The sequence below is a fragment of the Bos javanicus genome, chromosome 6, assembly GCF_032452875.1.
Source record: "Bos javanicus breed banteng chromosome 6, ARS-OSU_banteng_1.0, whole genome shotgun sequence".
NCBI lineage: Eukaryota > Metazoa > Chordata > Mammalia > Artiodactyla > Bovidae > Bos > Bos javanicus.
In genome coordinates this window covers 13,700,833-13,845,011 of record NC_083873.1, presented here as the reverse complement: position 1 = coordinate 13,845,011, position 144,179 = coordinate 13,700,833, and the positions used below count along the sequence as shown (strand labels likewise).

General features: G+C 39.6%; 1 protein-coding gene and 2 long non-coding RNA genes across 3 annotated transcripts; 2 read left to right on the top strand and 1 right to left on the bottom strand.

The window, feature by feature from the left end:
- Nucleotides 1-23,189: 23,189 nt before the first annotated feature.
- On the top strand, nucleotides 23,190-28,769 carry LOC133250059 (uncharacterized). The gene is made up of 3 exons (XR_009737214.1): nucleotides 23,190-23,369; nucleotides 23,460-23,565; nucleotides 28,237-28,769. It is a non-coding gene; the product is annotated as an uncharacterized LOC133250059 (long non-coding RNA).
- A 52,728-nt stretch (nucleotides 28,770-81,497) lies between these two features.
- FAM241A (family with sequence similarity 241 member A) lies at nucleotides 81,498-126,790 on the top strand. The gene is made up of 2 exons (XM_061419388.1): nucleotides 81,498-81,827; nucleotides 122,661-126,790. Exons 1-2 carry the CDS (start codon nucleotides 81,657-81,659, stop codon nucleotides 122,904-122,906), a joined length of 417 nt encoding a protein of 138 aa, XP_061275372.1. The 5' UTR covers nucleotides 81,498-81,656; the 3' UTR covers nucleotides 122,907-126,790.
- On the bottom strand, nucleotides 89,341-121,136 carry LOC133249253 (uncharacterized). The gene is made up of 4 exons (XR_009736893.1): nucleotides 120,897-121,136; nucleotides 114,635-114,705; nucleotides 97,947-98,098; nucleotides 89,341-94,951 (listed from the first exon to the last, which is right to left on the bottom strand). It is a non-coding gene; the product is annotated as an uncharacterized LOC133249253 (long non-coding RNA).
- Nucleotides 126,791-144,179: the final 17,389 nt, after the last annotated feature.

Here is a 144,179-nt window from a genome sequence, read left to right as displayed (position 1 = left end):
ACTATTCATATCTCTCAAGGAAAAACAAAAAGTAGAACAGTTTAAGCAAAACCAATTTGAAAAGGATCTTAAAACTCATCTTTTACATATGGGGAAAAAAAGAAATAAAAGAGAGTTCCAGAGGGGTTAAGAAACCTTCTCCAACTTAATAAAACTCAAAATATATATTGACTCTTAGCTAATATGTGTTCCTACAAAATACCTATTTTATAAATAGCTGATCCTACTTTTAAAAAGCTCATCGGGTCCTAAACAAATTGAGTTTATCCATGTACTCAGTGTGTTTCACATTTAAAGCCTTGCTGAAGAGCTATAAATAGTGCAAGCCTATAGCACTTTCATAATCAGCAGGTAGAAAGGAGGTAAAGAAGACCATTTAGATGAGAGCAGATCTTCTGTTAGGTATACAAATACTGGAAATGATGTACATTTGAGTCAAACATTATTGAGATGTTTTCATCTCTTTTCCCACACATACAGATTACTCATTGTCATACAATTTCTTGAAAGCTTGAAAATTAATCTTTAATGTGGAAAGGGAAATTGATTAGCACACTGAGAGCTTGTGCTGTGGCTCTCAGTACTGCATGTGCACTCATTGTAATAAGCAGGAAAGAAGCCACTTGATCTAGAACACGGTCCCTGGAAATTCAACGTGACTTGAGTTTTAAGTATAAACACATACTTTTTATGAGCATAAAACTTTTTATGTGCACTGTTCAAAGTTGAGGTTTATCAAGAGTACATTTCTACTATCCACGTGCTAAAAGAAGAGTTGGTAGGTCTTTTAAGTACACACATCTGCATTACTTATCTCACAAACTCAATCCAACCTATTTTTGTCTGTGTGTATACTTCCAGTCACACTTTATATCCCAGAGAAAAGCTAAGTAATTTGTTACTTAAAAACAAGACAAAACAGAGAGTCATGATGACACTTCTTGGCTTTGTCCCAATATTATTAAGGCATGAGAGGAAACTGTGGTAACTGATCCAGGAAAGGAAGGTGCTCTCTTCTCAGTGACCTTCGACCTCATTTGTGACCATGCTTCCTCCTTCCCGGAAAGCTTAAAATTCCAGGGTGTTTATTATTTGGGATTTGGCTGACTCACACATAGGATGGAATTTTTTATTGTTCTTCCTTTGATTTCTATTTTCTTCAGAGGTTCCTAAGCATGATTTTTTTCAGTTCTCATGACTTGTATTGATACACATGTTTCCTTAGGAAAGAAATGCCCTTCCTCAAACACCATTTTCCTGGTGAGCACCTTCAAGTCCAGGTTAGTAAGGAGCATCTTCTGAGCAGCTTTTCAGGCTCCTCATTCCTATCTCTCATTGGATTAATCACATATACCCGTGTTACCCCTGACACAGACATCTACTATTCCACTTATTCCACTTCATTGCAATGTCTTTAACTTCAAAAAAGAAGAAACATGTGCTCTCCTGCTAGACTACTGCTCATCTTCCAGGGAGATCATTTTTATTTTGTCTCTGTATTATCTGCATCTAAACAGTGTCAAACGACTGAATGACTAACACTTAACACTATGAAGGTGGTATTTGAAAGTGAAAGTGAAGTCGCTCAGTCGTGTCCGACTCTTTGCAACCCCATGGACTCTAGCCTGCCAGGCTCCTCCGTCCATCATATTCCAGGCAAAAATACTGGAGTGGGTTGCCATTCCCTTCTCCAAGGGATCTTCCCAACCCTGGGGTTGAACCCAGGTCTCCCACAGTGCAGGCAGACTCTTTACCGTCTGAGCCACCAGGGAAGCACCATAAGTGAAAAAAACGATCATTCTACCAAGTGCTACACCAACGTGTACCCTGTGCAGAAAAATCAGTCAAGTCCTATGGCTTTTAGAGAGGCATCTTCAGATTCTAGGGAAGAAAGATAAAGTAGGATGGAAAGCCTTTGCGCTGGAAAAAATATTTTAAACAATATACATTCTTTGAGTAAAAAGCAGAAAACACAGGCAACAAGAGGAAGAAATAAAACTGGCCTGATTCAACCTCCAATAAATAAATACTGCTTACACGGTACTTTCCTTCAGACAGTGCTTAATATGGGTGTTGGTATTTATGTGTGCATGTAATCTGTATGTTTAAATACAATCATTGTTTAAATTTACAAAATGGATGGTAGTCATCAAGATTACTGGCCCAGGAGTTAGACTTGAGGTGGAATCCTCATCTCTGTCTCTTACTAGCCTGTGCCCTCGGGCAACACAGATATGACCCCTCTAAGCCCACTTGGGCTCCTCAACTTTAAAATGGGAGGTAAGCACTCTGCCTTCTCCAGAGGTTTATTGTGATGATTACATGGGATAGTCTTGGTAAAGCCTTCTGCACAGTGTCCAGCTAGAAGTACACAGTACATGCTGGTCACTGTTGTCACGAGGGCTCCACAGCATGCCTTCACATATGGTCAGGTTACCTTTGCCACTCATATTTTTCAATATGTGCTTCTTCATCTATACACAATACCTTGTAGAATCTTTTTAAGGTCCCCAAAACCTAAACAAACAAAAGAATGTCAAAGATTTAATTATAGCATTGAACTCAAAGATTAAGAAGAATCAGGATCTTTAAAAATAATTTTTAATTACTAAATTAACTGTAAACCAAAAAATAAAAGTGTCAAGTACTAATTGATCCCAATTAATTTTTGTTAAATGTTGACTGTTTGAACTCCAAAAGGTAATCTATTATTAATACTTCACCAAAGAATCTGAGATTTAAATCTGGTTTTGTGTTCAAAGTCAGTATTTACCTCCAGCATGCTATCTGTGTATCTGTTCACTAAACCTCATTTTTTTCTGCCTCTTGCTAGACTTCATTGCTCAGCCTTACATAAGTAGAAGTGACATATGCCACTTCAGGGCTTGGCACCTAAAAATAACTTCCTGCCAACCTTATACCTCTTATTTTTCCTCTTGTTTGCTGGCTAGATTCAGTTCATCCAATAGAGGAATCCAAGACCTTAGAAAATTGCAGACCAACCAAATAAAAAAGCCCAGGGTCTCAAGTCACCATGTAAAGGAGATGAGGAATACCCAAATAGAACTATTATGTGAGCAAAACATAGGTTTACGTTTTGCTAAGCTCCTAAGCAGATGGGGATTGCAGCCATGAAATTAAAAGACGCTTGCTTTTTCCTGTGGTCATGTATGGATGTGAGAGTTGGACTGTGAAGAAGGCTGAGCACTGAAAAATTGATGCTTTTGAACTGTGGTGTTGGAGAAGACTCTTGAAAGTCCCTTGGACTGCAAGGAGATCCAACCAGTCCATTCTGAAGGAGATCAGCCCTGGGATTTCTTTGGACGGAATGATGCTAAAGCTGAAACTCCAGTACTTTGGCCACCTCATGCGAAGACTTGACTCATTGGAAAAGACTCTGATGCTGGGAGGGATTGGGGGCAGGAGGAGAAGGGGACAACAGAGGATGAGATGGCTGGATGGCATCACTGACTCGATGGACGTGAGTCTGAGGGAACTCCGGGAGTTGGTGATGGACAGGGAGGCCTGGCGTGCTGTGGTTCATGGGGTCGCAAAGAGTTGGACACGACTGAGCGACTGAACTTAACTGAACTGAAGCTCCTAAAATTTTTGAGGTTTTTTCCAACAGTCTGCCTACCCTAAATTGTAATTTCCATATCTTTCTTTCACCTTTAAAACTTATGTGTACACTGTGCACATTTAAAGATAAAAGAAGTAGAAAAAGAAGAAAGGAGAAAAGTAATCTTCACCACTCAGAGATGAACCCTGTTTTATTTTTTTTATATATCTTCCCACTTTCTTATACATCTTCTTTTGGGGTTGGGGAAGTGGGGCAGTGAGAGGTATAGATATAACAGAGAGAACCAAGAGATGTTATTTAAAAGATGGAAGCAGAGGTTTTCTTGGAGAACTTTTTTTTGTTCCTTAATGGATTACTTTATTGTGAAGTGATGGGCCCCCAGGGCATTGTATGGAAAGCAGAAAAATGACAAAATTAGATTGCTTTGCATAATAAGTAAAAGGATTTTCAGATTCCCTGGAGCATGTAAAAGCCCAAGAGAAGAGTGAAGGAGCCAAGAGGAAGAAAAAGGAAAGGAGGCTGCTGAGGAAGAGAAAGGTTCCATCAAGAGAAGACAAGGCAAGGGCCCAGGAGAGCAACGCCAGTGAGAAGTTCCCAGCGTTGGGGATTCCTGAGACACACTTGAGAATAAGAGCATCTAATATTTGATCCTAACATTATTGCCATGGTGTGTCCTGCTGGCCCAGGATGCCCCCCTTGTCATTTATACCCCTGAGTATTTAATAAAATCTCATCTGTATGAATGTTTATATGACTCATGTCTTAAGAAAGAAAGTCAAGGGAAATGACAAAAGTAAGACATAATAGAAGCTACAATCAAAGAGGAAGCAAGATGTCAGAGAAAGATGACAAGGAAAACCTTGGGACAGCTCTATCAAATAACATGTCATGGACACTTGCCCAGTCTGAAATGGGCAATGTCTCTGAAATATATAATGTGTCTGAAAATATGCTTTTTAATGGCTGCCTGCCATTTGAGTGTCTGAACAAACCACTTACTAAACCCTTCCCTATTTGGTGCATTTAAATTGTTTCCAGTTCTCTGCTGTTAAATATACTTCCTCACCAAGCAAATACATACAAATATAAAATTTGGATCCAGATTTCCTGGTTTAGCCAAGGCTTCTGTTATTTTAATGAACAAAAAGTCACTCAAATCTGCTTAAACAGAGAAGTATAACTTAATATAAGGATCCAGAACTGGACATGGAAAAAACAGACTGGTTCCAAATAGGAAAAGGAGTATGTCAAGGCTGTATATTGTCACCCTGCTTATTTAACTTATATGCAGAGTACATCATGAGAAACACTGGGCTGGATGAAGCACAAGCTGGAATCAAGATTGCTGGGAGAAATATCGATAATCTCAGATATGCAGATGACACCACCCTTATGGCAGAAAGTGAATAAGAACTAAAGAGCCTCTTGAAAGTGAAAGAGGAGGGTGGAAAAATTGGCTTAAAGCTTAACATTCAGAAAACTAAGATCATGGCATCCAGTCCCATCACTTCATGGCGAATAGATGGGGAAACAGTGGCTGACTTTATTTTGGGGGGCTCCAAAATCACTGCAGATGATGACTGCAGCTATGAAATTAAAAGACACTTACTCCTTGGAAGGAAAGTTATGACCAACCTAGATAGCATATTAAAAAGCAGAGACATGACTTTGCCAACAGAGGTCCATCTAGTCAAGGCTATGGTTTTTCCAGTAGTCATGTATGGGTTTGAGAGTTGGACTATAAAGAAAGCTGAGCACCAAAGAATTGATGCTTTTGAACTGCGGTGTTGAAGAAGATTCTTGAGAGTCCCTTGGACTGCAAGGAGATCCAATCAGTCCGTCCTAAAAGAGATCAATCCTGGGTGTTCATTGGAAGGACTGATGTTGAAGCTGAAACTCCAATACTTCGGCCACCTGATGAGAAGAGCTGACTCATTTGAAAAGACCCTGATGCTGGGAAAGATTGAGGGCAGGAGGAGAAGGGGACGACCAAAGATGAGATGGTTGGATGGCATCACCAACTCAATGGACGTGAGCTCAGGTAAACTCCAGGAGTTGGTGATGGACAGGGAGGCCTGGCGTGCTGCAATTCATGGGGTTGCAAAGAGTCGGACACAACTGAGTGACTGAACTGAACTGAGCACTACTACTGCACAAAACCCACAACCTCATGCATTCAGTCTCATGAGGAACTGGTAGAGGAGGGGCTATAAAATTACGAGCAATCACCATCTCATTGCTTCCTTCACAGGTTACCCATTTTCCCAACCTCTGTATGTGTGTATGAGAGAGAGAGACAATTTAGAATTGATGTTCATATTAAATAATGTATTAAAGATACACAGTAGGTTCTAATAGCAATCTTCAATTCTTTGTAAGAAAGTTCTAGATGTCATATAACTAATGTGACTAGCCCACTTTCTTTACCTGTCCAGTATCCTATACTTATGTCTCTGTTTTTCACATGTATTCTTATTCCAATGTGTTTGCAATAGGAGGTCTGTTTCTCACTTCGGGGCTGCATTCAGTCTTACTCATTCATTGCTTATCAACTCCAGAAATGGCTACTTATACTTACCGCCCATCTGTCTCTCTCACTTGAGGGCTCTGTGCCTGTGGAATGACTGCTACATTATCTCTGCAAAGGAGCCTTCTTCAATATGAGTGATGAGCCAGTAGCAGGAGTCTGTGTCTTCTCCATATCCTCAATCACCTGCTGCTGCCCTTGTGGCCACATCAGCATCTGATGTCTGCCAGGCTCTTGACTGCATCTCTGTTCACTACTATGGTTTTACATTTGTGGTCCACGGAGGTGTTTACCTTGTTTTTGAGCTGGCGAAGTCCTTACAGATATCTCCTCAAACAGATTATCTATCACTGCTCTTTGGAACAGAGAGAATATGTCTTAGGCTGGAAGTCCTCTTCGCTTAATCCTTCTCATCCTTGTAACTATTGACTTTCTCTCCTCAAGCACTATGACATGGGGTGTTCCCTCAGGTCCAGAAAAGGAGGCCATGGGCTTGGCAGATACCACAAAAGATGCCTCTACACAGTCTTAGGATAAATTCCTAGATGTGGAATTTTTGTCTGAAAGGGACTTCATATACATACATATACTCTTACATATATATATATATATATATATATATATATGTAAAATTGCCCTCTGGAACGGTTAAATAAAGTCATACTTCTATTAGCAGCAATATGAGAGAGAGCCATACTGCTCTCAGCCAGCACTAGGCATTCTTGAGAGCTGTGATTGATAATTAGCATTTATTCAACTTTACTTCTGATGAGGTCAAAATCCTGCATTACCCTCCCTTTTCATCAGGGTCATATTAATACTTTCTGGAAGGTGATCACAGACTTCTCTTCCTGCTACTTTACATCTTTGGACTACCTTCACATTCCTGCATGAATGCAAGTGGGCATATGGGATGTATAATACTGTGATTTATAATAAGAAATATGTATTTGATCTCTGTCTCTGTTTCTGGTCCAGAATTCCTAAAACCCTTGGAATTTCCTAAATGATAAAAGTCATAAAAGTGCCTTGATATTCACCATAAACCCTTTTTAACCACACTTGAGTGGAGTGAGTGAAAGTTGCTCAGTCGTGTCCGACTCCTTGCAACCCCATGGACTGTATAGTTTATGGAATTCTCCAAGCCAGAATACTGGAGTGGGTAGCCTTTCTCTTCTCCAGGGGATCTTCCCAACCCAGGGATCCAACCCAGGTCTCCCGCATTGCAGTCAGATTCTTTACCAGCTGAGCCACAAGGGAAGCCCTCAGTTCAGTTCAATTCGGTCACTCAATCGTGTCCAACTCTTTGCGACCACATGAATCACAGCACGCCAGGCCTCCCTGTCCATCACCAACTCCTGGAGTTCACTCAGACTCACGTCCATCAAGTCGGTTATGCCATCCAGCCATCTCATCCTCTGTTGTCCCCTTCTCCTCCTGCCCCCAATCCCTCCCAGCATCAGGGTCTTTTCCAATGAGTCAACTCTTCACATGAGGTGGCCAAAGTACTGGAGTTTCAGCTTTAGCATCATTCCTTCCAAAGAAATCCCAGGGCTGACCTCCTTCAGAATGGACTGGTTGGATCTCCTTGCAGTCCAAGGGACTCTCAAGAGTCTTCTCCAACACCACAGTGCAAAAGCATCAATTCTTCTGCACTTAGCTTTCTTCACAGTCCAACTCTCACATCCATACATGATCACTGGAAAAACCGTAGCCTTGACTAGATGGACCTTTGTTGGCAAAGTAATGTCTCTGCTTTTGAACATGCTATCTAGGTTGGTCATAACTTTCCTTCCAAGGAGTAAGCGTCTTTTGGCTCATGTTAACCACACCTGCTACTGCTACTGCTACTACTAAGTCACTTCAGTCTTGTCCCACTCTGTGCGACCCCATAGACGGCAGCCCACCAGGCTCCCCCGTCCCTGGGATTCTCCAGGCAAGAACACTGGAGTGAGTTGCCATTTCCTTCTCCAATGCATGAAAGTGAAAAGTGAAAGTGAAGTCACTCAGTCGTTTTGGACTCTTAGCGACCCCATGGACTGCAGCCCACCAAGCTCCTCCGTCCATGGGATTTTCCAGGCAAGACCACACCTAGGCTCATGTTAATGAGAACATTCCGGAAAGCACCTAGGATGGGAGCTGGTTGCCAGGGGAGATAACCATGGGATTAAAGAGCTGGAACTTTTAGTCCCACCCCCCTGACCTTAGCGGCAGGGGGCAGGGGCGGGGCAGGCTTGTGGTTGAATCAACTGCCAGTGGCCAATGATTTAATCAATCATGCCTGTGTAATGAAGACTCCATAAAAACACAAAAGGACTGGCTTCAGAGAGCTTCTGGGTTGGTGAGGATGCAGAGATTCAGGGGAGAATGGCATACTCACAGAGCATGGAAGTTCCACGCCCCTTCCCTCATACCTCACCCTATACATCCCTTCTATCTGGCTGTCCCTGAGGTATGTCCTGTTATAATAAACTGATAATAGACAATAAAATGTTTCTCTGAGTTCTATGAGTCAGTCTAGCCTATTAATCGAATTCAAGAAGGGTGTCATGGGAATTTCAGACCGTTAGCTGGTTGGTCAGAAGTAAGATGACAATTTAGAACTGTGAGTTGCATCTGAAGTGGGGGCACTGGACAGTCGTGGGTGATTGAGGCCTTAACCTGCGGGACTGGACACTATCTTTAGGTCGTGTCAGAAGTAAGTTGATGACTTGGTAGTGTTGGAAAAAATGTGTTCCATAGGATGCCTAGTCATTATTACATAGAATCGATAGAATAAGTATTAGTAGTTTAATACAAATTTTAACAGACTATATGATGCTAGATCTAGGTCACATAACTTTCTAAAGGCACATAGGCATGCGTTTATAAATTTTTATTATTCACAGTTTCTAGACTAAGCTTTCTAAAGGCTACGTTTACAACCATCCAAAGCAATTATGCTTGAATTTTAGGAGGTTTTATTGAGCATATTTAATCCCATTTACCTGCTAAAGCTTCCCAAGGTGAAAAATGAGAATGTTCTTTTATAAAACAACTGGACACTTTAAGTTAAAAATCTAAGGAGAAATAAGAAGTAGTCCCTGCCCTCAAGAAATGCACAAGAGGAAAATAAAGACAACAATAAGTCATATATGAATCATTTTCTTAAACTTGGGATCCAGACATAGCCTAAGTCCATGGAATTTTAACATTTTTGGAGAAGACCTATAGTTTAATAAATCAATAAGATGCTGCTCATAAGGATATCTTCTTTTATCTCACTTTTTTAAATCAGGAGGCCTAATTGAACACAAACCAATATAGGAAAAACGTGCTACACTGATCACTGAAGCCAAACCCTTGGCCTTGCCAATAAAGCTCTGAGTGCCCTCGACCTTCTGACATGTCTTGTCAATTAATGCAGTTCATGGAGGGATTGCATTTTAGCTGATGTCTTGATTTCTGTAGTTGATAGAGCAGTGGTTCTTACACTTTAATGGATAGAAGATATTCAGCAGCACTATTTGGTTTACCAGTTGCAGACTGTACCCCCAGAGATTCTGAGTCAATAAATCTGGGATGGGAATCTTTCATTGACCACACACTCGAGATGATTCTGAGGCAGGAGCTTCATGGACCCTGTTTTTTAAATTCCTTGCTATCTTCTTCCTATGCTATAAATATTTGGATTCAGGTTACAAATTTGGCAGTGTGGTGTGGGCTCTAACAGGGGAATGGTGGTACAGATGAGAGGGCTTCCCTGATAGCACAGTTGGTAAGGAATCCACCTGCAATGTAGGAGACCCCTGTTTGATTCCTGGGTCAGGAAGATTCCCCTGGAGAAGGGCTAGGCTACCCACTCCAGTATTCTTGGGCTTCCCTTGTGGCTCAGCTGGTAAAGAATCTGCCCGCAATACAGGAGGCCTGGGTTCAGTCCCTGGGTTGGGAAGATCCCCTGGAGAAGGCAAAGGCTACCCACTCTAGTATTATGGCCTGGAGAATTCCATGGACTGTGTAGTCCATGGGGTCTCAAAGAGTCAGACATGACTGAGTGAGGTACAGAGGAGAGAGCGACTACTTTCGCTCAGTGGAAAAGGAAAGGGAAGAAGAGGGTAAGAAAGACCCCCAAATATTTGATCTGGGATTTAGAAGATGAGAAGAAAGTTTACAGCTAAGAAGGAGAAAAAAAAAGGAGGAGGAAGAAGGAAAGTGCATACAGAAGAATGACAAGTAGATATGGCAAAATATGTGACTCAGATGGTAAAGAATCTGCCTGCAGTGGAGGAGACCCTGGTTTGATTCCTGGGTCAGGAAGATCCTCTGGAGAAGAAAATGGCAACCCTCTCCAGTCTTCTTGCCTGGAGAATTCCATGGACAGAGGAGTCAGGCAGGCTACAGTCTGGGTTGCAAAGAGTTGAACACGACTGAGCAACTAACACACGGCAAAATATGAGACTGTAGGGGTGGACTTGGGCTGCCTGACACAGAGCCTTGGGTCCTCAGAGAAGTAGTATATTCTGTAGGTTTTGTGGTTCCCAAATACAATAGCCACACCACCATCTCCTAAGTCATTTATCAAAATGAAGATTCCCAGGGCCTCCAGCAGACTGACTGAATCAAATCCCTTAGGGAAAGATCTGGGCATCTGGACTTGTAACAAAGTTCCCCAGACATTCCAATAAGCAAACAGTATAGGAAATATTGGTAGACCAAGAACTAGTCTACCCTGAAACTGTAGGTCCTTAAAAAGATACAGCATCTGGGAGTTAATGTCAGGAAATATCCTGCCAAGGGATAAAAATATAGTCAAGAAGAAGCTGTAAAGTCAAAAATAGGTCAGTCAGAAATTCCCTATACAGAAAGGGATAAATTATAAAGATGGGAGTTAGGTAAATGAGCTGAACCTTTAAAAGCAGAAGATATGGGGAAGGCAGTTTCTAGAAATAAAGACAAAATGAGACAGAAAATCTCTCCCTATGAGAGATCAGGTAGAAGTAGACTTCCTGAACTCTACAAAGTACTGTGCAAGGAGACAACTTAACAGCATCCATAACTGATGATTTTCACCTGGAGTTCAAAAGCCATCCGTTGCAATTAGCTGCTGTAAAGAGTAATCTAAGGGGGAAAAAATCAGGATTTTCAGATTTATGGTTCAATAGGAACCTGACTTTTAAAAGGCAGAGTAAAAAGACATGGAATCGTCAAGAGGAGAAAAGGGTAGTGTGAGCTGTCTCTCTTCATTTTGTAAATTACCTGAGCCATAGAATTCAACTCATCATTCCCCATATACAGTCTATGGAATTCTTCAGGCCAGAATATTGGAACAGGTAAGCCTTTCCCTTCTCCAGGGGATCTTTCCAATCCAGGGATCGAAACCAGGTCTCCAGCATTGCAGGTGGATTCTTCACCTGCTGAGCCACAAGGGAAATCCAAGAACACTGGAATGGGTGGCTTAGCCCTTCTCCAGGGGAATCTTCCTGACCCAGGAATCCAATAAGGGTCTCCTGCATTGCAGGCGGATTCTTTACCAACTGAGCTACCAGGGAAGCCCAAGCATATAGGACTGTTCCTTAAACTACCAGTAGATGGCACCACGGTTTCATTTTTTGGTTTTGGGGGTTTTTTTTGTTTTTTTTTAAGGTATTTTCAAAGATAGTAAATTTCCCTGGTGGGTCAGATGGTAAAGAATCTGCCTGAGAATGCAGGAGACCCAGGTTCGATCCCTGCGTAGGGAAGATCCCCTGGAAAAGGGAATGACTACCCACTCCAAAATTCATGCCTGGAGAACAGTCATGGGGTCACAGAGAGTCAGACATGAGCGACTAACATTTTCACTACTTTAAAAAAATAAAAGAACAAGAAAATGTTGTGTTAAGGAAAGACTAAAGCCCAATTAAAATACCAGATCAATATCCACAGTCTTATTTATTGTCTTTACTCAAAATTTATACTCTATGCTAATTTTATGACCAGTAAATTATGTAACTTAGCCAGAAATGGATCAGCTCATCAAATTCACAGACATAAAAACTCCAAAGAATGTCAAATATGGTTGTCAGTTAAGAGATGTTTCTTTGCAATAAAGCAGCTAGCTAACTTCCGTGTGTTATGACTTTTGTGGACTTTAGGTACTCTTGCCTTCATGGGCCCTTTCCTCCAGAAAACATATATGTATTATAAAATATTTTATGCCTGCTTTGGTATAAAGACACATATACTCCAGGCTAGATTAATCATTAAATACTACTTTTTTAACTGAACTTAGAATAGTGTTAAAATAGTTTTATGGGCTCCTAACAGTATCACACTGGAGAAGGCAATGGCACCCCACTCCAGTACTCTTGCCTGGAAAATCCCATGGACGGAGGAGCCTGGTAGGCCGCAGTCCATGGGGTCGCTAAGAGTCGGACACGACTGAGTGACTTCTCTTTCACTTTTCACCTTAATGCATTGGAGAAGGAAATGGCAACCCACTCCAGTGTTCTTGCCTGGAGAATCCCAGGGTCGGGGGAGCCTGGTGGGCTGCTGTCTGTGGGGTCGCACAGAGTCGGACACGACTGAAGCGACTTAGCAGCAGCAGCAGCAACAGCAACAGTATCACACAGAGAAGACAATGGCAACCCACTCCAGTACTCTTGCCTGGAAAATCCCATGGGCAGAGGAGCATGGTAGGCTACAGTCCATGGGGTCGCTAAGAGTTCGAAACGACTGAGCGACTTCACTTTCACTTTCATTTTCATGCTTTGGAGAAGGAAATGGCAACCCGCTCCAGTGTTCTTGCCTGGAGAATCCCAGGGATGGCGGAGCCTGGTGGGCTGCCGTCTATGGGGTCGCACAGAGTTGGACACGACTGAAGCGACTTAGCAGCAGCAACAGTATCACAAGCCCATTGACTGTACCTACTATGCCCAATGGATAATTTCACCCTGGCTCCTTTAAGTTATTCCAAGAAATGAAATTTAGAAAATAAAACTAGAGGGAAAGAATGAAGGTGAGGATGAACAAAGCCCAAACTCTCTATAGTAAAAGTGAAATTTCTTTAAAGCTTCATGCATTAGCTTAAAATTATATTCAAACATTGTAAAAGTATGTTTTAAATGACTTCCAGTCAGGGAAAATGAAGGAAAACAAAATTTCTTACCTGGGTCACCAGTCCATGGATAGGATGCCACTGCAGTGAGTTGATTTATCTCTGAAAGTTGTTACTCAGGAATTCTCTGCAAAAGGAAGCAGAATTAAGTGTACACACAAGACATTGATGGAGTTCAGCAGCAACAGGAAGTAGAACCGATTTATGAGAAGAGTATTTTCATTTCGAGAGTTCTAGGTTTCTATTTTGTCAAGAAGAAAAGATGAAAGCAGAAGGGAGCTGCTGTTATTTTTCTCAGGATCTAATTCTGAAAAAGAAAGTATATGACTTTGATATTTTAGAGTCTACAGTTTTAACTGGGATTCCCAGGTGGTGCTAGTGGTACAGAACCTGCCTGCCAATGCAGGAGATGTAAGAGACACAGGTTCGATCCCTGGCTTGGAAAGATACCTTTAAAAGGGTATGACAACCCATTCCAGTATGCTTGCCTGGAGAATCCCATAGACAGAGGAACCTAACAGGCTACAGTCTAGGGTCACACAGACTCGGACACGACTGAAGTGATTTATCATGCAGGCACGCACAGTTTTAAGTAAGGGCTTACACAGTACAACAGCAGCTTCAAATAGAATCCAGGAAATTCCCTGGTGGTCCAGGGGTTAAGACTCCGTGCTTTCACTGCCAAGAGCCGGGGTTCAATCCCTGGTCAGGAAACTCAGATCCTGCAAACACCATGGTGTGGCCAAAATAAATAAATAAAATCCAACATCCAAGAATCAGAGACCCTGAGAATGAGGGGTGGGAGTGGGGTGGGGAACTGTGGCTGGTAACAGATTCTTGGGGAAGCAAGGAGAGCCATTCTAGGGCATTCTGAGCGACAGTAAAATAAGGTGAAGCAGTGTTGGGTGTCTGGAGCCAGGGATCCCAACAGGGGTCAGGGTCAAGTGTATGGGTCAAGGGTAAAGAGTATGGGGCTACTCTCCTAGGGGACTGATAGCCTTTAAACAGCATCCTTGATGTGGAGATTGCTTTAATCGAATTGCTCTCTCATGAATTTTTGCTAGACTTTGGGTACAAGTATTTGCCAGAGAATGTCTTAGTTTTTAATTTGTTCTTAATATTTTACATAGTACAATAATAATTCATTAAAAACTTTCTGTAGTGTCAAAAAAAAGTCCTTCATTGAAACTGAGATGATATGATTTGCTTTAACTCTAATTTTCTTTCAATGTTCACACCTCATAAAGGTTATGGGGGAAATACTCATTTATATAATTAACCCTCACTATGACCATTTTCATAGTCATAGAATTGATGCTTTTGAACTGTGGTGTTGGAGAAGACTCTTGAGAGTCCCTTGGACTGCAAGGAGATCCAACCAGTCCATTCTGAAGGAGATCAGCCCTGGGATTACTTTGGAAGGAATGATGCTAAAGCTGAAACTCCAGTACTTTGGCCACCTCATGCAAAGAGTTGACTCATTGGAAAAGACTCTGATGCTGGGAGGGATTGGGGGCAGGAGGAGAAGGGGACGACAGAGGATGAGATGGCTGGATGGCATCACTGACTCGATGGACGTGAGTCTGAGTGAACTCCGGGAGTTGGTGATGGACAGGGAGGCCTGGCGGGCTGTGATTCATGGGGTTGCAAAGAGTCGGACACGACTGAGCAACTGAACTGAACTGAACTGATGACCGTTTTCAAATATTTAGAGCTACCAAAACAGAAAAACTCTTTGGAATGGAAATAGTGGGTTTCTGGATTTCCTGTTGTCATAATAAGTTAAAGTGAAATTGGGATGTACTCAAATTCCACAGCAAATAACTCAATTATTTATACTCAACTTAAAGACTGTTGGCAGAGAAGTCCTTAAGTAGGCAAAGACTTCTCAAAACTTACTGAATTAATGAATCAAAAGAGAAAGAAAAAAAAAACTTAAAGAAATACAGTCTTTAGTACAGGAGTAATTCTCAGGGGATTTCAGTCTAAGGAAAAGTCCCACAGAGAGGATGGTGAGAAAATAGCTCCCTGTACTCTCCATTTTTCTCAAATAAGCATGTATCCCACCCCTAAGGTTTTCCCCAAGAGAGGTGGAGAAGGAAGGAGTAACAGGAGTCTACCAGCTCCTGCTGTTTCTGAGGCTTGAGGAATAAGGCCACATAATGACTGAAGCACCAGTCCTCCAGTTCCAACACACAAGTCTGACCGGCAGATCTGGGGATGTTGGAGTGGCTCCAGGTTTCTTACAGGGTACTTTGCACATGAAGAAAAAGCAACATAGATTGTTTATGCATACACCGCCAAACATTTCTGACCTTTGGCAGTTCCACTCTCACTTGCGTAAGTCTAATGTAGATTGCATAGCATTTAACATTAACCTACCGTTCTATCCATTAAGCTTGCACTACACCCATCAGGGAGAGTGAATTCCTTGATGACGAGCCATTAGGCAAGACAGTTCAGGGTTTAGAATCAAATTACCTGGGTTCGGATCTTGCCTCTGCCACTTATTACTTGTAAAACCTTAGACAAAGGGGTTAGCTTCCTTAAGCCTCCAGTTCTGTATCTATAAAATGGAGATGATAATAATAATAGCTAACATTAGAAATATCTAATAAGGACAAACTAAAATAATCCATATAAAAGTTCTTAGCTCATGGCACGTGGCATAGAATAACAGCTCAGAGTTGGGTGTTAGCCATTTGACTTGTTATTCCAGGAACCAGCACTTCAGGACACGTCTGTTATAGATGGCTGAGGACATCTGCATGGTACACAGAAAGACTAGGGACAGAAGGGCGTCACCCACGCCTCTGCCAAAGCAACTTGAAAGTTCAACTTTCAGTGGCAGTGAACAAGAAATAAAGGCCAATACCCGTTTCCTCTGGAACCTGGCCAGTAATTTGACATCTGGGAACTGGCTCAACTTGTAGGTAGAAATAAACAAATCTTTTCCCTTGCAGCCTTATGTACCAACATTCATTCTAATATTCCTTTATACCTACTCTCCACTTCTCCAAAATGTATAAAATAATTGCCTCCCATAAACCCATGTGGCACTTTCTAGTGAAAGTGGAAGTCACAGAGTCATGTCCGACTCTTTGCAACCCCATAGACTATACAGTCCATGGAATTCTCTAGGCCAGAATACTGGAGTGGGTAGGCTTTCCCTTCTCCAGGGCATCTTCCCAACCCAGGGATTGAACTCAGGTCTCCCACATTGCAGGGGGATTCTTTACCAGCTGAGCCACAAAGGAAGCCCTGTGTTTCCTAAATGTCAAGGTATCATTGTGTGAAAGGTAAATATTTCTATTAACATTTCCATTATAGGATTTAATGACACTGATAAGGAAATACTCTATATTGAAAGAAATTAACACTTTGATTTCAAATTTTGGCCTTTTTTTCCTTTCACAAAAAAATAGCAAGGAGAGGTAAAAAAGCCTTCCTCAGTGATCAGTGCAAAGAAACAGAGGAAAACAATAGAATGGGAAAGACTAGCAATTTCTTCAAGAAAATTAGAGATACCAAGGGAACATTTCATGCAAAGATGGGCACAATAAAGGACAGAAATGGTATAGACCAAACAGAAGCAGAAAACATGAAGAAGAGGTGGCAAGACTACACAGAAGAACTATACAAAACAAGAGCTCCCTGACCCAGATAACCACAATGGTATGATCACTCACCTAGAGCCAAGTGGGCCTTAGGAAGTATCACTACAAACAAGGCTAGTGGAAGTGATGGAATTCCAGTTGAGCTATTTCAAATCCTAAAAGATGATGCTATGAAAGTGCTGCACTCAATATGCCAGCAAATTTGGAAAACTCAACAGTGGGCACAGGACTGGAAAAGGTCAGTTTTCATTCCAACCCCAAAGAAAAGCAATGCCAAAGAATGCTCAAACTACCGCACAATTGTACTCATCTCACACGCTAGTAAAGAAATGCTCAAAATTCTCCAAACCAGGCTTCAACAGTATGTGAACCATGAACTTCCACATCTTCAAGCTGGATTTCGAAAAGGCAGAGGAACCAGAGATCAAATTGCCAGCATCTGCTGGATCATCGAAAAAGCAAGAGAGTTTCAGAAAAACATCTATTTCTGCTTTATTAACTAGCCAAAGCCTTTGACTGTGTGGATCACAATAAACTGTGGAAGATTCTTAAAGAGATGGTAATACCAGACCACCTTACCTGCCTCCTGAGAAACCTATATGCAGGTCAAGAAGCAACAGTTAGAACTGGACATGGAACAACAGACTGGTTCCAAATAGGAAAAGGAGTACGTCAAGGCTGTATGTTATCACCCTGCTTATTTAACTTATATGCAGAATACATTATGCAAAATGCTGGGCTGGAAGAAGCACAAGTTGGAATCAAAATTGCTAGAAGAAATATCAATAACCTCAAATACACAGATGACACCACCTTTATGGCAGAAAGTGAAGAGGAACTAAAAAGCCTCTTGATGAAGGTGAAAGAGGACAGTGAAAAAGTTGGCTTAAAACTCAACATTCAGAAAACAAAGATCATGGCATCTGATCCCATCGCTTCATGGGAAATAGATGGGGAAACAGTGGAAACAGTGTCAGACATTATTTTTGTGGGGCTCCAAAATTACTGCAGATGATGACTGCAGCCATGAAATTAAAAGACACTTACTCCTTGGAAGGAAAGTTATGACCAACCTAGATAGCATATTCAAAAGCAGAGACATTACTTTGCCAACAAAGTCTGTCTAATCAAAGGTATGGTTTTTCTGGTAGTCATGTATGGATGTGAGAGTTGGACTGTAAAGAAAGCTGAGCGCCAAAGAATTGATGCTTTTGAACTGTGGTGTCTCAGAAGATTCTTGAGAGTCCCTTGGACTGCAAGGATATCCAACCAGTCCATTCTTAAGGAAATCAGGCCTGAATATTCATTGAAAGGACTGATGCTGAAGCTGAAACTCCAATACTTCGGCCACCTCATGAGAAGAGCTGACTCATCTGAAAAGACCCTGATACTGGGAAAGATTGAGGGCAGGAGGAGAAGGGGACGACCGAAGATGAGATGGTTGGATAGCATCACCAACTTGATGGACATGAGTTTGAGCCAGCTCCAGGAGTTGGTGATGGACAGGGAAGCCTGGCATGCTGCAGTCCATAGGGTTGCAAAGAATCGGACATAACTGAGCAACTGAACTGAACTTCCTTTCACAGGCCACTTATTCCATAGCATGTTATCACACAATTATTTACAAAGCTTTCTTACTTAACATTTATTTTATTCAAAATCATTATAATGGCTAGAGTTGTTTCCCCTAATTTCAGTTCTACATGTTTTCCACCATATATAATTTATTTCAAACACAATAGAAAGATCCATCCCCACAATCACATTCTTATTGACAACAGGTCATTTCATGTGTCCTTTTAAGACCTCTCAGAGATGTAGAATCAAGGAGCATAAGAAATGAAGTCTGTTTCACAATCAGTATCCAGCTCCTCTTCATTGAGGCTAGTTGGAGGATTTTTTAAATCCCTTGCCTCAAGTCTGTGCTTTTTATGCTTTAGCTTGAGCTTGTTTTTGTTGTTTAGTTGCTAAGTTGTGTCAACTCTTCAAGACCCCATAAATTGCAGCACGCCAGGTTTCCCAGTAATCCACTATCTCCCGAAGTGTTCTCAAAGTCATGTCCATTGAATCGGTGATGCCATCCAACCATCTCATCTTTTGTTGCCCCCTTTGCCTTCTGCCCTAAATCTTTCCCATCATCTGAGTCTTTTCCAATGAGTCAGTTCTTCACATCAGTGACCAAAGTATTGGAACTTCAGCTTCAGCATTAGCTCTTCCAATGAATATTCAGGACTGATTTTCTTTAGGATTGACAGGTTTAATCTCCTTGCAGCCTGAGGAACTCTCATGAGTCTTCTCCAACCACCTAAATTACAGTTCACAAATGTCCATTTTCTAAATTATTCATTCTCTCTCACTATTAATAGCCTGGTCACAGAAATACAGTGAAGGTTTTAGCATAATCAAGGAAACATTTATTCCTGATTCAAAAGAAAAATCATTGAATATCTTCTGTTTCAAGGATTCTGCTAAGTGTTGCTTATCTAGTGATGAATGAAACAATTATAGCCTCACACTCCTGAGGCTTATCGTTTAGTGGTGGAGTCAGACATAAGACAAATAAACACAAAAATAAACATATAGTTACAAATAATATGAGCCCCCCCAAAAAAGACAGAAAAGCAGAGGGAACACATGTAATTATAATAAAGTGAAAGTCGTTTAGTCATGTCCAACTCTTTGCAACCCCATGGACAGTGCATGGAATTCTCCAGGCCAGAATACTGGAATGGGTGGCCTTTCCCTTCTCCAGGGGATCTTCCAACACTAGAGATCAAACCCAGGTCTCCCACATAGCAGGCAGATTCTTTACCAAATGAGCCACAAGGGAAGCCCATGATTATAATAAAGGGGCACCCAATTTATGCTGAGAGGGTCAGAAAAGACCTCTCTAAAAATAGAATATGTTATTTAAAACCTAAAGGATTCACAGAGGTTAGCTAGCTGAAGATTGCAGGGGTGGCGGGGGTGGCGAGGTGACATTTCTTCTAAGCAGAACTCTTGCGAAGTCCCAGGACAACAAAGAATTTGCCACATTAAGAAACTGAGGAAGCTCAACATGGTGAAGCTTAGTGAGCAATCAGAAAAATCCTATAACATGGACTGGACCTCATATGCTGCTGCTGCTGCTGCTGCTAAGTCGCTTCAATCGTGTCCGACTCTGTGCGACCCCATAGATGGCAGCCCACTAGGCTCCTCTGTCCCTGGGATTCTCCAGGCAAGAACCCTGGAGCAGGTTGCCATTTCTTTCTCCAATGCATGAAAGTAAAAAGTGAAAGTAAAGTCGTTCAGTCGTGCCTGACTCTTCGTGACCCCATGGACCTCCGTCCATGGGATTTTCCAGGCACAAGTACCTCATATAACTCTTCTGAATTCAATTTTTTCTTTAATCTGGAATGTCTATTCAAAAAACCTTACTGCTAGATAATTTCCAGTGTGATCTCAAATCTCAAATTCCCAGCAAAATTATACAAATAAGCCTGTGCTCCAACCTGCCATCTTCTGTACTCCTACTCATCAGTCCCCTAAGTCCTGTCCCTGCTAAATGATGCCTACATTTTTAAAATTACTTATCAAACAATCTAAAATTACTGGAGTACAAAAATGAAACAATGTTTGCTTTTCTCCTTTTAACCACTCTCTATAAAATCTCTCTTTCTTATGTTTCAACATCTTAAGCAGGTTTCATAGGCTGGTAGTCACATCTAGCTGTTAATGTCTAACCTTATCTAATCCAACATTTAAAACTCCAATCTCAGTCCAGTTCTGTATTGGTTCCTTTCCTTCTTGGCACCTGCTGAACTGGGCCTGAGTGATTAGGGAAGGAGAAGGCTTTCTGATCATTTCACTCATCCTATCTCACACTTAATGTTTCTTTTCTTCTCCAGTGTATTGGTGAAATGTAGGGCTTCAAAGATTGCCAAGGGATAGATCCTGAAGAATATTCTATGTTAAACTGAAGAATTTGGTCTTTATCTTTTAAAGGAGATATAAAAAACATGAAAGAGGAATTACACAAATAGGTTTTCAGTTTAGAATAACCCCTTCAGTGCAGTATAAAGAGTAGATTATAGGAAACAAATGAGGAGTTGGATAACAAAGAGAACACTGGCCTCTTGAAATCTCTCCCACCTCTCCCTTCATAAGTTTCTTCTCACAAACCTCTCCCCAAATGCCATGCAACCTCCACTGGCTTTGAAATACTCCTGAAAAATCCTCTCTCTAAACTTGGCAAGCCTGACTAATCACTTCTTGGATTTATTAAACACTACTACAGGAAAAATGGCATTTCTGCTTTATTAATCTTGGCTGAAGGGCACCAAGATATTAAAATAGGACTCTTTTGTCTTGGAATTTTACCAGTGGCCCTGAAGTCTAAGCACAATGCCTAAATTGTGGAGCTAGACCGCCAAAGCAATACACCCTAAGGGTTGTGGGACTGATTCTACTAACATTGTTTTATTTCCCACCTCTATTTCTATAAATATCAAAATGGAAAAAGCCTAGAAAGAGAGTGCTTTATGGAAACTGGTCTGTGTGCTATGGAGGAGATGAGATGGGGGACGAGAGGAAAAAGTACTTTCTTTCACCTTAATCCTGGTAAGAGGAGCTTCTGTGAACCTTTCAAAAACCTTGCCTACAGCCTCTGAAGACTGGGAGACCAGAGACTGGAGTCTGCTTCTGCTGCAGGAAGTCCAAAGATGCAAGGCCATGGCTATTATTAGTCTGACTGTAAACAGCAGAGAGAGCTGCATTAGTCAATATTTACACTACCAATGACAAAGGAGTCCGTTTCCTGGGACCCAGATGTGGCTCCGGGGCCAGAAAGGCAGCCCGGGGTGTAAGAGATGAGCCTGGGAAAGCCAAAGGCCCACTGTAGGGACACGTACTGCAAGCAGCTTCTGGATAATGAGACTCAAAAGCAGCCAGATATGGGAACATTACTTGTTTAAAAGAGAACTGCAGTCATAGGTCCTCTAGCAGGAGGCTCTCCCAGGAAAAAAGAACACCCCAGAGAATAAGAGACAACAACTATCTGACTGTCATTTTTGACACGTTCCTTATCTATGTCCCCCACCCTTAACTCTGGGTATCCTGTGACTCTCTTTCAACCAACAGAATGTGGCAGAAATGACATTGCAGGACTTCTGAGGCTAGCTTAGAAAAGTCACCGCAGCTTCCACTTTGTTGCCAGATACAACCATATCCATCAAATAAAACTTTTCGTACCTCTTACCTTTCTTCTCCAGAGGGGTCGGAAACCATACCTAGAAGTGGGAGAAGTAGAATTACAAAATCATGAAGAGGTAGGGCATGCTTCTCCCGTTCTTAAGCAGGGGGACAGGAGAACCCTACATTAGATAAGAATTCTAAATTTTGATACTATACTTGGCAAAAAAAATTTTTTTTTTGTTAGAGTGAGGCTTTCTTGTGATTGAAGGAACCAGAAAGTTATTCGACCTGCCAAATATTTCATCCTAGGTAGGAAAGAGTAAGTCCAAATTTGAAAAGTGAGAATAGAAAATAATTCACACACTACAGAGTCCAATTTGTTCAATAAAAATGCATACCTGACTTATGTTTATGTTTTGAAGCAGATGTAAAACAAGAGCTACGGAGTCAACAGAGAGCTGGAATTACCTAAAAAGCAAAGGCCACCTGGTCTAAGCCAGCTAAGATCCCTGGCCTGGTCAGGGTTAGCACTTTTTATGAAATCAATATATTAGCTAGTTCAATTGCTTGGACAAGTCATAAAAACAGAATAAGAGCAAAGCTGGTCCATACTTAATATTCTTTTATACTTTTCTGTTAAAACATCTTGGGTGTTGTGTTTTTTGTTTTTTTTTTGAGGGAGTGAGAGGAAGTGATTCCTGGAAGCCCAGTGGATGTCGGATTAATTTTAAAATTATTCTATGTCTAATATTCTACACATGACCAGTAGATGAAGTGGAATTAGTAAGTCAGAGTAAATCTCACAGACCAAGACAAGAAGCTTGATTTTCTCTTAGGTGGTTATATATTCTTTTATAATATACCCTATAATTTAAATTCTCTCTAAATAGATATGTGTTCTTTTTTATTTTATGTTCAGAAATTTTCATGCCAAGGAAGATAGAGTGCCTATATCCCCTCATCAAACTCTGAGTGGGCGTGTGATCCATTTTTAACCAATAGAATTGTGGCAGAAGAGACACTGCACTACTCCCAAGTCTTGGTCAGAAAAGCAGTACAGCCCCAATTTTGTCCGCCAAGATACTGACTTTGGGAGCCCTAATGCTACACAAAGGGCATTACCCTGAGACTGTCGTACTTTGAGGAAGGCACCAACAGGCCATATGGAAATGTTCCAGTTGACACCCCCATTGACCTCACAATTAACAAACACCAACCACCAAGCAAATTACTTCAGCCCCCAGCTCTTGAGCCACCTCTAGCCACCCAGTCTTCTCACCTGAGGGCCTGACGTCTGAGCAGAGAAAAGCTATTGAGCTAGGCCTCATCTACATTTCTGACCCACGGGATCTGTGAGCATAATAAAATGTTTATTTTCAGCTGAAAAGTTACACGGCAATAGTAAGTACAACAGTAGGGATTTTGTAAAATAGTGACTGACCTAGCCAATTTCTAGAATTCACAAACTCCACCAATTTCTTTATCCTATAGGTCCAGTTTTCCCTTATACATCTGTATGGATTGAGTCTTGTCCCCTAAAATTTCATACGAAGTCTCAGCCCCAGTGCATCAGAATGTGACCTTATTTGGAGATGAGGTAAATAGATAAAGAAGCTAAAATGAGATTATTAGAGTGGTCTTACATTACTATCTTTATTTTTAAAAAATGATAATAACTGGAGACAGACACACATACAGGGAGAAAACCCAGTGGACGTAAAGGTAGCCATGTACAAGCCAAGGAGAGAGTCCCAGAGCAGGTCCTTCCCTTGAAGCCCGCAGAAGGAACCAACTCCCCCAACATCTTGATTTCTGATGTCTGGCCTCCAGGATTGTGAGGCAGTGAATGTCTGTTGTTTAAGCCACCAAGATTGTGGTACTTGTTATGACGTCCCTAGAAAATGAATACAGCATCCAAGCTAGGGCCAATAGTCAGGGAGAATTCCCTGGGGCCAGAGATAGTTGGAAATTCAAATTTCAGAGTCACATCTATTGGAACTGTGCCAATGTGAGTGTCATCTCGAGTAATCTCATCAAGTGGTCTGCTAACCTATTTATCCGTGCAGTGCTAAGGATGTTACTACCTCCCAAAGTAGCCACTGAATACTTACCCAACTCTGTTAACTATTTAGTAGGATCACCTTTAGGATCCTAGCTGTTATTGCTATTGTTGCTTAGTTGTTAAGTCAAGTCTGACTCTTTGGCATCTCCAAGGACTGTAGCCCACCATGCTCCTCTGTCCATGGGATTTCCCAGGCAAGAATACTGGAACATGTTGTCATTTCCTCTTCCAGGGGATCTTCCCAACCCAGGGATCGAACCTATGTCTCCTGCATTGGCAGGTGGGTTCTTTATCACTGAGCCACCAGGGAAGCCCTTATGATCACAGAGACTGAATTTAATCTACCTTACATAGGATGATTCTTTACAAATTCTCAGACAGCTGTCTATCTCCCCTGAGTATACTCCTCAACAAAAGAAACTTCCCCAGCCTTATGCAGACATTCCTTACATGATATAATTCCATGTCCCTTCACCACCATGATTGTTCTCCTCTGAATAGAAGTCCATTTATGGCAAAAAAAAAAAAAAAAATTTCCTATAATTAAAAACTGCCAGTAAAACCACAGACTACCTTTCAAGTAGTTTACTGTCACTTAAAAAAAGAGCTTTGAAGACTCAGGAATGCTGTGGAGCAATTACTATATCAGAGAACACATCAGACTCATCCTCCTCAAGGATACTTTTGGATTTTATGATTTAATAACAATATTAGACATTTGAGGTTCTGCTTATATTCTTTAGTGAACTAAATAATAAATGAAGCACAGAAGGGACTCACAATAAAATCTTTGATGATAGTATACTTTAGCAAGTCTTCACAAAAGCAAAAAATTGCAGGCAAAAAAAAAAATGAGAGCATTCTGAAGAATAAGCAGCAAGCTAGTCATTTATCAGTGCATCTCATTTAGCTTCCCTTTGGATAAGCTAGGTCTTTAATCCTTCTACCACAGATACTCATGAGAACATTTTTTACAGAAGCAGTTTTATGGAATTAGATCTAACTGCTTGATTCTTTTTATTGATGTTGAAATCAGAAAGTTCAGAGGAAGATTTCTTTCACATGGTTAGCCCCGTGGCATTTTCATACAAACCTATCTACAGATCAATTTCTAAAATATGGTTCCTTTTAGTAAAACGTATTTGAATAAGCTTTTGTCTTTGAACAAAGGAAGTTTTTGGTGTGCCTGAACCAAAGCACAGCGAGGTCATGAATGGTTGGTTCTAAGCTGTCCAGCTTCCTGCTTTCCTTAACAGTGCTGCTGAGCAAGAGAACTTGTCTACAGATGGAGAATTCCTAAGATTCTATGTACCTTCATTCAAACTCCTATTCTGCTCATAAAGCTAAATGAGCTTCAGCAATGATGTTTACTAATAAAACAGCAAATACAGCATATCATAGCCTGGGGAGACCAATATTTCTGTCATGGCCTCATCTTTGCTCTGGAGATAGGGGCATTTTCCAATTCACAAACTGTTCACTCCCTGAAACTGCTCCAGAGAAGAGTAGTGTAGGAGTCAGGGGAAAGAGCTGCCTAAGGGGAATGAAAGGGTCTTTGGTACCTTTGTATGATCTTTCAAAAAAGTGGCTTCATTTCTTAGCCCAAAACAAATCTAAATTTAAGATCAAAGATTTAAACAGAACAACACAAAACAGAAACCACAAAATATCCAGAAAAAAATGAGGGATTCTTTTTCAAGCTTGAAACATGAACTTTATAAACATGATCCCAAACACAAAATCCATAAAAGTATAAGTTTAACATCATAAATTTTTTAACTCTCTGAATGACAATAAACAAAACCATTGGCAACAGGATATGAATAGAACAACTAATATAAGCAAACAAAAAATACTTAATTTCATTCACAATTTTTAAAACAGAACTCAAAGTGAGGAAACTACATATTTTACCTATCAGATTAGCATTCATTTTAAACTTAAACCCAGGAAGTAGGCCTTTGCATACAGTGTTAATGAAGGAGTAAATTGTTGCAAAAATTTCAAAGGGCAATTTGGCACTATCTATCCCTGATGCTTTTCATCAGTCTTGAAAAAAAATGGTCATTATCTATGTGAATATTGCTCCTGTCTCATTATAAATCTTTTAATATTCCAATTATGTATATGCCAGCCAAGATAATCCTGAAGAACAGCGCTGAATAACTATGGCACAGATGAAAAACTATTATAAAACTATGGTAATTAAGACTGTGGTAATAATGCTAGTATAGACAAATCAACTATGGTAGGCAGAACTCTAAAGATACCAACTCCCACTTCAAGCTCACTATTCACTGTTATTTAATCAAGCCTAATCAAAATACTGCTGTGAAGGAACTTAGCAATATAATTATAGTTACTAACCACCTAACTTTAAAATAGATTATCCTGGATTATCCAGGTGGGTGCAATGGAATCACATGAACCCACAAAAGCAAAAGAGGAAGGCAAAAGAGCCTGTCAGAGATGCAGCCAAAGGGTAATTAGGAGAGATTCTAAGTGTGAGATGAACTTGACTTGATGTTGCTGGAGAAGCGCCACATGGAAAACATGAGGAGGAATGCACAACTTTGAGAAGCAAAAACTAAACCCCACCTGACAGCCAATAAGGAATTGGGGAACTCAGCCCTACAACCGCAAGGAATTTAATTCCACCAACAACCTGAAGGACCGCAGAAGCGGATTCACCTCCAGAGCTTTCAGACAAGGGCCCAACCTGGCTAACACCTTGATTTCAGGCTTGTTAGACTCTAAAAGCTCTGGCATGGTGCAGTTCATGAGGTTGCAGAGTCAGACATGACTTAGCAGCTGAACAACACCAACAAAGACTCTAAACAGAGGACCCAGAAGAGTCACACTGTACCGAGGCTTCTGACCACAGAGCTGTGAGACTTAAAATGCATGTTGTTTTAAGCCACTCAATTGATGGTAACTTTCAGTGACAGTATTAGGGAGTTAATATCGTGACCAAGGATAAAGAATCCATCAACAGGCCTACACATGGGGCAAAAGTGACCCTGAAGTACAGTGGGAAAGGATGCTCCTTTCAACAGATAGTGCTAAATCTATATAATGTTCTATATTTAAAAAAACATGTGTCTGAACCACTATTTTACATCATATACAAAATAAATTCCAGATGGATTGCAGATTTGAATGTGAAGGGGAGAGTTGCGGTATAGGGGAGGGTAAGTTTTCAGAGAAAAACATGAAAGAAGGTCTTTGTAAGCTCCCTACTCCAGTCTTTGGTGGTAATTGTATATATTTAGAGTGTACAATGTGGTTTTGTTAAAGGTTTACAGTATGATGCTTTAATATATACATACATTGTGACCTGATTAATGAACATATCTACCACTTCACATATCTACTACCTCACATAGGTACCATTTGTGTGTGTGTATAGTAAGACACTTTAGATCTACTCTCTTAGCAAATTCACATATACAGTGTTATTAACTATAGTCATCATGCTGCACATTCAATTTCCAAAAGCTATTCATCGTATAATTGAAAACTTGACTAACATCTCTCCATCCCACACCCACCCCAGTCCCTGGTAATCACTACTTTAGTTTCTGGTTCTGTGAGCTCAACTTTTTAAGATTCTATACAAAAGTGAGATGATACAGTATTTGTTTTTCTCTAACTTATTTCATTTAGCATAATAAACTTCAAGGTCCATCCATGTTGCTGCAAATGGCAGGATTTTCTTCCTTTATGGATGAATAATATTCTAATGTGTGTGTGAGAGAGAGAGAATGTTTGTGCATTATATATATATACATATATATATTATATATATATCTTCAATCTTCTTTGTCCATTCATTCATAGATGGGCACTTAAGTTGTTTCCATATCTCAGCTGTTGTGAATAACTCTGCAATGAATATGGGAGTAAAGGTATTTCTTCAAGATACAGTCATCCCTTGATATCCTTGAGGAACTGGTTCCAGGACCCCCAGAGAGTACTGAAATCCTTGGATGCTCAAGTTCCTTATATGAAATGATGTAGTATTCACATATAAACTACACACAGCCTCCTGCATACTTTAAATCATCTCTAGATTACTTATACTACCTAATATAAATGTTATGTAAATTATTCTAAATGCAGTGCAAGTGCTATGTAAACAGGTAATCAGCAGCAAACAGTAAGCTCCTTTTCCTTCTTGAAGTTTCTGGGCTTTTTTCCCCCCAGGTATTTTCTACCCACAGTTGGTTGAATCCACAGATGCGGAACATGAAGATGTGGAGGGCTACCTGGACTAGTTTCAACTTCTTCAGGTACACACTCACAAGTGGAATTCCTGGGTCATACAGAAGTTCAGGTTTTTTGAGGCACCTTCACACTGTTTTCCGTAACAGCTGTACCAGTTTACATTCCCACCAACAATGTACAAGTTCTCTTTTCTCCATGTCCTTGCTAACATTTATCTCTTGTCTTTTTGACAATAAACATGCCAACAGGTGTGAGATGATAGCTCAATATGGTCTTGATTTGCATTTCCCTGATGAATAGTGATGTTGAGCACATTTTCACGTACGTGTTGGGTATTTGTATGTCTTCTTTGGAAAAATGTCTCTTCATGTCCCTTGTCCATTTTAAAATCAAGATATCTGTGTTTTTGATCTTTGTAACTTTGAAGTAGCAAAAGATTTCTTAAACGAGACTCTAAAAGAGCACACTATAAAGGAAATCTTTCAAAAAACTGGACTATCATAAAGTTAATAACTTTTCTCAAAGAGAAGACATTAATAAGAGAGTAAAAACAATCCATGGATTACAAGAAAATACCCACAATGCATATATCTCACAAAGGACTGACATCTAGCATATAAAGAACTCCTGCAAACGGATAAAAAAAAAATTAGACAACCCAGTGGAAAATGAACAAAAGATCTGAACAGATATTTTACAAAAGAGGAAATCAAAATGGCCAATAAACTTACAGAAATTGTGCAGAAGTTCATTGGTTGTCAGGGAAGTGCAAATAAAATCACAATGAGATGCCACTACACACCCATCAGAATGGCTATAAGGATGGCATAAATGCAAAGTAGCTAGGATTTTCATATATTGCTGGTGAGAGTATAATTTGCATAACTGGACATCATTTAGCAGTATCTACTGAAACTGAACATATGCATAGTTTGTGGCCCAGCAGTCCAATCCTAGGTATAAACCCAACAGAAAGGTAAATGTACGTCTACCAAATTGAAAGTAAGAATGCTCACAGCATCATGATAGGTAATACCACGTGTTTACAAAACCTAGAAATTACAGGGTTCCAGGTATTATTTCTCAGCTTCAAAACCACCATTCTGCAGTCTGTTTCTTTTTTAAAATAATGTTATTTATTTATTTTTGGCAGTGCTTGGTCTTCATTCCTGCAGGCTTTTCTTTAGTTGAGGCAGGCAGAGGCTGGTCTCTGTTACAGCGCGCAGGCTTCTTATTGCAGTGGCTTCTCTTGTGGAGCACAGGCTCCAGGCTCATGGGCTTCTGCAGTTGTGGCACACAGGCTTAGTTGCTCTGTGGCATGTGGGATGTTTCTGGACCAGGGATTGAACCCATGTCCCCTGCATTGGCAGGCAGATTCTTACCCACTGCACCACCAGGGAAGTCCTGTAGTCTGCTTTGTAACGATGAAACCTCAATTCTGCAAACCACATTTCTGCTTTGCCAGTAACTCTCTGTTAGCTTTTGCCAGTGGAGATACCAAAGAAAGACTGGAGGGCCAGTAGAGGATAAAGGACCTGGATTCCTTCCTGTTTGCTCCCTGTTCTGTCAGCATCATGCCAGTAATGACTCTTCACTCTGATATTAGCAATTGGTTGCAGCTTCCAGTTTGTCCCACACTCCCAGAACCAGTCTCCTCATCCCCTCTCAGAATGAGAACCATTCAGGCCCCTCAAAGAACTCCTCTTCCAAGGTCCTGAGGTACCAGCACCAGCTGAGCAGCAGCCCCTCTTTGGCTGTCATGATGCTAGTTCTGCAGAGTTACTCCATCAAACACCCAGTTTCTAATCATCTCAACTCCTTCCCTTTGTCCATGAGCCTTACAAGCACTTCCTGCAGTTATTGGCTTTGTATTGCCTTAATGTTCCCTTCTGTCTTTTCAGTTCTCCTATACTTACTCAGCCAATTCTTCATATTAAGTTCTCACTTTTAAATAATTGATATGTTGATAGTCCATCAACAGCAGAATGGATAAGTGTAACATATTCTCCACATGCAATACTATACAAAAATGAGAATGAATGATCTACTACTATGTCTATCTGATGATACAACTGATTCATGTTGATCTATTGCAGAAACCAACACAATATTCTAAAACAACTATCCTTCAATTAAAAACAAATAATTTTTTTTAAAGGAGATAAACTATAAGGGGGGAAAGTAGACCAAAGCAGACAGAAAATATTTAATAAATTTAGCAGAAGACAAGATGGAGCAGGAATAACTAACTAACTTAGTAGTTTGAGTGCAGTGTCTACCTAGAAGGGTACAGTAATCCAGCCAATTTGTAGGTTAGATGCTCAGGGCTAAGATGTCTGAATTCCTATGAAGAAGGGTAGGGGTGAGGGATTGGAGGTGGGGAGTGTCAAGCTAAAACCAGGACCTAGTTGAAGGTCTGTAGATTTGTACCTTAAGCAGTTGGAAGTCTAGATCCTCTTCCCACCTCATCCACCAAGGACTAGAAATTGAATCAGAGAAGCACCAGACCCTCATGATACTAGAGACTGGTGTGAAAAACAGAGGAGAGGATTAAATGAAAATCTGAATACTAAAAACTGAGGTCTTTTCCTATCCAACTCTCTACACTACTTTTTTCCCACCCTACTTTCAACAGCAGCCAGCCATACAAGCCAACTCTCTCACATTTACCTCTCCTGTCCAATTCATGCTGCATTTACATGTATTCAAAATGCTGTTGCCAGGCATGTGACAGAGATACAGTATTTGAAAAAATCAGCAAGGAAATCTGGCAAATGAAAAGAGAGAATTATTAACTGCAGGGGAAGGTATTATATGAGAAAAAGGAGTGATGTTATACACAACGTGGCTTAATAATGCCTAGCATTTGCACAGTCATAATAATGTAAACACTGAGTTGATTTAACCCAAATTTATTGTGTTACTCCATCAAGGAATGTAGCAGCAGAGAAGGAAAGTGTTTGGGACTTGGGAGTGTGCTAGGTATGATTGCCTGGTCCTCAGCATATATTCTCACCCTTTCAAGGTACCCCCTTAATCACAGAAGCCACAAGCTAAAAACAACCACATTTCCCAATTCATCTTGATGCTACAGTTCTGCATATAACTTAAACTCTATCATAAGATGTACTCACTTTAGATTTGGAAGGCAGAAGTGAGGCAAAGGCCATTTCCTTGTAGCTCAATCTATTGGTAAACAAGGTTGGACAGATAAGAACATCTGCAGTGGGCAGACTTCACATCCCAGTGTGTATTCAGGACCCAATGGGTATGCCATGCATTCTGCAAGGTGTGCCATTGAATCCAATAGTCTTGTGTGGCCTTAGCCTCCCACTAAATTGCTGCCTGCCCAACCCCCTAACAATTTGGTAATCACCTAATTCCCTGCTCTAAATCCCTAGAATTTTTGCAGTCTCCTGAACCAAACACTGAGAAAACTTAAGTACCAAATGACAAATTGAGAAACAGCAGTATGAGCACATTATTGAGAAATCCAGAATTTCATACCAGGGAAATGAGTTAGCAGAGTGAGAGTGATCAGAGAAACACTGGAGAACAGACCTGGGAATATACAGAAGGGAATATAATTGATAAATTACACTCAAGTTTTCCTAAAAGCATAAACTAGATGTGGCCTCACTGATCTAATACTGTTACAAGATTTAGGAAAATATTACCATAAGGCAGTTTTAAACACCTATACAGATTCCAATTCTCTTCTCTAAAAATATTTCTTCAATTCAGTTGCTCAGTCACGTCCGACTTCTTGAGACCCCATGAACTTCAGCACGCCACGCCTCCCTGTCCATCACCAACTCCCAGAGTTTACACAAACTCATGTCCATTGAGTCGGTGATGCCATCCAACTATCTCATCCTCTGTCATCCCCTTCTCCTCCCACCTTCAATCCTTCCCAGCATCCATCTTTTCCAATGAGTCAGTTCTTTGTCTCAGATGGCCAAAGTATTGGAGTTTCAGCTTCAGCATCAGTCCTTCCAATAAATATTCAGGACTGATCTCCTTTAGGATGGACTGGTTGGATCTCCTTGCAGTCCAGGGGACTTTCAAGAGTCTTCTCCAACACCGTAGTTCAAAAGCATCAATTCTTCTGTGCTCAGCTTTCGTTATAGTCCAACTCTCACATCCATACATGACCACTGGAAAAACCATAGCCTTGACTAGATGGACCTGTGTTGGCAAAGTCATGACTCTGCTTTTTAATACGCTGTCTAGGTTGGTCATAACTTTTCTTTCAAGGAGTAAACACCTTTTCATTGCATGGCTGCAGTCACCATCTGCAGTGATTTTGGAGCCCAAAAAAATAAAGTCTGTCGCTGTTTCCATTGTATCCCCATCTATTTCCCATGAAGTGATGAGACCCGATGCCACGATCTTAGTTTTCTGAATGTTGAGTTTTAAGCCAACTTAAAATATTTGTTGGGTCAGGTTTATAGTATTCATATAGCCAAAGGAAGAAGTACATCCAAGTATTTCACAATGTATGCCTCACCATACAACTTTTCACTGACCTCTGAAAACAAAAGAAATAGCATGTGCTAATACGAACAAAATGTTCTGATGCTTTCTTTTTTACCCCATTAACAAGGAGTTTTGTTGTTGTTGCTTCCCTGGCGGCTCAGACGGTAAAAAGTCCACCTGCAATTCAGGAAACCTGGGTTCAATTACTGGGTTGCAAAGACCCCTTGGAAAAGGGAATGGCTACCCACTCCAGTAATCTTGCCTGGAGAATTCCATGGATAGAGGAGTCTGGCAGGCTGTAGGCCATGGGGTCACAAAGAGTTGGACACGACTGAGTGACTTTCACTTTTCATCACTTCAAGTCGTGTCTGACTTTTTGTGACCCCACAGATAGCAGCATGCCAGGTTTCCCTGTCCTTCACTATCTCCCTGAGTTTGTTCAAACTCGTGTGCATTGAGTCAGTGATGCCATCCAACCATCTCATCCTCTGTTGCCCCCTTCTCCTCTTGCCCTCAATCTTTCCCAACATCAGGGTCTTTTCCAATGAGTCTGCTCTTCACATTAGGTGGCCAAAGTATTGGAGCTTCAGCTTCAGCATCAGTCCTTCCAACGAATATTCAGGATTGATTTCCTTTATGATTGACTGGTTGGATCTCCGAGAAGTCTAAGGGACTCTCAAGAGTATTCTCAAACATCACAATTCAAAATCATCAATTCTTCAGCGCTTAGCCTTCTTTATGGTCCAACTCACATCTGTACATGACTACTGGAAAAACCATAGCTTTGACTAGACAGACCTTTGTCAACAAAGTGATGTCTCTGCTTTTTATTACACCGTCTAGGTTTGTCATGGCTTTCCTTCCAAGGAGCACGTGTCTTTTAATTTCACAGCTGCAGTCACCATTCACAGTGATTTTGGAGCCCAAGAAAATAAAATCTGTCACTGTTTCCATTGTTTTCCCATCTATTTGTCATGAAGTGATGGAACCAGGTGCTATGATCGTAGTTTTTTTAATGTTGAGTTTCAAGCCAACTTTTTCACTCTCCTCTTTCATCCTTAGACTGCAATGAAATCAAACCAGTCAATCCTAAAGGAAATTAGTCCTGAATATTCATTGGAAAGACTGATGCTGAAGCGCCAATACTTTGGCCACTTGATGTGAAGAACTGACTCATTAGAAAAGACCTTGATGCTGGGAAAGATTGAAGGAAGAAAGAGGAAGGGGATGACAGAGGATGAGATGATTGGATGGCATCACCGACTCGATAGACATGAGTTTGAGCAAGCTCCAGGAGTTGGTGATGGACAGGGAAGCCTGGTGTGCTTCCTTGGGGTCACAAAGAGTTGGACACAACTGAGTAATTGAACTGAACTGACACTGCATGTAAGTTAAATAAGCAGAGTGACAATGCACAGCCTTGTTGTACTTCTTTCCCAATTTTGAACCCGTCAGTTGCTCCGTGTCTGTTGCTTCTTGACCCACAATACAGGTTTCTCAGGAGACAGGTAAGGCAGTCTGGTATTCCCATCTCTAACAATTTTTCACAATCTGTTGTTAGCCACACAGTCAAAAGCTTTAGCATAGTCAATGAAACAGAAATAGATGTTTTCCTGGAACTCCCTTCCTTTCTCTATGATTTAACGAATGTTGGCAATTTGATCTCTGGTTCTTCTGCCTCTTTAAAGCCCAGCTTGTACATCTGGAAGTTCTTGGTTCATCCATGAAGGGGAACAAGGAGTTTTACTCTTTCTCAAATCTCTAAGAATTTCCAAGAAGTTTAAGGTCTTGTCATCATTTTTGGATTGCATCTACTGAATTGGAGAAGGAAATGGCAACCCACTCCAGTGTTCTTGCCTTGAGAATCCCAGGGACGCGGAAGCCTGGTTGGGCTGCTGTCTATGGGGTCACACAGAGTCGGACACGACTGAAGCGACTTAGCAGCAGCAGCTACTGAATTACCATTTCACATTTGCTAACTCTTCAATCCAAAAAGGTTCACAAAAGGAACTCAGCTTCTTTTCCTGATTTTCTCTGTCTCATCACTTCAACCATCCATTAAAAAAAAAAAAAAACATTTATGTACATACTTGCATACACGCTTTTGAGAAGACCTGACTCTGTCAACTTTGGGGGAATGTAGAGGGAATTTATTCTGGAGATATATAAACATCTGAAAACTAAAATTTTAAATTCTTGTTCCTAAAAAGCCCTGTGATCATTTCTCCAACTGTCTCCTGCTTTTAGCTCTTCTCTTCCTGGCACCAACCCTCACAGGGGAAAAAAATAGTCATATTTTCTTATGTGGAAATTTTATCCTTCAAACTCATCTGAGAGCCTCCCATTACACAGCCCAGGAATCAGCAGAAACATAGAAATCATGGTTGTCAGTTCAGCTACAGCACTTTTTCAGAACAGAGCCAAAATTTTTCCCTATTTTTGTCCCAAAGTAAGATGTAGAAGGTTTTTCACTCAACTGAAGAGAAGGACATATCGATTATCGGAGCAATAAAATAATGAGAGGAATGCCAAAAGGAAATTCTAACGTGCAATACTTGAAAATATTAATTAAAAGAAATGGCAACCCACTCCAGTACTCTTGCCTAGAAAATTCCATGGATGGAGGAGCCTGGTGGGCTACAGTCCATGGGGTCACAAAGAGTCGGACACGACTGAGCGACTTCACGACAATCCCTCCTGGATAGTTTATATTAGGTTTTGATGATCTTTTTGCCATTGTGTGGTAAAATCCTTCATTCAGTGCTCCCTCAGGAGCACATAGAATAAGATGAGGTAAAGAAATGTAAAATTACCCTTGAAAATAAATTACATACTCTGTGTATGTGTGATACATGTGATGTATTTTTATTTAATCATGCCATCGTTAAAATTTTTCTGTTTTGGCAAACACATCATAGGCAATATCTATCAGTTTTCTTATTAATATTTTTATTTCTTCATAAGCAGTCATTGGGTTCTAACTTCACTCATTCCCCAGTGGCTCAGTGGTAAAAAAAAAATCCGCACACAATGCAGGAGACACAGGAGACTCCCTGGGTCAGGAAGATCCCTTGGAGAAGGAAATAGCAACCCATTCCAGTATTCTTGCCTGGAAAATCCCATGGACAGAGGAGCCTGGCAAGCTAGAGTACAAAATGTAACAGAGTCAGACACAACTGAGTGACTAAGCATTCAAAAACGTTTTCATTTAGGAAGCCAGTTTCTAAACTGCAAAGTGGTAAATATTTTATTCTTTAGATAAGGTCACTTATTGAATGTTTCTAGACCCACTTTCCTCATTAAAGATTGAAAGAATTTGAAAACTGAAAGGTTAAATCCCTTGAATACTAATTTATTACTTTCATATATTAGTGACAAACACATAAGTGAATTTGTGATTTTCAGGCTTTTTAAAACAGCTTAATTGAGTCATAATTTACAGTCTAAAATTTGACCATTATTAGTATACAATGATTTTTAGTAAATTTATAGAGCTATGCAATACCATCTCAATCTAATTTAAAAACATTTCCACCACCACTCCCATATGGTTTGGGGGTGCTAACACTTCCCATCTCCCTACAGCTACAAACACACAACTTTGGTCCTCCAATCAGGTATTTCACCCCCTTGTCCTCTGAGATTGGTTCACAAAAGGCAGATGAACCAATCCAGAGCCCTACCTAGAACTTTCACTGGAAGAAGGGGTACTGGTATGCTCTGATTTTGGAAAGTTTACTTTATGCCACTTCACTTTTATGAAAGACCTACATGAGCACCTGTTTTTGCTAACCAAAAGAAACCCCCCCAAAAAAGAGAGACAAAAAGTGAAAACAGCATTCAGGGTTTGTTTTGCAGCGAGCTGTTACAAAGGCAGTGAGCATCCTAAGAAATCACAGTGGCACTGCCAAGCTCCATCCCAACGAACTACACTCAGTATCTCAGCCTCTAGCTGCCAAAGCTTTGAACTGTGCATTCGAGCATCTGTGCCTTAGCGAGATGTGTTTTGTGCATCCACTAGCAAGATGAGTCCTAAAATAATTGCTTCTTCACTTTGCACCACTTCAGCTCACAAAAGCTTTCATAGGAATTCTCTACTGTCAGATAGCATGGGAAACCTGTATTATTTTTAGCTGAGGACACCAGGCCTGAGGACAATGAAGCCTGGAGGTTTTTTTCTCAAATGGTAAACCACTCTTCTCCCACTATCTAATCATCAGATTTGAAAGGGATTTTTTTTAAAAATCAATTATCCCATCTCTCTTTCTATAGTACAAAACACCCCCTCCCCCCTCCCCAGCCCCCGCTACTGGTCTAGAAGCAATCCAATGAAAGCAAAGGTCAGAACTTTCAATCAGTGGTTAAGGAAATTAAATGCTCTCTTTCCCAGAAAGGGACACCAGTGCCCTTTAGCAGTCATGAGAAAAGTCAAGCTGATGATAAATCAAACACAAGGAGAATGGCAAACCCCAGAAAATCTCAGAGAAAGATCCAGAATCCTGAGGAAGCTATTCTTGAAGAGGTGGTGTGGACAAAATTTTTTCCAGCCATTTTAAATTCACTTTTCTATTACTTGCAACAAAAGCAACCTATCCGGTTGAACATCTTTCTGCCCTGGTTTGTTTTGTTAACTTTTCTACATTATTTGACTCTGCTGATCATCTTTTGGAATTTTTTTCTCCTGGGGCTTCAACCCTTCACTCATCTTCTGCTCTTTAAATGCATCCAGTGTACCCACGAAAACAAGCATGGAAAAACATGGATAGCACAGCACATTGCTGTTGATTCAGGTTCATCTCTCCTTTTCCTCTCATCACAGGTTTATGTGATGAGCGTGGGCATCCTTGTATTGTTCCTAATCCTAGGGGAAATATTTTGCTTTTTACTGTTGATGTTCAGTTCAGTCAGTCAGTTGTGTCCAACTCTTTGCGACCCCATGAACCGCAGCATGCCAGGCCTCCCTGTCCATCTCCAACTCCCAGAGTTTACCCAAACTCATGTCCATTGAGTCGGTGATGCCATCCAACCATCTCATCCTCTGTCATCCCCTTCTCCTCCTGCTCTCAATCTTTCCCAACATCAGGGTCCTTTCAAATGAGTCAGCTCTTCATATCAGGTGGCCAAAATACTGGAGTTTCAGCTTCAACATCTGTCCTTCCAATGAACAACCAGGACTGATTTCCTTTAGGATGGACTGGTTGGATCTCCTTGCAGTCCAAGGGACTCTCAAGAAGTCTTTTCCAACTCCACAGTTCAAAAGCATCAATTCTTCTGTGCTCAGCTTTCCTTATAGTCCACCTCTCACATCCATACATGATCACTGGAAAAACCATAGCCTTGACTAGATGGACCTTTGTTGGCAAAGTCATGACTCTGCTTTTTAATATGCTGTCTAGGTTGGTCATAACTTTCCTTCCAAGGAGTAAGTGTCTTTTAATTTCATGGCTGCAATCACCATCTGCAGTGATTTTGGAGCCCAAAAAATAAAGTCAGCCACTATTTCCCCATCTATTTGCCATGAAGTGATGGGACCAGATGCCATGATCTTAGTTTTCTGAATGTTGTGCTTTAAGCCAACTTTTTCACTCTCCTCTTTCTGTCACATAGACCATTTATTATATTAAGGTATGTTCCCTCTATGCCCACTTTCTGGAAGTCTTACAGGTTATGTTGTCCAGTTCTTTCCATAAAATTAGGTCAGCGTTCTTGTTCTTTAGTAAAACAAATAAAGATTTAGCATAAGAGATTAAGATTTGGCCAACAGATTGTCCAATCTTATGGCTGTAAGATTTGGTCAATTTCAGCAATAAACAAGTAGCAAAAAAAATCGCAATTGGTAATTAGTTTGGGGTTTTGGAAAACTTTAGACACCATGAAGTCTATCTCAATGTAGATATAGCCCTTGTTCTGATATAAAATGCTCTAAATATCAATCAAATCCAGGTTTGGGCAAACTAATCTTCCTTTGGTGAACTTATGTCCGTTTAAGACTAAAAGTTGCAAAGGGATGCTGTTTTCCTGTGAGAAAGCTTGAGAAGGAGAGCAAAGAAGAAAATCAGCCACATACCTCAACAAAGTAAAAACCCTAGGAAATTTTATATTATCCAGGTTGGCCTTCAGGATTTCTGGGAAACAAAAAAAGATTCAGTAAAACCCTGAGGCATTACTGTCCAGGTGAATTTTCTTTTCTCCAAGTTAGCACAAAGTATCGGTTAACTTCATCAACTGGAATACTAAAAAACGCACTGCATACGTCAATTACAGTTAAAATTTTGCTTTTGGTAGGAGTGTTAGTAGGGGTGTGAGGGTTAGAAACAGCAGGGTGTGAAGGGATAGCAATGTTTATTGCTCAGAGGTTCTAACCAAACTTCCCTTCAGTTTTCTCAGCAGCAAAACAGAAGTATTACAGGGACTAGTACAAGGGATAATGAGGCCTTGACCTTGCGATTTTCTATTATGGGCTTTATATCTTTAAAGACTTATATACTTAGAGGATATTGATTATTTCTGGAGAGAGGTTCTGAGGGACCTATTTGAATCTTGATGGGAGGTATGCTGTAGATTTTGCCAACATCAGTTAGACATTTTGGCCATAAGGAGGGTGATAGGTGATTCAGTAGGGATAAATTGATCAGTGTTTCCAAAGTGAGGTACATTTTGGAAATGTCACAGACAGAGAAAACAGAAGACATTAAAGGGTCATTTAATTCCCTTGGTTGACTGTTTTGATGACTATTGTCAAATTCTAGAATCTTTTCCTCCTTTTGGGAGAGAGAAATTCTAGCATGATATTTATTTAAGAAGTCTTGGCCTAATAAATGAATGGGGCGGTGGAACTAAGGAGAAAGGGGTGTGTATCAAAGGGCCTTAACAAAAGGAAATAGGCTCAGGGACAGGAATCTTCTAAGGTTCATTGCACAGCCCTGCTATTTGAAATGTTTTAGTACTCCGAGGCAGGAACTCTTTATGGTAGTGGGATGGAGCAACAAGAGTGTTGCTAGTGTGTCAGTTAGGTCTGGAAGAGTCTCGCTTAATCTGGAGAAATGTTCCTGCAAGCCAATTAAGAGGGAGGACTGGGAAGAGCCCCAAATAGTTCTTTGAGGCATGTCTTGAGAATGAGTAGGGTATTAAAAATGCTGCTTCAAGGACTGAAGGTGCTTGAAGAGCTGTACTTAAATTTATACCAATCCCTTTTCTAATATCCTGGCCCACTGTAATAATACCAGAAACCAGAAGGACTTTGTTTTGGTTCAGTTCAGTCACTCAGTCCTGTCTGACTCTTTGCGACCCCATTAACCGCAGGATGCCAGGCCTCCCAGTCATCATCAACTCCCGGAGTTTACCCAAACTCATGTCCACTGAGTTGGTGATGCCATCCAGCCATCTCATCCTCTGTCGTCCCCTTCTCCTCCTGCCCTCAATCTTTCCCAGCATCAGGGTCTTTTCAAATGAGTCAGTTCTTCGCATCAGGTGGCCAAAGTATTGGAGTTTCAGCTTCAACATCAGTCCTTCCAATGAACACCCGGGACTGATCTCCTTTAGGGTGGACTGGCTGGAACTCCTTGCAGTCCAAGGGACTCTCAAGAGTCTTCTCCAACACCACAGTTCAAAAGCATCAATTCATCATTCAGCTTTCTTCACAGTCCAACTCTCACATCCATACACAACTACTGGAAAAACCATAGCCTTGACTAGACGGACCTTTGTTGGCAAAGTAATGTCTCTGATTTTGAATATGCTATCTAGGTTGGTCATAACTTTCCTTCCAAGGAGTAAGCATCTTTTAATTTCAGGCTGCAATCACCATCTGCAGTGATTTTGGAGCCCAGAAAAATAAAGTGTGACACTGTTTCCACTGTTTCCCCATCTATTTCCCATGAAGTGATGGGACCGGATGCCATGATCTTCATTTTCTGAATGTTGAGCTTTAAGCCAACTTTTTCACTCTCCTCTTTCACTTTCATCAAGAAGCTCTTTAGTTCTTCTTCATTTTCTGCCATAAGGGTGGTGACATCTGCATATCTGAGGTTATTGATATTTCTCCCAGCAATCTTGATTCCAGCTTGTGCTTCATCCAGCCCAGCGTTTCTCACGATGTACTCTGCATATAAGTTAAATAAGCAGGGTGACAATATACAGCCTTGACGTACTCCTTTCCCATTTTGGAACCAGTCTGTTGTTCCATGTCCAGTTCTAACTGTTGCTTGTTTTAGGTAAGGGGCTTTCATTTGATGAAGCTGAAGAATTTTAGCAGTCTTCTTTTTAGGGGATTAATCTAGATTATGACAGAGCTTGTTAGCCAGATTAACTAAATCTGGAGTGGGCCTAGTTTTCAATTTTGGAAGGGAAAAGCCATAGTTGAGACCACTAATAAATAGAGTTATTATTAAAAAGCTATCCAAGTGGAAAGAAGGAAGGAAGACCAGAATTCTCTAAAAAGTATTCTGAAGTCTACTGTAATAATTATGGACAGTTTTGTCAGATGTTTGTGTGCAAGCCTGAATTTTGTTCCAAACAACAAGCTTTGGAGAAGTCCAGGAATTGCCAGATGAAGCTGCCTAGTGATTGCATAAAGCTGAAAGTTAACAGGCTGGGTTTCTGGTTGTGACTCTGGAGACCTTTCAAAGCTTTTCTAATTAGTCATTTTCATGCAATGCTGGGCCTAGGCTTCATTAACAAGTACATGAACTAACTCATATAAATCAGAGAAATAAAGTTGAAGAGTTTGAATGACCATATTAAATTCCTCAGTAAATCTGTGAGGATCTTCAATTTCTTTGAGAAAAATCTTTGTGACCTGCAGTTCAGCCTTAGTCCAAGGAATATAATAAATTAAGTGTTTAGCCTCTGGATCCTCAGAAAGCTTACTATTAAAGGGACAGATTCTAATAAATTTAAAGGAAAAGGAGTGGGGAGAGTTTCACAGAAAGGGCAGCGGCGGGTACGGGGGCGGGGTGGGGCCGGGTGGGGAGGTGTTGACAAGAGAATTAGTATAGGAAAACCGAGGGTATATAGGGGAGGTAGGTGGTGTAGAATGGAAGGAGGAAGATGGCACCGGAGTTAGGGCCTGAACATAAGGAAACAAGGGAGAGGAAGAAGATGGTGCTGGAGGCAGAGCCTGAGAAAAGGAGCCAGGGAAGAGGAGCTTGAGGCTTCAGAAGCCATATTACCTTTCTTGAAACGTTTGCCTCAGTTAATTGTAAAATCTTATTTTTCAGAGAGGTAATTTTAGGCTCCTGATAACATTTGGAAGCCTCACGTTCAGTTCAGTCACTCAGGCGTGTCCGACTCCTTGCGACCCCATGGACTGCGGCACGCCAGGCCTCCCTGTCCATCACCAACTCCTAGAATTTACTCAAACTCATGTCCATTGAGTTGGTGATGCCATCCAACCATCTCATCCTCTTTTTTCCCCTTCTCCTCCTGCTTCCTGCCTCAAAAACAAATCAAAATAAGCATTCTGTTTAGGAAATTTTAAAGCTACATCGTCAAATTTGGTTTTAAGAAAAGTAAGTTTGGGTGTTTCAACAGTTCCCCATAATGGCCAATGGTGTTCTAAATTGCCTTTGGTTAGGTCAATCCTAACCAAACACATGTGAGGACAGGTCATGGTTTTTAAACATAAAATTGGCCAGGGTCCCTGAAGGGGATGGTACGCTCAGAACATTTAAATAACTGGAATCTCATTTCTCAGAAGTTTTTCTATAAAGTTAAAGAATTTTCTAACAGTCTAAACAGATCAAACAGTTCAAATAGCCTACAGGCCTAATACCAGTCAGTCCCAAGGGAACTGTCTGGTCCCAAAAAAGCCAAGCTAAAGGCTGTACAGCACAGTTCTAATCAACTAGCCTAATCCCAAGGGAGTGAGGACAAAGGCTAAACAAGCACAGATCCAAGAGAACAGCCCCTACTGCAAAAAAAAATCAGGCTGAAGGTTGAACCGACACAGTTCCAATGAAATAGCCTATGTTCCACAAGGAACAGGCTGAAGGCTAGCCAATTTCAGGAGGGATAACTCCTGTTTCAAAAGGAATCAAGCTGAAGGCTAACACAGTTTCAGTTGGAACTGCCTATTTTTTGCTAAAGCACCAAATGAGTACTTGTATACAGAACAAGGCCTTAATCAGAATCGGTGACACCTGAAAATAGATTCGAAATAAAATCTGAAGAGCTTCAAAACACAAAGAGGAAAGAGGCTGAAAAACGTTTTGGAGATAGGCTTACTCCAAAACGCCGGGGTCTTTGACAAAAGCTTTGTGCAAAAATATGCTCAATGTAAGTACTATACCTGTTTGCTTACCAGCCTGGAAGTCAACAGGAGCCTTCTCTGGATCCCCATGTGGACCGCCAAAATGTTTAACTAACACAGATTACCAGTTATTTCTCCAGCAAAAAATGGGCTTAATTGGAATCAACAAGGATTTGAAATTTGGGGTCTGTAACCATGGTGAGCCACCACAACAAAGAAAGGAGAACTCTTTTAAAGAGAGGTAAAGAAAGTTGCCAGGTTTATGAGAAACAAGAGTCCACTGAAGAGTTGAGAGTTCGAAGTATAGGGGCTTCTCATTGGCTGAATTGTGAGAGTCTCTCATTGGTTGAGCTCTTGCCAGGCAACAAGGGGACGTGGTTTTCCTTCCCGTTGAGTTCCACTATCCTCATAGAGTATGAGGTTGGAGAAGGAAATGGCAGCCCACTCCAGTGTTCTTACTTGAAGAATCTCAGGGACGGGGGAGCCTGGTGGGCTGCCGTCTATGGGGTCCAACAGAGTGGGACACGACTGAAGCGACTTAGCAACAGCAGCAGCATAGAGTATGAGAGCTTCCCCTTCTGGCCTCCTGACTCTATTTTAATTGAAGTCTCTGTTTATTAATTTTTACTCCTCGCACACCATTGGAACACTGCTTGTACTAATTACCCAGTGATTCCCTACAGAGAACTCTGGTCCCTCATGTAAGAAACATCCTGCCTTGGAGCCCAGCCCAGGTTCCTGCAACTTGTTCAAGCTGGGCTCATAGGATACACCTGTCACAGGAAGGAATCAGATATCTGTGTCAGCTGTTCCTACTGGTTCCCTTCCTGCCTTTTTGACAACTCTATTTCAATTATTTTCAATGGCTCTAGGAGCCATGCCTGGGGTTCCCAGGCAACTCAGCAGTAAAGAATCTGCCTGCCAACGCAGGAGATGCAGGAGTCATGGGTTCAATCCCTGGGTCAGGAAGATCCCCTGGAGAAGGGAATGGCAACCCATTCCAGTATTCTTGCATGGAACATTCCATGGACAGAGGAACCTAATGGGCTACAGTCCATAGCGTTGCAAAGAGTTGAACGTGACTAAGCAACTGAGCACCACAAGCCATGCCTATTCTTTAAACATTAGCGTTTCCTCAGGTCTAAATGCCACATAGTAATTACAATATATACTGTTAAATAAAACTAAATCCACGTAAACTGAGTAATCTGTTCATATCCACAGTGACAAAATTGGGCTTGGTATTCAACTTTGTCCCATCACTTCATGGGAAATAGATGGGGAAACAATGGAAACAATGTCAGACTTTATTTTGGGGGGCTCCAAAAATCACTGCAGATGGTGATGGCAGCCATGAAATTAAAAGACGCTTACTCATTGGAAGAAAAGTTATGACCAACCTAGATAGCATATTGAAAAGTAGACACATTACTTTGCTAACAAAGGTCCATCTAGTCAAGGCTATGGTTTTTCCAGTGGTCATGTATGGATGTGAGAGTTGGACTGTGAAGAAGGCTGAGCGCCGAAGAATTGATGCTTTTGAACTGTGGTGTTGGAGAAGACTCTTGAGAGTCCCTTGGACTGCAAGGAGATCCAACCAGTCCATTCTGAAGGAGATCAGTCCTGGGATTTCTTTGGAAGGAATGATGCTAAAGCTGAAACTCCAGTACTTTGGCCACCTCATGCAAGGAGTTGACTCATTGGAAAAGACTCTGATGCTGGGAGGGATTGGGGGCAGGAGGAGAAGGGGACGACAGAAGATGAGATGGCTGGATGGCATCACTGACTCAATGGAGGTAAGTCTGAGTGAACTCCAGGAGTTGGTGATGGACAGAGAGGCCTGGCGTGCTGCGATTCATGGGGTCACAAAGAGTCGGACACGACTGAGCGACTGAACTGAACTGAACTGAACTAAGTAATTCTAATGTGATGCTGCCATTTAAAAAACCTCCTGGGGGGAATGGGCTACCCACTCAAGCACAGGTATCTCTTCTGCATATCTCTAACACCTTCATTAGCAACTCCAAAAACAGACCAGCAATAAAACCTGGGGAGCTTGTCAGGAGTAAAGAACAGCTGTTTGGGACAAATAGTGCAAATCAAAACTGTAGATGTCTTTACCCTTTAAATGGAGATCTGAGGCGACCACCTTAAAATATAAGCTACCTAAATGGCAAATTCAAGGAAAACCTTACTCATCCTTCAGAACTCATCTCAAATTGCACTCCCTTGTGAAACCTTTCCTGATTCCATCAACAGAGCTACAAATCTTTACTTCACGTTCAGATCTCTTACTTTATTCTGACTTGCAAAGGATAATTGTTGTATTGGTGTGGGCCCAGTCACAATGGGTTAAACAGAGGACATGTAATATAAAGAATGATTAAATTCTGATGAATAAGTATATTGTTGTAGCTGTTCAGTGGTTAAGTCATGTCCAAATCTGGGACCCCATGGCCTGCAGCAGACCAGGCTTCCCTGTCATTTGCTCTCCCAGAATTTGCTCAACTCTTGAGTTGATATTGAGATTGAGTTGCTATTGATATTGATATTGAGTTGCTCAATATCTTGAGTTGATAATACCATCTAACTATCTCATCCTCTGTTGCCCCCTTCTCCTCCTGCCCCAGTCTTTCCCAGCATCAGAGTCTTTTCCACTGAGTTGGCTTTTCACATCAGGTGGCCAAAGTATTGGAGCTTCAGCTTCAGCATCAGTCCTTCCAATGATTATTCAGGGTTGATTTCATTTCGGATTGATTGGTTTGATCTCCTTGCTGCCCAAGGGACTCTCAAGAGTCTTCTCCAGCACCACAGTTTGATACCATGAATTCTTCAGCACTCAGCCTTCTTTATGGTCCAACTTTCATGTCCGTACATGATTACTGGAAAAACCATAGCTTTGACTACATGGACTTTTGTCAGCAAAGTAACGTCTCTGCTTTTTAATACACTATGTTTGTCATACCTTTCTTTCCAAGGATGGGAACAAGTATAAGAAAACTGTATGAAATTCTAGGACCAAGGTACAGTAGCAATGGAAAAACAAAGTTGGAAGGGATTCTCCTACCCAAGCTTCAGACCTCACTAAAGAAGGGACAGTTCAGGCCACTGGATAGCAGAAAAGTTCACTGATTTGTTTTAGCCAGAGCTGACTGAGGTCACTGAGAGAGCAGGAGGCATCCTTGTATAGTGTGAACCAAGGATAATTAATCAGCAGCCAGAGAAATTAGTGTGCACTGGGGATGGGAGCCCTGGGAACAGGCAGGCCACTGGAGCTGGAGAAGGAAGTAATAGCTCAGTGAAAACTTCCAGGCTTCCAGCAATCCATGTGTGGAACTGTATAGGGAATGAGGGCTCTCATGCTATGGGCAGGAAATCTGTGAAAAACTAGCTTCTATATCAAAGCTGGGAGTGCCGTGGGAAGCTGATTGCCATGTGAGGCTGAGGCTACAAGGTCACCTAGTGACCTCACATTCTGGGCGTGTGGCTAAAGCAGAGCTCCACTAGATGTCTTATACCCACTCTACCTACTCATTATGCAGCAGCTGGAAAAAGGGAAAGAGCAGCAGACATCCTCCAACAGCCTCTCCTGAGAAAGCACAGCCTCAGACTCACTGTAAAGAGGAGGTGCTTAAAAATAATTCTGTCCATTAGCAGAGACATATATTGAAGAACTAATTTGGAGCTGAGAGGTAGTAAGTTGATAACTGATGGGCATTTGTATTATTCCTAGAATTTTGGTTCTTTTTAAAAAAATATTTATTTGGCTGCATGGCACATGGGATCTTCATCGTATCATGCAGGATCTTACATTGTGGCTCACAGACTCTCTAGTTGCCATGCTCAGGCTTAGTTGCTCCGCAGCATGTGGGATCTATGTTCCCCGACCAGGGATTGACCCTGTGTCCCCTGCATTGCAGGGTGGATTCTTAACCACTGGACCACTAAGGAAGCCCCAAGAATGTTGGTCTTTTAAGATTAATGGCTAGGTTTCATTTTTGTAGTCTCTTCATTGCCTAGTTTCTATAACAATGTATGCATGCATGCTAAGTCACTTCAGTCATGTCCAAATCTTTGTGACCCTTTGAACTGTAGCTCGCCAGGCTCCTCTGTCCATGGAATTCTCCAGGCAAGAATACTGGAGTGGGTTGCCATTTGCTTCTCCAGGGGATCTTCCCAACTCAGGGATCGAACCTGTCTCTCTTGCCGCTCCTGCATTGGCAGGTGAGTTCTTTACCACTAGTGCCACCTGGGAAGCCCTATAACAATATATTCCTCAGTAAATAACTGAGAATTCTTAACCATCTTTTTTGCTGTTGTTATTGTTGCAGAAATTAGCAAGATTATCCTAAAATTCATATGGAAGTGTGAAGGCCTTGGAATAGTCAAAACAATCTTGAAAATGAGCATAGTTAGAGGGCTCACACTCTCTGATTTCAAAACTTACTACAAAGTTACAGTAATAAAGACAGTGTGGCACTAGCAGAAGGATAGAGATATATATCAATGAAAAAGAATTGACAGCCCAGAAATAAATTATTAAATTCGTAGTAAATTGACTTTTGACACTGGTGCCAAGATCACTCAATGGTGAAAGAATATCTTTTCGACATATGATGCTGAGACAACTGAATATCCACCTGCAAAGGAATGGATTTGGATATAAGGATCCCTACCTCATACATATACAAAAATTCACTCTAAGTGGATCATAGATCTAAATGTAAGAACTAAAACATAAAACTCTTAAAAGAGGAGAGCAAGTCATCATGACTTTGGATAAGGCAATGGTTACATAGATATGACATGAAAAGCACAACCAATAAAATAAAAATTAGATAAATTGGATTTAATCAAAATTCAAAGCCTTTGTGCTTCAAAAGACATCATAAAAGAAGTAAAAAACAGCCCACAAAATGGGAAAAAATATTTGCGGATCATATATCTGTTGAAGCATTTGTATCCAGAATATATAAAGAACATTTACAAATAAACAATTAAAAAATAATGAACCAATATTAAAAATAGGCCAAAATAAGGAACAGATATTTTCCCAAAGAAGATATACAGATGGCTAATAAGCACATGAAAAGAAGCTCAATATCATTAGTCATTAGTGAAATTCATATCAAAATCACAGTGATCTATTCACCTCATACCTACCAGGATGGCTATAATCAAAAAGACACTAATAAAAACTTGGGAAAGATACGGAGAAATTGGAACCCTCGCCAGTGGCAATGCAAAATGATATAGATGATAGTCTGCACCATTTGGAAGACAGTTTGATAGTTTCTCAAAATGTTACCATAGAGTTACCATATGATCATCAATTTCACTCATACACAACAGCATACACAACAAAATTTCAGCACACACCACAAAAAAAAAATTGAAAACACATATACACAACAAAAACTTACACATGAATACTGTTGCATTCACACTAGCCAAAAATTGGAAACAACTCAAATGCCCATTAAATGCTGAATGGCTAAACAAAATATACTATATCCATGCAACAGAATGCTAAAAGCTACCATTAAAAGGGAAGAAGTATTGATATTAATACATGCTACCACGTGAATAAACCTTGAAATCTATTCTAAGTAAACCACCCACAAACAGCTACATATGATTCCATTTATATCAAATGTTTAGAATACGAAAATACATAGAGTCAGAGAATAGGTTAGTGGTTGTCAGGGGCTGGAGGAGGGGGAAGAGAATGGGGAATGACTGCTAATGGATATGGGGCTTTATCAAGAAAAGATGAAAGTGTACTGGAACTAGATAATGATGATGTTAGCACCATAATACCAGAAAGAATGAAGAGACAGAGCAAAAGCAAAAACAACACCCAGTTGTGGATGCGAGTGGTGATGGAAGTGAAATCCAGCGCTGTAAAGAACAATATTGCACAGGAACCTGGAATGTTCAGTTCAGTTCAGTTGCTCAGTCGTGTCCGACTCTTTGCAACCCCATGAACCGCAGCACACCAGGCTTCCCTGTCCATCACCAACTCCTGGAGTTCACTCAGACTCATGTCCATCGAGTCGGTGATGCCATCCAGCCATCTCATCCTCTGTCATCCCCTTCTCCTCCTGCCCCCAATCCCTCCCAGCATCAGACTCTTTTCCAATGAGTCAAATCTTCATATGAGGTGGCCAAAGTACTGGAGTTTCAGCTTTAGCATCATTCCTTCCAAAGAAATCCCAGGACTGATCTCCTTCAGAATGGACTGGTTGGATCTCCTTGCCAAGGGACTCTCAAGAGTCTTCTCCAGCACCACAGTTCAAAAGCATCAATTCTTCGGCACTCAGCTGTCTTCACAGTCCAACTCTCACAACCATACATGACCACTGGAAAAACCATAGCCTTGACTAGATGGACCTTTGTTGGCAAAGTAATGTCTCTGCTTTTGAATATGCTATCTAGGTTGGTCATAACTTTCCTTCCAAGGAGTAAGCGTCTTTTAATTTCATGGCTGCAGTCACCATCTGCAGTGATTTTGGAGCCCCAAAAATAAAGTCTGACACTGTTTCCACTGTTTTCCCATCTTTTTCCAATGAAGTGATGGAATCAGATGCCATGATCTTCATTTTCTGAATGTTGAGCTTTAAGCCAACTTTTTCACTCTCCACTTTCACTTTCATCAAGAGGCTTTTTAGTTCCTCTTGAACTAAGGTGGTCCATGAAAAGGTAATTTGGAAGTGGTCAAACAGGAGATGGCAAGAGTGAGCAACACTTCAGGCATCAGTGAACTAAAATGGACTGGAATGGGTGAATTTAACTCAGATGACATTATATCTACTACTGTGGGCAAGAATCCCTTAGAAGAAATGGAGTAGCCATCATAGTCAACAAAACAGTCTGAAATGCAGTACTTGGATGTAATCTCAAAAGTGACAAAATGATCTCTGCTTGTTTCCAAGGCAAAGCATTCAACATCACATAATCCAAGTCTATGACCTGACCAGTAATGCTGAAGAAGCTGAAGTTGAACGGTTCTATGAAGATCTACAAGACCTTCTAGAACTAACACCCAAAAAAGATGTCCTTTTCATTATAGGGGACTGGAATGCAAAAGTAGGAAGTCAAGAGATACCTGAAGTAACAGGCAAATTTGGCCTTGGAGTACAAAATGAAGCAGTTCAAAGGCTAACAGGGTTCTGCCAAGAACATGCACTGGACACAGCAAACACCCTCTTCCAACAACACAAGAGAAGACTCTACACATGGACATCACTAGATGATCATACCAAAATCAGACTGATTACATTCTTTGCAGCCAACGATGGAGAAGCTCTATACAGTCAGCAAAAACAACACCAGGAGCTGACTGTGGCTCAGACCATGAACTCCTTATTGCCAAATTCAGACTTAAATTGAAGAAAGTAGGGAAAACCATTAGACTATTCAGGTATGACCTAAATCAAATCCCTCATGATCATACAGTGGAAGTGACACATAGATTCAAGATATTAGATCTGATAGACAGAGTGCCTGAAGAACTATGGATGGAGGTTCAGGGATCAAGACCATCCCCAAGAAAAAGAAATCCAGAAAGTCAAAATGGCTGTCTGAGGAGGGCTTACAAATAGCTGAGAAAAGAAGAGAAGTGAAAGGCAAAGGAAAAAAGGAAAGATATACCCATCTGAATGCAGAGTTCCAAAGAATAGCACACAGAGATAAGAAAGACTTCCTCATGATCAGTGCAAAGAAATAGAGGAAAACAATAGAATGGGAAAGACTAGAAATCTCTTCAAGAACATTAGTGATACCAAGGGAACATGCCATGCAAAGATGGGCACAATAAAGGACAGAAATGGTATGGACCAAATGGAAGCAGAAGATTTTAAGGAAAGGTGGCAAGAATACATAGAAGAACTGTACAATAAAGATCACCAGATCACCATGATGGTGTGATCACTCACCTAGAGCCAGACATCCTGGAATGCAAAGTCAAGTGGGCCTTAGGAAGTATCACTATGAACAAAGCTAAGTGGAGGAATTCCAGTTGAGCTATTTCAAATCCTGAAAGATGATGCTGTGAAAGTGCTGCACTCAATATGCCAGCAAATTTGGAAAACTCAGCAGTGGCCACAGGACTGGAAAAGGTCAGTTTTAATTCCAATCCCTAAGAAAGGCAATATCAAACAATCTTTAAACTACTGCACAATCGCACTCATCTCACACGCTAGAAAAGCAATGCTCAAAATTCTCCAAGTCAGGCTTCAACAATCTGTAAACCGTGAACATCCAGATGTTCAAGCTGGACTTAGAAAAGGCAGAGGAACCAGGGATCAAATTGCCAACATCTGCTGGATCATCAAAAAAGCAAGAGAGTTCCAGAAAAACATCTACTTCTGCTTTATTGACTACACCAAAGCCTTTGACTGTGTGGATCACAACAGTCTTAAAGAGATGGGAATACCAGACTACCTTACCTGCCCCCTGAGAAGTATGTATGCAGGTCAAGAAATAACAGTTAGAACTGGACGTGAAACAACAGACTTGTTCCAAATTGGGAAAGTGCCGGGAGTCAGTACAGGAGTCTCCACCCATGACAAGGTCATGTGGGCGAGTTTTGGTGGACAAGGTGAGCCAGAACTCGAGGGGTGCCCCTCTGGGCCTGTCTGAGCATCTATCCCAAAACCAGAATCTGTTTTACTATTTTACTACTTTTACCAACTCTTTTGACATTAAAGGGGGGGCTATCCCCGACCACCTTTTTCTGTAAAAAAAATCAACTTAAAACTCTAGTTAATAAGTCTCTTGGGCATAATAGGAGTGTTTCAACTCAAACCCCTCTGATGACTTTTTAGCTTGCCTGACAGGTTTGTTCAGATTCACAGCCTCCCAACCATGAGAGGCACGGGAAGCTTAAGATATTTTAACAATGCAGATCTTCTCAGAGAGTTAAAATTGTTAAAATAGAACTAGTAGAGGATTTCTTTGTTGAGCTAATACTTGCTGCTGAGTTTCCATATCCCTTACCTATTGTGTCCCTGGGAGTGTATTGATTCATATAGTTGGTATATAAAAATGTAAGTAGTAGCTTTAATGTTTGTAACCTTGGACCCTTGAGTTAATTCTTTTCTTGTTGTAGCCCACCACACTTTTGCCCTATAGGAATACAACTTTATCTAATGTTTTCAGAGGGTGGCGCCTGACTTTAGAATAATCACCTTTAGAGAAAAATAAGTTTTTTGAAGAAAGAGTCATAAAATGTTAACAGGCCTCCTGGTCAGAAGATGCTGTAAATCACCTAAAACTTTTGCATATGATAAGTTTACCAAAAAAAAAGCCTGGCTTCGATAAAGATCAAGAACTTCTGACCTTGCATGACTCTACCCCTTCCCACATTATCCTCTATGCACAACTTAAGGTATAAAAACTACTTTGGAAAATAAAGTGCGGGCCTTGCTCACTGAAGCTTGGTCTCCCCCATGTCGTTCTTTCTCTTTCCTTTTCCTTTTCAAGCTGATTTCCCTGGAGCGCAGAGGCTCTCTGCGTTTACTTTCCTGCCTGGACTTCTAAGACCCACTCAAGAAGGTGCCTAAGGTGGGGCACCTTCCGCGATTCGAGAGGGCGCCTGTGGCCTACGTGAACAGAGCAAGTCCCATGCTGGGGCTTTATTGGCTTTCTGCGTAAACCAAGGAATATCAGCCTCTTTTCTCTCCTCTATTTTCTTAACTACAAAATTCTTTCCTTATCTCTTTATCTATTCTTTCGCTGATGCCATCCTCCTGAGAAACTCCCTAGATCCAACCGGGGCTAGACCCCAATAAGTGGCACCTGAACAGGGACCCAGTAAGGTAAGCCCCCAATTGTACAGTTTTCGGATGGCTAGAACCCCACTCAAGGTGCCACGGACCCCCCTGCATAAGATAGGTAGGGTAAAAAAGGGTGAAAAGTAGTGAAATCTTTTTGAAAGGAAAATTAGAAAAGATAGTAGATTTTCTGACATGGGTAACACTAAAACTAAAGAACGACAACTCTTCATACAAGTAATCTTAAAACTGTTTAAAAAGGTACAAAATAAATAAAAATATTCTCAAAAAAAAAAAAAAAAGGAGGGAGACTGTGCTCTACCTCCCAAGGATAGAGAAAGATCTAAAGATAGAGAAAGAGCTAAAGAGTGAAAAGGAGAGAGAAACGGAGGAGGAAGGAATCAGGGAACACAACAAGATAAAAAAAGGAAAAAAGGAAGTTAAAAAAAGAGATACAGAAAAAAGATAGAAAAGAGAAAAAAGTTAGAAAGAGGGTAAAGCGAAAGAAATGAAAAAGAAAAAGGTAGCAAAAAAAAGGAGGGGAAGTGAGAAAGGCAGGGGGAGACAGAGAGAGGAAGGAAAGAAGAGTGAGAGAAAAAAAAACTTAAAAAAGATTAAAAGAGAAAAAAAAAAAAAGAATCAGCAGAGGAGTGAGGAGAGGACTTACAGGACACTGTGGCCGGGTGCCCTGGCGAGCCCCCTCCCCCTCTGCGCAAACCTTTAAAAACTCATCCACCACTTTCTGATTTAAGGCAATTGCCGCGGCCTCCATTTGCACCTTCCAGGGCCCAAGAGTTCCCCACTTTGCCTCCAAAGCCTCCCAAAGCGTTGCCTAAGCCTGAGGAAGATAAAAAGTTTTTTGAACAAAGGAGATTTTAAAGCAGATGCGTGCACAATATGCAGAGCAGAGCGTGCTCCTTGGAGAAAACCCCCTCGGGGGGGTGGTCTCACCCAGGCTAGGAGAAAAGTGGAACCGGTAAGGGGATTTAGCAACAATATTAACCCCTGACGTGCCGGTTACTCCAATTCCAATGGGAGTGGCTGGCCCCCTACCTGACGACATTGTAGGATTTGTGCTGGGGCATAACTCGCTTTCTTTAAAAAAAAAAAAAAAAAATTTTGGTGGTGCTTGGTGTAGTAGATTCTGATTATATTGAGAAATTAAAGTTCTTGATCTCACCGCTTACCAAAACTGTGCAAATTAATAAAGGTCAAAAAATAACACAGCTTTTGCTTTTACCTTACTATCAGACAGGAAAAAACTTGACTCTCAAGCTAGGAGCCACAGAACATTTGGATCTAGTGATCTAGCCTTCTGGGTGCAAGAAATTACAGCTCCAAGGCCTTTAAAAGATCTTTTAATTCAAGGGAATAAAATGTCAGGGCTGAGTTACGAACAGTTATTTAGGCTTTTCAACATTTAAGAGACCACACCTTCAATCTTTTGACTGACTCCCGATATATTATAGGGCTGTTTCCTCATATAGAGACTGCTAATATTCCAAAAAATAAAACTACTATTTTCTCCTTGTTATCTGATTTACAGAAAGAGATTAAACACAGAGATAAAAATATTTTGTGGGACATATTAGAGCCCATTCCGGCTTGCCCGGCCCTTTACATGAAGGAAATGCTTTGGCAGATACATTGACTAAAGTAATTGCTTTAAACTTTCATAAAAAGACTGATAAGGCGAAAAATTCTCACAAAATTCACCATCAAAATACAGCTGGTTTAAGGTATAAATTTCATATCCTGGCCAGATGTGTTGCTAACCTGTGGGAGAGGGTATGCTTGTATTTTTCCTCAGGACACAGATTCTCCGATTTGGATCCCGGGCAGACTAATTCGTCCTGTCACAGTCCCCCAGAGACCACTCACTCGCTCGCTGCCCCCCAGCCAGCACTCGCCTCCGCGCCGCCATCCACGCCCCACACCCTCCTCGCTGTACCCCACGACCTAGAGCCAGGAGAGTTTGTGCAGCGAGTGAGGGCCGGAGAGAAAAGAGCGCCCACGGAGTGCCATGCAGACCAGCAGGGCCCCGCCGGTGAGAGGGAAACGCCCGAGCCCAGGCGGCTGCGGCTAGCCCGAGTCCGCGAACCCCACCCCTCCACCCGCCATGGGCGCCGCAGCCCACAGCCTGCCTCTCGCGTTCTGCCTCCTGATGCTGGGGACACTGCTCCCCAGGGCCAACACCTACAGCTGCTTCCCAGAACACCCACAACAGGCGTTTTGCAATGCAGACATAGTGATCAGGGCTAAAACAGTCAGTAAAAAAGAGTTAGACCTAATATAGTAACTTGTGAACAATGTATGCTTTCATCTTGTTTAAACCCTCAATATAATGTTTGCTCCTTTGTGGTGTTGCAACGCCCACCCTATCTTATGGTGCCTATATGGTAACTATAGTCTTGCTGTATTATATACCTGCATGGCCTAGTGGTTTTCCCTGCTTTCTTCAATTTAAGTCTGAATTTGGCAATAAGGAGTTCATGGTCTGAACCACAGTCAGCTCCTAGTCTTGTTTTTGCTAACTGTATAGAGTTTCTCCATCTTTGGCTGCAAAGAATATAAGCAATCTGATTTCGGTGTTGACCATCTGGTGATGTCCATATATAGAGTCCTCTCTTGTGTTGTTGGAAGAGGGTGTTTGTTATGACCAGTGCATTTTCTTGGCAAAACTCTATTAGTCTTTGCCCTGCTTCATTCCGTATTCCAAGGCCAAATTTAAGACCATTCCCATAGAAAAGAAATGCAAAAAAGCAAAATGGCTGTCTGGGAAGACCTTACAAATGGCTGTGAAAAGAAGAGAATTGAAAAGCAAAGGAGAAAAGGAAAGATATAAACATCTGAATGCAGAGTTCCAAAGAATAGCAAGAAGAGATAAGAAAGCCTTCTTCAGCGATCAATGCAAAGAAATAGAGGAAAACAACAGAATGGGAAAGACTAGGGATCTCTTCAAGAAAATCAGAGATACAAAAGGAACATTTCATGCAAAGATGAGCTTGATAAAGGACAGAAATGGTATGGACCTAACAGGAGCAGAAGATATTAAGAAGAGATGGCAAGAATACACAGAACTGTACAAAAAAGATCTTCACGACCCAGATAATCACAATGGTGTGATCACTGACCTAGAGCCAGACATCCTGGAATGTGAAGTCAAGTGGGGCTTAGAAAGCATCACTATGAACAAAGCTAGTGGAGGTGATGGAATTCCAGTTGAGCTATTTCAAATCCTGAAAGATGATGCTGTGAAAGTGCTGCACTCAATATGCCAGAAAATTTGGAAAACTCAGCAGTGGCCAGAGGACTGGAAAAGGTCCGTTTTCATTCCAATTCCAAAAAAAGGCAATGCCAAAGAATGCTCAAACTACCTCACAATTGCACTCATCTCACATGCTAGTAAAGTAATGCTCAAAATTCTCCAAGCCAGGCTTCAGCAATATGTGAACCGTGAACTTCCTGATGTTCAAGCTAGTTTTAGAAAAGGCAGAGGAACCAGAGATCAAATTGCCAACATCCGCTGGATCATAGAAAAAGCAAGAGAGTTCCAGAAAAACATCTATTTCTGCCTTATTGACTATGTCAAAGCCTTTGACTGTGTGGATCACGATCAACTGTGGAAAATTCTGAAAGAGATGGGAATACCAGACCACCTGATCTGCCTCTTGAGTAATTTGTATGCAGGCCAGGAGGCAACAGTTAGAACTGGATATGGAACAACAGACTTGTTACAAATAGGAAAAGGAGTTCGTCAAGGCTGTATATTGTCACCCTGCTTATTTAACTTATATGCAGAGTACATCATGAGAAACGCTGGGCTGGAAGAAACACAAGCTGGAATCAAGATTGCCGGGAGAAATATCAATAACCTCAGATATGCAGATGACACCACCCTTATGGCAGAAAGTGAAGAGGAACTCAAAAGCCTCTTGATGAAAGTGAAAGTGGAGAGTGAAAAAGTTGGCTTAAAGCTCAACATTCAGAAAACAAAGATCATGGCATCTGGTCCCACCACTTCATGGGAAATAGATGGGGAAACAGTGGAAACAGTGTCAGACTATTTTTCTGGACTCCGAACTCACTACAGATGGTGACTGCAGCCATGAAATTAAAAGACGCTTACTCCTTGGAAGGAAAGTTATGACCAACCTAGATAGCATATTCAAAAGCAGAGACATTACTTTGCCAACAAAGGTCCGTCTAGTCAAGGCTATGGTTTTTCCAGTGGTCATGTATGGATGTGAGAGTTGGACTGTGAAGAAAGCTGAGCGCCGAAGAATTGATGCTTTTGAACTGTGGTGTTGGAGAAGACTCTTGAGAGTCCCTTGGACTGCAAGGAGATCCAACCAGTCCATTCTGAAGGAGATCAGTCCTAGGATTTCTTTGGAAGAAATGATGCTAAAGCTGAAACTCCAGTACTTTAGCCACCTCATGCGAAGAGTTGACTCCTTGGAAAAGACTCTGAGCTGGGAGGGATTGGGGGCAGGAGGAGAAGGGGACGATAGAGGATGAAATGGCTGGATGGCATCACTGACTCGATGGACGTGAGTCTGAGTGAACTCTGGGAGTTGGTGATGGACAGGGAGGCCTGGCGTGCTGCGATTCATGGGGTCGCGAAGAGTCGGACACGACTGAGCAACTGATCTGATCTGATCTGATCTGCTGTATTACAACAACTACAGGATTTAATGCGATCACAACAGTTTGTGGGCTTACGTATCTTGAAAATAACAGCTCTAATAACTACGATTACTTCTGTTACTGTGGCAGCAATATCATTGACTCAACAAGTACATACTGCTCAATATGTTGATATTATGTCCAAAAATGTTTCTTTAACACAGGAGTAACAAGTGACTTTTCCCACACTTTCTCTAACTTTATTTCAGGAAAAAACATTCTGTCTACTATTTTTAGCTATGCTACTGTGGCCGCTCTAATTCTGCTTTTCACAATTATTCTTCCTTGTATTGTCAAAATTCTTCAACAGAGCACTCAAAAGCTCGCTACTGAACTACATCTGGCTGTCTTAAGAAATAAAAAAGGGGGAGATGCCGGTAGCCAGCACAGGAGTCCCCACCCATGACAAGGTCATGTGGGAGAGTTCTGGTGGACAAGGCAAGCCAGAACTCCAGGGGTGCCCATCTGGGCCTGTCTGAGCATCTACCCCAAAACCAGAGTCTGTTTTACTATTTCATGACTTTCACCAACTCTTCTGACATTAACAGGGGGCTATCCCCGACCACCTTTTTCTGTAAAAAAAATCAACTTAAAACTCTAGTTAATAAGTCTCTTGGGCATAATAGGAGTGTTTCAATTCAAACCCCTCTGATGACTTTTTAGCTTGCCTGACAGGTTTGTTCAGATTCACAGCCTCCCAACCACGAGAGGCACAGGAAGCTTAAGATATTCTAACAATGCAGATCTTCTCAGAGAGTTAAAATTGTTAAAATAGAACTAGTAGAGGATTTCTTTGTTGAGCTAATACTTGCTGCCAAGTTTCCATATCTCTTACCTACTGTGTCCCTGGGAGTGTATTGATTCATATAGTTGGTATATAAAAATGTAAGTAGTAGCTTTAATGTTTGTAACCTTGGACCCTTGAGTTAATTCTTTTCTTGTTGTAGCCCACCACACTTTTGCCCTATAGGAATACAACTTTATCTAATGTTTTCAGAGGGGGGCGCCTGACTTTAGAATAATCACCTTTAGAGAAAAATAAGTTTTTTGAAGAAAGAGTCATAAAATGTTAACAGGCCTCCTGGTCAGAAGATGCTGTAAATCACCTAAAACTTTTGCATATGATAAGTTTACCAAAAAAAAAGCCTGGCTTCGATAAAGATCAAGAACTTCTGACCTTGCATGACTCTACCCCTTCCCACATTATCCTCTATGCACAACTTAAGGTATAAAAACTACTTTGGAAAATAAAGTGCGGGCCTTGCTCACTGAAGCTTGGTCTCCCCCATGTCGTTCTTTCTCTTTCCTTTTCCTTTTCAAGCTGATTTCCCTGGAGCGCAGAGGCTCTCTGCGTTTACTTTCCTGCCTGGACTTCTAAGACCCACTCAAGAAGGTGCCTAAGGTGGGGCACCTTCCGCGATTCGAGAGGGCGCCTGTGGCCTACGTGAACAGAGCAAGTCCCATGCTGGGGCTTTATTGGCTTTCTGCGTAAACCAAGGAATATCAGCCTCTTTTCTCTCCTCTATTTTCTTAACTACAAAATTCTTTCCTTATCTCTTTATCTATTCTTTCTCCAATGCCGTCCTCCCGAGAAAATCCCTAGATCCAACCGGGGCTAGACCCCGATAGGAAAGGAGTACATCAAGGCTATATATTGTCACCCTGCTTATTTAACTTATATACAGCATATATCATGCGAAATGCCAGGCTGGATGAAACACAAGCTACAATCAAGATTGCGGGGAGAAATATCAATAACCTCAGATATGCAGAGGACACCACCCTTATGGCAGAAAGTGAAGAAGAATTAAAGACCCTCTTGTTGAAAGTGAAAGAGGAGAGTTAAAAAACTGGCTTAAAACTCAACATTCAGAGAACTAAGATCATGGCATCTGGTCCCATCACTTCATGGCTAATAGATGGGGATACAATGGAAACAGTGACAGAGTTTATTTTTGGTGGCTCCAAAATCACTGCAGATGGTGACTGCAGCCATGAAATTAAAAGATGCTTGCTCCTTGGAAGAAAAGCTATGACCAATCTAGACAGTATATTAAAAAGCAGAGACATTTCTTTGCCAATAAAGGTCCATTTAGTCAAAGCTATGGTTTTTCCAGTGGTCATGTATGTATGTGAGAGGTGGACTATAAAGATAGCTGAGCACTGAAGAATTGATGCTTTTGAACTGTGGTATCTGAGAAGATTCTTGAGAGTCCCTTGGACTGCAAGGAGATCCAACCAGTCCATCCTAAAGGAAATCAGTCCTGAATATTCATTGGAAAGACTGATGCTGAAGCTGAAACTGCAAAACTTTGGCCACCTGATGTGAAGAACTGATTCATTGGAAAAGACCCTGATGCTGGGAAAGATTGAGCACAGGAGGAGAAGGGGATGACAGAGGATGAGATGGTGTCATCACTGATTCAATGGACATTAGTTTGAGCAGGCTTTGGGAGTTGGTGATGGACAGGTAAGCCTGGCATGCTTTAAGTCCACGGGGTCGCAAAGAGTTGGACACGACTGAGTGACTGAACTGAACTCAACTGATGTTAGCACAAAATAGTGCACATACCAAAAACCATTGGATTATCCCCTTAGTGTGAACTTTATGGTATGTAAATTCTATCTCAATATACCTGATATTTCTTTTTAGAACTGAAATTTTGATATTTCCCTCCATTTTCTTCTTTCCTTTCCAAGTACAGAGTTACAGCCAAAGAATGTGTATTGGAAAAAAAATAAAACAAAATTCCTTTCTTTTCTTGGAATAATTAGGATATAGAGAGAATTGTAATGTAATAATCAGTGATTTCAAGTTTCATAAATTCTTACAAAATGTCTATTGTGAATGGTTGCCATGAATCTTGAAAATTCTTGTAAACAAGTGAATAGTGGAGAGGCCATAGAGCTGATTAACCTATGGAAGAGAAGACTTGAGTGAGCCACTTGGGCTCTTCCTGGACCTCCAATTCCTCAACTGTGAAGTGAGAAAGTTGGGGTAGATGACCTCCTGCATGCCCTAGAAAATTAGCTTTAAAATCAAATTTTCAATGAGTTAAATAGTAATACGGATTATATCCTGACCAAAAAAATTTATATTAAATATGGATAGAAATATACATTATGATTTTCTTTTTCTCCTGATGGAGCCTGTGTCTTTATTACTAGGCTAAAATATATAATTCTAACCCTGTGTGTATGTGTTATCATGTTTGGATGTTTAAGTATTCTTTGAAGGAATTTTTACCCACATAGCAACATAGGCCTTCTAATTCTATACATATTTGTTCATATTTTACATAGATTCCATCTCCCTCTGTGTAGAGTTAAAATTAAGACAGCTAAAAAAAAGCATGAGCTATTTTTGCCAACCTTCTCCTGGGACTCTGTTCCCAAGTTAGGCAGTTATTTAAAACTGAGCAATTGTACTGTCTTTTTTCTAATAGTTATCATTTCAAAAACTGACAGCACTTTAAAAAAAAAAAAAAAAAACAGAATAAAGCAAACCTTCTTCAACTGGTCAGTGTGTTCCCTTGAAACACAACAGATACTCATCTATCTATATTTGGATTTAAGTATATATTTAGACTCTTTATCCCAGGGAGCAGACTGCTTACACTCTGAAGCATGTTCTCTTCCATTGTTAGTCATCTTCAGAAATCATTACTTCTTCCTTTCCCACTTAAAAAAAAAAAAAAGTATAAGAGCTAATTTAAAAAGAAACAATTTGATTAAGAGCAGGAAAAGAGGATAAGCAATAAGAAAGAAAAATCACAGCAAATCAAGTTCTGTGAATCTGTTATGTCCACCCACCCACTCTTCACGAGAATCATTGCCTGCATGCGAAGCTCTCTAGGACTGCTGAAGTCACAGTCAACCCCACTTCTCCTCTGGGGCCCCTCAGCATGCTCCTCATGACTCCATCTGACACTTATTTTATTCTGCTGTATGTTATATGAGTTAGTTAAATTTTTGTCTCCCCCATCAAAAATTATTTTTCCTCAAGTGTTGTGGCAGAATACTCCTGAGTCACACTGAATAAAAAACTAGTCATTTCCCAATTTAAAACTCTCCAAATTCTTCTAAAATGGGAAGGATGTCTAAGTGATACTTATATTCCTTGAACAGCTCCCTGTACAATGATTTCATAAAATGTGTCCTCAATACAGTTCATTGAATTAAATTCACTTGTGAGATCATTCAGTTAAGCCTTATTGAATGGCCATTTCCTTGGGTTAAAAATTGGCAAGAATTCCATTACCTGGTCCAAATCAAGTTCAGAAACCCACTGTTTAGTGTCATCTTCCTCCTTCCCTGTAAACAGGCTCTCCAATTAGCTCCTCACTTTGAAGTAATTTCTGCCAACATTTCATTCAGCTTGGTTTAAAAACATTCACTAAAGAGTTTTCAAGTTATAGAAGTATTTTAATTATAAAAGCACTATTGGAAATTAATTTCCTCTTGTCTGTCACAGATTTGGTCTTTAAAAAGTGAAGCAGGGAAGCAATGACCAGTAAAAATAGAACATAAGGTGGAGCAATGCTTTTTAGTCTTTTGAAGTGTTATAGAGCCTTTGAGACTCTGACAGAAAATATGGATACACTTCTCAGAAAAATGTACACATTCATACACACACAATTTTGTATATTATTCCAGCTGTTAACAGATCCTTCCATTCCTGTCAAGCTATTGATTAATAACTTTTCTTCTAGAGGGCTACACTCAGAAGATGAAGAAAGTATTGAGTAATTGTCCAGTCATTTCAACTATTCCCCAATTTTAGATCAAGGGGAAAAAACAGTTTATTCTGGGATCTACCCAGTCAACAAATTACCAGATGGTTGCTACTCTTGGCCTGTATGCTGCTGCTGCTGCTGTTAAGTCGCTTCAGTTGTGTCCGACTCTGTGCGACCCCATAGACGGCAGCCCACCAGGCTCCGCCGTCCCTGGGATTCTCCAGGCAAGAACACTGGAGTGGGTTGCCATTTCCTTCTCCAATGTATGAAAGTGAAAAGTGAAAGTGAAGTTGCTCAGTCGTGTCCGACTCTTAGTGACCCCATGGACTGCAGCCTACCAGACTCCTCCATCCATGGGATTTTCCAGGCAAGAGTACTGGAGTGGGGTGCCATTGCCTTCTCCGCTTGGCCTGTATAAACACAACTAAACTGGAAGAACGCATGGTATGTTGTCCAAACTGAGACACTTCTGAGGGTGAAAGGGGCACCAACAATTGTACCAAGACAACAGAACCATGATCTATAAAAAGAAAATGTTATCATTAAATATTTGTAGAGTTTATTTTAAAAATGTATCAGACCTCTATTATCCAGATGATCATCCCATTTCTTCTCTTTCTATAAGGGGCTAATGTCTATCACCATAAAAGACAATGACCAAATTTATGGATTTTTCTTCCTTTTATATTTTAACTAGAATAAGTCAGTTAAATGCTACAGGACTCACCTTCCTCATTAGTAAATTAGCAGGTGGAATATATGAGCTTTTAAGTGTGGCTCTACCATCCTATCAGCCCAATTTTAAAGTGAGATTTTTATCAGAAATGTTTCTAAGTAAAAAGATTTTTAAGCCTTCTGCTTAGGGGGAAAAAAAGCATTTACAATCACAGTGTATTTGTAAAATACAAATAAACTTGATTGAAAGTAGCTAACAGTTTACAATCAGACTTACAATCTACCATATAAATAATCAGTCTGTAATTTTGAAGTATAAATTGTTAAAAGGCCTTATATATTATTTATTACCATATTAACTAACATTTATAGAGTATTTACTATGTGCCAAGCACTATGTTAAGCACATCATGTATCTTCTCACATAATTATCACACATGAGGTAGGTACCTTAGACCCAGTCTACAAACACAGAAAACAGAACTTAGAAAATTGACTGATGTTACATTGCTAGTGAATGACAGAATCAAAATTAAAACCAAGTTTGTCTGCAGGGCACTGGTTCTTCTAAAGCTAAAACTAAAAAATTCACCAGGTAATGTCCCAGCTTTGAATTTATCTGTCATTCTACTTGTAGCCCTGACATACATAGAAACACCATATTTCCTGTCTTTATAACAGATATCTCTTGGCCAATCACTTAATTGCTTATTATTACAGTAAGTAATAATAGTCATGCTATTGGTTTAGATAGGGGGAAAAGTATATTCAACATTTGTTATTGTTGTTAAGTCATTAAGTCATTTCAGACTCTTTGCTACCCCATGGACTATAGCACACCAGGCTCCTCTGTCCTCCACAACCTCCCGGAGTTTGCTCAAACCCATGTCCATTGAGTGGGTGAAGCCATCCAACCATCTCATCTTCTGTTGTCCCCTTCCCCTCCTGCCCTCAATCGTTCCCACCACCAGGTCTTTTCCAATGAGTCAGCGCTTCGCATCAGGTGGCCAAAGTATTGGAGATTCAGCTTCAACATCAGTCCTTCCAATGAATATTCAGGGTTGATTTCCTTTAGGATGGACTGGTTGGATCTCCTTGCTGTCCAAGGGACTCTCAGAGTCTTCTCCAACACTGCATTTTGAAAGCATCAATCCTTTGGTGCTCAGTCTTCTTTTGGTCCAACTCTCACATCCAAAGTTATGGAATAACCATAGCTTTGACTATATGGACATTTGTCAGGCAAAGTAATATCTCTGCTTTTTAATACACTATCTAGGTTTGTCACTGGAGAAGGCAATGGCACCCCACTCCAGTACTCTTGCCTGGAAAATCCCATGAATGGAGGAGCTTGGTGGGCTGCAGACCATGGGGTCGCTAAGAGTCCAAAACGACTGAGCGACTTCACTTTCACTTTTCACTTTCATGCACTGGAGAAGGAAATGGCAACCCACTCCAGTGTTCTTGCCTGGAGAATCCCAGGGACGGCGAAGCCTGGTGGGCTGCGGTCTATGGGGTCGCACAGAGTCGGACACGACTGAAGCGACTTAGCAGCTGTAGCGGGTAGGTTTGTCACAGCTCTTCTTCCAAGGAGCAAGCGTCTTTTAAGTTCATGGTTGCAGTCACCATCCACAGTGATTTTTGTCAGCACATGTTAAAAATATCTACTGAGACCAATAATCTAGGAAATAGTTCATAATAGACTACATCCTTGAATATGAAATAGCTACAATTTTGAGGAATATTATACTGCCTAAAATAATTTTTTAAATGACAACCCCAAAACTATAACTATATTTCTACATATGGTATTTAAAACCAACTTCCATCAAGACTTTTTAATCTTAAAAAATTAAAATATGCATGTATAAAACATATATGAAAAGGGAAGTGTTAGTTGCTCAGTTGTGTTCAACTCTTTGCAACCTCATGGACTATGGGCCACCAGGCTCCTCTGTCTATGGAATTCTCCAGGCACAAATATTGGAGTTGGTAGCCATTTCTGACCCAGGGATCGAACCCAGGCCTCTTGCACTTCAGGCAAATTCTTTACCATCTGAGCCATTAGGGAAGCCCATATATACGTGTGTGTAAAAGTCCATTTTTTCAGCATTAGGAAGATACACTAGCACAGCATATGATTACTATTACTATCACTTTAGAAGACACCACCTATATTATCTAAATATGTACTACCTTGGAGAAAGTCATAGGCCTTTTATGGATTTTTAAACCTAACCAATTATATCTTTAACGTTTTAATCTTGAAGTCTAATATGCAAGAATATAAAGCAGATTTTCCTGGAGATATACAGAAAAGTCAAGCAAAATTTAGTAAAGGACATTTCATTAAATAACCAAAAATGAACCACTTCAACAATACTTAAATAAAAATGGCTGAGTAATATGTCATTTTATATGCTCAGGGCTATACTGTAACCAGTTAATCATATGGTTTCTAACCATAATTGTCCTCCTCTCTTTACATGAATCTGCCAGTTTAGGTCGATAACAAGGCAGAACAAAGATGTTTTTCAGAATAGAAACCTTTGAAGACCCTAGAGATGTTCCATTAAATTGCTTTAGCACTTTATCTCTTATTCTTACTTGTGTAAATGTTATATGGTCCCTATCAGATTTTTAGCATGTGACAAGGAGGATCTCTTAAACAAGCATGTGTTGCTAGCTAGCAAAAAAAGAAAAATAATATCAGAAGATAACATTAAATAAGCTTATATTCTTGGTGACCCAAAAGTTTTAAATTTCAAGGAATATTTTAGAAAAAAACTTAAGAGTTCCAAACCTTACACCTAGAATGTAACTTGAAGTGAAGTGAAGTCACTCAGTCGTAAAATGTAACTTAAGTCCGTGTAAATCATAGCACAAAAATTACAATCAATTCACTCCCTACCCCTACAGTTAGGATGAGGATAGTATACACTTTCAATGGTAGATCATTAGATTTGTACCAAATAATATAATTAAAACTAAAAATAATAAATATGTGCATTAACTATATCTGATGGAACACCGAAGCTGGAGATAAACTGTCTTGTACGATACATCAAAACATAGGTCCAAAACCAAAGCCAATCTTTAACCCAGACCCAAAATCTTACTAAATCAAAGGCAAAACTTGAAGGTTGTTTTAGCACTACTGCCCAGAAACTTTAAACCAATTGGGTACCGAAAAAAACCGAGGTTTCTTCAAAACCACCCACACAGTGGCTGTCTTCCTGCTCCTCTCAGGCCTGCCCGAGGAGACCAGCTTCCAGCTCAAGCGCGAGGAGCACACGGTGCGAATGGAAAATCTTAGAGTCAGCCAAATTCCCACCCACATCAGTTCCTCTCCTCAACAGCGCCCTGACAACCCACAGAAACCAATAGGCTCCATGCGATGCGAGATGAAAGCAGGACCCGCTTCTCTTGCAGAGACTCAATCAACCCACAGAGCAGATGAATGAAGTAGCAAGAGTTTTAAACAGCAAAAGCTGAAAAGATACATGTCATTAAAAATGCAGGCTTGAAGCATGGAGCAATTGTGTTTTCCTAATTATACTTGGAAAAAGGAGCAAAACGTATTAAGTGGTCACATAAAGAAAACATATGGTAAATAAAATCCATTTTAAGGGAGTTAGAAAAGGAAAAATACTTTGAGTAATGTAAACAAAAATTTAAACCATTTCTCTTCAGAATCACTAGTGAATGAATTATGGCATGCAGAGATTTTGGGAGAGCTGGATGGTTATCCTTTAACTGACACATTGTAAATAAATTTGCCTTCTCAAATGCAAACCTTTCTAAAATCTGTTATTTTATTTTAAATGATAATCTATTACTTTGCTTTCTTAACTAGTCTTAAAGGCTTATGATAAGAAACACTGTATAATGATTTACAAACTCCAGCCTGAGCTCGGATTCTAGGTTGATTTATAAGAATCACCTGAGAAACCTTATAAAAATATGATTTACTAGGGCAGGAGTGAAGCCTAGAAATCTGTGTTTTTAAAAACCTTCCCAGGTGATCCTGGTCAGATTCATGACACTTAGAGCATAAGAGGAAGAACACTTGCCTATTTGTATTCAAATAGCTTTATTTCTAAGACCTGTGCATGCATTCAACATACAATGATAGGGCATCTAACATGTCCTAAAATTGAGCACCTAATAGGGTACTCCGCAGAAGGCAATGGCACCCCACTCCAGTACTCTTGCCTGGAAAATCCCATGGACAGAGGAGCCTGGAAGGCTGCAGTCCATGGGGTCACTGAGGGTCGGACACGACTAAGCGACTTCACTTTCACTTTTCATTTTCATGCATTGGAGAAGGAAATGGCAGCCCACTCCAGTGTTCTTGCCTGGAGAATCCCAGGGACGCAGGAGCCTGGTGGGCTGCCGTCTATGGGGTCGCACAGAGTCGGACACGACTGAAGTGACTTAGCAGCAGCAGCAGCAGGAATAAGGTACTCGGTATACAAGATGAATAAAACAAGGTCTCTCAAAGAGTGCATGTTCAAAACAGAGTAGCCAAATTATAGTATAGGTCTGTCCAATAATAGGACACAATGAAAATCCATCCCTAGACAATGAAAGACCTCCTCAGTCTCAGCCTGGGCTCCCTGGAGAAGATGACATCTGAGTCCTAAAGACTGAAATATTAGCCAAGTGAATCTGGAGACAGAATGCGGAGAGAGAGAGGGAACAATGTGCCAAACACCCCCTCCCCCCTTATATACCCCCATACAGTATAAGGAGTGGTAGGAAGCAGAGAAGGGCTGGATAGGGATTCAAAATTCAAGTTCCCATCTTGCAAGCAATGGAGGCTACTGCAATACAATCAGTGAATGTCACCATCAGATTTTCATTTCAACCAGATGTCTCTGGCTGTATAAGCGGTATGCAGATTTAAGAAGGATAAGAAATGGAAAAACACCAATACAGTATACTAACGCATATATATGGAATTTAGAAAGATGCTAACAATAACCCTGTGTACGAGACAGCAAAAGAGACACTGATGTATAGAACAGTCTTATGGACTCTGTTGCAGAGGAAGAGGGTGGGAAGATTTGGGAGAATGGCATTGAAACATGTATAATATCATGTATGAAACGAGTTGCCAGTCCAGGTTCGATGCACGATACTGGATGCTTGGGGCTAGTGCACTGGGACGACCCAGAGGGATGGTATGGGGAGGGAGGAGGGAGGAGAGCTCAGGATGCGGAACACATGTATACCTGTGGCGGATTCATTTTGATATTTGGCAAAACTAATACAATTTGTAAAGTTTAAAAATAAAATAAAATTTTTAAAAAAAGAAAGAAATGGAAAGAGAAAGATGAATTAGGAACCCATGGAAGAATTCCAGACAAGAGATACTGAGGGTCTGATATAAGGCAGTGAAAACTGAGATGGAAGAGGGAATACAAATTTCAGGAAAACGAAGACAAAAAGACAAAGTGATAGCTTAGATGGAGATGGCAAGTGGGAAGGATGGAAAAGTTGGAGAAAAAGTAAAAAGGAGTCAAGGATGAGCCCAGCCCCATCGCTACCAGACTGAAGTGAGTGACTTACCCTTTCTAAATGTCGTTAATAAAATATGGAGCCTGGATGGGCTTTAAGAGAACTTCTAATTCTAGAAATCTATGTATTATTTTACAACACTGATTATTGAATTATTCAATGATGTCCTCAAAGGCTCTTAAAGTTGGCTTTACACTAAGTGGTTCCTGGACATTTCAAGTTCACATGCCTGCTTTCTAGAATATTGGCAATTTATTTCTTAATGTTAAATCATCAGCTATAAAAGTAGTGGCTGACAGCATCCCTGCCGAAAGCAGCTCTTCCCTCTTCTAAATTTGCTATTCTAGATGTACACTGTAGGTATGGAAGTTAGGTAGATAAGTAATCTTCCTCTCTTCTGAATTACATAGCACTTCATGTGTAATTCCTTATGACATTTTCCTCATTCTACACTGCTTTATTCTTAGCTGTGTAAATGCTTTATATGGCTTATTTAAGCACCTGAGAATATGAAGAGTCTAAGCACCTGAGAATATGAAGAGTCTCAACATTCTTTGCCCTCCTCCACATAAACCATTCCATACACAACTACCTTGCATACAAAATTTAGACAATATATAGGTGTCTTTTTGCACCAGGATTGTTAGAATGTGAATAGACTGTAAGGACCCAAGTAGCATTTTTTTCTGAGTAGAGGAACTATAATATAGTGCTCAAGAGGCTTAACAGTCTTTCAGAAGATCTTTTGCTTAGTTCTTTGTTCTCAGTTGGGTTCTGGATAGATAGGATTGTTAAGAGGCAGAGATAGAAAATAGGAAGACATCGTGAGAGCAAGAAAAATCAAACATATTAAAGTACAACTTGAGAAAAGAGGCAACTACCAAGTAAAATATATAGATGGTCCCCTGCTTTTGCATGTAATGCAGTTCTGAAAATCTATAAGAGGGTTAACTGTGTACATTCTCAGAAAGCTAAAAACTACAAAAAATCTTTAGGTACATCTTATTGGTGTAATTTGAAAAATATGTCTAGCAATATGTATCAATTATTTATTTTTACTTTCCCTGATAAATAAACCTCACAGATAACTGAACAAACTTAAACTAGATAGTGTATTGTTAAGGCCAAAATTGTGCTATTAGGGACATGCCTGATGAGTTTTACTGTTGTTAAATCACGACTAAGTTTATGAGGCCTATACTGCTCATGTTTCAACAGAACTTTAATTTTCTAGCACATAGCTTCATATCTATAAAAATTTTATATCGAAGTTCAACTGAATAGGTAAATTGTCACTACTGTGTTCAGAAAAAGAAAGCAATGTGGCCAAAACCGAGTGACTGGCCCTCTTCCTCTAATGGCTCAAAACAATCTTTTTCCAGCTGCTGAATATCACACCACCTGTGTTATCTGTGAGTGTCAATTAATGACATGGAAATTATAGGTTTGACATAATTTCAGAAGTTATGACTTCGAACTACCTATAATTTGAATATTTGAGAAGACATGTAATCATAGAATTTTGACTTTGTTTTTTAGTATTTAATGTATAATGTGTCTATGAGGTAGAAAAGAGCCAGTTAGTATGTACAAAAGATCTAAAACTTTTGCATCTCCAGGGTCTTCTATATCTCTATTTCCTACTTGAATTCTGTCCTACATGAACTCTGTAAAAGGGTTTAGCCATCAGGGGTTTACTGTTCTTTCTTGATTTTTTTTTTTAATTGGAGTTTAATTGCTTTACCATGTTGTGTTAGATTCTGCTGTACAACGAAGTGAATCACTATATGTATACATATATCCTCTTCCACTTAGACCTCCACTTAGACCACCCCACCCCCATCCCACCCATCTAGGTCACCACTGAGTTGAGCTCCCATGCTGAGCTCCTATGCTATACAGCAGGTTCCCACTAGCTACCTATTTTACACGTGGTAGTGTATATATGTCAACCCTAATCTCCCTGTTCATCCCACCCTCCCCTTCCCTCCAAGACCACACGTCTGTTCTCTATATCTGTGTCTCTACTCCTGTACTGCAAATAGTTTCATCTGTGCTATTTTTCTGGTTTCTACATATATACATTAACATATGATACTTGTTTTTCCCTTTCTGACTTACTTCACTCTGAACCACAGACTCTAGGTCAATCCACACCTCTTCAAATGACCCAATTCCATTCCTTTCTAGGCCTGAGTAATACTCCATTGTATATATGTATCATATCATCTTTATCCATTCATCTGCCAATGGATACTTAGATTGCTTTCATATTCTGGCTATTGTAAATAGTGCTGCAGTGAACACTGGGTCTCTTTGAATGTGTCTGTTTGAATTATGGTTACTCAGGGTGTATGCCCAAGCAAACATCTTTTTGCTCTTAGTTTACTAGCTATAAGATGAGAATTTTCTAAATGTATTTTTAATAAGAAACTAAGGAAGGCAGAAGGCTTCAAAAGAAGCACAGAAATGGAATGAGTTTTACAGGGTAAGGACTTTTAACCCAAATCTAATCAAAAGTTAGATACACCCAAATCAGCTCAAACATTGATTTTGTACCCACTACATACATGACTGCAGCCATGAAATTAAAAGACACTTACTCCTTGGAAGAAAAGTTATGACCAACCTAGATAGCATATTCAAAAGCAGAGACATTACTTTGCCAACTAAAGTCCATCTAGTCAAGGCTATGGTTTTTCCTGTGGTCATGTATGGATGTGAGAGTTGGACTATGAAGAAAGCTGAGTGCCGAAGAATTGATGCTTTTGAACTGTGGTGTTGGAGAAGACTCTTGAGAGTCCCTTGGACTGCAAGGAGATCCAACCAGTCCATTCTAAAGGAAATCAGCCCTGGGATTTCTTTGGAAGGAATGATGCTAAAGCTGAAGCTCCAGTACTTTGGCCACCTCATGCGAAGAGTTGACTCATTGGAAAAGACTCTGATACTGGGAGGGATTGGAGGCAGGAGGAAAAGGGGACGACAGAGGATGAGATGGCTGGATGGCATCACCGACTTGATGGACGTGAGTCTGAGTGAACTCCGGGAGATGGTGATGGACAGGGAGGCCTGGCGTGCTGCAAGTCATGGGGATGCAAAGAGTCGGACATGACTGAGCAACTGAACTGAACTGAACTGAACATACATAACACTTTATAATGCACAAAGGGTAATAGTGGGTCTTCCTTCTGGAAAGTTCTATTTCAGTTAGAGAGACAAACTCATAAATAAAGGAGTTGCTATAATGCGGTAATGCTAAGATAGACATATGCACGTAATACTGGTTTGCTAACAGGCTTGATGGAATATTTCATTTAAATCTAGTAATATTTCTCTCTCAGCCTTAAATGTATTTACTATCCAGTTGTCAACTTCACTTCCCATTTCTGAAACTCGCTCTGTTTGTCTTTCAGACCTAGATCAGAGAGGTAAATGCACAGCACTTGTGCCATCACTCATACCTCCCATGCCACTGCAGTTATTCTTTCCCCAGAAGTTCTCACAAGCTATCTTATACAGCGTACCAGGCACCCATGAAGAATAATTGGCACGTGAGATGTAACCCATCTGCTACCCTTATCTAGTTTTACTTCCACTAGTACCCTGTTGGCAGAAGCTACTTGAAACTTTCAGCACGGGGTCTAATTTCTTGCCCAGCCAAAAATACATACTCTTTCATTTCTGTTTCAGCTTTTTGCATTCCCTTTTGGGCCAACCACAGACTTATTTCCCATGTGAGGAATCTAAAGGTCCAGCATTATTTGGAGAGCACAGATAACTATGGTTTCCTACAAGAAATGACAAATCACACACATCTCATGTGATCTCTACTCATATAATACTAATATGCTTAATATTAATACTAATTAATAGATGCCAATAATAACTGTATTTTGAAAACATGATAACTGAGGATTAGAGAGAGCCAGGATTGAAAATCAGGCAATTCCTTCTAACCTTTTGCTTTGGAGAATAAACCTCTCCAACAAGAACAACTTGACCAATTGGGATAAAAGCAAAGGACAGCAGCCAAGACACTCAGGTTAAACCTGGAGGTGAAGTCACATAGAAACCATAGAGTTTTAAAGCAGGAAGGGGTTTTTCAAATTGCCTAGTTAAACTTGCTCATTTTACTGATGATGAAATCCAGTATCAGAGACTTTAAATGAACTGCCCACATTTCTTCAGCCTGCGAGTAGCAGAACTACTCATTTCTTTTGTATCCCAGTTTAGAGCTTGTATCACTAACTTTTTCAGTAAGTGATAAAAAGCCAAGCCAAGATGATGTATGAAGAAAGAGATGGGGAAGAAATGGCATTATTGTGATAATTTATTGGCTAGCATATTTGAAAAAACTACAGGATACAGGGATAGCTCAACTTTTGGAGTAGTTAAAAGCTGGCCTTAAGAAACTCATCTCTCAGTCATGAATTCTGCAGGACAGACTTCATTCTCAGGCCCTATAAGGTGGTTCACTTGTAGTTTCAAGCTCATATCATCATGCGCCAATCCTGTAGACAAGATCTGCTTTTTCTACAGTACAAAATCCCCAAAATTGAGCTTCACTGGCCATGATGGACCTGACTGGGGCCATGTGCATATGCTTAAACCAGGTCACTGTAGCCATGGGAGGTAGGAAGGGTAAGATGCATTTGAATTACTTAGTGAAGTTCATATTCTCCACTCCTGGACCCAAGAATAGATTTATCTTTCTCTGAAATCACAGACTGAGAGTGAAAGAAAGTTGAATCAATATTAAAAAAAAAAAAAAGTTGAGGTACTGTTAACATAAGAAATAAGAAGTAGGTACAGATAACAAATGGCAAAATCTACAAATTCTACATCCTATCCATAAATAAGAGTTGAAAGAATAAAGGCTAAGAGAAGACAAAAATTGCCTTTTTAGAAACATCCAAAAGACTGTCTTGAGGGGAAAAAAAAGATTAATCAATTCTCTCGTATTTCAAGAAAGAACTGAACCAGTAGGCAGAGACAAGAATACAGATTCAACTCAGTAGATGTAAAGAACTTTCTAACAACTAGAGAGATCCAGTAATTGAACAGGTGGCATCATGAAGTAATGAATTTCCCATAGTTGGAAGCCTTCAAACAGAAGGAGGGTGACCATCTGTTAAGAATGTTATAGAAGGGATCCCTATACTGGGTGGGAGTTTGTTCTAAACTGCCTCTTAGATTCCTTCCAACTCTAAGATTCTAAATTATTGAGAACAGCATAAATAAAAGATCCAAAAGTCCATTCAAGAACTAAATTATTCAACAAAAGGTAATAGAACTTTCAGCTATGAAGTCAAGTCAACCAGACTTTTCGTGCCAGCCATCCAATTTTACAAAGAAAACAGAAACAGATCTATAAAAATGATTATTTTTAAATTACAACATTAAAATAAATTTTACAAGGAAACACAAAATCCAGAAAGCATTTAAAAAATTTCTCTTATGAATTTTATCTATACGTTTACATAATTTCACTTCTGTCAGCTTTATCCCCTAAATTGAACAGAGTTAAGTTCCATATTACTCTTTTTATCTTCCCAGCTCCTGAGATGTAGGATAGCTAAGTGGCTTTGTTACCATCAGGCTGTGCTTTTTCATTTAACATTTTATTAAATATGTTTACCACAATGATATAAAATCTTCATCATTACTGTTATAAGGTCTCATACATTTAATTGTTGGTATACCATAGTTTTGGAGAAGGAAATGGCAACCCACTCCAGTGTTCTTGCCTGGAGAATCCCAGAGACAGAGGAGCCTGGTGGGCTGCCATCTGTGGGGTCACACAGGGTCAAGCACGACTGAAGTGACTTAGCAGCAGCAGCAGACCATAGTTTTCTCAGCCATGTCCCTATTGAAGGGCAGGCTTCTCTCAATTTTTTACTATAGTTTTGCCTTGAACATCAAACAGTTTTTTTTTAACCTCTTTTCAATTTTTTCCTAGGTCTGCAGTTGGGCAAAAGGGTATGGATATTTTTATGATTCTGAATATATCCCATATTCAGAATCATAAAAAAAGAATACCATCAGTTTGTGGTGAACTAGCAGTAATTGATTTAACCATTTCCCCAAGACATTGTCCACATTAGGCTTTATTCAACATTTTTAAAACTGCTAATACTTATTAAGTAGCACTTTATAATTGTTTACATTTCGATTTTTTTCTCTACTAACAAGTTTGAATAGCCTTCTCAACTCTTTTTTTTTTTTTTTTTTAATGAAAATGCAATTCTTAATCTACTTTGCTACCATTAGGAGGAAACTCATAGTACATGTGGGTGCAAAGAAGCCACATCAGAAAAAAGGAGTAAAACAGTTAATGTAAACAGATTAGGCCCAAGATGGAATCACTCATGCTAAACCCTACCTTGGCAAACCAAAACTTAATTGCTTTGATCCTTGGAAAAGGCAGGCCTAGGTCAACTGATCAGTGCTTACTTGTCCAGCACAAGTTATCTCACCAGGCTCCAAGACCTCCCTTTGCTCCATGTAAGGGAATAACCCTGCTTTAAATGGCAACCCACTCCAGTACTCTTGCCTGGAAAATTCCATGGACTGAGGAGCCTGATAGGCTACAGTCCATGGGGTCGCAAAGAGCCGGACATGACTGAGTGACTTCACTTTCACTTTCAACCAATCAGCAAATGCCCAGTATAACTTTCCTGTTCCTGCTCACTTTGGTCTATAAAACTCTGTTGTACAATTCTTTGAAGCTTCTTTCTATCTTCTAGATTGGACACTGCCTGACTCATGAATGGCTGAATAAAGCCAATATTATTATTGTTTTTGTTTAGTCGCTAAGTTGTGTGCAACTCTTTTGTGACCCCATAGACTGTAGCCCTCCATGCTCCTCTGTCCATGGGATTTCCCAGTCAAGGATACTGGAGTGATTTGTCATTTTCTATTCCAGGGGCTCTTACCAACCCAAGGATAGAAACTGTGTCTCCTGTACTGGCAAGCAGATTCTTTACCACCAACCCACCAGGAAACAAAGCCAGTAAGATGTATTCAATTGACAGAAGCTCTATACAGTCAGCAAAAACAAGATTGGGAGCTGACTGTGGCTCAGATCATGAACTCCTTATTGCCAAATTCAGACTTAAATTGAAGAAAGTAGGGAAAACCACTAGACCATACAGGTATGACCTAAATCAAATCCCTTATGATTATACAGTGGAAGTGAGAAATAGATTTAAGGGCCTAGATCTGATAGATAGAGTGCCTGATGAACTATGGAATGAGGTTCGTGACATTGTACAGGAGACAGGGATCAAGACCATCCGCATGGAAAAGAAATGCAAAAAAGCAAAATGGCTGTCTGGGGAGGCCTTACAAATAGCTGTGAAAAGAAGAGAAGCGAAAAGCAAAGGAGAAAAGGAAAGATATAAGCATCTGAATGCAGAGTTCCAAAGAATAGCAAGAAGAGATAAGAAAGCCTTCTTCAGTGATCAATGCAAAGAAATAGAGGAAAACAACAGAATGGGAAAGACTAGAGATCTCTTCAAGAAAATCAGAGATACCAAGGGAACATTTCGTGCAAAGATGGGCTCGATAAAGGACAGAAATGGTATGGACCTAACAGGAGCAGAAGATATTAAGAAGAGGTGGCAAGAATACACAGAAGAACTGTACAAAAAAAATCTTCACGACCCAGATAATCACCATGGTGTGATAACTGACCTAGAGCCAGACATCCTGGAATGTGAAGTCAAGTGGGCCTTAGAAAGCATCACTACAAACAAAGCTACTGGAGGTGATGGAATTTCAGTTGAGCTATTCCAAATCCTGAAAGATGATGCTGTGAAAGTGCTGTCAGTATGACAGCAAATTTGGAAAACTCAGCAGTGGCCACAGGACTGGAAAAGGTCCATTTTCATTCCAATCTCAAAGAAAGGCAATGCCAAAGAACGCTCAAACTACCGCACAATTGCACTCATCTCACACGCTAGTAAAGTAATGCTAAAAATTCTCCAAGCCAGGCTTCAGCAATACGTGAACTGTGAACTTCCTGATGTTCAAGCTGGTTTTAGAAAAGGCAGAGGAACCAGAGACCAAATTGCCAACATCCGCTGGATCATGGAAAAAGCAAGAGAGTTCCAGAAAAACATCTATTTCTGCTTTATTGACTATGCCAAAGCCTTTGACTGTGTGGATCACAATCAACTGTGGAAAATTCTGAAAGAGATGGGAATACCAGACCACCTGATCTGCCTCTTGAGAAATTTGTATGCAGGCCAGGAAGCAACAGAACTGGACATGGAACAACAGACTGGTCCCAAATAGGAAAAGAAGTACATCAAGGCTGTATATTGTCACCCTGCTTATTTAACCTATATGCAGAGTACATCATGAGAAATGCTGGGCTGGAAGAAACACAAGCTGGAATCAAGATTGCCGGGAGAAGTATCAATAACCTCAGATATGCAGATGACACCACCCTTATGGCAGAAAGTGAAGAGGAATTCAAAAGCCTCTTGATGAAAGTGAAAGAGGAGAGTGAAAAAGTTGGCTTAAAGCTCAACATTCAGAAGACGAAGATCATGGCATCTGGTCCCATCACTTCATGGGAAATAGATGGGGAAACAGTGGAAACAGTGTCAGACTTTATTTTTTTGGGCTCCAAAATCACTGCAGATGGTGACTGCAGCCATGAAATTAAAACATGCCTACTCCTTGGAAGGAAAGTTATGACCAACCTAGATAGCATATTGAAAAGTAGACACATTACTTTGCTAACAAAGGTCCATCTAGTCAAGGCTATGGTTTTTCCAGTGGTCATGTATGGATGTGAGAGTTGGACTGTGAAGAAAGCTGAGTGCCGAAGAATTGATGTTTTTGAACTGTGGTGTTGGAGAAGACTCTTGAGAGTCCCTTGGACTGCAAGGAGATCCAACCAGTCCATTCTGAAGGAGATCAGCCCTGTGATTTCTTTGGAAGGAATGATGCTAAAGCTGAAACTCCAGTACTTCAGCCACCTCATGCGAAGAGTTGACTCATTGGAAAAGACTCTGATGCTGGGAGGGATTGGGGGCAGGAGGAGAAGGGGATGACAGAGGATGAGATGGCTGGATGGCATCACTGACTCGATGTACGTGAGTCTGAGTGAACTCCAGGAGTTGGTGATGGACAGGGAGGCCTGGCGTGCTGTGATTCATGGGGTTGCAAAAAGTCAGACACGACTGAGTGACTGAACTGAACTGAACAAAAGAAAGAATAGAAATTAATTCCAGGAAGAAGGGCAAATTTTTCCTTCTCCCAATCAGACCGTGTTCTCTGGGATGGCTATAGAATATTGAGAAACTGTTGGTTCCACATATTTCTGATATAGCTTCCTTAAAATAAAGGAACAATAAAGGACATGAGTGTTCTCTAGTAAGTTCCTTTTCCTTTAAACTCATGTTATCCAGAAACAATAGTTTTTCCTGGAATTTTAAGATTCCAAACATCTCAAAAAGTATTTCCCATACCGAAGGCTCTGCTGAACAAGAAAGAACACAAATTTTAAAAATGAGAGGCCAAAATTAAAGTATAGGAAGCATATAATAACATCATAGTATGTCAAAATTAAACTGAAAAAATGAAGTTTGGCTCAATTTCTATAAATAACTGCACTTGCTTCTAACACTATATTACTAAATGAATACAGATCACTCTGATTCATTTTTTCTTCCTAGAAAGATGTACACATGAATGGAAGAAGATTTAAAATAAGATATTAAAGGTGTGAAAGTGAGAGATTCAAAGTCCTTGTTCCCACAGCAACTGCACAAGACACATTTGCACTACACAGGCCACTCCTGAGAAAAGAATCTGGTTTTTGCCACTTACTAATCCCTAGGAAAACACAAGGTAAACACACCAATAAAATCACAACTAAACTACATTACAATTTGAGATCAACAGGTTATAGTTGCCTAGGTAATAAAAAATCTTATATTTCTCATGGGAAACTGGCAGTAATAGCTTTATGTATTTATTATTCATACTATGCAACAGAGTAAAAAGGTCCCCCCCGATAAGATGCACTTGAAAGTATGTGATCTGTGATGCAATCTGAATAATGTCTTTTGTATAAAATGCTTCTACTGGGTTTTTGGGAAAGAGATGAGCCTCTAAATCTTTAAGAAAGACCAAAGTCTTTATAAACAAATGAATAATAGTTCAAAGAGGAAACTCATGCACTAAATAAAGGATAGCTACTGAGAAAGAAGGTTCTGATATCAGTTCTAGGTAGGAATCAGAGAATTCTGCCCAACTTTTGCTGAAAATTCTTGGTGTTTGCCAGGAAAAGCAGAATAGAATTCAAAAGAAATAAAATGGAACCTTCACGAGAGGAGGAACCTAGACCTGAGTCTAATGCCTAGAGGTATTCAATAAATATCTGTGAAATAACTGAAAGAATACACTTCTCAAAGAATCAAGAAGCGGGACTCTTCAAAAGATCAGACATATATTCTAAAGCACTTTAATAAGACTTGTCCCCTAAGTTGAACAAAGTTAAACTGTATTATTCTTTTTTCCTGGCCATATACACACCCTGTGCCTTCTGAGTCCTCATGTATACAAGAAGTTTCTGTTCACTCTGTAACCTGAGTGAAGCATGCATAGCTGCTTGATTTACCAAGTTAACAGATAAAAGCCAAAATAGGGTGAACTTCAAAATGTGCCTTAAGCTCCACAGAGTTGGTAGTAAAAGCTGATATTCTCTGTACCACTACACATAATCCTAAACTTTTCTTAAAATATATAAAGTCTTTTTTTTTTATAAGAAACGCTGCTTCTGCTGCTGCTAAGTCGCTTCAGTCGTGTCCGACTCTGTGTGACCCCAGAGATGACAGCTCACCAGGCTCCCCCATCCCTGGGATTCTCCAGGCAAGAACACTGGAGTGGGTTGCCATTTCCTTCTCCAATGCATGAAAGTGAAAAGTGAAAGTGAAGTCACTCAGTCATGTCTGACTCTTAGGGACCCCATGGACTGCAGCCTACCAGGCTCCTCTGTCCATGGGATTTTCCAGGCAAGAGTACTGGGGTGGGTTGCCATTGCCTTCTCCGTAAGAAACGCTACTAAGAGCCAAAGCAAAATTTTCAGAACAGAATGGCATTAGAGGAAAGCAATGAGGGCCATCAGGGAATGCCCTTGGGTTCCCATGGTGACATTTGTTTCTGATTATATATATATAACATTAAATACTTTCCTCCTGGAGTCTAAAGGCTTTTAAGAAAGGAAATAAATCAGATTCATTTTCTTTCTAATTTGTGATATCCAAAGGCATATTTCCTGGTTTCTGCAGTCCTGACTACCAAAGCCAGGAAACAGGTCTTTAAAATAAGCCTTTAGGTTCCTGCCTATTTTAATTCCCTTCTCTGGGCCTAAAGACATTTTAATAAAAGAATCAAATAACTCCTTCTTCTCCATACCTAGGCATGTTTACTTTCCATTGAAACATAGTCTGCTATTATATCTATCAATAGTCTATATTTTCTCAAAGTTCAGATAAGAGATTTACAAAATTTGATATGGGATTTAAGTGCCCTGGCTTCCATTTAACAAAATGGATAGGGGAGTCTAATGTGTATTTTTCAACCACACCAAGCAATTAACTCAGTTCTGAAACTACCTATCTGGAGACAAGATCACAGATCTCAGAGGCCAAGGACTCAGTTCCACAAAACTGCTGCCCGCCTCTTCTCTTCTGTCCAACTCCCCTCCACCCCACCCCACACACTTCAGAGGCCAATTGCAAGTCCAGGTTGTAACTTGTGCTTCTATTAATACCAGCCAGCTATATAGTGAAGGTTCCCTTGATCACCCTCTTTGGGTTCCGTTAGTTTGCTCGAGTTGCTCACAGAACTCAGGGAAGCATTTACTTAACCATTTTATTACAAAAGATAGTACAAAGGATATGGGTAAACAGTCAGATGAAGAGGTACCCAGGGCAAGGTGTGTGGGACAAGATGCAGAGCTTCCATGAGCACTCTAAGCTGCCCCTCTCCCCCCATTTCCACCTGTTCACCAACTCGGAAGTTCTCCACACCCCTGTCCTTTGTGTTTCTACAGAGGTTTCAGTATGTAGGCAAGGCTGATTAAATTCTTGAGCTTTGGTGATCGACTCAACCTCAGTCCCTCTGCCCTCCCAGGAAATCAGGGGATGGGACTCAAAGTTCCAATCCTCTAATCACAAGGTTGGTTCTTCTGGGAATAGGACCCATCCTTAAGTTTCATAGGGGCTACCAAAAAGTTACCTCATTAACATAACAAAGGACATCTTTATCCTTCTCACCACTTGGCAAGCTTCAAGGTTTTAGGAGCTCTGTGCCAGGAGTGGGGACAAAGGCTATATATATATATATATATATATAATTATTTTAAATCATAACAACACAAGTAGAAAGAAAAAGAATTATAAACTAAATGTATCCCCCACACTGAGAGTGATATATTCTTACCATTTATAGAAACATACACAAAAGCAGATACACTACCTATGGTTCCAAGGCTTTGACAACCAACACACACCAAGGAAGCAAGCACTCAACAGATACCTTCAGACCTTCGGAGAGACACAGAAAGGAGGCAAAAGGAACGAAATAGACATAGAATGTGTATTACTTGCAAGGATGGACAGTTTACTCAGGACAGGCAGCCAGCAGCGTACCCAGGCACACCAGTAGTGCCAGGCAAACCCAGAGGGGTCTCGCTGGAGTGTCTGTGTGTGTTTCACACACACACACCAACACACGCTCTCCTCTCTCCCTCACAAACGCATACATCCTGTCTTTCACAGTCTCTCTCTCACAGTTCTGTCTAGTAGGCTCTCAGTCTCTCCTATGCACACACCATCTCTTACACAGTCTCTCACGGTTGTTGTACTGCTCATACACAAAATTTCTCTCGCATAGTCTCTCACACAGTCTCTCATACACAGCTCCTCTCTCTCATACACAATGTCACACACACAGAGTCTCTTAACGTAGAGTCACACAGACTCCCTCTCCTGTCACACTCGCACGCGCGCGCGCGCCCTTGGCCCCGCCCCTCCGTGGCCCCGCCCCCGTTCGGGCTCCGCCCCGGCGGCTGAGGGCGGGGCGAGCCCGTGACTCGAGGGGCCGAGCCTGGCTGGTACTTGTGGCGCCCCAGCCGGCGGGGCGCGCTCTGGAGGCGCCTGTCAGTGGCAAGCGCGGACGATCCTACGGCGGCCCTCGGGCATTCGGTCGCTGCCTCCGGCTTGGCGGCCGTCCCGGGCGGCAGAAGTTGGCGGCGGGATGTGCTCGGCCGGGCAGCTGCTAGGCGGCGGCGGCGGCGGCGGAGGCAGCGGCGGGGAGCGCGACGAAGACCGAGACGCACTGGCGGAGCGAGCGGCGGCGGGGACAGAGCAGGAGTCCGGGGCGAGCCCGCGGCGGCGCGGGCGGCGGCCGCTGGAGGAGCGGGAGCAGGTGAGCCGGGCGGGTCGGCGCGCTCCGGCCGGTTTCCCGAGCCCCACGCGGCGGCGGAGGAAAGTGGTCCGGCGGGAGGGCGGCGCCCGGGCTGTGGTCGGCTCGGGGAGCTGGGCTCCGCGGCATTCCGGGAAGCCGAACAGTTGACCCCGAGAGCAGTTGACGGCGCGCTCGGGGCGGGCCGCGGGGTCGCGTGCCGAGGGCCGACCCGGAGTCGCGTGCCTGGCTGGGTGAGCGCCGCCCTTTCCCACCCGTCTGGCGGAGAGGATTCTCAGGCCAGAGCCCAGGGCTCTGGGGAAGTGCCCTCCATAACGGTCACTTATCTGAAAGCCTTACATGTAAACACTCTTCCACTTGGAATAGGTTCCCCGGGGCTGTGTTTTAGGGGCCAGCGACTCCCCTCCCGCCTTCCATCTTGGCATTTCTGAACACACCTAGCGCCTCCGTACGGTGTAGGTGTATTTCTGTAGCCATGCAGTCAGTATCTGAAGGCATGTGTAGGAGCGAGTATTACAATGGATGTCTTGACGGGGACTCTCCCAGAGCAAGTTTTTCACATGAACAGAAAGGAGATCTAAACTTCATTGAAAAACTGAAAACGCCGGAAAATTGCTTTCAGTTGTTACCAAAGGGGGAAAAAACATGAGTCCAGCCATAATAAAGAAAAGAGAAGTTGGGCAATTTTTGAAACTCTGACTTTGCTTTCCCTAAAAAAAATATGGTGATAATAGGCATTATAGCATGTATCTTGACAATTAGGCAAGACGTTTAATGAAAGAAATTGAATTATCCCACATAGTGGGATGAATTTTCACCATCAAATACAGTAGACCTTCAAAAATACCCGAGATTAGTTTACCCTCAGAATCCCATTAAAGCGCAAGAAATAAAATTATCCTTTGCCTTTATTACAGGGTATACTGTTGAGATCAATTGATGCCTGTCTTCTCTCATTATCCTTCAGCATCTTTTTGCCACATTTCACAAACTCCAATATCACTAAATGCATTAATAGGTAATTTCTCTGCCTTGTGTTTAGGAAACAGAAATAACCGTGTGGCAGGCACAAAATATGCCTTAGCATTAGGTTTTCTCACCATGTGGAAGTGTAATTTTTCATTCTTTTGACGATATAGGAGATGGTAACTGAAGCATATAATTGGTAGCTATGAGATCTTCCTAACTAGTTTCCTGATGGTTTTCCCCCATTAATTGTACCATGACTCAGTAGCTAAAGGACTGTTTCCTCTTACTTTAGTTGTTCAACTGGCAAAGTGAAGAAAACAGCAACAGAAATTCCCTGGGGCAGGGGAAATATATTTGAACTGAAGGTCCCAAAGTAATTTTCAAGCGGTTGTAAGAGAGTATGTAAAATACTTCATCTAAGCTTTTGTGGATTTTTCATCAGCAGCAGCTCTGGTCTTAACGGAATTGCTTAGGGTACACAAAAAGGGATGAAACAAACAAAAAAAGAAACATATACCCTAGAAAACAGATATACTTTACATACCTGCCTCTATCATTGTATGTCATGGACATTTATTTCCCTATACTCCTGTGAAAAAGTTATCATTTTATTTTTATCACATGGTTTATTTATGTACTCTAAGCCCACATACACAATACTTGAAAATTACACCTGAGATATGCATTCCCTCCTAATAATATATATGCACCAAAGAACTTCTCATAAGTAAGTCAAAAATAAACAAGAAATTGATACAACCCAACCCATTGGTATAAGAAACAAGCTATTGTGATATATCACTTCTTGATAATGAAAAGTGTTAGTCTCAGTCGTGTCCAGCTCTTTGCAACCCCATTGACTGTATCCTACCAGGCTCCTCTGTCCATGGAATTATCCAGGTAAGAATACTAGAGTGGGTTGCCATTCCCTTCTCCAGAGGATCTTCCCAACCTAAGGATGGAAGTCTCCTGGTCTCCTACATTGCAGGTGGATTTTTTGCCATCTGAGCTATCAGGGAAGCAATAAATGTAGCTTTTTTCAAGTGCTGAAAATGAAACTTAAATTTTGTATGCACTGTCTTGTAATGACAGTAGAGACATAAAGATATTTGAGGAAGAGGTCAATGAAATTAACAACTGTAAAACATAACTTAATGAGTTGTTTTAATTTGCTTTTCTTTAGGCAGATAGTGTGTGTATGTTTGCTGCTTTAAGGACACGTGGACTCCAAATTACAAATGGAGTACTTTTGAAAACTTGGTTTGTAAACTTGTTGTTGATATTTGGAACTTGGAGTGAACTTTTCCATAGAAACAATGATATAAACAGAATCAAAACCAAAACTAATTAGCTGGAAATGAGACAGAGGCCATCTCCTTGCTGTCCTTTCTGCTTGACACACTCAATATTCCAGAATCTGAGTAGCCTCATGGATGGTAAGAGAGAATTGGTAGCAGCGGCTACAGTAATAGCAGAGGCTCCCTTATATCTGGACCAAGGTTAAGGGTGGTGTGTTCTTGAATGCAGTAGCTCCAGAAGGCACCTGACTTCTGCTCCTCCAGCTCTTCCCAAGATTTTTGTCAGTCCCTAATTTTCTGTATTAAATCCCTTTCTATTTCTAGTTCTTTCACAGTTTGCCCTTACCTGATAATTTGATGAAGCAGGTTTCTTCCTTTGGCTCTTTCCCAGGCTAAAGTTTCCTCTACATACATCTTTCCCTTCACTTTTTCTTTACATTGTTGACTCAAAAGCTCTTGCCCTTCCTTCAACCTGGAGGGCTCTTACATCAGCTTTGATTATACCAAATGTGTCTTTGGCTCATTGTTATTATGATACCAGATAAAAATAGTATTTATTTCATGTAGTACCAAAATACTGGTTATTTATATAGGTGTTTTCTCAATAACTAAGATCTTGTCAGCGTTTTTGTTCTTTTTTTTTTTTTTACAATTTATCCTTAAATCCTACTCCATCTGAGAGAAAAACTAAGGTTCCTCTGTCCTTTTGCCCTGAATCTTTCCAGGTAGGATAATTGACAAGGCAGCCTGTGTCCTAGGAAAGGAGGACTTGAAAGACTGGACCAGGTTCCCCAGATGAAGGAACTGTGTTAAGTCTGAAGTAGGAGTTTGGCATCAAAAAGAAAAGCCAGGAGACAGGCAAAATGCCCAAGGAACTGAAGGGACAGGACATAGCTGCCCTGAATGTGTGTTGGTAACTGTGTGCATGCTGCTGCTGCTGCTGCTGCTGCTAAGTCGCTCAGTCGTGTCCCACTCTGTGCCACCCCAGAGACGGCAGCCCACCAGGCTCCCCCATCCCTGGGATTCTCCAGGCAAGAACACTGGAGTGGGTTGCCATTTCCTTCTCCAATGCATGAAAGTGAAAAGTGAAAGGGAAGTCGCTCAGTCGTGTCTGACTCTTAGCGACCCCATGGACTGCAGCCCACCAGACTTCTCCATCCATGGGATTTTCCAGGCAAGAGTACTGGAGTGGGGTGCCATTGAGAGATGATCAAAATATGTTCTGACTCTGAATGCCAGGTCCCTTAGAGTATCTGCCCTGCTGTATACCTAGAAGGTTAAAGTTTCTAGTCCTTTTATTACATTTATGTGTGTAATGTGAGTGGCATCCACTCAGACGTGGCATTCACAACCTGAATAACCTAAGATGTCCCTGCCATCTTAGAGCATAGAAAGGTACCGCTATTCTTGGATTGACTTTAGAATCATTATTTCTAGCTTTAAGGTCTTCATGATTATGTGTTATGTACTTTGGAAAATGTAGAAATATAGAACAATCTAAAGAAGAAAACAAGAGCATTTGAAATCTGAGTAATATTGTGCTATAAAATGTGAAATATTTGGTGTTACTGCATTCATATATCTGTGTGTATGTGTGTATATACACACATTTTTTAACAAGGTTTAATGTAATATTTGAATGTGGTATCTTGTTTTATCTACTTAGGCATGTTATGCCATTTTCCAACTTTATCAAAAATTCTTTGCAAAAATTATTTTTAAGGCTGCTTAATTGTCATTCCCCTAATACTACATATTTAATGTGCTTTATACATAATACTGCAGTAAAAATCTTTGCTTATAAAGTTCTACCTTGTTGTCACAGTTCCTCACAGTTCTACCTTAGAATAAATTTCTAAAAGTGGAAGGCCTAGGTCAGTAAGTCAAACTCTTTGAAGTCTCTTGAAACATCCTAAAGAATTACATTCAGGAAAGCCTGCACCAGTGTACATTTCTGGCATTAGTATGTAAGAGTGTCAGTTAGAAGCCATCCGTGTCAGCAATGATTTAATTGGTAGATTAATCTTTGCCAGTTTCCGTTCAGTTCAGTTGCTCAGTCGTGTCCGACTCTTTGCATCCCCATGAATCGCAGCACGCCAGGCCTCCCTGTCCATCACCAACTCCTGGAGTTCACTCAGACTCACGTCCATCGAGTCGGTGATGCCATCCAGCCATCTCATCCTCTGTCGTCCCCTTCTCCTCCTGCCCCCAATCCCTCCCAGCATCAGGGTCTTTTCCAATGAGTCAACTCTTCACATGAGGTGGCCAAAGTACTGGAGTTTCAGCTTCAGCATCAGTCCTTCCAGTGAACACCCAGGACTGATCTCCTTGCAGTCCAGGGGACTCTCAAGAGTCTTCTCCAACACCACAGTTCAAAAGCATCAATTCTTTGGCGCTCAGCTTGCTTCACAGTCCAACTCTCACATCCATACATGACCACTGGAAAAACTATAGCCTTGACTAGATGGACCTTTGTTGGCAAAGTTATGTCTCTGCTTTTCAATATGCTATCTAGGTTGGTCATAACTTTCCTTCCAAGGAGTAAGTGTCTTTTAATTTCATGGCTGTAGTCACCATCTGCAGTGATTTTGGAGCCCCCCAAAAAAAGTCTGACACTGTTTCCACTGTTTTCCCATCTATTTCCCATGAAGTGATGGGACCAGATGCCATGATCTTCGTCTTCTGAATGTTGAGCTTTAAGCCAACTTTTTCACTCTCTTTTACTTTCAAGAGGCTTTTTAGTTCCTCTTCACTTTCTGCCATAAGGGTGATGTCATCTGCATATCTGAGGTTATTGATATTTCTCCCAGCAATCTTGATTCCAGCTTGTGCTTTTTCCAGCCCAGCGTTTCTCATGATGCACTCTGCATATAAGTTAAATAAGCAGGGTGACAATATACAGCCTTGACGTACTCCTTTTCCTATTTGGAACCAATCTGTTGTTCCATGTCCAGTTCTAACTATTGCTTCCTGACCTGCATACATTTCTCAAGAGGCAGATCAGGTGGTCTGGTATTCCCATCTCTTTCAGAATTTTCCACAGTTGATTGTGATCCACACAGTCAAAGGCTTTGGCATAGTCAATAAAGCAGAAATAGATGTTTTTCTGGAACTCTCTTGCTTTTTCCATGATCCAGCGGATATTGGCAATTTGATCTCTGGTTCCTCTGCCTTTTCTAAAACCAGCTTGAACATCAGGAAGTTCACGGTTCACGTTTAGTAGGCAAAAATTATCTTACTGTCATAAGATATTGCTAGAGAGGTTTACTAGACCATTCATATATTTACCGAGCATCTGCACTTTTCCCCTAGATTTTAAAAATGTTATTTATTTATTTATTTATTTTTGGCTGCGCTGGTCTTCCTGGCTGCACACCAGCTTCAATAGTCGTGGCTCTGAAGCAGGTGCACTCTTACCATACCAGGGATTGAATTCGTAGCCCCTGCATCAGCAGGCAGATTCTTAACCACTGGACCACCAGGGAAGTTCTGCATTTCTTTTAAATCATGCTCTTTGACCATTTTTTCTTTTGGCATTATTTTAAGATATTAATGCCATATTTCACATTGCTTATAATTATTTTCCCTGCTTGCTATTTGCTTTATAATTTTATGATGTTTTTGATTTAGAAATGCTTTAAATTTTTATTAGCCAAAGGAATACTTTTGGAAATTTAATACACACATCTTACACCCTCAAACATGCACACACAGACACACACACATATATTTTTATATATTTCTTTAGAACATTCTTTCTAATCCTACAGTTAATTAAAATATCCACCAATGTTTCCTTTATGTGTGTGTTTATAGTTTTATTTTTATTTTTTTACTCTCTGTATTTAATCTCTTTACAATGACTTCATGTATTGTGTGAGGTATGGAACTAATCTTATTTTCCCCCTAATCACTGAATAATCCACTTTCTCTTTGGGTTCACAATCCTTTATAGTAGTTATAAATACTGAAATAAGCTTTTACATTTTTCTGTTGGCATTCTGAAGGGGGTTTCTTTTTCCATATCACATTTTTACTGCTGGTTTTTAGCTATTGGTTTTTATATATTAGTTTTAAACTAACTACCTTTCTGAATTCTTGTATTAATTCACTTTTTAAGAGTGTTCGGGGGATGAAGCCTTTTTTATATTATGTATTTATTTGGCTGCTCTGGGTCTTAGCTGCGGCGTGTGGATCTTCTGTCTTCATTGCGGCTCGTGGGTCCTTCAGTTGCAACAGGTCAGCTTTTAGTTGCAGCATGTGACATCTGATCAAGAATCAAACCTGGGCCCCAATGCATTGGGAGTGTGGTGTCTTGGCCATGGGATCATCAGAGGAAGTCCCTATTAATTCTAACACTAATATATACTAATATCTCTTAGACTTCTAGGTGTATAATCATCCACTCTATAGATAAGGTTGGTTTTGATTTCTTTCAAATGGTAACGCTTTATTTCTGCTTCTTGCCTTTGGCGGTCCTGGAACTTTCAGATAAGTGTTGGCTTATAGATATTTACATAAATAAATGAAGGAATGTGCATAATAGCATTTAGCAAAGAATGTTCCACAAGATCATCTGTTTAAAAAAAAGGTGGCAGCAGCAGAAAGCCTTATACCTACTCTTTGATCTGTCATTAAAGATATGATTAGCAGTACATATTCTAGATCCAGAATACCTAGGTTTGAATCCTCACTCTGCTACTTACTAACTGTAACTTTGGGCAAGTTAATTGACCTCTGGCCCTCAGTTTCTTCATCTGTCTAAAGGGGAAAATAGTTGTGTCAACCTCACAAAATTGTTATACGTATGTATATACATACATATGTGTGTATATATATGCATGTGTATATGTAATACATGTAGAATGTTAGAGTGGTATCTGGCTATAAGCATGTAAGGGTTAGTATTTGGACCTAATTTTCAACTAGAACCCTAACTAAAAAGAAATCTGAGAAATGTTGTTTATAAGTTTTGCACACTCTACAGTTAGAAAGCCACCCTAGGAAGAAGGAGGAATAGAACAGTGCTCCTCAGCTTTAATGTGCAAACAAAGCATCTGTTGTTAAATACAGGTTATGATTTCGTTGTTCTGGGGTGAGGCCTGAGACTTTGCATCTCTCACAAGCGCTTCAAGTGAGGCTGCTGCTATGCCCGTGGACCACACTCTGAGTGGCAGGGAGTAATAAGCATGCCAGCCCACCATACTTTCCCTTCAACATGGTATCAGTAATAGAAATGTAGAAGTTATTTTACTTTTTACTATTTCCCTCGAAGGGTATATTTGAACTCTAGGTAAAGTGTAAGAAGCCAACAAGCCTTGGTTCCCCAGGCCAAGTGATTTGCTCTCAGTCTTACAACTGTCTCGTACTAGAACACACCAGAACCCAGGTCTCCAAACTCCAGAGCTGGTTTTGTTTTTGTTTTCAGAAATAAGAGCCTTCACCCATGATGGAAGAACAGTCTGATAAATCTGCTGCCCCCCTTTAGATTGTGTAGTTCAAAAACAGATATCTGTTTGTACCCACTTCCTTTCACATCTTTTAAAAACAGTCTGCAAACAATACTGTAGCAAGTTCCTTGAGTTTAGATGAACTTGGCCCTAGACGTAATCTAATTTCTTTCCAATGGGCATCTAGTCACTAGAGTGACTCCTGGGATAATTTTGTATGTGGTAGATACCTTTTGTTCATTTTTGTCATTATGCAAGGGTGGAACCTCTAAATCAATGGCTCTTAGGGCAATTAGACTCACAAGGGGCACTTGGCAATGTCTCGAGACACATTTGAATGTTAAGACTGAGGAGGTATAGTACCACTGGCATCTAATAAGAGTCCAGGGATCCTGCTGAACCGCCTGTAATGCACAGAACAGTCGCCTACAGCAAAGCATTGTCTGACCCAAAATGTCACTAGTGCTCAAGTTGAGAAACTCTGCTCAAAGTGAAGTACGGTTACAGTGATTTGAGTTGTTGAAAATGCTCTACTGATAGATACTCCAGTGGATACGTAATAATTGTTTATTTTCTTGACACCTACATTCCAAACACGTAGTCTCCCAACAGATCTTTTCTCGCATCTTTTCTTCAAGCAACTCCTTATATGCAACTTTCTCCAGTTTTCTTTCCCTCTCTGTTGGAGGATGGAGGGAACAAAAGGTGCTCACCAAACCAAGAAGGTATCTCTAGAGACTGAAAGAAACAAGGCAGGCAATTCCATGTAATCAGTGGATCACTATATTATAGGGTAACTTGCTTACAGAGTGGGATTGAGGAGACAAGGATATGCGAGCATTTGCAGCTGCACTCCACACTGCCAAGGGGCCACTGAGACAATTTTACAGTTAACCTAGGGTATGGGGGTACATGCTTGGAAACAGGAAGTGCCTTCCTAAGTCAATATTTATGAATAGATAACTAGTCTTGTGGACACAGGGAATAAGTCAGTGAAGGTTTTCATCATTGTTTGGGGACTACAGAGCAAGAGGCCAGCCTGGCCCTAATGATTATTAAACAATGCTGATTAGCTCCAAAGCCCTTGACAACAGAGAAATGACTTACTGCACAGTACAGTCCTGGGTGGGGTCAGCAGAACAGGAGGAACCCTGTGGGCCCACAGTGGAGTCACTTATGCCAATGGCCACATACGTTCATGTTCTTTTTCTGCCCTTCTCTGCTACTACCCATCTCTTTTTCATCTCTGCTTACTGAGTGTCGCACTCTCCTGTTGCCTTTTATTCTTCCTCACCTCCCATCCTAGCCACTTTCTCTTCATTTCCATGCACCTTCTCCACCCCACTGCCGCCTCTCTTCTATAGAAGCTAATGTTGCAGAGCAGTGGAAAAGGTATTGGAGTGTGACTGTTCTAAGATTGAGTCTTGGCTTTACTGCTTTATGGGTCTTATCATCCTAATAACTTAATCCCTCAGAGACTCAGTTTCCTCATGTGATGGGTATAATTCTATCTACTTAAAATTCTTATGAGGGTTCAGGAACATTTTGTGTTATGAAAGACCTACCATATAGTAAGCCCTCAATGAATATTAGCTACCTGTTTTACCCTCATCTTCTCTCTCATCTTTTTTCTCTGGTTGCCTTCTTTTTCTTATCTAACCACATCATAGAACTGTATTTTTAGTCTCTGCAATTTTCAGATTTATAGAATAAGTATTATTTATTGAATAAAGTATTAAGATTTCCTAATCTGAAAATCAGATAAGTATTTCATATTTCTTTTTTTTTAAAGTAGATTATGTTGCTTTTTGTATAGATCTCTAGTTTGATTTTTTTTTTTTTTTTCTTGTTGTGGATCACTGATCCTTGATGGGAAAAATACCCACCCTCCTCTGTTCATGTTGTTCTCAATTTACTGATCAGAAGTGGCAAAGCAAGGCTAAAGGGAAAAACCGAAAGTAGTTCTATGATATTAACCTTGCACCAAAAGACCTAAGTAGAAACTATGTCTTTTTTTCATATTTCCTTTAAGCTTTAGCCACACTATCTTTAATTTCTGTGATCTCTGGAGTCATAGTGTTATCTTGCAATAACAGCCACATATCTTCAAGAAACTTTGAGTCTCTACTAGTCATGTTTTGGTTCCTAAAGAGTGTGGTGTATTCGTGTGTGTGTGTGTGTGTGTGTGTGTGTGTGTGTGTTTAGGGGAATTAACAAGATAATCAAAGGGTAGTTTCATTTGGACAAAGAAACTGAATTTCTAATTAAGTTAATGCAAAAGATACTTTCTGTCTTCTGATCTAATTTTTCCCACATCCAGGGGGATTTTTTTCTGTTGTTTTTTGTTTTTCTACTTAACATCATTGGCAGCTATGTCTTGTCTTGGCTTAGGAAGAGGAAATGATTGGCTTTATTTGTGGCTGCTGTTTTCTTATGGCAAAACTAGAGCTTATCTGATCAAAGGGAACGCATGGTCCAAATGTTTTGAACTTTATGGAAAACGAAGGATAAAATTATTATTAATACTTTATATCAAACACAGTGTTAAGAAAATTAAGTTTCCATTTGTGGTTTTTACTATATTCCTTTGATATAATTTTTTCTAACATTGGTGAGTTTTTTTTTAATTCCCTCTTCCAATTAATCCAAAAATTTTTATTTTTGTCTTTTATCCTCTTCATCAAAATTTTACTGGGATGTGTGCACACCACCTACAGAGGCAGGGAATTTAAGGTGTATTTCCCATAGCTGGCAAATTTCATGAGTTTGATTAAATTCAGAATTCCTTATTCCATGGTTTTCAGAGATAATAAAATCTAACAGAAGCTGTTGTCATGCCACAAATTGAGAATTAAGAAAAAATTCATTTTTAAGGAAAAATGTTTGATTTTGGCTTCTTTAAATAAACAAACTGTTCCATCTGTGGTAGCAGCCAGCATACTTCCCTATATGTACAAGGTACTCAATAATGTCACCAGAAACTTCATTTCTTTAAAAAAAAAAAATTGATTTTAGGGTAAGTACAAAAGGTAGAAAATTTTAACATGCAGCTTGAATCAGTCATACTCTTCACTTCATGGCCTGTTATTATCTATCGTTAGTTCATTCATAGCATTAACTTTAATTGATTTATTTTTTATTTAATTTAATTAATTTACTTCTTCATTGCAGAAATGTTCTCTTCCACTGCAATAGGCAACTCTTTTAATATGCTTGGTAGATATGGCTGAAATTGTGTGTATATTTTTTAATACTTGGTTTCATTTGTCTAAGTTTGTAACTATGATTTTAAATACTGAATTCTATTGGTTAAAATGACAATGAAAGCAAATTTTAGTATTTTTCCATTTATAGTAATTTCAAAAACTAATTCAAGAACTAGCTGATATTCTCAATGATTTGTATCCATCCTCCCAAATGGATACAAAAAAAGTTTTTCTCCTTTATTGGTTATATGTAGTTTAGTGTAAGATGAGAAGGCAATGGCACCCCACTCCAAGATTCTTGCCTGGAAAATCCCATGGACAGAGGAGCTTGGTAGGCTGCAGTCCATGGGATCGCAAAGAGTCGGACACGACTGAGTGACTTCCCTTTCACTTTTCACTTTCATGCATTGGAGAAGGAAATGGCAACTCACTCCAATGTTCTTGCCTGGAGAACCTCAGGGATGGGGGAGCCTGGTGGGCTGCTGTCTATGGGGTCGCACAGAGTCGGACATGACTGAAGCGACTTAGCAGCAGCAGCAGCAGCAGTGTAAATAAATGTTAAAACTTTGCATTTAATTTAAAAGTGACAAATTATAAATGTAATAATAAACATGTTATAAATTATATATGCTGCAGCTAGGTGAAGCTTTACATACTTAGTAAAAGTTTATATTTAACATCTTGTTTTTGTACAGTTTGTAGGCAATAAAACCTGCAGTGACATTTAGTATCCAGTAAGGAGGAAAACATGTCCAGCATCACTGGAAATAAAAGAAATGCAAATTAAAACTATTAGAGATAATATTTCACCTAGCAACTTGATCATTTTAAAAATGAATAATGTGGATTTAAAGAAATAGTTTACGAAATAACAATACACTGAAGTTAGAAGTAAAATTGATTTGGTCTTTCTGGAAGGAAATCTGGTATGAAACCTCACAGGTTTGATCTACTGCTGTTGCTTCCCACTTTAAAGTTGTAAACACTGCAGAACAGGGAGGCTAAGTAATATACTGAAAGTATCACAGCTAGAACATTGCAGAGTTGCGATACAAACCCATGCTAAATAACTATCAAGCTAGTGTTGGTTCATGAAATTAATTTAGTGAATTGTGAACAGGATAGGATAGGACAGAAATCATTAGAATGCTTCACATGTGGTATGAATGTCATTTTGTGGAACTTTAGTTGATATGTATTAGGTCAAGACATAAAATATATCTCTTATTGTGGATCACAGTCAAAATCACTGCACTAGCCCAGACAGCTCAGTTCTGTCTCAAAGCCTCTGCCTGGGTTCTTTTCCCCAGATATTCCTTTGGCAAATCTTCGTATCATTGGCTTAACTATAACCTCTCTGAGATCCCAGCTCTGCCTAATGTAGGCAGTCCAACCCATCTTCCTGTCTGCCATTACTCTGTTTTATTCATAGCCCTCACACTACTTGATATTATTTTGTTTGTTTGTTAATATATTTATTCTCTGCAACTTCCCACTCTCCCCTTCACAGGCTCACACAGGAAACGTCATCTCCATGAGAGCAGAAATTGCATATGGCAAATGCTTCAGACAATTATTTTGGCATCTGTGAGATAGTATAGAGTCTATAAAATTTTCTATCTAAAATGACACTGCTGGTATAAATGCAGTTGATGTTTTTGTTGAAGCAATGTGGCTTCCCAGGGGAAACTTTCATAACAAAAATTAGTTTTAAGAGAGAGAGAACTTTTTGTATAACAGGAACATATTCTATTGTCAGAATCAACAGAAAGGAAATGAATGATGTTGGCCGTGCATTGAGCTAAGTTCAGTTCAGTCACTCAATTGTGTCCAACGCTTTGCAACCCCATGGATCGCAACATGGCAGGCCTCCCTGTCCATCATCAACTCCCAGAGTTTACTCAAACACATGTCCATTGAGTCGGTGATGCCATCCAACCATCTTATCCTCTGTCGTCTCCTTCTCTTCCCACCTTCAATCTTTCCCAGCATCAGGGTCTTTTCCAACGAGTCAGTTCTTTACATCAGGTGGCCAAAGTATTGGAGTTTCAGCTTCAGCATCAGTCCTTCTAATGAATATTCAGGACTGATTTCTTTTAGGATGGACTGATTGGATCTCCTTGCTGTCCAAGGGACTCTTAAGAGTCTTCTCCAACACCACAGTTCAAAAGCATCAATTCTTCGGCGCATTGAGCTAAAGATCCCTGTAAAACAGTTGTAAGAATTTAGGCAAAGATTATGTTCCTTGATGTGCTGTATTTTAAAAACCACAGTATCAAGAAGGTGAAATTTAACAAACAGGATCTTGGAATACTAACTAGCATTAATTTATGTAAGTGGTCAGAACTTGCTATCTTGTTTTTAATTTTTCTTGAACTAAACAGAGGAAAGACAGTAAATGAAATGCATAACTAACATAGGTTAAAATTCAGATCAGCCATTTCAATAATAGCAAAGTTGAAGGATAATTTTCAAAAAGAGGTAAAATTATAATGCTCATTAAATATAAAATGAATACATGTTAAGGGGTTTATTTAGCTCATCAGTAGTGAGGGAACCAGACAAATGTGAAAACTGCTTCAATGGAGAAATCAGTCAGAAATGTATATGGAAAAAGGTATGTTGAAATGAATTTACAAATAGCCGAGAGACTGGCTTTTTCCATAGGTGGGGTGGGAAGACAGTTGAACCTCTAATGGAACAGAATTTGTCTGTCTGTTAATAAAAATTATTTGCATTGCTGTTGGTTATTTATAATTTACCAACTTGTAAAATATCTTGAAAGTCATAAAGGCTAAACATTCTTTTAAACGATGCACAGTTTTCCATGGAGATACCCATAATTTTTTTTACTTATTCTTAATTTTCTTATAGTATAAAAAAAAGTCATTTCCAAAATGTGCTACACAGAGTAGATTAATTTGTATATTGTGAGGGCACTTGAACTTTTCCTTTACAATGTCTCGTGTTCTTGTGCTGCTATAAAAGATTAATTCTATTCTAGTCTTCCATGGTAGTACTGTACAATATACATTCAGAGTACATGTGGAAATGCATGATTTATATGCATGTGAAAAGCAAGGGTTGATTTATATTTGAAGTTCTTTCTGCTGAGTTATATAACTGAAATTAATCTGATACTAAGATAACTACTGGGGCTTTCCTAGTAGCTCAGCTGATAAAGAATCCGCCTGCAATGCAGAAGACCTGGGTTCGATCCCTGGGTTGGGAAGATCTCCTGGAGGAGGACATGGCAACACACTCTAGTATTCTTGCCTGGAGAATCCCCATGGACAGAGGAGCCTGGCGGGGTCACAGAGTTGGATACAACCGAGTGACTAAGCACAGCACAGCACAAGACAACTACCAAAAGCAAATTTTAATAAGAACAGGATGGCTGCTCCAAGGATTCCATATTCATGTCTAGTTTTTATTCAGCACACAAATCCCAATTGCTTGTTCCTAGCATTCTAGCATACTTTCTCCATGTGTTGAATGGTTATTGGTTTCACAGACGATTATGTCTTCTCAAGAGTTTCATGGGAGTGTAGATGTTCATTTAGTTTAAGCTTTTAAATTTAAAGGAGGGCAAGAATGAAGTGATTTCTTCATAGAGAATTAGCCAGTTAATTATAACCATTTCTGGTATCCATAAAAATACTCAGTGGAAAACACATGAAAATAATATATGAAGAATAAATTAAAAGAAGACACTAAACTTCCTCCTTCATTATTCAGTATGTGAAGTTTATTTAACAGTAACATCATGAAAATGGCATAATGATTCTTCCATTTCTGGATGACAGCATTTTCCCTTTGGAATTTAAGTGATTAAGCATTTGGAAATCAGTCTTTGAGCACTCTATATTAGGCTACTAATTTAAGACTTCAGTTGCTCCAACAACCTGGCCATACACTAAAGACATTTTCATTATTCATTTGTATCATATGGAACATCAATTGCTTTAGCAACTGGTAATAGTCATTGTATTATAGATAGTTTTCTGTATTATTTGTTTGTATTCCTTATTTGTTATTTATTAAGTATTATTATTTGTTTGTTCCTTATTTTCTTGGTAGTTTTTAATTCATTCATTTAAAACATTTAATGAGCTCCTATTCTTTCCTGGGCAGTGCTGTAGGCACCCAGAATACAAAGAAACAAACAGAAAGAGGCCCAAATCTCTCCTGTCTTTAATCTCCCGTTGTAGGAAGGAGACAAAGACAGTGAATCAATGAGCAAGTACATCGGTGAGTTATAGTGCTATGGGAAAAAATAAATGGAAGGTGGGTAGAGAGTATGTATAAGGGATAGGGCTGCTATTTTAAATAACATGATCACGGAAGGGCTCACTAAGGTAATGTTTGAGCAGACACTTCCAGGAAGTAGGAATTACTTGGCTATACCACGCTTGCTTTGAATCCCTGGAGGATAGAACCCAATTTGAGGATCAGTGTTGGTAATCGTGGTTACATCTTTCCCCAGTCTAGACTCTCAGTTATTTCTTATCCATCCCCCATTCCAGGTTTCTATATTTCATTACTGTTTTATTCATTTGTTCCTACTATAAACAAATTCAACTCCCTTGTAGAAAGATGAGAGGAAAAAGTAAATTAATTATGGACTTAAGTAAATTAATTAAAGACTATATCTTTTAAAAAGTACCTTTCTTAAGTGTTATATAATCACACCTTATGATGCATTTGTTTAAATATTTTGCTTTCTTCTTAATATACCTGATTCCTTTGTACTAAGGTCTTTAGAGATTTGCAGTACAGTTTATTGAGAAGAGCTTAGAATTTATAGTCAGAAAATTCCTGTTTTCCAAAACTCAAATTCTGGCTGGTTGTATACTTCTGAAAAAGTCACTCGACCTCTAGAGTCTAATAATACCCACCTTATGGTGTTTTTGTGAGGAGCAAACACTTGGAATGTGTATTTAATAAGTTTATTGAACAAATGGCTAATAAGGAATAAAATGGGGATAGGATTTTATTTTTAAATGGGGGAGGATCAAAACTAGAGCAATTTTTTTCTGAAGAAATTAAAAATATTTCACTAATAATTTTCTCTTAGCAAGGGTATGATTTAAAATGAAAGTCTTCAGCATATAAACTATATAAGAATTAATAAAATCATTAGAGTACATGAAACCTCCATCAAGAAAGACTATAGGGTAAGAAGAGAAGACAGACTACCCATAAGTTCCTGAGAAGATCCAGCACAGACTCAGAGGGGAATGAGCCGGCAAAAGTAGACCAAAAAGGAGAAGGGTGATGAAGACATCTAGAATAACTAGCAGTCTTCTTGCTTGTACTTCTGGATTGTGCAGTTTACTGAGGTAGTGGACCTGTGGAGGAAAACCAATATTAAGGCAGATGATTATGAGTTTGGGACAGGGGATGCTGAGTTTCAGGTCCTCAGTGAAGAGGAACTAAAGAGCCTCTTGATGAGAGAGAAAGAGGAGTGACAAAACTGGCTCGAAGCTCAACATTAAAATAACTAAGATTATGGCATTCATTTCCATCACTTCATGGCAAAGAGAAGGAAAAAAAAAAAGTGGAAGCAGTAATAGATTTTATTTTCTTGGTCTCCAAAAAGTCCCTGCAGACAGTGACTGCAGCCATGAAATTAAAAGATGCTTACTCCTTGGAAGGACAGCTATGACAAACCTAGACAGTGTATTAAAAAGCAGAGACATCATTTTGTTGACAAAAGTCTGTGTAGTCAAAGCTGTAGTTTTTCCAGTAGTCATGTACAGATGTGAGAGTTGGACCATAAAGGCTGAGCACTAAAGAATTGATCATTTCAAATGTTGGTGCTAGAGAAGACTCTTGAGAGTTTCTTGGACTGCAGGGGGATCCAACCAGTCAATCCTAAAGGATTCAACCCTGAACATTCATTGGAAGGACTGATAACTGAAGCTGAAACTCCAATACTTTGGCCACCTGATGTGAGAGCTGACTCACTGGAAAAGACCCTGCTGGGAAAGACTGAAGGCAAAAAGAGGAGGAAATGGCAGAGGATGAGACAGTTAGATGGTATCATCGATTCAATGGACATGACTTTGAGCAAACTGGGAGATAGTGGAGGACAGAGGAGCCTAGAGTGCTAAAGTCCACGAGGTCGCAGAGAGTCAGACACAACTTAGCGACTGAACAACAAGATCAATTCAGTCACTCAGTCATGTCCAACTCTTTGCAACTGCAGCAGGCCAGACTTCCCTGTCCATCACCAACTCATGGAGCCTGCTCAAACTCATGTCCATTGAGTCAGTGATACCATCCAACCATCTCACCCTCTGTCATCCCCTTATCCTCCTGCCTTCAATCTTTCCCAGCATCAGGGTCTTTTCCAGTGAGTCAGTTATTCACATCAGGTGGCCAAAGAATTGGAGCTTTAGCATCAGGACTGACTCCTACCTGGGTCCAGCCCCAGTAGGATCCAGGGATTCCCTCCGGAGACAGCGTCAGCGATTAAAAGAAGAGATAAAGAGATAAAGATAAGGAAAGAATTTTGCAGTTAAGAAAATAGAGGAGAGAAAAGAGGCTGATATTCCTTGGTTTACGCAGAAAGCCAATAAAGCCCCAGCACGGGACGTGCTCTGTTCACGTAGGCCAAGGTGCCCTCTCGAATCACAGAAGGTGCCCCACCTTAGGCACCTTCTCAAGTGGGTCTTAGGAGCCCAGGCAGGAAAGTGAACACAGAGAGCCCCTGTGCTCCATGGAATCAGCCTGAATAGGAAAAGGAAAGAGAAAGAACGACATGGGGAGACCAAGCTTCAGTAAACAAGGCCCACACTTTATTTTTCAAAGTAGTTTTTATACCTAAAGTTGTGCATAGAGGCTAAGGGGTGGGGTGGGGGATGGGGGTGGTGGAGAGCGGGTAGAGTCATGCAAGGTCAGCAGTCCTTGATTCTTATCGAAGCCAGGCTTTCTTTCTGCAAACTTATATGCAAAAGTTTTAGGTGATTTACATCATCTTCTGGCCAGGAAGCCTGTTAACATTTTATGACCCTTTCTTCAGAAAACTTATTTTTCTCTAAAGGTGATTATTCTAAAGTCAGGCGCCACCCTCTGAAAGCATTAGATAAAGTTGCATTCCTATAGGGCAAAAGTGTGGTGGGCTATAACAAGAAAAGAATTAACTCAAGGGTCCAAGGTTACAAACATTAAAGCTACTACTTACATTTTTATACACCAACTATATGAATCAATACACTCCCAGGGACACAATAGGTAAGGGATATGGAAACTTGGCAGCAAGCATTAGCTCAACAAAGAAATCCTCTACTAGTTCTATTTTAACAATTTTAACTCTCTGAGAAGCTGTGCATTGTTAGAATATCTTAAGCTTTCCGTGCCTCTCGTGGTTGGGAGGCTGTGAATATGAACAAACCTGTCAGGCAAGCTAGAAAAGTCATCAGAGGGGTTTGAGTTGAAACACTCCTATTACACCCAGGAGACTTATTATTAACTAGGTTTTAAGTTGATTTTCTTACAGAGAAAGGTGGTCGGGGATAGCCCCCTGTTAATGTCAGAGGAGTTGGTGAAAGTCGTAAAATAGTAAAACAGACAGATTCTGGTTTTGGGGTAGACGCTCAGGCAGGCCCAGAGGGGCACCCCTCGAGTTCTGGCTCGCCTTGCACCAGAACTCTCCCACATGACCTTGTCATGGGTGGAGACTCCCGTGCTGGCTCCCGGTAGACTCCTTTAGGATTGAATGGTTTGATCTCCTTGTAGTCCAAGGAATTCTCAAGAGTCTTCTCCACCACCACAGTTCAAAAGCATCAATTCTTTAGTGCTCAGCTTTCTTTATAGTCCAACTCTCACATCCATATATGACTACTGGAAAAACCATAGCTTGGAGTAGAGGGACTTTTGTTGGCAAAGTAATGTCTCTGCTTTTTAATATGCTGTCTAGGTTGGTCATACATATCCTTTCTTCCAAGGAGCAAGCATCTTTTAATTTCATGGCTGCAGTCACCATCTGCAGTGATTTTGGAGCCCATGAAAGAGAGTCTGTCACTGTTTCCATTGTTGCCCCATGTATTTACCATGAGGTGATGAGACCAGATGACATGATCTTAGTTTTTTGAATGCTGAGTTTTAAACCAGCTTTTTCACTCTCCTCTTTTATTTTCATCAAGAGGCTGTTTAGTTCTTCTTCACTTTTTGCCATAAGGGTGTCATCTGCATATCTGAGGTTGTTGATATTTTTCCCAGCAGTCTTGATTCCAGCTTATGCTTCATCCAGTCCAGCATTTCACATGATGTACTCTGCATATAAGTTAAATAACAATATAACAAGGGTAACAATATACATTCTTGACATACTCCTTTTCCAATTTGGAACCAGTCCTTTGTCCTACGTCTGGTTCTAACTGTTGCTTCTTGAACTCTATACAGATTTCTCAGAAGACAGGTAAGGTGGTGTGGTATTCCCATCTCTTTAAGAATTTTTCACAGTTTGTTGTGAGCCACACAAAGGCTTTGGCATAGTCAGTAAAGCAGAAGTAGATGTTTTTCTAGAACTCTCTTGCTTTTTCGGTGATCCAACAGATGTTGGCAATTTGATCTCTGGTTACTCTGCCTTTTCTAAATCCAGCTTGAACATCTGGAGGTTCATGGTTCACATACTGTTGAAGCCTGGCTTGGAGAATTTTAAGCATTACTCTACTATCATGTGAGATGAGTGCAATTGTGCCATTGTTTGAGCATTCTTTGGCATTGCCTTTCTTTGGGATTGGAATGAAAACTGATCTTTTCCAGTCCTGTGGCCACTGCTGAGTTTTCCAAATTTTCTGGCATATTGAGTGCAGCACTTTCATAGCATCATCTTTTAGGATTTGAAATAGCTCAACTGGAATTCTGTCACCTCCACTAGCTTTGTTCGTAGTGATATTTCCTGAGACTCACTTGATTTCACATTGCAGAATGTCTGGGTTTAGGTGATTGATCACACCATTGTGGTTATCTGGGTCATTAAGCTCTTTTTTGTATAGTTCTTCTATGTATTCTTGCCACCTCTTCTTAATATCTTCTGCTTCAGATATCTACATAGAAATGTTGAATATGCAATTGAGCGTACAAGTCTAGAAATTTGAAAAGTTGCCTTAACTGAGAAAAATAAGAAAACTATGAATCTTTTATAAAAAGTACAGGTCATTTTCATTGTTAGGGGCAGCCTCAGCCGTGTTTGAATATGGTGATTTGAGTGCATATCTTTGCTTATATATTAAGCAGCTTAATAGCAAGGAGTATAGATTATTTGCTTTCTGTACCTCACAGCACTTACCTTGCTTGTGGCAGGCATCCAGTTATTATTTATTGAATTGAACTGAATTGACTAAAGGATTTATTTTGCAAGCCAGATTATTCTGCGAGTCAAGGACTGTGAGTTATGAGAGTTGGAGTTTAGTAATCAAAGACTAGTGGTACTCAGGGAGGACGTGACACACACCAAGAACAAGAGTATGATTTCCTGAAAGTAAGCAGCTGTTGGTCTGGCAAATCTTTCAGATCTGTGCAGGCTTGCCACAAGTAGGGCACAGCACATCTTGCATAAAACGCAGGTACAAAACAGGCCGAGAGAAGATTGTAACTTTAGAACATGACTAGAGGCTTTATTACAGTAGGCAGAAAACCTGTCATTTTCATTATATTACTATTTACGTAAGATTAAACTAAGTAATACACTTTATTATAAAATAAGGTAGCTTATGTAGATATACTATTTTTCAAAAAAAAATGTTTTCCATAAGAAATTTTATAAACCCACATACTTTTATTTACAAGACTAGATTCCTACAAATTCTTTAGTGTCATAAATAAGGAGAAGCAGTTAAATTTTTCACCACTTAGTCCAAATGGTTGATTGCTAATGCAATAGACATTTATTTCATTTCATAAGAAACTGCACAGAAGTGGTTATTTCAGAATGCAAGGAAAAAATATCAGCCAAGTCACTGAATCAGACAAAAGTGCAGTATATAAAACAAGAAGCTGTTATTATACAGAACACAATAAACCACTCATGAACATTGTTATGTGAGTGGCATTTTCATAGCTTTTTAAAACATTGTCCCATTCGTAAGTACTCTTAGATTTTCTGTGAGACAGAAATCCCATTATAGATCTTAGTAAAAAATTAATGATAAAAAGCTAACCATAGAGGAAAGAGGGAACTTAATTCTAACAAGGATGGTCCATATTTTTGCCTAGTTTTAGTATACATAGCAGCCATATTTATCTTTAAGTCTTTAAATATACTATGGAAAAGATAACGTAATAGCATAACCAAGTAGAATTTTCAAATTTTCATAAAGCTATATACTTCCTTAAGCCTAGGAATAAACTTAAAACTCCTACGATAAAATTTAATTTTAAAAGGGAGCATTTCCAAAGTCATAAATGTTGGCTCTTTCAATAGGTGTGGTCAAGCAACTGGGACAACAACAATGGACCCAGTGGTTTTAAGAACCAGCCCTCACCTACTTAGTGCTTCACATTCTGACAAGTGTCTTTGATTTTGTAATGTCTTTTCCTTTCTTGATTTTGTCTTGGAAGGAAGTGTGACTTGCCTGATACACAAATGTTCCAGTTTCAATCAGGATCTCCATATTGCTTCTTTTGCTTTAGGAATTAAAGTATGTTACAGTTTAAATCCATTTTTGTATTTAAATTTATGGATGCAGACATTTGGAATTATGAATCTTGTTTAACCTTAAAAATAATAACAACACCTCTAAGGAGGAATGATAAAGTAGGAAAGATTTGGAACAATAAAAATTTGGAATTGGATGGGTAGTTATCAAGAGGTGACCCCCTCCACTTATGTAGGAGTACCAAGATGCTGAGGCAACGTGATTTTGTAAGGAGGCATCTGAGCAGTTTTTACCAACACCACCACCATGTAGCAGCTTAGAAGGAGCAGGGAGACTGGAGGTTGCTGGAAATCTGAGAGTGTGGGAGAACATGTAGCTATGAATTTGTGGTTGAATGTAGACTGTGGGTTCCGCAAGGAGAAAGTAAATAGCTAAATCTAGAAGTAATCCAGAGGCTTTTAAATTTTATAGCTACTTTCTTACTGTCTATTTGTTTATCACAGTATGACACTGTCTCTTGAATATCTTTTGCAAATGTGAGACTCCTGCCCATTTAAAAGAAAGCCTCAAGATATTTTTCAAAACAGGTCTTTCTTTTGAGAGGTCTAGTAAGATGGTGAGGTGGATTGAGAGAAACAAAATTCTGATGTTTTGGAGGGGGAGACTTTTCAGGCTAAGTGAAAGTGAAGGTCGCTCAGTCGTGTCTGACTCTTTGCGACCCCATGGACTAGACAGTTCATGGAATTCTCCAGGCCAGAATACTGGAGTGGGTAGCCTTTCCCCTCTCCAGGGGATCTTCCCAACCCAGGGATCAAACCTAGGTCTCCTGCATTGCAGGCAGATTCTTTACCAGCTGAGCCACAGGGAAGCCCTTTCAGTCTAAAACCCCTCTGAAACTGACTTCCAGCTTGTTTCTGTTGTTGTTCTTGATCCTTCATTTTGCCTCTCCTTAATTATAATCAATCAAAAATCATTTTATTAAGAAAGGCAGCCTTTCTGTGATCATTGGAGCACATTCTACTGTATTAGAAATTCATTGTTCATACTGTGAGGACAAGAACATTTCAAGGGGAAAGAAAAGGTGTTTATTTTCTGTCCAAATAAAATACATGTTTCTCTCAAGTGGTGGAATTAAGAATTCGATGTTGGTTTGGTTTTTAGTTTTAAAGAAAGAAAAATTTTAAATCTTAGTCAAATTTTATCACAATGAAGACCAGTTGCTATATTGTACAGTGAGTCAAATGTAAACTAGTCAAAGCTATTTTTAAATGCCATTATTTTTATTGAATATAAATTAACCAAGACAAGTATAACTTTGAACTGCTGTTAAAACTGATGCATTAAAACAAATAGAATGTGAGTGATTACAAGACTGATTTTATGTTTATTTATAAGAGAGCTTACAGTATAGGGCTTTAGAACATGGGCTTTAGGGCAGACTGTCTGAACGTGTGTGTTCACTCCACCAGTTATTAGTGATCTTGACTAAATTACATAATCTTTCTTCAGTTTTCTTTATATTTTGAAGATTGAAGTACTTAAAACACTAGCCAACACATAATAGATATTCAATAAATATTAGGGTTTTAAAAATTAATGCTATGTTGTGAAATTCTTTAAAAACTTCATTTAAGCATTATTTATTGTGTTTAAAGCATATTGTGTTTAGAGCATCTCCACAGAGGGCCAGCCTTTGAGATGAAAAGGAATAAAGAGAGGAAAAATGAGTCTCTTCAGGTAACGAAATGCTGAGGTAAAGATGTTTTAACCATGGAGTCAGTTTATAGTGCATTAGTGCTATAAACCACTATTCTGTTATATAATAAGACAAAAGCAGTTAAACATGCTTATATCGTTTTTAAAGACATCATCTAAATATTTGAAAACATTGCAGTCACTTTTTTTGCCAGTTCTCCTGATTTAATTTTTTTTTTTTTACTAAATTCACCTTTTGTTATCTAAATGCCAAGCATTTTGCAACTCTTAAACACATCATACTTTGCCTTAAAAATCTACTTATTTTTATATAAATATTAACATTTTACTGAATTGTTACTCCAATTGTTCTTGGAGTTAAGGATATAGTCTTATTTATCTAATACATTTTAGGTATCAGGAAAATTTTATTGAATTGGTTCTCAAAGCAGAAGTGTTTTGAAAGTAAAATAATTTTAAATGTTTTATTGAATAAACATGATAGCTTAAGATAGCCTTATTTGTTCTTACATATATTAATATGTTTATTTCTTTATTTACTTTTTTCTTTCTGGGCTGTAAAGATTTATTAATAATATGGGGAGTTAGAAAGGAAGAGATGATTTTAATGCTCACAAAGCATTCTTGATTTACTTCTGACATTTCTGCATCTCTTACAAGCTTTTCCAGAGGGTTATAAATACTGATAACAAAGAACAAAGTATTTTACTATGGTAAAAATTATTTTAAAAAACAAACTTGGGGGTACAAGATTTAATGTATTGGAAGCAAGTAAAGGGAAAAGCAAGAGTATTCTGAGATTTGAATTTCCAGTTAACTTTCCTTAGGCTTAATTTTTAAAAAATGAATTAATTACCAACTAAAATATTTGCTAGACTCTGCTATGTAAAGAAGGAAAACTGCCTCTTTAATGGTTGATATGAGAGGAAATGAGAAAGAACAAAAGAGCCATTGTTTTTTATTCATTTAGGCTTTATGTATAAGTAAATGCTTAAAGTTTTTTTTTAAGTCCTTTTTTAAAAAAATAAAGTGTTAGTGGGACCATATGACTAAATGGGAACTTCAAAAATTGAACTTGTATACCCAGAATTTGACTATCACAGCATATATGAAAAATAAACACTCTTCAAAATGCTTAACGTCCTACAGTTAATTCCAGAAAACATGCTGAGTACTACCCAGGATCCCCTGGCTTATCCTTACAGGAATTATCCTTCAATACACCATCAAAAGTAAGTAATGTCCAGAAACAACTGTGGTAGGACTTCCAGAAAAATGGAGTAAGGAACTCAGCAGACTTTGTCCCAGGAAAACAACAATTTAAGAGGAGAAAATTTAAAATAAAATATCATTTAAAATCTTTGGGAATCACCCTAAAGAGCATACAGCAAGTAAAAAACATTCATTTTAAAAAATCTACCAAATCTAGGTAAGAGCAGTAAGTATTTGTGAGCCACAACCTAATCCATTACCTCCCCATCACAGTGCTGTGTTACAGAAGCTCCATCCCCAGCATGTGTAGCCAAGAAAATTAGGTTCCCCTGTCCCGCTAACTCTCAGTCTAGGGCTGTAGTTTCACCCTGGAAGGGTAGGGCTTCTCATGCCTTCCCCGCCTCCCCTCTCAGTTCCGTGTTACAGGAAGTCTGTTTCAGGTCTATGTGGCTGAAGTCTGTTCCAAGTCTCCCTTCCCCCAAGCAACCCCCACCCTAAGCACAGCAGCTGAGAACACTGAGGCCCAGTTACCCTGCCCCACACCACTACAGCGCAGAGGTTCCACACCAAGAGGAGCAAGCCAAGACCAAGAGCGGCTCCCCACCCTCAGTACCTACTTACAGAGCAGGACTGTCACTCTAGGAAAACAGAGTCTCTGCCCCCAGCTGCAGTGCAGTGGTGCGGGTGTTCTGCCCAGGGGAAAGGCAAATAATAAAAATAGAGAGGTCTTTGGATCTGACTTCGTTGGGAAGAAAGAGTGGAGAACTCCGTGCCTAATGGTGGTGTTGAAAACAGTACAGATCTTGCTGAAGCGCAATTGAAAGGAGTCTGGTAGCCCCATAATACATGAAAACAACAGAGCATCCAGAAGTTTTGCAGAAAGAGCCAGGGAGAGTCGGACATGAAGAACCCTCTTGGGCTCATAGTCACCTGTGAGGATCAGGAAGGCAAGTGTGCAGGTGTGAGGCTGCGTCTACTTGGGAGCATTACAGCAGGATGTGGAGCAGACTTGAAAGCATTCCCTAAGCTGCACAGAGACCCACTGACATAGGGCAGAAGCCTCAGTAAGAACAAGGGGCTTCATTACAACCTGTGACCAAACACTGACTAAATGGTACGCTGTGCTGACCCAGGGACAACTCCTAGGAAGCAAGGATCAGAGATTTCACAATCACCTGCGGCAGTCCGGAAAATTGTATACATGCCCAAGGCTGTACCCTCTCATGAGTAGTAAGTGTAGGCACCTCCACGCTACCAGTCCCCTGGCTGAATGTAGGGCAAAGAAGTAAAGTCTCTGAACTATAATAGCAGTTTCCAGTACGGCTAGTGGTGAAGAATAAAAATAAAGACTAAGGAATCATAAGCACAACCTCTAACCAATAAACAGCTATACTACCCCAGGGGGAGCCTCTAGGTAATGAGAGTAAAAGATGAAAACAAGGGAGAAAACATGAATAGGAACATCAGAGGCTGAACACTGCAAAGGACTAGACTGCTGAATTAGCTCAGCCAACTCACTAAACAAATAAGCAAACCACCACCACCACCACCTCCAGAGTAGTGGTAGGGGTCAGTATCTAGTGTTGCAAAAATATATCAGAAATGTCCAATTATTGAAAAAAGATTATGAAACATGGTAAAAAAAAAAAAAAAAAAAAACAGGAAAATACGATCCATCAATAGGAAAAAAAATCAGACAATAGAAAATGTCTTTGATGGGGCCCAATGATATATGGACGTGAGTCTGAATGAACTCCGGGAGTTGGTGATGGACAGGGAGGCCTGGCGTGCTGCGATTCATGGGGTCGCAAAGAGTCGGACGTGACTGAGTGACTGGACTGAACTGAACTGAACTGAATGATATGTACTTAGACAAAGACTTCAAAACAGTTATTATAATATGCAACAAACTAAAGGAAACATGCTTAAAGAACTAAAATATGACAGTGTCTCATCAAGTAGACAATATTGAGAGAAATTGTTTTTCTTTTTAATTAAATGGAAATTCTTGAGTTGCAAGTACAGTTCAATTCAGTTGCTCAGTCGTGTCCGACTCTGCAACCCCATGGACTGCAGCACACCAGGCCTCCCTGTCCATCACCAGCTCCCGGAGTTCACTCAAACTCATGTCCATCAAGTCGGTGATGCCATCCAGCCATCTCATCCTCTGTCATCCCCTTCTCCTCCTGCCCCCAATCCCTCCCAGCATCAGACTCTTTTCCAATGAGTCAACTCTTCACGTGAGATGGCCAAAGTATTGGAGTTTCAGCTTTAGCATCAGTCCTTCCAATGAACACCAGGACTGATCTCCTTTAGAATGGACTGGTTGGATCTCCTTGCAGTCCAAGGGACTCTCAAGAGTCTTCTCCAACACCACAGTTCAAAAGGATCAATTCTTTGGTGCTCAGCTTTCTTCACAGTCCAACTCTTACATCCATACATGATCACTAGAAAAGCCATAGCCTTGACTAGACGGACCTTTGTTGGCAAAGTAATGTCTCTGCTTTTCAATATGCTATCTAGGTCATAACTTTCCTTCCAAGGAGTAAGTGTCTTTTAATTTAATGGCTGCATTCACCATCTGCAGTGATTTTGGAGCCCCAAAAATAAAGCCAGCCACTGTTTCCACTGTTTCCCCATCTATTTGCCATGAAGTGATGGGGCCAGATGCCATTATCTTCGTTTTCTGAATGTTGAGCTTTAAGCCAACTTTTTCACTCTCCTCTTTCACTTTTATCAAGAGGCTTGTTAGTTGAAAGTACAGTAGCCCAATTGAATAAGCAGAAGATAAAAATCAGTGAATTTGAAGTAGAGCAACAGAAATTATGCAACCTGAAGAATGGAGAGAGAAAAGAATAGAAAAAAAATGAACAGAGCCTCAGAAAATTGTGGAACATGATTAAACACATCAGTATACAAATAATAGGAATATTAGAAGAGAAGAGACAGAAATATTCTATAGAATATAAGATACTCAGGACTTCCCTGGTGGTCAAGTGGTTAATACTCCATGCTCCCAAAGCAGGGGGAGCAGGTTTGATTACTGGCCAGGGAACTGAGATCCCACATGCCATGTGACATGGCCAAAAATTAAATAAAAAATAAGAATAATAAAGTAATTTTAAAAAATATAAGAAATATTCTAAGATATAATGGCTTAACATTTTTTAAACTTAATGAAAAGCATTAAGCTACACATACAAGAAATAACAATGAAATCCAGACACATTGTGGTCAAAATGATGAAAGAGCATGAGAAAGTCTTGAAAGCAGCAAAGGAAGAACAACTCATCACATACAAGGAAACCCCAGTAAGATCAAGTCAATTGCTCATCAGCAACTTGAAGGACAGAAGGACAACACAGTAAAAGTGCTGAGAGTTAAAACCTGTTCACAGTCCTATATCCAGCAGAATTACTTTTCAAAAATAAAAGTGAAACATTCCCAGATAAAAACAATTTTTTCCTAAAACATCTATCTTACAGGAACATTTAAAGGCAATCATAAGGATGAAAGCAGTTGATAGCGACAGTGCTTTGAATCCACACACCCAGAAAAAAAAAGGATTGGTAAAGGCAATTATGTGGATAATTACAAACGATAGTATAATAGCACATCTTCTCTTGATGGATTTAAAAAAGCAATTGCATAAAGTATATATATAATTATATTGTTGAGCCTATCACATACTGAAATATATTTGACAATATCAGCACAAAATACAAAGGTGGAAATCAAGATGTATTGGAGTAAGGAAATGACACCAACTAGTAGCTCACATCCATAGGAAGGAATAAAAAGAACCAGAAAGGGAGGTGTTAAGAAGGCAGACTGTATACCAGTCAACACAGAAGAAAAATTAGAAAACTATAAATGCCTGAAATATTTAGGATTTAAGATCAACAGAACCCATTGATAAATTGGTTACAGGAAATTGGGAAAAAGAAGGCTTTACAGATCATTCTTGAGTTTCTGACTTGTAGAAATTAAGGACAGATTTTATTCCTGAGGGTCTGTTCATTGAATGAAGACCAATTTTGAGGAGGAAAATCAGGTTTGGCCTTGGATGTGTTGAATATTGAAGTATATTCAAGATAAGTGCTCCTGTGCTATGAGTTGTGTCAGTCAGTCTTTGCGAGCATGTGGACTGTAGCCTGCCAGGCTCCTCTGTCTACGGGGATTCTCTAGATAAGAATACTGGAGTGGGTTGCCATGCCCTCCTCCAGGGGATCTTCCCAACCTAGGGATCAAACCTGCATCTCTTAGGTCTCCTACATTGGCAGGTGGGTTCTTTACCACTAGCGCCACCTGGGAAGCCCATATTCAAGATATCCAAGTGTAAATGTTGAATATATGGTTTTAGAATGCAGAAGAAAGGTCTGAGCTGGGTATAATGTTTAAGTAATTAATGTACTGGTGGTAATTGAAACTGTAAAATTTGATTGAGCTTATTTGGGAAGAAAATACGGAGAGAAAAAAGATGAAAGCTTAAGACCAGAGGTTGAGGATCGATATTTAATAGCTAGGTTGGGGATGGTGAACTCACAAAGCAGACTGAGAAAAGCGTGGCCAGAGAGAGAAAAATAGAACCAGGAGAATATAATACCATATAATTCAGAAGAAAGAAAAAGTTGTTGCTGTTCAGTCGCTCAGTCGTATCTGACTCTTTACGACCTTGCAGACTGCAGCATACCAGGCTTCCCTGTCCTTCATTGTTTCCCGGAGTTTTCTCAAATTCAAGTCAGTTGAGACAGTGATGCCATCCAACCATCTCATCCTCTGTTGTCCCCTTCTCCTCCTGCCTTCAATCTTTCCCAGCATCAGGGTCTTTTCTAATGAGTTGGCTCTTCACATCAGGTAGCCAAAGTATTGGAACTTCAGTTTTAGCATCAGTCCTTCCAATGAATATTCAGGATTGATTTCTTTTAGAATTGACCGACTTGATCTCCTTACTGTCCAAGGAACTCTTAAGAGTCTTCTCCAACACCACAGTTCATAAGCATCAATTCTTCAGCACTCAGCTTTCTTTATGGTCCAGCTCTCACATCCATACATGGCTACTGGAAAAACCATAGCTTTGACTATATGGACCTTTGTTGGCAAAGTAATGTCTCTGCTTTTTAATATGCTGTCTAGGTTAGTCATAGCTTTTCTTCCAAGGAGCAAGCATCTTAATTTCATTGCTGCAGTCACCATCTGCAGTGATTTTGGAACCCAAGAAAATAAAGTCTGTCACTGTTTCCATTGTTTCCCCATCTATTTGCCATGAAGTGATGGGACCAGATGCCATGATCTTAGGTTTGTGAATGTTGAGTTTTGAGCCAGCTTTTTCACTCTCCTCTTTCACCTTCATCAAGAAGCTCTTTAGTTCCTCTTTGCTTTCTGCTATAAGGGTGGTGTCATCTATATATCTGATGTTACTGATATTTCTCCCACCAGTCTTGATTACAGCTTATGCTTCATCCAGTCCAGCATTTCACATAATGTACTCTGCATATAAATTAAATAAGCAGGGTGACAATATACAGCCTTGACATAACTCCTTTCCCAATTTTGAGCCAGTCCATTGTTCCATGTCCAGTTCTAACTGTTGCTTCTTGACCTGCATGCAAATTTCTCAGGAGACAGGTAAGGTGGTCTGGTATTTCCATCTCTTGAAGAATTTTCCACAGTTTGTTGTGATGCACGGAGTCAAAGGCTTTAGCATAGTCAATGAAGCAGAAGTAGATGTAATTCTGCTTAGAAGTTGAATCAAATGAGAACTGAAAAACTTTTTTCTGTTTGTTTTTTGGGTTTTTTTTGGTTTTTTTTTTTGGCCATGCTGCACAACTTGTCGGATCCTAGTTGCCTGATCAGGGACTGAACCTGAGCCCCCAGCAGTGAAAGCACACAGTCCTAACCACTGGACTGCCAGGTACTGCCCCCTAACAGATCTCTTAATTTATTGATATGGCAGTTTATTGGTAATCTTTATAAGAGCTGTTTTGGTGGTGTAAAAGAACAGAAGCCAACAGAAGTTGAGGTCTGATTGGAAAATTGTTAGGAGCAATTCTCCATGGGTCTCTTGCATTGAGAACTTTTGTTAAGGACTGTTTTTCAAAGATGTTTGCTAAATGAACAGACTTGGAAGATAGGAATAGTGTCTCCTTTCAGAGTAGAGGACAGACTGTTTGCCACCCAGTGTAATAAAGATGATGTCTCCCCCAGGACAAACGTCAGGCAGATTTGCTTACAGCCCATTATAAAAGATGAGAGTTCCCTAAGCTCAAAGTCCCTCAGCTGTGACAGAAACGCACTGCATGCAGCATCTGCTTGGCTACTCTGTCACCCTGTGGGACTTAAAGAGAACCAACGTCAACATGAAACTCAGGCTGCTGCTTGTGGCATGAGTAGTGAAGTCATTTCTCTCTGACCCAGGAGACTTGCGTCTGGTACCAATATCCCTGACGCCAAGACAGGGATCCTAACTTGGAGGATAAAACAGGAGTCCCCAGTCCCAGGTCTCAAAACAGGAGGTGAGTGGAGGGCAAGTGAGTGAAGCTTCATCTGTGTTTGTGGCTGCTCCCCATCTCCTGCATTATCACCTGAGCGCCACCCCCATCAGATCAGCAGTGGCGTTAGATTCCATAGGAGCTTGCACCCTAACCCTAAAGTCAAGGCAGAATATCCTGAGATCACCACAGACTAGAAATAAAGCGCACAATAATACAGTCTGCGTGGACCATCCCTTCCCCCACCCCAGCCCTGGTCCATGGAAAAACTGTCTCCACGAAACCAGTCCCTGGTGCCAAAAAGGTTGGGAACTGCTGGGGTGAAACACCAGTCCCTTCACAGTTCCTGACAAAGATTTAAAAAATGGAAACAAGCAGAGGGAATTGTTTCAAACAGTTTGGTTATGAAGAAGAAAAGGCCAGGCAGAGCTAGTGGCATTAATGGAGGAAAATCTAAGCATGTCTAAATACTGATGAGAAGGAGCCAACAGAGGGAAAGACTGAATATATATGAGACAGAGGGGTAATGGAAAAGGAATACTTCCTTGTTTCTGTATTTGTAACGAAAGAGGAGAAAAGATGGACATAAACTTTGGTAGCTGATACATTTAGTATCACAAAGTTAAGGAAATTCTTCTGACTTCTCTTTCTCCTGAGAAATAGGAGGTCAAGCAATTTGCTGGAGGAGAGGGCGAAAGGAGTAGGAGGCAGTTGAAGATTTTTAAAAGAGATCTGAAATAGCTCTGTGTAAAGAGCAAAAACAAAAACAAAAACATTCAGCAGAGAAATGAAATAGGAATGTACTTGAAGATCTGTTTAGGGTTGTCATAAACTGTTGGTACCCTATTGTATAACTTTCTCCAGCACCACAGGTACTCAGGTACAGACATAGAAAATAATTCTTATTCCAAGATTAGAGTTTCCCTGTGAGACAATGGAGTTTTAAATTTTAAAGAGATTTGGGTCATAGAGCTCAAGCTGAAGGAGAAAAGTGAAGAAGTACAATCCCAGTAAAGTTGAAAAGAAGTTAGTGGGAGTACATACAGGTAGTCCCTGCTTTCAAAAATTTGCTTTGCACCACTTCACTTTGTGAAAGTTGGTACCTGTTTTTGATGAGCAAAGAAATCCAAAGAGGATTTTTTCTTATAAGAAAAAAAAAAGTCTAAAGCAAAAACAGCATTCAGTTTTTGTTTGTAGTGAACTGTTTGAGGGCAGCACACTCCCAAGTAGCTAGAGTGACCACACCAGGCTCCTTCCTCAGGAACTACACTCAGCATCAGGCCACCAGCGCTCTGAATTGTGTCTGTGAGCATCTGTGCTTTTTCTCAGTTTGGTTTATGTATCTATTATTAATACCAAGATGTGCCCTAAGATAATTGCTTCTTTGCTTTATACCACTTCAGTTTACCGAAGGTTTCATAGGAACACTCTACTTTTGGATAGCAGGGAAAACCTAGAGTTGAAAAAACAGTTGAAAGGAGAAGTTGCAGAAAGATTTAGGAGTTGTTCATTCATTCGTTCATTTCTTCATTCATTTAATAAGCCTCAGTCTACAGGTTACTATGTGCTATTGGTCTAGTGGTTAGGATTCGGCGCACTCACCACCATGCCCGGGTTCAGTTCCCAGTTAGGGAAGACCTTCTTCTGGGTTTCCCTATTGGCTCAGCCGGTGAAGAATCCACCTGCAATACGGGAGACCTGGGTTCAATCCCTGGGTTGGGAAGATCCCCTGGAAAAGGGAATAGCTACCCACTCCAGTATTCTGACCTGGTCACAAAGAGTCGGACATGACTGAGCAACTTTCACTTCACATCATCCAAAAATCATTTCCCTTTTGCTCGCTGTGCATTTATAAGTTTACCTTCTCAGTTATGATTTCCATGGACTTGGGTTATTGAGGCTGGCTCTGCTTGACAACTCAGGAAGGTTAACCTAAAGTAGCAAGAAGAAATCAGCATTTTAGTCTTTACTCTTTGTGTTATCTGAATACAGTCACCATTTACCCATTTTTATTTATTTATTTTTTAATTGGAGGGAAATTGCTCTACAGTGTTTTGTTGGTTTATTCTTGTGTAGTTTTTAAAACCTTTCAAGAAGTTATCTAAAACTTTCTACTTGCCTAACCCCATTATTATTTTTTAATATTATAAATATATTTTTCATGTTAATTATTGCTAGTAACAATAAAACCAAATTAATGAGGAAGTTCTTGAGCACTATTATTAACACAGGGCTTTGAAATTAGCTAATAATACTTATTATAATAAATAATGATTAAATAGCATAATGAATATAAAGCACTTGGCACAGTATCTAGCATATAGTAGACATTCAGTTAATGGAAGCTATTGCTACTTTTCTTCTTTTTGCGATGCCCTGAGGCATGCCTAATCTTAGTTCCCCAGCCAGGGATGGAACTCACGCTCCCTGCGTTGGAAGGGTGGAGGTTTAACCACTGGACCACCAGGGAAGTCTCTAATGGTAGCTGTTAACTACTTTGATCATCATCATCATCATCATCATAACTCTCAGTTCCAAGTGACAAAAATTCAACTTTTACTAGATTTTGCAAAATAGGAATTTATTGGCTCATGTTATTTTTAAAAAACAAAACAAACAAGAAACAGAGGTAGATGCCCTAGCTGGATTCAAGTATTCAGACAATATCCACTATGTCATTTCTTGGCATTATTTTATATTGACTTCATTCATAGCAAGCTTCCTCCTCATTGTAATAAGAGGCTCTACACCTTAGCAGCTAACCGTTACCAGCTGGGGAGGGGGGATGCCTGTTTATCAGTAGTTGCAGCAAACATCTTAGGTAGAACTTTCACTGGCCTGTCTTGGGTTATATGCTCATTCCTTAACTAATCATGTGCTCAAGGAAACGAAATGTTCTGAGTGACCAGGCCTGGAACTTGGGAGTGGGCACACATTCCAGCAGAACACAGGAACCAAGAGTGGGTGGGGGAGGATTTTCCCAAGGTTAAATCAAGATGATATCAACAGAAGAAAGTAGAATAAAAACCAGACGGGCAAAACCAGCAGACTTCCAATATTACACTCGGAAAAAAACAGTTGAAAGTGAATCTTGAATTGTTACCCACTCAGTGAAAACCTGTTTACAAAATGTAGCTTGTACTCTTCTTAAAGTGAATAAGCAGATTCTGCCATACTAATGTGCACAGATTGTTCCATAGATAAGGTGGTGCCATAGAAAACATCCCACCTCAACTTCTATATGATTAAGTTGTCATAACACATGGAGAAAAACACAGCTGAATTTAATTATCACAAGAAAGATAATCACTAAGGTATTAGGCAGCATGTTAAAGTAGAAAGAAAACAAAATTAAAAAAAATCACAAGATATAATTTCTACCAAAAATGTAGTAATAATATTAGTTACCATACACTGAGTGATGATTGTCTGATTTAACCTCTTATTTCTTGTTTCTGAAGTAAGAGACTTTAATTATCCTTAAAGATCCTTTGCTCTCAAAAATCCTATGATGATTTCAGGGCTCACCTTTAATTTCTCATCACTAATTCTGCATAGTTTTAAGAGATTTTCAGTCAATTATAACACTCGTATGTCATTAATTATGGACAAAATAATAACATCACTATTTAATGTGCATGTCATGGTCTGTACTATTATATGATCATGAAGTAAACTGTCATTTGATAAATATTCTTCCATTGGGACCTCACATACAAAGAATAAAATTTGGCAAAGATACAAAGTGATTAATGTTAGGACGGGAGAAATGCCATCTACATTTTCATATTGGTGTGTGTTATGTGTGAAGAGTTTTGTGTGTGTGTGTGTGTATTTGGTTGGTTGGTTTGGGTTTTTGCCTTATTGCAACTCTGCCAAGCGTATCTCCTCATTCTTGCTTGGAGTCTCTCTTTTTTGCATTTGAATCTGAATTCTAGTCAATACTGAATAGACTATATAAAGATTTACTAAACTGCTGCAAATAGCTTTACCTTGTCTAAATTGTTATATAAGACAGAAATTAAAATTTGAGCAATTTTATGCTTGATAAAACTCACCTTCAAGTATGCTATAAACTGGGAAAAGATGTAAAGCACAGAAAGATACTGATGTTCATTTCACTGTGTTAAATGTACTCTTTCTGTGAAAATGAAAATGTGTTTACATAGTTTTTCTTTTTTCAGAGATCAAATATGTAGAAGTTCTCTGAAAGCTTACATTACACAGATGTTAGCTATTAATAATATAATACCTGGAGAGAGTATAACATAGGGATTACTGGTGTGGTCTCTGGAGTAAGAATGTCGGAGTTCATATCATAGCTCCTTCAATTACTAATATAAGTCAGTGGCCAACATTTAACTCCTCTGAAACTTAGTTTCCTTATCTGCAAATGGCGAAAATCATAGTGCCTCCCTCACAGCCTGTTGGAAAGACGACACAAGGAAACGCGCGTACAGCACAGTGCGTGCCACAGAGTAGGCACTGAGCACTCGAAAACTGTAGACCTCTGACTAAGTCAGGGACTTAAGAACTCATCTGTTCATATTAGCCTCTGCTCTTAAAGTACAGTTGTTTAGCAAATGAACTAAGCATGTAAATTTTAGCTAACAGCTACTATATCTTACAGTCTCTCTAAAATTTATTTATACATATTTGAACAAATTCACAGATGTACTCATGGGGAAATAAAATAATTGATGTTGTTTGTAAATTTTCTTTTTATTTTTGAGGAGCTTTTTGCCTAATATGTCATTATTATAGAATATTTCTATTGTTCATTCAACAAATATTTATTATGAGCCTGCTAAGGGCCAGGCATAATGCAGTATAATAAGTACTCTTTTTCAAATTTATATGGTTCTTGTCTTCAGTGACCTTACCCCTCCTATCATAGATAGTGACAGAAAGTAGATCTATAAAGAAATAATTTTAAAATTAAATATTGAGGTGGGTAGAATAATGGTTTCTCCCCCCTCAAAGATGTCCACATCTTAATCCTTGGTACCTATGAATATGATATCTTACATGGCAAAAAAGATTTTGTAGATATGATCAAATTTAAGGACTTTGAGATGGGAAAATGAACCTGGATTATCTAAGTGGACTAAACTTAATCACATTGGTCCTTAAACACAGAAAACCTTACCCTGTTATGGTCAGAGGAAAAAGTTAACTACAGAAGGATGGTCTGAGAGTTACAATGTTGCTGGATTTGAAGGTGGAGGAAGGGGACTAGGAGCCAAGTAAGATGGACACCCTCTAGCAGCTAGAAAAAGTAGAGAAATGGATTCTTTACTTGAGCCTCCAGAAAGAAACAAGCCTGCCAGTTTTGACTTCTCACCTGCAAAACAGGTTAGAAAACAGTGATACATTCGTGTCATTTTAAGTCACTAAGTTTGTACTAATTTCATATGGCAGTGATGGAAAGCTAATCCAAATATAGTAAATTCTCTTTACTTACTGTCTATCTGTGCAGAAATAGTTCTTCTATTTCTCCTAAAGTGTTAAGAATCACTGTCCAAAGTTGTATCAGAAGAGCTTGAAAGAATTTTCCCCAGAAGACACTCAAAAGTCATCAGTCCAAAGTAGATCCCATGCCCTTTCCAAGGCCATAAAGGACAGGGGATTACTCTTAGACTTGCCATCTCTGAAGCTATAGATGGGGTTTCCTCAGGTAAAGAATATGGACTGGATTAAGGTTTGGTCTGGATTAAGGAAAAAGTAAGTGGATCTTAATAATATCCACAACAAAACATACTGATAATTCCATAAAAATATATAATTGCTTTGAGATTACAATTATAAATAATACAAATAATATAAATATAAAATATAAATAATCCAAATAATATTTGGAAAAAATAAGGCCATCTTTTTGTTTGGCAAGAAGTGGAGCAGGTAGGTAAAAATCTGTCAAGATATTGCTCTAATGCTTGCCAGCCACAAGATAAATTCTCCCCATGTATTCAACAGATATTTACTGGTACAGAAAACACTGTAGTGAGACTGACTGTAATGTCAGTGATTTAAGAATGCTGCCTGTTTTCTTTTCCATGTCTTTAAGTGTCTTTCCTCTAGGGTTATTTGAACCTTTATCCAGTTCTTTGCTGAATATCGTTGATGTTTCCAGAGAACTTTATTTGTGAAGATATGCCACTTTTAGGCATTCTTCTAGTGACTTTTTTTTCTCCTTCAGATTGCCCAGATTAAATGCTTCTGTAAGGTGGCAGATTTTTAGTAATTATTTTATCTGGTTGATAGGTACTTAGGGGTTCATTGTACTATTTTCTCTAAGTTTGTGTTTGAAATTTTTCATATTAAAAAAAAAAAAGAAGCAGCAGCAGGCTGCCACAGCCACAGCATCCCCAGGCCAGTTGGCCTCCCATCTCTAGTCCCCGTCCCCCTAGCTGCTCCCTGGATCTCAGACTGCTGCCTCTCCCCCTGGCCTCGAGGAGTTAACTGAGCATTGCAACACCTACTTCTTCCCCTGAAAAACCCACAAACAGTTTGTAGAAGAATTTAAAGTGAATCTTCAGAAAGAACCATTTTAGATTAGGGTACTCACTTTGTACTAAAACCACAAATATACTGAAAAAGTTTTAAAAAGCTTCAGTAACAACAGAAAACCCCAAAGTACAATAAGTGCATAGATTAAAAGAAATTAGAGGTGGTAAAAAAGAAAAAAAGAAAAAGAAATTAAAAAATAAAGAAAGAGGCCAAAAATGATACCAGCAATGATAGACACTGGAGTAGAAGAGAAGTTGAGGGAACAGAAGAATTACAAACTAAATCAAGAACTCTTTGAGTTCTGTCCTAAAGAAAAGAAAGCCTTAATCTCAAGTAAGTACAAAAAAAATTTCAAGATTTTTGTTTTTCTTTTTTAATATAGTGTATTATTGTGGAACACATTAAAAAGTATGAGAAGCTAAGAAACAAAATTAATCACAGCACATCAGTGAACAAAAATATAATTTAAAAGTTAAAATACAAAAAATAAGGAAAGGTTAACAAATAAATTATAATTCACGAGTATATTATCAGTATCAAAAAGGATTCATAAAATCCCATTTTATGGATTAGAAAACTGAAGCTCAGGAAACTGAAGTAGTTTGATCAAGGTCATTCAGTTTAAGTGTTGAGAGCCTAAATTTAAACTCTCCAAATATCTCAACAACATTTTGTTTTTCTCATTCTTTTTTTGGTAGAAATTAAAATCCAAAAGTAATTTATTAAATTATATGTATAGATTAACTCAAAAGTAATTCTGGCTTAAACTTATATACATTTAACAATGATGCCCCATTGAGTCTCATTTTTTCATTACATCAATGATACTCTGTACTCAACATAAATTACTATTATATGAGAAAACACTGCCTTAAAATGAAACACTTTAAGTGAAACACTTCAGTGAAACACTGAAAATCATTTTGTCTGACTATTGCACATAAAAGTTAGGTTTTTTGCATTTTTCCTTATATATGTAAACTATTATGTAGAATAAAAAATAATGCATTTAAGTGAAAAAATATTTTTAGTTATTTACTTATTGATTACTGAAATGATTAAGTTTTGGTTTCTACTAAAGGAATCTAAGTCCAATTCATGTGTTTGAAGTGTGTCTCAAGTTAAGTTAATTAACTATTTTCTGGCCTAGACAGCCTACTTAGTAGCTTTTAATATTTACTTGTTATTATATGAAACTCTATACCCAAAGTCGTCTTTTTCAGTTCAGTTCAGTCACTCAGTCATGTCCGACTCTTTGCGACCCCATGAATCGCAGCACGCCAGGCCTCCCTGTCCATCACCAACTCCAATTTTCTATCTTGCACCTACTATGAGCAAGTATATGTTCAATAAATAATTACTGATTTGAAACATCATGCCTAAAAGAGATTAGGTTTAATAAATTATAATTACAACTGTGTCACTGTGACATAGGTTTTCTTTTGTGACCAAATTAGGGTCTAGTGAAAAGAGAGAAACTATACCAATTATTTTAACAAAGATAAGTTAATACAAAGAATTGTTAAGCAGGCATTGAAGAACAGGAAAGGCAAAAACATGAAGGCAGTGATAGTCAAAAGATGTAAAAAAAATACCAGCATCATAAGCATTACCTGGAAACTTGTTAGAAGTGCAAATTCTCAGACTCCAAGCCCCAATTGTGGCTTACTGAATCAGAAACCCTGGCAGTGGGCTTTCAGAGCCCTCCAAGGGAGTCTAACATATCAAGTTTTAAAAACCACTTTAGTAGGCTAGAGTGCCACAGGTAGTAACACCAGGAACCAGCCACCACTCCTGGGCCTGAGGAAGCAGAGAAGAGAGAGAATTACTAAAACTGAGAAAACTGGGGAAGGCCCCATGACACGCAGCTGAGACTCAGGCTTCCAAGAGCCAATCACCGCCCACCTGGTACTGGTGTTTCTGAGCTCAAAGGAGGAACACCACAGACCCTGGGGACCAGAGATCTGAGGGAAAGAAACCCACAGGTTTGATCTGGTGTCTCAGGAAGGCACATTGAGATAGTTTCTGTAGGTGCTGGGAAGTCACTAAACTGAAATCAGTAGCTGCTACCAGAAGGACCTACTACCGCCAGAGTGAACTATCACTGGAGACCAAGAGGACCAAGAAACCCATGAGAGGCAAACAAGAAAGAGCAAGCCCCTTCCTCCTCCTCTTGCTGTGCAGTGTCTCTCTAGTTCCTCTACTGGCAGAGCCTAACAGGGAACCAGATATGTTTGTAGAATTTCAAAGAGTAGGGTTGAAGCTGAGAGATAGTAACTTAATATCTATCTACTAGAAGGCAATGGCACCCCACTCCAGTACTCTTGCCTGGAAAATCCCACGGATGGAGGAGCCTGGTGGGCTGCAGCCCATGGGGTCGCAAAGAGTCGGACACGACTGAGCGACTTAACTTTGACTTTTCACTTTCATGCATTGGAGAAGGAAATGGCAACCCACTCCAGTGTTCTTGCCTAGAGAATCCCAGGGGCAGCAGAGCCTGGTGGGCTGCCGTCTATGGGGTCGCACAGAGTCGGACACGACTGAAGTGACTTGGCAGCAAAGATAGTAGTATAAAGACCCTAATTGTAATAAGACTGAGAGGTAATAGAAATAGTACATAATTTTTGGTATGTATAATTGGGTACACATGGACATTTTCTGGGGAACTGATATGTAGGTAAACTTTTAGGCTTATTATACAAAATTATTCCTATGTGGAAACTGTATGTTTCTTCTAATGAGATTAATAAGCATTTAGGACATCAAGGACCTACACTGAATTCTTAGCTTCCCAGCTAAAATCGAAAGATCACAGACATAATAGCTGAGAATTGCTCAACAGTAGCAGCAAGCTCTACTCCAGAGAGAGGAGGCTGGGTCATTGAAGTCTTAGTGTCAAATGAATGGACTGAAAAGAAGCTTACTTAGCAGGACAGAGCAATCCAGAGCCTGCCTCTGAACAGCAGATTGGTATAAAAAGGTTGTTCAGTAATTACAATCATTGATAAGAACAATACGAACATGATTTTTCACTTAATAAGTTGTTGTGTGCAATTCCAGGGAGCTAGAAAATGAAATGATCAGCTACTTCCTTCATCTTGTAAATCTGTGTTCTAGTAGTTGAGTGTCCAGTCAATGTCAAGGCCACATAAATCAATAAATCAGTGCTTTCCATATTCTTGAAAGGTGATCACAGTCACAGCTGTTCTGGGTGACAATCAAAAGGAACATTCCCAGGTATTATCAAATGGTTATCACAAGTATGCCCAGTACATACTCTGGAAGATAAAGAACTATGAAATGATCATTATTCTTAAAAGACCTTCACCTGTTTCTCATTTTATGTTTATATTTTGTCTTGTTTTTGTTTTTCAAAGGATATTGAAGAATCACAAAACCACACTGGCGAGCCTGTGGGAGATGACTACAAAAAGATGGGAACACTTTTTGGTGAACTGAACAAAAGCCTCCTCAACATGGGCTTCACAAGGATGTATTTTGGAGAACAAATTGTAGAACCAGTAATAGTCATTTTCTTTTGGGTTATGCTGTGGTTCCTTGGCCTACCAGCCTTCGGACTAGTTGCTCTTCTTTGCCTTGTTATTATTTATGTGCAGCAGTAAAATATGGCCAAATGAACATTTGGTTTGACATTTGGTAGCCAGATATGTAATTAGTGAAGTTATATATTTCACTACATAAAGGCTGAAAAGTTTGCCTTGTTTCAAATTGTGTGTTGTTGTTTTGCAATTAAATTTGTAAGTTGATGTTTAAAATTAAATTCAACTTGATTTTAAGAGGGTTGAATATATATAGTAGCTTATTCATAACTCTTGTTTAACTACTGTGATCTGTGCCCACTTTTAAATACTCCTATTCCCATGCCAGACCTTAAATAACACCAAAAAGTGAGCAGGGAAAATAGGATACAAAATTCAAATCAGACAATATAGATGTTGTAAAAGCTCTAATAAAACATTTTAGAAGAAAAAGGGTGAAACAGGGAGTGAAAAATTTTGACTGGAGAATTGCTCTTCACTTACCCCAACCAAATAAATCCATATTTTCTGGGAAATAACTTGAATTTCCATTGTCCCTGCTCAGCCAAAACTAATGTAAATGACAACTTCTATACACTACCTTAATATTTTGAAAATTGGTAAAGCTAGCACATTTTCTAAAGATTGTAAAGAAATATATTTATTATAACTGGGAAAACTTCCCAAGTTAAATATAACTTTTTTATAATGTAATACTTGGGCTTGGAATTACTTCAGTATATCATTTGGAGTTTTAGACAATTTTGGTGCTAATTAGTTTTTGTGAATTTTTAAAGGCTCATAAGCCAGGTCCATAGTTGACTGTACCCCATAGTAGTGAATATTTTCCTTGTATTTTTTCCTAGATAAACATTTTCAGTGTATTTTTTTTAGAAATTTACATTTTTATAATTCTTTTATAGCAATTAGTCTAAGATTTTAAAAATCTATTTCCTATCTTGATATGGATTTTCCCCTCAAAGTTGATTTGTATTATGGCTGAAATTCTTTATTATTCCTTTTTTTAAAAGAAAAAGCTCATTTTCTTTACTATCTGTATTAGACATTACAGTATTACAATATAAAACCAAATGCTTAAATTTGGAACTCAACAGCCAATTGTATCATATTCCTCTAATGCTAAAGTCAAATCAGTAATTGGCCAGGCATGTTATTAATGTGTCTTAATTCAACACTTTGGGGTTTTATATTGAAAAATAGCATTTCTGTAAACATATTTAGAAAATGAAAAACGGCTTACTGATATTTTGGATTTTGTTAAAAAAAAAAATCTAAAATCTTTATACTTTGGTCTAAAAAAACTTTCTATGTAGACAAAAGATAGGTATTTGAGATAGTTATCTAGAAAGTTAAATAGAGGAAGATGGAGCAATGGGTTATTTTTATCTTTGGCAGGGCAATAACTAAAGTGTGTAAAATGTTTACTATTCTACTTTATAAAGTTTTTACCCAGTCCTGTTTCTAAAATTTATTCTGTATGTCCTCAGCATCTTCCATACTGAAGCAGAAAAATGATGAAAATGTTCAATTTAGATTTCTAAAATTAGATTATCCTGAACAACAGTACCAATCAGAGGGCACTAAAAAATATTATTCCTTTGTGTAAATACAGATCTTTTAAAGTTTGACTTTGAAAAAAGACTTTGTACTATACATTGTGTTTTTACTGGGTTTGCAGTATTTTTAATAGTAACCTTTATGAACCTGGCATAAGAGCAAGTTATTTGACATTATTTGTGTCCAGTAGAGTTGCGAGGTTTTTAACAGAAGTCATGAGATTTTGTATATCTGCATTCAATATTTAAAAGTGTATTCCTTTGTAATACTACTAGAAGTTTTAATTTCCTTTTGGAATGTAAAAAAAGAAATAGTATGCATAATAGCAGCTCTGGTTCTACCAGAGCTAATATTGAAAATATTTTTTAAAGTAATTTTTAATTGTCAAATATTATACATCTGTACACTGCTGTTAATAGGATGTATATTAAATTCTATAAAGAAATGAGATATTTTGATGCTATCCTTTCTGCATATATTATTAGAAGAGCATACCAACAAATAATTTGCTTTAATAGGGAAAAAACAAACTTTGCTCATTTGATGGAAATAAAATATTTTCTTTTATGAAAGGTATTAGAATGCAAATTATACTGATATCTTGAAATAAAAAGAAACTGGTCATTTCTTTGGTTCATGGTATAAGGAATTGATTCACAAACATTCTCAATCATTTCAATCTCAGACACAAGGCAATTTTAGAAACTACTATTACTATGAATAAAGAGAAATTATAGTGCTATATTATTAGATTTGTGTATGTATATATCACTCATACCTCTATTCAAAAGGAAAAGGTCAAGACCTATAAGTAAACTGACTGTAGATGAATAAATCAATTTTCACTAAAGGAAAAACTAAGTTATGTAGAATTCAGTTGTCTCATATGCTGAACTCATATGCAAGGTATTTTTCCATTCCTGGCCACCAGTCAGATCATTCTTAGTTCACTAGTGTGCTGGAGCCAGCTTACACTGGCTTGCAAAAGCCAACTATATACATTTAATCCCTCTTTGCATTCAGTGACATCAAGTTGGTAGCCTGACATTGAATATGAAGGGAGTATTTACACTATAATTGGCAAACACAACAAATCAGGGCTCTTTTTTTGTGGGAAGCCAGTTGTTGAACATGTATCATCAGCACATCACTGATTAGCCACTCTAGAGGCCACATTTCCATTTCTACTCTTAAAAACATAAAGGAAGTATATCAAGGCAAATCCCCACAGACCCATCCAAAATTGCATTTGAATCTTTTCCATGTGGGAACTATGGACCATAGTTGTCTTCTGACCAAAGTGTATCTCTATTTAATCACGTTTTGATCAGAGAAAATCTTCCTGGGCTATCACTAAACTGCCAATCTATTAAAGACTATCCAAATGATCAGGAAATAAGAAACAGTTACAGAACTGAGAGAGAGCAAATTACAGCATAAGGTCTGTTGTAAAGTATTAAGCTCAAAATAATCAAAGCTGGGTATTTGAGCAATCAAGGGCTGTTTGTCTGGTTTGTGATTCTATAATATAATTACATATTTTAGTTATTTATTATTTTAATTAGTTATTTTACAAATGTTTATTGATTTCAGTTTATTTTAGAAGTTTTCATTGTGAATTAATGGCTTGACAGGGTGAAATAAGAATTTAAAAAATCAGACTGTCATACTTGTTAGTACTTCTAGTACTAGAATTGGCCAAGAAGAATATCAACTAATGTACAAACTATTGCTTCAGGATTATTGCTGGACTGAATATTTTCTAAGTCCTATTTCTCTGCTGTACAGTTGTGTTCATTTCACATGCTAGTAAGGTTAACACTCAAAATCCTTCAAGCTCAGCTTTAGCAGTACGTGAACCAACAACTTCCAGATGCACAAGCTGGATTTAGAAAAGGCAGAGGAACCAGAGATCAAATCGCCAACATCCGCTGGATCACAGAAAAAGCAAGGGAATTCCAGAAAAACATTTACTTCATTGACTACACTAAAGCCTTTGACAATGTGGATCACAACAAACTGGAAAATTGTTCAAGAGATTGGAGTACCAGACCACCTTAGCTGTCTCCTGAGAAACCTGTATGCAGTTCAAGAAGCAACAGTTAGAACCAGACATGGAATAATGAACTGGTTAAAAATTGAGAAAGGAGTACGTCAAGGCTGTATATCGTCACCCTGCTTATTTAACTTCTACGCAGAGTACATCGTGCGAAATGCTGGGCTGGATGAAGCACAAGCTGGAATCAAGATTGTAGGGAGAAATATCAGTAACCCCAGATATGCAGATGATACCACTCTAATGGTGGAAAGTGAAGAAGAACTAAAGAGCCTCTTGATGAGGGTGAAAGAGGAGAGTGAAACAGCTGGTTTAAAACTCAACATTGAGAAAACTAAGATCATGACATCTGGTCTCATCATTTCATGGCAAAAAGATGGGGGGGAAATGGAAACAGAGACTAATTTTATTTTCTTGGGCTCCAAAAAATCACTGCAGATGGTGACTGCAGCCATGAAATTAGAATACGCTTGCTCCTTGGAAGGAAAGCTATGACAAACCTAGACAGTGTATTAAAAAGCAGAAACATCATTTTGCCAGCAAAGGTCCGTATAGTCAAAGCTATGGTTTTTCCAGTAGTCATATATGGATGTGAGAGTTGGACCATAAAGAAGGCTGAGTGCCAGAGAATTGATGCTTTTGAACTGTGGTTGGAGAAGACTCTTGAGAGTCCCTTGGACAGCAAGGAGATCAAATCAGTTCAATCCTAAGGGAAATCAACCCTGAATATTCATTGGAAGGACTGACGCTGAAGCTGAAACTCCAATACAGCAGCCACCTGATGGAAAGAGCTGACTCATTGGAAAAGACCCTGATGCTGGGAATGATGGAAGGCAAGAGGAGAAAGGGGTGACAGTTGGCTGGATGGCATCACTGACACAATGGACACGAGTTTGAGCAAACTCAGGGAGACAGTGAAGGACAGGGAAGCCTGGTGTGCTGCAGTCCATGGTGATGAAAAGAGTTGGACACGACTTAGTGACTGAACAATAACAGTTTCTCTGCTCAACCCTTGATTTTTGATGTTCCAGACTGTTCTTTCATGGGTCTACATATTACCTTGGGCAATACCACCACTCCCATGGCTTCAGTTACCATTTCACACGAACAGCTCTCCAGTCTACATCTCCATTTCAGAGAGTTCTATGCAGAATATCAGATTCATACATTCAACTGCTTGCCCAACATCTGTTCTTGCTTATCCCTTAGTACCCAAAATTTAACATGTCCAGAAAAGGAACTCGGCATCTTTTTCCCAAACATTTTCTTCTTCCTGTGTTTCTAGTCTTAGCGAACGACACGATTGCCTCCTACACAGCCCACATGTAACCTGTCACTCTTTCACCTTGTTTTACCTCCTAAAAAATCTTGCCACTTCCTTCCATTCACAGTATCACTAACCTAGTCCATACTGCCATCCATAGATTGCTATCTTAGAATCCTCACTGATCTCCTGCCTTCATTTTTCCATGTTATAATCAGAATAATTTTTCTAAAATGTGACTGACGTCCTTGGCCTAAATCTTTTCAATGACTTCCTATTACCATTATGATAAAATGTTTAGTCCTTAGTATAGGTTTCATGAACCCTTTGTGAACTGGTTCTTAACATACCTTACCTGTCTATGCAGCCACCTTCCCTTCCCAAGTGTCACTATACTGATTGTGTTTTTAGCTGAAAGCTGTACTTTCTTCCAAAATCTTTTACCTTCTTTCTTTAGCTCCTCCCTTCCAAATTGACCAGCACATCCACAGCTTTAAGGCTTATTTAGATATTGTGTCCCCTGGGGAAAATTTCTCCGCCTCTTTTAAATCCAGTTTTGGTATTTCACAGGGCTTCCCTGATAGCTCAGTTGGTAAAGAATCTGCCTGCAATTCAGGAGACCCTGGTTCGATTCCTGGGTCAGTAAGATCAGCTGCAGAAGGGACAGGCTACCCACTGCAGTATTCTTGGGCTTCCCTTGTGGCTCAGCTGGTAAAGAATCCACCTGCAATGCAGGAGACCTGGTTTGGGAAGATCCCCTGGAGAAGGGAATGGCTACACACTCCAGTATTCTGGAGAATTCGACAGACTGTATAGTCCATGGGGTCGCAAAGAGTCGGACACGACTGAGCGACATTTACTTTCACTTTTCACTTTGGTATTTCATGTGCTTTCAGAGGACCCTGTGTTTCCCCTGTCCCCATGAATATGAATATTAAATTCATATTCTCCCTAGAGGGTATTCACAAAGAAGACCTAGAGTTGGTTGCACTTTGAAGTTTTTTTGACTCCAAAAATATACCCTATTTGCATAAAGAGCATGGATTGATTTATGTATTATCACTTATAAAGTTTATTCACTTTCAATGGAAGAATATTGCTATTTTTTGCATACATATACAGTATTGCTACTCTATGCTTACATTTTTAGAAGAAAAATGTATTTTCATGTCATGCTTGATGAAATCACTATTTCTTCAGAATGCAAATGGTAACTCATGCTACCTAAATTTCATATTTTTCCAGTATTTTTCAATAGATCTTTCTTTTCTAAACGTTAATCTTTAAAAATCTCAGAAATGTGAGCAGGAATTCTCAAGTATCTAAGCTTGGTATTTTAGGCTCCTGAATAAATTCACAACTAGAGTGACCTAGGCCCAGATTATATATGTTAAATAACACGTATATAAAATACTTTGTTATTCTTTCTAATAAATAATACCCTTTCACAGCCCTGCATCCTGAGTCTCCCTTCTGACTCCTTATGTTGTTTTCTGCTTGTCAGTTAATTACTGCCACATCAAGTTTGGGTATAGTCACTTGAGAGTAAAAGGAGCGTGTTTTCCTCATCCTTATTGCTGGAGCAGAAAGCCAAGGCCTGATGGATTTACAGCTTCCCAGACGATAGAGTACCGGGAAAATCCAGATCTAGATGAGCCAAACTGTATTTCTTCTTTAAAATTATTGAATGAACTCAGCAGAAGCCAGATCTAAAACTTGGTCATTCAAATGTTTATTAAATTTGAATTGTTATTTTTTTCAGCAAAGTTTAATCACTTACCCTTTCATTGACTTCATCAGCTGGAAATTCTTTGCTAGAATACAGTGATTTTTACCACAAGACCATCGACCTTTTTTGTTATGGGTTTGCCCCTGTGTTACAAGAAGCTAGCTGATGGTATATTTTTTAATGTGAGTTTTTTTAAGGAAAGAATGAAAATTCTATATACAGTATACTTATTTATACCATAGTTGGTTCAAAACAAAATCTTCAGAATTATTTTTGTGGGGGGGAGCGGGGAATGAGATATATAACAACTCAATATTTGAGACTATTGCCATCTACAAAATGCCTTTCTCTGGTCTGTCAATAAATTTTCCCGGTTTTACATATATAGCAAAAATATTCATGACTATCATTTAATGTATTTTCAGCTTTAAAAGGCACAACAGTAATGTGTAAACACACCATACAAATAAAGGTGAAGAAACAGTTACAAAAGGAAAACACTTGGATGTTGGTTTGTAAAGATTAACCTAAATTAACCCTGCACAAAACCATAATGATGATTTCTCATATAAAGTTTAATATAACATTGTTTAATTGTTAGACCAGTGGCTTTCAAAGGTTTTAGTTTGTTTTGCTTTAAGGGGACTATAAATATATGAGTGATTATGATAAAGCTGAGCTTTATCTACATAAACATAAATGATAAAAGCAGAGCTGTTTTAGTTGATATTGCTGTAGGCGCCAGTTCCCTGGGAAGTTAGGAAAACAGGAAATTTACTAGACAGTGCTCTGGAGTAAGATCCTATAAAGCGAGTAAAAGAAGCAGGATGGGGCAGTTCAGAACAGTCACAGCAAGGCCTCGGTGACGCTACTGGGTGTTCTCAAAGAGGAATGATCCTTCAGGATTGACCTATAGTTGGGACAAGGGAGCTGTCTTCAGCCAGAAGTGACTGCCAGAGAGGACTGGTAGCTGGGGGTTGTCAGCTAGCAGCATTCCAGCAGTCATCAGAGAAGACTGGTTCTTCGGAACTTTGGTTCTAATGGAAGGATCTGAGCAGCACGCACAGCATCCACATACACTCCCTTCTTTTCTCACCTCATCTTCCATAACCCGACTCTTCAGAATACAGTATAAAGATGACTAATTTAAATCAAACTCAGTAGTCAAGATACTTTTAAAAAATTTTTAAAGGGAGCTTCCCAGGTGGCTCCGTGTAAAGAATCTCCCTGCCAAAGCAGGAGACATGGGTTCAGGAAGATCCCTTGGAAAAAGAAATGGCAACACATCCTAGTATTATTCTTGCCTGGGAAGTCCCATGCACAGAGGAGCCTGGTGGGCTCCAGTCCATGGGGTTGCAAGAATTGAACACAATATAGCAACTAAACAGCAACAGCCTTTTTAGTCTATTGTATTGCCTGCTTCTGTTATGAGATTTGGCTGTTAGATTATGACAAAGTTTTAGTTGACTAAACAGTATGCCCTGAATTCAGAAAAGGCTTGAGGTTGCTACGAATAGGTGAAGAGATGATTGACAGAAAAGCTCATTACTTAAAATCGGGAGTAGGAAATCCATGAAATTTTATATACGTAACTGCTTACACCAAACTTATGCTAGTGAGTCCCTCAGGCAGTGCCTCACAAGACATCAGGACAAAGCATCAGGGCGTGTCTTGGGAGCTGAGTAAGTTTAAGCCTACATGTAGGTAAGTGCTTTGTGCTTCCTGGCCCCTTTCTCGAGTTAAAGCAGTTTTAATCCTCAGACTTTGGGAGTGACTTGAAAATAAGATTTCCAATGGTAGAGCAGAACTTACTTGTAAAGAAACCATATTCCCCTTGCCCCCAGCACACTGCTGCAACTGATTTATGACTTGGAGATTTGGCCCTAATCATGGCTTTTCTATTTGTTTTTAGCACAAAAGGTATCAGCAGCCAAATTTGGTAATTCAGTAGGCATGAACTTTCTCTTGGCTCAGAATATTTGGGGGGGCCCTAAGAGTAATTTTACTATTTTTAATCCCTGGAACTTTAGGAGTGAGCAAGATGAAGCAACGCAGTGGCCCCAAGCCAGTTATATACTAAAACTATAACACTGTTTAGGCATGATTTCCCCCTTTGGTTATAGAAAAATATATCAGAACAATGTACAAACTTTCCGAATGATCTCTTTCTGTTAGACCTGACTTTAAGACTTGGTTCTATACTTACTAACTCTACAGTCTGTGTAAGTCATAACCACATCTCTTTAAAAATCCAAGATTCTCTCGTCTGTAAAATGGGGTAACTTTATGTAAGACTGAATAAATTATTGCATATCTTATCATAGTACCTTACACACAGCAAGCTTTCAATAAATTCTAGTCATTAAATGTAAACATCCACACATAAGAGAGGACATTCTTCACTATCCATGGATATACTTGGAGCCATAAAAGATGAGTATTTTATTGTTGCCAAAAGATAGCTAAATACAAGGGAATTCTGTAATACTGCTATGGTTCATAATTCCTCATGACTAAAATCTTTTGCGAATTGTCTTATTAGCTTCAACTATTAGTGTTTCATGAATCAAAATGATCATAAAAATAATGAATTTTAAAAAAAAACAAGAAGTAAAGAACACAAAAACTTGAATAGAAATAAAATATTCTCTGTGCAACCACACCTTCCTTAATGAGATGTCATTTTCTCTAAACACCTATTTACTGCAATACCATCCATTTTATGTGCTCCTTTGCCTTAGTAAACTTAGGTACAGAAACACACTCACCAATGCATACACAGGCCTGCTGTGGATATGAAGAGTTTACAAAACAAGATCAGTTCTAAAAATACTTCTCTAAATTTTACTCCATTGCATAGGCCAGGTGAAATGAAAGTGTTAGTTCCTCAGTCTTTTTTGCGACCCCATGGACTGTAGCCTGCCAGGCTCCTCTGTCCATGGAATTCTCCAGGCAATAATATGGGCGTGGGGAGCGATTTCCTTCTCCAGGGGATCTTCCCAACCCAGGGATCAAACCCAGGTCTCCTGCACTGCAGGCAGATTCTTTATCATCTGAGCCACCAGGGAAGTTTTTTATAGTTTATAGAATTGCAAACAGTATCTTGCTTTGATTACAAAGAAATTTCAGATTAATCTGTTGGAATTTATATGTTATGTTTTCAATGTGCACCAGGAATGCTGTCACCAAGATAAATATAACTGAACTCTGGTACTCACACATGCTTCCCGGGCGGCTCAGTGATAAAGAATCCACCTCCCAATGCAGGAGACATAGCTGACACGGGATCAGTCCCCGAGTCAAGAGGATCACCTAGAGGAGGAAATGGAAGCCTGCTCCAGTGTTCTTGTCTGGAAAATTCCACGGACAGAGGAGCTTGGCAGGCTACAGTGCATGGGGTCACAAAGAGCTGGGCATAACTGAGCAACTGAACACACACTCTCACATAGGAGAGCTAGCTAGTGCAAGCCAACATGCATGGCTACATTCTGTGCACAGGAGAGGAAGAGCCAGTAAGCATTATTCATATATAATGTTTAAAAGAGTAGTATTAATTTGTTCATAAAGTCTTATCTTTTTAGTCTGTAAAAACACACTGAAGGCTTATTACGCTCTTAATTTTTTTTATTGTAGTAGATCTTCAACTGCATTTTTTCCTTCCTGGGTTTCTCTTTCCTTTTTCTTTTTCTTTTAAGTCATTCTCCCTCCCTGAAAAGTGAACGTTCCTCAAATCAGACATTTGTGGCTATGAATGTTTCATAATAAATTATGGCATATCTTTAGTGCCATCTCCTAGTGTATTTCAAAACTGGTTCTCCCACATTTTCCTTAACTGTCAGTTTACGCTTTCAGATATTTTTATAAGATGCTCAGATAGAGCTTATGTTGGCAAAATACAGCTCTCCTCAGGCATTTCTTCCTTTTTCAACTTATAAGAAACATTTCTTGAGAGCTGCATGTTTAGCTACCTGACCACCACAGACTTCTCCCTCTGTAATGGAAAGATACTGAGCTTTTCCTTTCCTGCCGTATCATTGACACCCTAGTCAATGACACAGGTTTTCTTTCTACCAACTTGGCAAAAGACCTATGCTAACAAAGAACACATTATTTTTGTAATGCAGAAAGAGTTAGACATAAAAAGACCTGAACGTTAATACTTGTTTTAAATTTCAGATGCTTTACTGATAACCACTTACTAGTGCTGGGTGCTGCTGTCTCATCTCTGCCAAAGTAAGACAAACTGCTATTAACATGACCTCTTTACCGTATGAGTCACTTCTCTCTTCATCAAGGCCTGTCCAAAATGGTGATACCAGGAAAAAAGTGATTCCAGTAACTTCTCTAAGTATATCCAAACTTCATATTTAACCTCTTCACTACCACCCGGTCAAAGAGCAGGCTTGTTGCTCCAGCTGCCTGACTTCTCTGTTTCTTCTAATGCTGACCGTGCTTCCAGTTCTATGCAGAGCTTTGTGCCTCCAACAACCATGTTTTTCAATGCAGACTGTATTGCAAGATTAGATTAATCTTCAGAGGAGGCCTAGAGAATGGACAATGATTTTTTTAGTAGATTTGGCACATAGCATCAGAGCAAGACTAAAAGGAAACTTTCTGTGAGGCACCATCTGCTGCCAACCTTTTTCTTTCCGGAACAAGGAACATCATCAGCATGAACTCATGTTTAGCCTAATATAAATACGGATAAATAAAAACAGATAAAGAAATAAGTATAGATATGAGTACATACAAGGGGTTACTGTTGAAAGAGTTCAGGTCATGCCACCCCTAAAATATATCACTTGTGTACATTGATTATTTTGAGCTGAAAGCACTTAAAAAGCAGCCAATGCTAAGGAGGTTTTCTCTGAACTCCCCTTATCTGCCTAAAGACAGATCCTCTAAAAGAAACTCAATTGTCATAAATTCCCTTGACAGGAGTTCATCAACCAGGGAACACTGACTCCTATCAGACTAGTGGACCTGAGAGCCAGACAAACTTTGTCATAAACCACCATACAATATGTCCCATCTATTCTTCTAAAAGCCCATTCACCTTCCCTGAAAATCATTTCCTAAACTGCCTACATCCCCTTCCCCTATTAAGATGGCATCATGTTCGTGATTAGTTGCTCAGTCCTATCCAGTCGTGTCCAACTCTTTGTGACTCTGGATTGTGGCCCGCCAGGCTCCTCTGTCCATGGGATTTTTCAGTCAAGAGTACTGGAATGGGTTGCCATTTCCTCCTCCAGGGGATCTTCCCAACCCAGAGATCAAGCCTACCTCTCCTGTGTCTCCTGCATTTCAGGCGGATTCTTTACCTGCTGAACCATCAGGGAACCCCAATTAAGAGGGTATGTAAGTTCTCAAATCTCACCAATTTAGGGGCGAGGGTATTCAATTTTATTTTCTGTGTGTGAAATATTAAAGTTTAATGAATTTATATTCTTGTATCCTGTTAGTCTGCCAAGGCTATGGTTTTTCCAGTGGTCAGGTATGGATGTGAAAGCTGAGCACTGAAGAATTGATGCTTTTGAACTGTGGTGTTGGAGAAGACTCTTGAGAGTCCCTTGGACTGCAAATAGATCCAACCAGTCCATCCTAAAGGAGATCAGTCCTGGGTGTTCATTGGAAGGCCTGATGTTGAAGCTGAAACTCCAATACTTCGGCCACCTCTTGTGAAGAGTTGACTCACTGGAAAAGACCCTGATGCTGGGAGGGATTGGGGGCAGGAGAAGAAGGGGATGACAGAGGATGAGATGGCTGGATGGCATCACTGACTCAATGCACATGAGTTTGGGTGAACTCTGGGAGTTGGTGATGGACAGGGAGGCCTGGCGTTTTGCGATTCATGGGGTCACAAAGAGTCGGACACGACTGAGCAACTGAACTGAACTGAACTGAACTGATTGTCAGTTTATTTCATAGACACATATTTCCAAACTGAGAACACCCAGAAGTAACAACACCCCAGTGGTAACCAGCACACTAGAACACTTTTGTTTCTGAGGTCTTCCTCTCAAGACACCGTATTTCCATGCTAATCACAGGGAAAATATTTGACAAATTCAGATTGAGGATTGTTCTAGAACATATCTGACTGGTACTCCTCACACCTGTCAAGGTCATCAAGAACAAGGAAATTCTGAGTAACTCTTCCAGACAAGTGGAGACTTAGGAGACATGATTATTGAATATAATGTGGTATCCTGGAAAGGACTGTGAAAGAAAAAGAACATTAGGTAAATAAAACCAAGGAATTCTGAATAATATATGTACTTCAATTAATAATAATGTATCAATGTTGGTTCATTAGTTGTGACAAATGTACTATACTATAAATATAAGATTTTAATAGGAGAAACTGGATACTGGATATATAGCAACCCTATGCATATTCTTTGCAACTTTTCCATAAATTTCAAACTATTCTAAAATTAAAAGTTTGTTTTAGGGTGGGATGCAGGAAACTGGGAGGGAAGCTCAAGAGGGAGGGTGTATGTGTACACTTACGGCTGATTCGTGTTGTTGTATGGCAGAAATTGACACAACATTGTAAAGCAATTATCCTCCAATTAAAAATAAACTTTTTTTAAAAGTTTGTTTTTAAAAAAAGCAACTTAACACACTAAATCCTTAGTCATGTCAGTGACTGTGTATTATCCCCTTTACTATAAATGTAATTTGTGTCATCAGACAACATGAGTTCCTAAAGACTTCTCCTTACATCCTCCTCTTTCTATGTATTATTTTATAGCAGCAATACAAAGTTCACAATAATTCACTTTTCTTTGAAAATTTATTGATTCGTTACTTTCCGTGTATCTGATTAATGTTTAGTAAGTTTCCAGGGGAAGGGAATAAATAGGAATCTACATGTCCTAATACAAAGCAATGAGCTCATGCCGAAGAGAGCCTTTGGGTTTGACACATACTCCTGTGCTTCTAGAGGCTCCTGCTGGGTGTGGGGTATGCCTCCAGAGACCCTGAAAGTGGACACACTGCGACTGTGTCAGAGTCTGCTGGCTCAGAGGTCCTGAAGAGCCTCACCCCTGTTGAGAATTCTGACCTGCTCAGGACACAGCAAACTGGAACATCATCTCCTTGCCCCACCAACCCCCAAAGGACAGCCTGAATCTCAGAGCTTACCCAGAAGAGAGTTCCTAGACTAGAAATATCTTTAAAAGCCTTTCCAGAGAGACCTCCCAGGTCCATATTGACATGACTCCGTGGCCTGAAGGCACCTGGAGAGGAAGGATGCAGGATGGGTCCTGCAGCCTGGCAACCTTCTTTCGCACTCATGCCTACCCGTGGGGGCATCCTCAATATATCTGCACCGAGAGGCCCTCCCGGGGGAGGGTAACAGGTGCTGGGTACTCTCTGTAGCGTAAGCCTTTACCAGGTTTGATAACTGCTTGTGACAGCAACACCTGTTCTTCTCATTAAGCTATCCGTGCTTTATGAGAATTTGAAACTATTTCTGCTGAATATCTTCAGTATACTCTCTACCAGCTTTTGAAACAACTTTGAGAAGTATAGAGTCAGCGACTCTGACTATCCATTGGTGATTATGGAGACGATCCATACATTGAACAGGTGAAAAAAGAATTTTGCTTGCAGTCTGTTCTTCACTCCTGCCCTCAAGGAAGCCAGCTGAGCCTGGATTTTGTTGTTTGTCAGTGTCACTTTAAGCACTCAAAGGGATAAAACATTATCAGATAAGGTTTAAAAAACATCTTGACCCTAGTTAAATATTAAATTTAAATTAATTGGGTGATAGTTATACATTCTATATATAATTTATTATGAATATTTATTATATTTATTTAATTTTTATATACATTTTCCAGAAGACATAGTAAGGTGTTAACAGTGGTGACCTCTGAGTGGTAGGTGTGTTTTTATTTAATCATTTTTGCTTAGTTTATTTTCTACAATGCAGTCCATGTCCACTAAAAACAAAAGGCTATTGTTTTTAATCTATGCTAATTTATGCATTTCTTGCATTGAATTTTTCTACCTTCTATCTGCTTCCTGGCTGACAGAAAAGTGATTTCTTTAAAGGATAATCTATTTAATGAAACAGAAAAGCTGCAAAAATACATATCAAGAAGGCTAATAAACTGAGTTTTTACTCATTAAAAAAAATGCTTCTTCAAGTTTTCCATGAGGTACTGGCCTTCAGGATGGAAATTTCCAAATTGTTTTCACTTGCTACTATAAAAATTGCATGAGTGATCAGGCCTGAACACAGATGGGGAAATTTGGCGATGCTTAGATGACAAAAAGGATAATAAGGCCCATACGCTGAGCTGTTTCCTTTACACTGCCCTGGTCCAAGCGGCCCCAAAGTGCTCCAAAGCCAGTGTCATAACTGGTTGTTGGGAAATGAGCTTAATGTCCCAGAAAGGTCAGTTGGAACACTGAAAACCATCTGAACTGAGAACTTCCTAGCACTGTACTTTGAACATAATGTTTATACAGTTGTTTTGTTCAACTGTTTGCACTGTTGTTGTTCAGTCACTAAGACATGTCCGACTCTTTGCAGTCCCATGAACTGCAACACGCCAGGCTTCCTGTCCTTCACTATTTCCAGAAGTTTTCTCAAACTTATGTCCATCGAGTCAGTGATGCCATCCAATCATCTCATTCTCTGTTGCCCCCTTCTCCTCGTGCCCTTAATCTTTCCCGGCATCAGGGTCTTTTCCAATGAATCAGTTCTTCGCATCAGGTGTCCAAATTTTGGAGTTTCAGCTCCAGCATCAGTCCTTCCAATGAATATTCAGGGTTGATTTCCTTTAGGGTTGGCTGGTTTGCTCTCCTTGCAGTCCAGGGGACTCTCAAGAGTCTTCTCCAGCACCACAGTTCAAAAACATCAATTCTTTGGCACTCAGCTTTCTTTATGGTTCAACTCTCACATCCATACATGACTACTGGAAAAACCATAGCTTTGACTATATGGACCTTTATCAGCAAAGTGATGTCTCTGCTTTTTAATATGCTGTCCAGATTTGTCATAGCTTTTCTTTCAAAGAGCAAGGGTCTTTTAATTTCATGGCTGCAGTCACCATCCACAGTGATTTTGGAGCCCAAGAAAAAGAAATCTGTCTGTTTCCACTTTTTCCCCTTCTATTCACCATGAAGTGATGGGACCAGATGTCATGATCTTAGTTTTTTGAATGTTGACTTTTAAGCCAGCTTTTTCAGTCTCATCTTTCACCTTCATCAAGAGGCTCTTTAGATCCTCTTCACTTTCTGCCATTAGAGTGGTGTTATCTGCATATCTGAGGTTATTGATATTTCTTCTGGCAATCTTGATTCCAGCTTGTGCTTCATCCAGCCCGGCATTTCACATCATGTACTCTGCATAGAAGTTAAATAAGCAGGATGACAATATACAGTCTTGACATACCCCTTTCCCAATTTGGAACCAGTCCATTGTTCCATGTCTGGTTCTAACTGTTGCTTCTTGACCTGCATACAAGTTTCTTAGGAGACAGGTAAGGTGGTCTGGTATTCCCATCACTTTAAGAATTTTCCACAGATTGTTTTGTTCCACACAGTCAAAGGTTTCAGCATAAGTAATGAAGCAGAAGTTTCTTGGAATCCCCATGCTTTTTCTATGGTCCAACGAATGTTGGCAATTTGATCTCTGGCTCCTATGCTTTTCTAAACACAGCTTGTACATCTGGAAGTTGTTGGTTCATGCACTGTTGAAGCCTAGCTTGAAGGATTTTGAGCATTACCTTGCTGGCATATGAAATGAGTTCAATTGTACAGTAGTTTGAACATTCTTTAGCATTGCCTTTCTTTGGGATTGGAAAGGAAACTGACCTTTTCCAGTTCTGTGGCCACTGCTGAGTTTTCCAATATGCTGGCATATTGACTTTAACAGCATCATCTTTTAGGGTTTTTCAAAAGCTAAGCTGAAATCCCATCACCTCCGCTAGCTTTGTTCATAGTAATGCTTCCTAAGGCCCACTTGACTTCACACTCTAGGATGTCTGGCTCTAGGTGAGCAATCACACCACCGTGGTTATCCAGGTCATTAAGACCTTTTTTTGTGTAGTTCTTCTGTGTTTTCTTGCTACCTCTTCTTAATCTCTTTTGCCTCTGTTGGGTCCTTGCCTTTTCTGTCCTTTATTGTGCCCATCTTTGCACAAAGAGAGTATGTAGTTAATGCATTATTAATAAAGCTCATGTTATATTAATTTGGCTCCAAATTTCACTTGACTAATTTTGAAAGTTCTATATAAGGATTCTAATTCTTTTGTTCGAATTTTTTTTCTCTATTTCATGAATCAAAAGAAATTCAAGGCAAAAGCAATGTGACAGAGACTGCTCATCATCATCAAATATGCATGCACTTCTGCTTATGTCATATCATTCCCTACAGTCAGGTTGGGGCCATATATCAAGTTCTAGTCAATACATTGTGAGTAGAAGTGATGAATGTAACAGTCATGCTGAGATGAGATTGTTAAAAGTTGAGTTGCCTTTTCAAGCCCTCTCTTCTCTCCCAAAGCATCTTTGAATAGTACATGTTCCAAACCTATAAGAAGATATCTCAATCATTATTGAACCATGTTGTGAATGCAAAGTAAATATTTATTGTGTTAAGTCACTAAAGTCTGAGGATTAATCTATTAACTAAGCATAGCAAAGCATAAAGTGACTAATTCATACTGCCAATACTTCAGTTAAATATTTAAAAGTACAATTTTTATGTCCTAAGTAAATTATTTTTATCCTTATTAGAAAATAAGCTATTTCCTTTCAAGAATAAATAAAAGCAAATGATACTGGAACATTTAAATCTAGTCATGTAACATGTACTGAACATGTACAATGTAACATCATACTGAACCTCAGTTAATTGTGATCTAATGGGTAAGACTTAAAGAAAAATAGCTTCAAGTACAAAAAAGCTTTGAGAAAAAATTAATGAATGCAAGTCAAGCTCAGAAAAATCCAGGGATTAAGAGAAATGATAAAATAAGTTCATGATTTTATGTGAAATTCATTATCAATTGACATTTCCTAAAGTTAAATCCATAACTTAAAAAATAATTCATGGAAGAAAGAAGAAAAAATTCAGTTAGATAAGCACATTCCTAATCTTTGGAGGCTAAAATCTGAGATAAATAATGTTACACATGGCAAGATTTATGGTTATGTACATACTAAATGATATAAAATTGAATTTCTAAATCCAACCATTATGTTTTAGAAATCTTTTCACATATGTCTGTTAGAATGAAAGATTGCTGAATAAGGGAGGTGAAGAGGATGAAGTTGTCGAAAGAACAAGTGAAAAAAATGGGAATTAAGAAAACTATCAAAAATCAGGAAAGACTTGTAAAGCAGTGGGAGAAAGAAGGAGCTAGATTATTTCATTAATAAATAAAGAAAAAAATGAGTATTGATCACAAATTCAATCTCATTCAAAAAGGAAATAGGCCCAGTGAATGTGTTATTTTATTTTGTGCCAGCAGGTGGCGCTCTTACTAAGTGTATAACGGAGCTGTTCCTGAGTATTTCTGTACTGTTCTCAGACAGGCAATCCTGAGAATTTAATCAGGCTCTCACTTTAAAATGGAGAGAAAGGAAAAAGCCAAAATTTTATATCAGTCACTTCTTTATACAGCACTAAAATAGGACTTTTCAAAATTGTTTAATTGTAAGAAAAATATAAAACAATTACCTTCTAGGGGTACAATAGAAACAAAATAATATTTCCTCCAATAGAACAATTTTCAGTTATTTCTTGAATTTCTTTGTTTGTTTTTGTAAACTTTGAGTTGTCAGAACTCACTAGTGTACTCTAGGTTAGATTATGAAATGCCAGGATTGGATGCATGGGGCTTCAGTTCAGTTCAGTTCAGTCGCTCAGTCGTGTCCAACTCTTTGCGACCCCATGAATTGCAGCACGCCAGGCCTCCCTATCCATCACCAACTCCCGGAGTTCACTCAGACTCACGTCCATCGAGTCAGTGATGCCATCCAGCCATCTCATCCTCTGTCGTCCCCTTCTCCTCCTGCCCCCAATCCCTCCCAGCATCAGAGTCTTCTCCAATGAGTCAACTCTTCGCATGAGGTAACCAAAGTACTGGAGTTTCAGCTTTAGCATCATTCCTTCCAAAGAAATCCCAGGGCTGATCTCCTTCACAGTGGACTGGTTGGATCTCCTTGCAGTCCAAGGGACTCTCAAGAGTCTTCTCCAACACTACAGTTCAAAAGCATCAATTCTTCGGCGCTCAGCTTTCTTAACATTATCCTAATCACATAAAAAGGGTTAAACACACACAAAAACTACTGTGTATTTCTCAAGGGTACATATATCTTTAAATAAGTATCAAGAAGGTATATTGAAAGGACATATATGTGTTAGTTCTAATGTTTATGAAGGAGAGGGAATGGGATTAGGGATAGAAAGTGGAAAGAAAAATAAAGTATATTTAGCTTTATCCATAAATATGTCATAGTTTCTGTCACTTTAGTAAACAGCATATTTTTATTACACTTCCAATTGCTTGTTATGATACATACAGAAATATGGTTGATTTTTGTGTATTGACCTTATATCCTGAAATTCTGCTGAATTCACTTACTGACATGAGTATTCTTTTGTAGATTCATTCGGGTTTTCTATCTACAGGTTCATGTCATCTTTGAATAAAGACAAGGATTGACTATCACCAATCTGTATATATATGATTTCTCTCTCTTTTGTCTGCTTCACTGTCTAGAATTTCCAGTTTAATAGAAATGGTGAAAGCTGACATCCTTGCCTGTTTTTTAATCTTAGCAATAAAGTATTCACTCTTTCATCATTAAGTATGATTATAGCTGCAGGTATTTTATAGAGTTTCTTCCCCAAGTTGAGAAAGTTTCCTTCTTTTCCTAGTTTGCTGAAAAATTTTTATAACAGATGTTAAATTTTGTGAAATACTTTTTTCTGTGTCTTTGGAAAGGGTTGTATGGTTTTTCCTTTATAGTCTGTTGATATGGTGAATTACACTGATTAATTAGCCTACAGTCGTGGAGAAGGCAGTGGCACCCTACTCCAGTACTCTTGCCTGGAAAATCCCATGGACAAAGGAGTCTGTTAGGCTGCAGTCCATGGGGTCTCGAAGAGTCGGACACGACTGAATGACTTCACTTTCACTTTTCACTATTCTGCATTGGAGAAGGAAATGGCAACCCACTCCAGTGTTCTTGCCTGGAGAATCCCAGGGACAGAGGAGCCTGATGGGCTGCCATCAGAGGGGTCACACAGAGTCAGACACAACTGAAGCGACTTAGCAGCAGCAGCAGCAGCAGCAAGCCTACAGTCCTGGGAGAATCCAACTTAGTTACAATGTTTTATCCTTTTTATATATTTCTGGATTTTATTGGCTAATATTTTGTTGAAAATATTTGCATCCATGTTTACGTGACATAAATTGTCTTTTCTTGAAATGTCTTTGACCTGGTATCAGAGTAATGCTAGTCTCATAAAGTGAGTTGGGAAGTATTCTTTTCTCTTCTATTATCAAAAAAATTTGAGTAAAATTGGTGTATTTCTTCCTTAAATGTTTGGAGAATTTACCAGTGAAGCCATCTGAATGAACATGGAGTTTTCTTTATGGAGAAGTTTTTAACTATAAATTCAATTCAATCTATTGATAAAAATGTCTGCCATCCAACTGGGATGTTTGAAGCATTTATATTTAATGTAATTATTTATGTGAAGTGTTAAAGTGTTAGTCACTCAGTCATGTCTGACTCTTTGCAACCCCATGGACTGTAGCCCAACAGGCTCCTCTGTCCATGGAATTCTCCAGGCAAGAAGACTGGAGTGGGAATTTAAATCTACCACTGTGTTATTTGGGCTTCCATCATAGCTCAGTTGGTAAAGAATCTGCCTGCAATGCAGGAGACTCTGGTTTGATTCCTGGGTCAGGAAGATCCCCTGGAGAAGGGAAAGGCTACCCACTCCAGTATTCTGGCCTGGAGAATTCCATGGACTAAAGTCCATGGGGTTGCAAAGAGTCAGATGTGACTTTCACTTTCACTGTGTTATTTTTTTCCTTTCTCCCACCAATAAACTGTTATTATTTGTTACTTGATGGGTAGTTTATGATGGGACTTTGTTGTTATTATTGTTTAGTCAGTAAGTTGTGTCCAACTCTTTGCGACCCTCCATGGACTGTAGCCCACCAGGCCCCTCTGTCCACGGGATTTCCCAGGCAAGAATACTGGAATGGGTTGCCATTTCCTTCTCTAGGGCATCTTCTTGACCCAGGGATGGAACCCATGTCTCCTGCATTGGCAGGAAGATTCTTTACCACTGAGCCATCAGGGAAGCCCCATGGTGGAATGAAGAGGGTTCTTATTTCTCCTGCCCATCCTGAGCCTTAGGCAGACCATGTGTACCTGGAGCCTTAGGTAGGCTTTCCCGGTTTTCCCGACCCTGCCAGCTCTTAGAATCAACCTCTTGAGAGTCTTGGGCTAAAGAAAGTTTCCTGCCCCTCCTCCATCATCATATTGCTCCTCTTGTTATTCATTGCAAAATTCATGGTTGGGCAGAGGGGTTTCCTGTCCTTCTCACTGTAACACATGGCTTTTGCTTCTGTCCCTTCCTTAATAGCATTGTACCTTTGCCTGGGCCCTGATAGTACAATGGTTTCCTGCTCATCTCCCAGAGGTTTATAGCTTCTGCTTTGGATGTAAGAAGAGTCTAGAAAA

Excerpts from the sequence above, each read along its gene's own strand:
- FAM241A (XM_061419388.1), top strand. The coding sequence starts at position 81,657 with ATGTGCTCGGCCGGGCAGCTGCTAGGCGGCGGCGGCGGCGGCGGAGGC. Across the intron at positions 81,828-122,660 it reads CGCTGGAGGAGCGGGAGCAG|GATATTGAAGAATCACAAAA; the intron begins GTGAGCCGGGCG and ends TGTTTTTCAAAG.